This window comes from Diceros bicornis, chromosome 4, assembly GCF_020826845.1.
Source record: "Diceros bicornis minor isolate mBicDic1 chromosome 4, mDicBic1.mat.cur, whole genome shotgun sequence".
In the NCBI taxonomy this organism is placed as follows: domain Eukaryota; kingdom Metazoa; phylum Chordata; class Mammalia; order Perissodactyla; family Rhinocerotidae; genus Diceros; species Diceros bicornis.
Window position 1 is genome coordinate 82,810,185 of NC_080743.1, and position 134,020 is coordinate 82,944,204.

The following is a 134,020-nucleotide window of genomic DNA, read 5'->3' on the forward strand; positions in this document are numbered from 1 at the left end:
GCACGCTGGGACTGGTAGTCTTCAGGTCGCAAGTTCACGGGTGGGAGGAGGGCCGAAGCGAGTGGTCCCTCCCCAGTACCGCCTTTTGTCCACGTCTCACTTGTACCGGCCAATGCCCTCTCCTGTCCCCAGAGCCAGCCCCTCTCCGATCCGGTCCCTATTGGTTCTGAGGCTCAACATCTTGGGCCCTACCCGGAAGTAGCGTTGGGGGAGGCGGTTTCCTAGACTACGACACCGGAAAGCTGGGGGAGGCGCTCCGGGCTGCTGAGGGCGGAGGGCGGTGGCAGCGCTGGCGCTAGGGACCGGCCCGGTGGCTTCGGGAAACAGTTCGGCGACGGCGGCCCCTCGCGTTACTCCGCATCCCGCCCTCGGCACGGCTCGCAGCCCCTTCGCCACCGGCGTCCGGCAATGTGTCCCACCGGCCGGGCGTAGCAGCTGCGCGTGCGCGGAACCGCGGGGCCATGAGCGAAGCCGGCGGCGGCCGGGGCTGTGGGTCCCCGGTCCCCCAGCGAGCGCCATGGAGCCTGGTGGCGGCGACGGCCGCGCTCTGCCTGGTGTCGGCCACGTCCGTGTGGACGGCGGGGGCCGCGCCCATGAGTAGGGAGGAGAAACAGAAGCTTGGGTAAGGGTGCTTGGCAGCCTGGGGTGGGTTTCCTCGTGAGGCTGACCGCAGGCACGGTGCCTGTCATTGCGTCCCGGGCGCGCGGTGGCCTCTCCTGTCGCGATTGGGACGGCTGTTGCCTCTCGAGGACCTTGGCAGGGTGGACAGGGTCCAGGAAGGTGGGGGCCGCCGCCCGCGATGTGACCTCGGGGGACTGTCGTGGTGTCACCCGGGCTGTCGGTGACATGTGCAGGCTCCTTGAGGCCAGCCGCGGTGTGTCAACGCGGCTGCCATGTCAGTGGCCGGTGAAGGGGGCTACAGCCCGTGTCGCTGCGCGCGGGAGTCCTGCGGTTGTCTTTTCGTCGGAGACATGGTTAGTTGTCTCTAACCATGGGAGCACAAGGGAGCTCCCAGCTGGGAAAATGTTGCTGATCTCGCAGCAGTTAAGGAAATCGTGTTTACACCTGTTACGGAAAAGGGGGCGTTCATTGGAACTTGAACTTGACAGATTTTACTATTTCCTTGCAGTGTTTTCTTGCACAGCATTTTCATAATAGAACAATATTTGATGGTATTATTCAAAAGCCCTAGTTAAGTATATGTATTCACTTAAAGTAGTTTTATCAGTCTTGAAAGTGTCATAAAATTATCGGTTATATTTAGAGCATTTAATTCAGAGTTAGTATTCCTAATATACTCTAGGTCCCACAAATGAATAAGAAAAAAGCCAAGAACCAGTAGAAAGTGGGCAAAGGGCATGAAGAGTTAACTCGTAGAAAAGGAAATGCAAATGGTCAGTAAACATGAAAAGTTACTCGACTTCATAAAAGGTAAGAGGTGCAGATTGAAACAATGAGATAGCTGCTTTTTGCCATCAGATTAGTAAATACAAAACACATGGATAGAGTACTGGCTAGTTGAGATGTGAGAAAAAACTTTCTAGGAGTGTAAATTGCTGTAACTTACCGTATCTCCCCAAATTTAAATTGTATGTACTCTTTGATTCATTAATCCCATCTCAGGGCATCTATTCTGCAGAAATAAAAGCACTATTAATGTAGAGAGAGATGTACAAGGATGTGCATTTTTAAAGAAGAAAACTGTTCCTTGGAGCATCCATATTATGGAATAATATTCAGACTTTAAGGAGGAGGTAGATCATTGGAAGGCTATCCAGGATATATTCACAAGACAAAAAAAAAAAATGCAAGTTGTAGAATAATATGTATAGTTCCATACCGTGTTTTTTTAAAAAACGGAAAAGAAATTGGCTAAGCTCAGAAAAACGTGGAAAGATGATTACCTCCTGGGGTTAGGATGGAGGTGAGGTGGAACCATCAGGTTTTATTTTATATACTTCCTTATTATTTAAATTGTTGCAAGAGTCTTGTATTAGTTTTTAAATAAAATAGCAGTAAAAGACACTTGATGGAAAAAAGATGTAGTATCAGCTATCAAAACAAAATTACCAGTAAACTCTAATAAGTATCTTAAATCTCTCTTTAGGAATTTAATGTATCATTGATAAAACTGTTTGACTGAATACTCTACCCTGTGTCAGGTGCTTTACATATATTATTTCTGTCATCCTCCCTATTTCTTAATGAGGTGGAGGTGATCTCCATTTTGCAGATGAGGAAATTCAGATTCAAGGTTAACTTCTGTAAAAGCACAGAGCTGGTAAATGGTGGAGCCAGTATTCAAACCCAGGTCTGTCTTACCTCGGGACCCATGCTCTCTCCACTGTGTTGCACTTCCATAGGACCTGAAAAGAGAAGCTTCAAGGATAGCAATCTTATTTGACCACTGCTCCCCTTTCTGCCTTTTTTATTAAAAATTTTTATTTGAAGAAAAGTCATTGGGTAACTCATTTTTGATCAAAATTAATTTTTAACTGGAAAAGTCCAACCAATCTGGCTTGAGATTTCAGCTCAAATTTTGAGATCCTTCATGAAAGTGAAATTACAATTATTTAGGCTGGTGATTTAGATTGCCTTTCTCCAGTATAAGAGTAGAATAAGAGTGGAGAGCTGTAAACCACAAACACGATTGCTTGACTACTTTCCCCTTTGCGAATTTTCAGGAAACTGAATTCTGATTCATTGGGTTTACCTGTGCAATTTTTTTAAAAAGCCCAAATAATGATTTATGATAAAAAGCAGAAAATGCCCCACCCCTCTTTCTACCCTCCCAAACCAAACTGATGATCAAGACTGGAGGTGTCATAGGTAGTAAGCAATTGGCCGGTTGCTTGCAGTTTATAGTTTATGAAATTATTTACTTGGTCATGTGTAGTCTTAGCCTTCCTGGAATATGTTTTTTGTTTTTGTGTTTTAAATGTTACAGCAGTTGTTAATGTTATCTTTTCATTAAAAAAAATGAAGTATAAAACAGTTCAGTTTCTGTTGCACGTTGGCAGGCAATATAACTTTAGAAAAAGCTGATTTATAGAAATTATTTTAAAATGAAGAGAGAGACAGTTTTTGAACTGTGGATCTGATTTGCAATACATTTTTATCCAGTTGTTGAACAGATATAAAACCTTATAGAAACACTTTTTTTAAGTTTAATATAGTAATTATTCTACCATTCTGTATTTAAATGTGACTTTGTTAGGATTTATTTGTTTAAATAACAGAGAGAGAAAGCACTCAACTGGATATCAAATATCTACACTTTGTAGAATGTGTTGTGAAATTTGATGATCATGTGCTGCATAATTGTAAGGATTGGAAAATAATGTGTCCTCGTATGCAATCATGGTTTATTCATAATCTTGGAAACTGAATGTTTGCAAAGCTGGGTTAACAGGTTAAAGCTTATGTTATCTGTAATACGCATGTCTAGGCACTACCATTACCAATTACAGGAATTTCTACTTCTTGGCAATAATCTTATATTAATTCCATGTCAGGGGAAGGAAAAAGAATTTCCATATTCCATTTATTGATATGAGTGCTTGAAAGGGAAATTTTAACTTTTTTTATTAGCTAATTCGAGAGATCTTTATCATCCACCATATAATAAAGAAATGTCTAGGAGGATTCTTTAAAATACTCTAGTTTTCTGAGGTAACTTGATCCATATTCTATCATACATAGAAGCACATAAAGAATTAATATTTTAGCAAAGTGATAAGATCTTGTTTTTAATGATTAGGTGTTTTTTGTGTGTGTATGTGAGGAAGATCAGCCCTGAGCTAACATCGATGCCAATCCTCTTCTTTTTGCTGAGGGAGATTGGGCCTGTGCTAACATCTGTGCCCATCTTCCTCCACTGTATATGGGACACCGCCACAGCATGGCTTGACAAGCAGGGCGTTGGTGCGCGCTGGGGATCCAAACCGGCGAACCCCGGGCCGTGGCAGCAGAGCATGAGCACTTAACCGCTTGCGCCACTGGGCTGGCCCCTAATCATTAGGTGTTTTAAAATGATTATTATTCATAAAAAGTTGTCAAGATTAATTTATTCAGTTCACAAGTTTGAGTGTACTTGATTTTGTTGGTCATTACAGCCAGCATCTGGAAATTAGTCTTTTTCTGTCTGCTAGCTCTGTTATTACAACTGTTTCATCATCCATGATTACAGTTTTTAAAATGACAATTACAATATAACAGGAGGCAAAATAAAAATACCAGCCGTTTTCTTTAACACTTTATTTAATTCTTGCCATTAGTGATTGCAACTTGGGGAGTAACAGTAAGAGTTAATAAAAGATTGTTAAACTATTTTTCCTTTGCTAATTATTGAGAGATTTGGCCTTGTCTAGCCATAACATTAACTTTTGTAGTTTTTCCTGTGGCCCTCAAGCCCCCAAACTTGAGAGAGTTTAGTGGAAAGACTGATTCCTTATTCCCATCCTTACAGATTTTAAGTTAGTCAGTTTGATGTGGGGATCAGAAATCTCCATTTTAAACAGTCATCTTGGTGATTTTGAGAAACAGAGTTGGCCAAAACACACAAATCTCTTTTTGAGGACTAGTTTTCTCATTTTAGAGATGCATATTATTTATTTGACTTTTGGCAGTTTTTTAAAGGAGCAGAGAGTACATCATAAAATCATAAAATGTATCTTTTGAAAATGTGACAAACGTATTAACCTAGGCATTAGTAATTGTATTGAGTTTAAGAGGAAAGGCAGAGACTTCATAGAATATTTTTATTTCATGTCAATATCAGTACTACAGTCAATCAATATGTAGTACAAGCAATAAATGGTAACAATATTTATTTCTTTTGGGGCTCTCCAGCAGTATTCCCCCTTTCAAGACACATATGTTACATAATTTTAAGAGATAATTGTTTCTCAGCATCAGATTTCCTTCTGTCTGCATGGCATGCATCATTCATCAGTTTTCTTAGGAAAAATTATAAGATGAAGTTTACATAAATTGCTAGGAGTAGTAAAAGTTTCTCCCAGCTCTGTGTGGTTTATAAAAGCTTATCTACTAACACTGGTGTATTTCCTGACTGTTTATGTCCGTTTCTAAATAAATTTTTCTTTAGTTTTGTATTGGTGTATGTTTATGAAGGAGCATTAACTTTTTGAAAGACAATGAATAGAATATACTTAACGTTTTTCCATTTCTGCTCTTTTAAAATTAGGAATCAAGTACTGGAAATGTTTGATCATGCTTATGGTAACTATATGGTAAGTAGAAAGCTTATCTTTACATACTGTTTATGTGAGCTGATTATTATGTGAGCACAGTCAACTGGGAATTTTGAAACCTAAATTAATAGCACATTTTTTTAAAGGAAGTTTTTGAAAAACAGTGCAAACATAGGCTAAGAGAGTATTCCTAGTAGTGGTTTTTAGAGAACCAATTTGTTGAAGGTAAGACTAAATTGAATTAGGCTATGAAACATTCTATTTAAACAATCCCCTTTGATGCTATCAACAATGTTTATTGAGTGCTTTATATAGCTAGCTATCGTGGATGTACATGAATAAGATGTTATCTCTGGCCTTAAGAGAAATTACTCTCTTGAAAAAAAACCATTTACAATATTACTTTATATACTCTATAAAGAAAACCATTGCTTAAAAGAGACAAGCTATAACCTAGTCTCTGTCCCAATTATGTCGTCATAGTGGGCTTTGATATTAATATATTTTGCTTTCTTAGATATGCTGATCCGTATTGTTTTAAAATGTCTTGGTGATCACTTGAGATGAAATAGCAGTTTTAATTTTGCAAAATGAAAAAGTTCTGGAGATCTGTTGCACAACGGTGACTATACTTAACTCTGCTGAACTTACACTTAAAAATGGTAAAAATGACAAATTGTATGTTATGTGTTTTTTTACCACAATTAAAAATTTAATCCCCATTGTACAGGGGGAGCCACTTGGGGAGTAGGAGGTGGGAAGGAGGGTCTCTTCCTGATGATGGGGCTGGGGCTGCTGTAGCTGCCCCATACCTCTCCCTGCCTTTTGCCTCTCAAAAAAATCATCTTAAACTGCAAAAAAAATTTTAATTTTTAAAAAGATGAACTAGCAAGCAAATTTTAAAGTTCAAATGAAAATTTTACATATGGATTTGTGTAATTTTGAGAAGAGTTTAATCAAATTATTCTGAGAATTACTTCTTATGACCTTGTTTTTATGTTTTAAAACATGGCAGCAGATTTTCTTTTATGATTAAGGCCTATAAAAATGTATTTGGGAAAAGTTTAGCAGAGAATTAACTTTAATTGTTTCTGCTTTAAATATTTTCCTACTGATTCTGTGAATCCATTTTTCATTATGTATTACCCAAATATCTTCATATATTCACATTATCTTCATGTACATCTAAGTACGTATACTTTACACACGTTTGTATTTTTTAAACGTGTTTTATATTGATAATCCTTGTTCCCTTTTTTTTTTGGTGAGGAATATTCACCCTGAGCTAACATCTGTTGCCAATCTTATTTTTTTTTTGCTTTAGGAGGATTAGCACTGAGCTAACATCTGTGCCAATCTTCCTCTATTTTGTATGTGGGATGCCTCCACAGCATGGCTGATAAGTGGAATAGGTCTGCGCCTGGGATGTGAAGCTGAGCCCACCAAAGTGGAGCGCACAGAACTTGAACCACTCGGCCACGGGGCTGGCCCCCTTGTTCCCTTTTATAGTGTACGTTTTTTAAGAGTATATATTGAGTTCTTAATAAATGTTTTTAGAATATGATGGTAATGAAGTTTGGGGTATTTTTAACTATATTGAACACACAGTTTTAAATTTGTTTCTCAAGACCTTAGCTATTCCCTTTATGTTTCAAAATTATTTATCCCTGGTTAATTCAGTTTGGGCAAAGAATAATTTAACAAATCTAGGCTAATGGTTTTGAGATGGCCAAGTGGATCCATACTACACCTTCACGCCTTAGCCATCTCATAAATGCATACTTTTGGTTTCAAAGTTGAATAAAATGGTATATAGCTGCATCCGTTCAATACATCTCACTGTGAATAGGATCTTCTCTTTGTAAAGCACAGTATCTTTGCTATCTTGTCCCTTGTTAGGTAAAGAGCAGAGAGGTATGTCAATACATTTTTCCCTACTATAGAATGCAGTTAATAAATGAGTTTGTGACAGAGCAGGTACAGAGGCAGCCCTCCGAGGACTTCTTGGTCCAGTTCCTCTTTATTGGATCCTAACTGGATAACTTTCTTGTACACTTATGTACCTACAAGATCTAAAGGAGAGAGATTTCAACTCCAAAGACTGGGAACTCCTGGAATTAACACCCCCCTCCATTTTCCAGTGGAGCCACACCCATCTACAGTCCGCCGCAATCCATATTTTAAAATGTTCAACTGTTTTACAACATGAGTGACTCTTGCAATGTAGTTGTGCTACGCTCACAATTTATGTGAGGTTTGTAACCCAAGATTTAGTCTAGAATTCACACTTCCCCTTTTCAAGTTCTCAACTAACATGAAACAGTTCTAAAATATTAAACAGAGACCAGGTGCCCTGTATTTGTTATTTGAAGTGAGTCAAACATTTTTCTCAGAAACACTGTTAGCTTGCTGTAGAGTAAAAGTATATATAGGTGTTGGAGTTAGATGGGTTTAAGTTCAAATCCTATTGCAGCTGTTTAATAGCTTGGACCCTAAACAGACCATTTAACCCCCTGAGCAGTGCCTTCCTATGTAAAATGGGGATAATTGCAAAGGGTTGTTGTAGACTGTAAGATTTTTGAGAACAGGAACCATTTTCTTTAATTTTTAATAAATTCATCTTTTATACGTCCTGTGCCTGGCATCATGCCTGGTACAGGAATGCTTATTAAATGTTTTTTTTGAAAGAACTGAATTGAATTGTTGTGAAGACGTAATCAGATAGTGTTTAATTTTTTTGCCTTTGATTATTGTGATATATCTTTGCCTTTTAAATGAAATCATTTAATAAACATCATTAAAAATACAAGATAATGGTTAATTCTGGGATCCATAACTCTACTTTGTTGTAGTTAGTTGCCCGTTATGCTAAAATGTAAAATGCCTGCACATGGTAGGCTTTTTTATAAATCTAGAAAGCTTTTCATCTCTCACTAGTTCTTTTTAATATTACTCTCCAGTCTAGTCTATAATTAGAGCAATTCCTTTTAACCTCCTTGGTTCCCAGGAAAACGATGGTGTTTTCCAAAAAAGACGATGTAATGGGATTAAGAGCAAGCACTCTGGAAATGGAGCAGGACACCCTGAGGTGGCTCTGCCACCTACTAGCTGGGTTACAGTGGGAGGGTTACCTCGTCTCCCTGAGCCTGTTTCCTCGTCTCTGTAAATCGTTTGCTTGCCTTACAGTGTTGTTGTAAGGATTAAGCAAGTTAATATAACTGAAGTGCGTAGAACTAGTGTCCAGCAAACAGGAAGCACGATATAAGAATTTACTATTATTGCTACTAACTGAACTGCTGCTGTCGCTACCATTATCATTCATTCTCTGCCTGAGGTTGAAATTGCCCTCCTAACATTCGTCTAGGCTTTAACTCAGAACTCCTTCCCCAGATTGTACGTAGAAGTTCTTTAAAACACACACATTCTTTCCTGTTCTAGGCATATACTCTTTGAGCTTATTTTTTTCCTTTTCTTTTTTTGATTCCCCAGGTTCTATTAATGCTGTTTTTCCATAACAATGCCCTGCCAGCTTTAGGTAGATAACTACATCTCTGCCATCCCTTGGTGTTACATCCTGGAATTTTATGATTTTATCAATTATTGGCATAAATAATAACATTATGACGACTCTGTTTGGCAAATGTGTAGCCCCAGTCACGTCGTGGGTTATCCACAGTGAATTGCACAGATGGCTTTCTCTTTTCCCCAAATAACATGAAATTTGGTGTTTGTTTTGGCAGTTCTTGTGTGACCTTACCTAACCCCAGACTACAGCCACTTTAGGGCTTCTATTAGCATGTTTTTAGTATTTGTGCTGAGGTCGGTTTGCAGATGAATTTAGATGGCAAAATGACACGTATTTAGGCCACCAAATGCAGAACTGTTTTGGATCTGAGCTCTCTGATCTGATCTTTGTCTTCCAGTGTTTTTCCTGTCTACTGTAGACAACTCAAACTGTTGTAAGCAAAAACTGTTCTTTGGTAGAGCCCTAAAAATTACAAATAAACTTTAAAAGAATTGGTAAGCACAATTTCCTTTAACTAGTAGAATCATACCTAATAACCACTTTTAAGCTTGATTTTGTGAGAGCCCAGTTCAAAGAAACAGTAGATTAGTCTTTATCATTCAAACCAAAGGAACTGTTTTAAAATGTAACTTCCTTGTGGATTTCTCAATTTATGTAAGCTTTGTTAGATTTACTTTACTTTTTTTCCCTAAAGTTTCTGTTGTTAAACATTTTTTATTATTGTAAACTATACATAGCATAAAATTTGCCATTTTAACCATTTTTAAGTGTACATTTCTGTAGCATTAAGTACATTCACATTGTTGAACAACCATCACCATCCATCTCCAGACCTTTTTTCATATTCCCCGTTTGAAACTCAGTACCTAATGTTTCTTTTTGATAGTTTGTTATCAAAAAGTAATTCTGTAAATAAAGTAGTTTAGAAATGGTACTAATGGCTGAGAGGAGGGAAGATATGAATTTATGTGTGTCTTTTTGTTCGTAGACGTTGTGGGTCTGCCTTTTGTTAACCATTGTTCCTTGGCCTCTACTTTTAGAACATCCTAAAACTTCGCCAAAATGACATAAGAAATCCTATCGTATCCTCTCATAATGTTTTATTATCACACTTTGATACTCTATATAGGATTTCAACTCAGTAGAACCAGGTCTTTCTGTTTAATTAGTTATAATTTACAGGCAAAACATTTCCAATTTTAAGTGCACAATTCTGAGATTTGACAATTGTGTACAGTTGTTTAACTACCAACACAATCATGGTATAAAACATTTCCATCACCCCAAAAAGCTTCCTCATGCTCCTTTGCAGTCAGTTCCTTTTCCCCACCTCTGACTTCTAGCAACCACTGTGATCTGCTTTTTGTCACTATAGTTTTCCCTCTTCTAGAATTTCACATAAATGGCATCATACAGAATGTAGTCTTTTGATTCAGCTTTTTTCGTTTAGCGTGATGCTTTTGAGATTTATCCATGTTGTTGCATATACTGTAGTTCCTATTTATTGCTGTAGTATTCAGTTGATTTGATAGAACACAATTTGTTTATCCATTCATCAGTTGACAAATATTTGGTCTTTGGCTATTATTAAGAAGACTGCCAAGAACCTGTGATTGCAAATTTTTTGTGGACATAGATTTTCATATATTGCCTACCTAGGAATGGGACTGCTGGGTCATATGGGAAGGGTAAGTTTAACTTAATAAGAAACTGGTAAACTTTTCTAAAGGGGCTGTAACATTTTGCATTCCCTACCAGCAATATATGAATTTCAGTTACTCGGCATCCTCTCCAGCACTTCGTATTTTCGGTCTTTTTAATGTTAGCCATTATAGTGGGTATGTAGCGGTATTTTGTTCTAATTTTGATTTTTCCTGATGACTAATGAGCTTGAACATCTTTCTATGTACTTAGTATATCTTTTTTTTTTTTTGTGAGGAAGATCAGTCCTGTGCTAACATCTGCCAATCCTCTTTTTTTTTTTTTTGCTGAGGAAGACTGGCCCTGGGCTAACATCCATGCCCATCTTCCTCCACTTTATATGGGATGCCGCCACAGCATGGCTTGCCAAGCAGTGCATTGGTGTGCGCCTGGGATCCAAACCAGCGAGCCCCAGGCCGCCGCAGCGGAGTGCGTGCACTTAACCGCTTGTGCCACCGGGCCAGCCCCTTATATATCTTTTTTTTTGGTGAAGTGTCTATTCAAATCTCTTGCCCATTTTAAAGTCAGGTCATTTATCCTGTTATTACTGGGTTGTAAGAGTTATATATTCTGGATATCAGTCCTTTATCATATATGTGTTTTATAGATATTTTCTCCCAGTCTATGCTTTGCCTTTTAATTTTCTTAACAATGTCTTTTTTTTTTTTTTTTTGAGGAAGATCAGCCCTGAGCTAACATCCATGCTAATCCTCCTCTTTTTGCTGAGGAAGACCGGCTCTGAGCTAACATCTATTGCCAATCCTCCTCCTTTTTTTTCCCCAAAGCCCCAGTAGATAGTTGTATGTCATAGTTGCACATCCTTCTAGTTGCTGTATGTAGGACGTGGCCTCAGCATGGCCGGAGAAGCAGTGCGTCGGTGCACGCCCGGGATCCGAACCCCCGGCCGCCAGTAGCGGAGCACACGCACTTAACCGGGCCGGCCCAACAATGTCTTTTGAAGTGCAAATGTTTTAAATTGTGATCAAGTCCAATTTATCCTTTTTTCTTTTATGATTCATGCCTTTTATAGCCTACCTAAAAAATATTTGTCTAGCCCAGGGTCACAAAGATTTTCTTGTTTTCTTCTAGATGTTTTATAATTTTAGCTTGTTGATTTAGATCTGTCACCCATTTTGAATTAGTGTTTGTATATGATGTATGGTGAAAGTTGATTTATACATTTTTTCTATGTGGATATCCAATTATTCCAGCAGTATTTGTTGAAAAGAATATCGTTTCACCACTGAATTACTTTGGCACCTGTGTAAAATCAGTTAACCATATATGTGTGGGTCTGTTTCTAGGCTGTATTTTTTTTCCCATTGATCTAAATATCCATACACCAATATCACACTTTCTTAGATTGTGTGATATTAAGTCCTGAAATCAGGTAATTTAAGTTTTTCATCCCTGTTCTTTTTCAGAATTGTTTTGGATATTTTAGGTTCTTTGCATTTCCATGTAACCTTTAGAAATGGATTGTCAATTTCTACAAAAAAGCCTGTTGAGCTATTGATTGGGATTGTGTTGAATCTATAGATCAATTTGGGGAGATTGACTTCTTGACAACATTGAGTCTTCCAATCCATGAACATGGTGTCTCTTTCCATTTATTTAGATCTTATTTAATGTCAGCAATGTTTTTTAGTTTTCAGTGTACAGATTTTATACATCTTTTGGTAAATTTATTCATAAATATTTCATATTTTTGATGCTATTGTGAATTCTAGTTTTTCAAATTTTAATTTTCAATTGTCCATTGATGTTACAGAGAAATATAATAACTTTTTGTCCAGTAACCTTGTATCCTGCAACCTTGCTAAACTGACTTATTATTTGTAGTAGCTTTTTTGGGTAGATTCCTTAGGATTTTCCACATGGTCAGTCATGTCATCTGTAAACAAAGAGACTTTTCCTTCTTTCTTTCCAATCTATATGCCTTTTATTTCTTCTTATTGCAGTGAGTAGGACTTCTAGTATTGTGGTGAAAAGGAGGGGTGAGATCCTCACCTTGCTCCTAATCTTAAGGAGAAAGCAGTTAGCCTTTCACTCTTCAGGATGATGTTAGCTGTTGGTTTTTCATAGATGCCCTATATTAGGTTAAGTTCTATTTCTAGTTTACTGAGGATTTTCATCCTTACAAGGTATTGAATTTTGTCAAATACTTTTTCTGCATCTATTGATTACAATCTTCCTAAAAAAATCTGTTACTAGCAGGACTTTATTTCAATATAACATTAATATTTATTATCATTTATTTCATACATTATTTCATAAGTTCAATTTATTTTATCATTGATCAAAACCAAATTGATTAAGATATATTAAAGAATTTGAAACCCTTGTTCTCATCTAATTTTGAGTACAAACTTAAAGTATGCTGACACTCTACTCTATATTGATTAATTTAAAATCTTATGAGAGCTGCAGTTATGTTAGTTGTTTCTTCGCAGTGTTGAGAAGCATTCCATAAAATATGCTACCTAAAGGAACAGTAAATGTTCAGTGTGGGAAGTGAGTCTAATAGTTTAATAGTTTAGATAAATGGAATCCTAAACACCTGAAAAATGGTTTGATAAGTGAGTATAAAAGAAAACTAATAAATTATGTAAGTTTAGTTATTAGTATATGTTATCGATATGTGATAGATGGTTTATTAAATACCATTTAGTTTTTATTTTAGGAAGAAATACCTTATCTGCCTCAAGGAGGGAGGTGTTTAGAAATTAAATAGATGTGATATTTTCAATAACTCACTATTATAAATAATGCTTTTATTTTATTATTGTTTTTAGTAGAATAAAGTCTCTTCCCTTTGCCTGGTTTTTGGAATTGGTTTTACTAAAAAGTCAGGTTTTGATGCTGCTTTGACTTGAGTGTTTTAGGGCAGAGTTATATCACCTCAAAACTCCAGTAAATTTAGAATCTGATGTGGAGAGTCTACATTTTATTGTATGTTTTTGCTCTTGCTTTTAGCTAGGCGTGTGTTCTGCTTAATATATATAGGACTGTTTTATCATCTGAGTTTTATTTCTGAGTGATAATTATTAAATGTTTTTCATGGCTGTGAGTCACAGCAATATACATTACTTATTTCTAGTTCTGGCAATACATTGTGAAAAGCAAGTATTACTGTACCTCAAATAGCCAGGATGTTTGAAGCCTAATACGGCTGTTGATTTGCCACGTATGCATTGCCCTGGATTTATGCAAACCAACTGTAGTTCACTTTGTGGTTAACCCAAAGAAAAGGCTGTGGTTTTGTTTTTGTCCTTAATCTTGAAATGGGAACATAAAGTAGTTTTGCACCTGGTTGAAACTCTCTTATTTGATTATTCTGGTTTGCAATTGCTATTAATATTTTTCTTATCTGGATAAGGTTAGGGTTTGAGTTTCATATTTAATTTCAGAGGTGCTTGTGTATGTGTGTGTGTTTTGCAAAACCCTAAAAATAGTAGTATGAAGCTTTCTGAGCAATGGTTTAAATAGTAAGGTGCTCTACAATTGAATTAACATTTGAATGATCTCTTACAAAGTATCTTTCAAAATACATCAGCAGATTTAAAAAATATTAGTTTTCTTGATTTTCTTGTGTTTATATGTGTTAAATATGAAACTATAAAGCAATAAAAAATAGTGTGCATTCTGGAAAGTCACAGTTCTATTGGAATTAACACTGAAAAAAGTAGTTAGAAACTTGACATGTAAAAGACATGTAAAAGTTATTAGGAATTTATACTAAAAATTATATGTAATTTAAAATTGCAGGATATTGAATTCAGCATTTAGTAGCTGCGTGTGAATTCTGATTACCTTGAAACGTTTGTTGCCTGGAATCCTTTCCTCAGGAAATGAATCATTAAAGAGCACTGAACTTTTTAAAATACCCGAAAGGTTGCAGTTTTCAATGCTTTTTGTATTCTTTAGCCTACTTTAATTTGTTTTTTTTTGTCTTTCCTTTTCTGTTGACCATGTGTTTAGTATTCCTGGCCTCTGTTCTATTTTTCTGCTGCTAATGTGCCATGAGTTTGGAATCTAGATAATTGAGTTTAGTGAGAGGCAGTAGAATAGAGTTGGACATGGAATCAGGAATATTTTTGCTGAACTTCAAGAATTAAGAATCATACAAGTATAGGAGGAACAAGTCATATTTAAGGTATGAAAGATCAGAGTAGTCTTAGAAACTTTGAGGTAGCGATACTCAATAAATGCAAGAAGGGTGAGGAATGATATCTTCAAATTTCTGAAGGAAGGAAAATATGTCTCAGGCATATTATAACCATTCAGATTGTTCTTCAAGTGTAAGGCAAGGAATTCCATTTCCTAACCCAGGAATACCAGAGAAATAACAATACTGATACCACTCTTTTAAAATAAACAAACAAAAATAAACTACCTGAGGACAAAGTCCAGGCAACCAAGAGATGAATCATAATTAAAACTCAGTAAAGGAGAAGCCATAGAAAAGTGCTGTGCTTTGAGTCCCCTTAAGTAGAATTCTAACACTAACGACTATAGGAATTATGGTTCCAGACTAGAATACAAATGTTATAAATCTTTAAAAATCTTTGTCAAAACATTAAAAATTCTCTTTCTGATGGTTCTAAATGTACAGAGAAATTTTTAAAATAGTAATGTGACTATTTAGTATAGAATAATTCAAAATATTAGAGACTTTGAAAATTGAAGTATTATTTCTTTGCAAAAAACTCGAGAAGTTTGAACAATGCTTGTCTTGCTTGCCTTCATCTCATTGTATTACTCACTTTATAACAGAGCATGCATCTTTTCTATACCGTGGTGAATTGTCCCACTCCTTTCAAAGTTTGGATCAACTTCAAGAATTTTATCCTTTGCACTCTGTGTCATGAAATATCTCTAGAGATTCCTTTAATGAGGTTTTTGCGGGCATCATTTCCTCTGCGACATCTTTGTCCTTTATGTCACAACCACTTTCTTCATCTCTGTAGATAATTTGGCCTTCACTAAGTTCCTCTGGCTGCATTATCTAGAGTCTCTCAAATGGCAGCAGTATCAACATTCCATAGTTAGCTATTTCTTCTATAACCCCATTTAAGTTCAATTCGAATTTCACTTTTAGTGTCATCACTTTTCATTTCTTTGCTGAACTTATATCCTTGTTGGCTAATTTCCTCTTTTGATTATCCATTCTTGTAAATTGTCAAACCGTCATGTAGGATTATCACTGGGTGACAAGGAGGCAACGCAACTCCATGTTTGCTGTCTGCATGTGAACCAAAATACACAGTGATCAGTCACTGACAGACTTTGAAAAAAGTGATGTGATTGATCACTGATCATGGGAGCCTCTGTTACTTACATAGTGATTTGTGGATTGAAGAACTAGCACCAAAGTTTGTGTTTTATGCAATTTCTTGCAGTTAATATACAATGGTAACTGAAAATTGAACCGTGTTATTGAGAGTTTTTTTAACTAAATTGTGGAAACTTGTGTATAGCGAAGCCATACAAAGTGAAAACGTCCTATAATAACATAATTGACAAAAATCCTAAGTTGAGTGATGAAAAGGATGAGTATATTAATTCTATTAGTCTTGGCAGGGAGTCAGTAAATATTGTCTAAATTTGAAATACGTAAACACAGTGATCTAACCTCTAACTGTTTCTCACAATCATATTTTATTAATTTTAGAGGAATCTTTTAGGGAATCTCCCCTGGTAAAGAAAATATAAAGTTCAGCAGATCTTTCTTGTTTCTCTCCTTTTCTGTTAAGACCCACAGCCAGTAGGTGGAGATGTTCCAGTCCAGTATCGCTGAAGCAACTACCCAACTTAAAGAACCTGCTTCTCTGGCTTATGGCCATGTACGCAGGGCCAACAGCATCAACTCTCATACCCTTTGGGCATTAACATAATTCCCACCATAGCCTGTCTTTATTCCTAATGCCCATGTTGTGATCAGTGCAGCTTCATCTTCTACATTCCACTATTCACTTTTGGTACTTGAAAATTTCTTTTCTTGTTCTCCAGCTCAGATATGTATTAAAAATAATTTTAAAAAATTTGTGCGCATTTCAGTGTGTTTGTAGTGGATAGGAGGGAAGATTCTTGCTTGTGCTTCATTATCATCTAAATAGAAATACTCTGTCAGTGATCATTCCTTAAAAAAAAATTCCACTCACAATTGTATCCCAAACTGTAAAGTACCTATTAAGAAATGTATGAGACCTATAGGAGGAAACTGAACTCATAAAAGAAGATCTAAATTAATATAGTGATATAGTATATTCCTAGATAGAGGACTCAATTGGTAAAGATATCAGTTTTCCCCAAATTAGGCTCTTCTGATTAAAATTTCAGTGGAATTTTAAGGAAAGTTTAAAGTTATCCAGAAGAGTAAATTTGAAAAAGTAGCTAAGAAACTTGAAGAAAAATAATTGGGGGGAGTGAATTGCTGTACCGAGTAGCAAGGCATGTTGCAAAGACAGAATAATTAAGATAGTGGTTTTGGAGCAGGAAATAAGTCTGTGGAAACAAATAGGTCTGTAGGTCAATAGGAATAGGAAGTAGGTCTGTTGAGCAAATAGGTCTGTAGAACAAAGTAGAGGTTATAAAAACTTGTGCATGTAGATCATTTTGAACAAATAAAGCTGTATTTCAAGGAATTAGGGAAAGGATGGATTGTTTAAAAAGTGATATTTAGAAAATTGTTTTGGGGGACAAACAAGGTTACATCCCTATTTCACATCATAAACAAAATTAGATTCCAGATGGAGTAAATATCTAGACATAAAAAAAAGAAAATTCTGGGAGTACTGTTTTGAGAGGTTCAAGATAGCCTTCTTAACCATGCCTGAAATCTAGAAACCATAAAGAAGGGACTGACAGATTTAACTCATATTTAAAGCTTAAAGTAAAAAGCACCATAAACAAAGTTAAAAGCCAAACAAAAGACAGGAGAAAAATACTTACTCTATATAACAAACGTTAATGTATAGGACCAATAAGACTATCAATAGAAAATGGACAAAAGGTATAAACAGACATTTCAAAAAAGAAATAGCAATGGCTAGTACAAAAAGATGTTTATCCTCACTAATAATGAAACTTGAGATACCATTTTTTATCCAGGAGATTGGCAAGGTGTAAACCATTGATCATCTCTTATGTTAGACTATTGGAAGAGTGTAAATTGGTGTCTTCAGTTTGATAGTAGCTAAAAATTAAATATCCATACCTTTGACCCATTTGGGTCTGTTTCTAGGGATTTAATCCATAGAAATACAAGCATATGTACAAAAGATATGTGCATATGAATGTTTATTGTAGCATTGTTTATGCAGTGAAAAATTGAGTTCAACCTATATATTCATCAATAGAGGAATAAATAAATAAATTTTAGCATATCCGTACTTTGGAATACTGTGAAGAGCAGGTACTATGAAGAGTATAGGCTCTGGAATTAGGTTGCCAGGTTTGAATTCTGGATCCACCATTTCCTAGTTGCATGACTTCTCCGGGCCTCAATTTTCTCGTCTGTAAAATGGAGATAATTGAATCAATTTCAGAGGGTTGTGTGATAATTAAATGACCTAAAGTGTATAGAACAGTGCTTAGGACATAAGTACTCAATAATATTAGCTAATATTAAATTATCACTTTGCAGCTATTAAAAAGAATAAAATGCATCTATAAAATACTAACATGGAAAAAACCCACCTTGATTTAAGTAAACAAATTTTAGAGCAATGTGTGCACATAGCAGGAGCACCTGTTTGTAAATAAAATTTTTAAATGATTTATGTGCATGTATTTTAATGTATGTGGATAAATCTGGAAGGATAAATGCCAATCTTAACAGTAGTTACCTCTGGGGAGTGAACATGGGTAGAGGGGAAGCAGATTATCAGATTTTTAAAGAAATATTTTCTTGTATTTTTGTTCCAAGCACGTATTACATTTATAACTAAAAAATTTTTTTAAAGATTTCATAGACTGTAAGGATAGTAGAACTTTTGACTAACCTTTATTTTACTTTTTCTTTTTTATATAACTGTGAAAAGGTTGTGTTCGCTAAATGATGTGTGCTTTCTCTTATTTTCCTTAGTGACTCACTAAGATTTTCCTTGCAGGAACATGCTTACCCAGCTGATGAACTCATGCCTTTAACCTGCAGAGGTCGTGTCAGAGGCCAGGAGCCAAGTCGGGGTGATGTCGATGACGCCTTAGGAAAGTGAGTATTAACACGGGATGGCATGGTGTCTCAAAGTTCCAAAGTCTTAGACTTCTTAGAGACAGTTTACAACCATATTTCTAGGGATTGGTTAAATTTCAAAGACTACTTTAAGTATTACATTAAGTTCCTTTATTCCCTTCTGTTATCTTTTGTAAAAAATTAATCAGTTTACCTCTTGGATCAGTGAAAAGTTGAGTTTGTTAAGGTGGATGTAACTTTTTAAATGTGTATAAAGTCATTGACACATTGTAAGGTGTTGATGCCTTAATAATGTTATTTGCTTTAAAAAGAGCTAATGAATATTTCTATTCATTTTTAAAGATATGTAGATATGCTGAACCTAAATGTAATGTTAAGGCATTTCAGATTCTTTCAGTGCTTTTTAAATTAAATTGTACCATAGACGCATGGAAGTACTGGTTAATAGAAACTATCAGTCAATAGGATGTAGATGCATTCATGGATAAAATATTCAGAATTCTAATGTTTTGTATCTCGCTATACTTGTTTCTTAGATTTTCCCTGACACTGATTGATTCTTTGGACACTCTTGTGGTAGGTTTGGTTCTTCTTGAATTTACTTACTTTATAAATTTCGTAGTAGGCACGCTCAAGGACTGTGAATATAATCATTACACAATTAAGTCTGAAATAGAAGCCTTCAGAATTTAAGATGTTCTGATTTTGCTTCTAAATAAATCTTTCACACTATTGAGTTGATAATGTCATGTGAATGTCAAGTGAAATGATGTAGAATCATGCAGATACTCAAATAACTTATAAGTATGTCAGCTTATGTGATGGCTCCTTAATCAGAATGGTTGTTTCCCTTTGGACAAGGAGATTGAAGCTATTTGAAGAAAGTAATTCTATAAAATACCATTGGTATTCTTGTTCCAGAATGACATGCCACAGTGATACTGAAATTGTTAAATCAGAATTTTTATATATTATATTCATTAAAAAAATTATTTTTTCCCAGAAATTATTTTTAGCACCAAGTAATCACTTCTTGGCGTTCTTTTCAACCTCATAGGACACAAAATCATCTAAATTTTCTGGTTGGGGTTGGCAGAAGGGAAGGATTGAGGATTGAGTTCCAGATGTCATGATTGCTAAATACAGTATCTTTCTAGTTTTCTACTTTTAGATCACTTATGGTATAAAAGTAAACTTGTTTCAGGATTCTCCTTAAGGTGTAATTTTCCACTTTGAGTTAATGTCTTAAGTACTGATTAATATTTTAAAAAACAAAACAAAAATCTTTGGGGTGGCAGAAATTTTTCAGAACCAGTCTTTTCTTCCTTATATTGTTTCTACATTCTTCTATCATTGGGTAGTTTTTTTTTCCTTTCTCTCTTTTTTTTAACCAGAGAGTCTCCACTATACCAGCACCTTAGGTGAATTGCCTGTTGAAGTTTTAAAAAATATCCCCCTCTCCCAAGTTATTCTGATTTAATTGTTGTGGAGTGGGGCTGGGCATTATTATTTATTTCTCTAAAGCGTCTATTTGTTTATAAAATGCAGCCACGGTTGAGAAGACCTTTTTGTTGAGAAGACCATGGTTGTTTAGTTCTTTTTAGCTGGGTCAGGATTTTGAAAGTTATGACTTCATTTTTCAGAGATTAAAGGAATGTACAAACTGCATTATAATGACTAGGGGAATGAGAGAGAATATTGTATGTCTTGTTTTTGGTTTAATGGTCCTAGGTGTTGGGGAATAGAAAAAAATAAACAAAATGTCCTGGGAAGCACAAATTACCACTCAGGGAAAAACTAAGTGATGTTATTTATTTGTAACTGTAGCTGAGTTATGCACATCAGGTGCATAACTGGGATGAGGGAGTAAGGAGCAGTAGCTGAGTATTAGGAGAGACCAAAGGTGGACTGAAGTTTGTCTCTCATTCTGTCATTTTGGCTTTATCCTTCTATATAGCAGGTTCCTTATCATTTCTCTGTAAGCTCTTAGTTGATTTTCATGAACATGGACCTCAGATATATGTGTTCTTAAAAATCTTATCAGAAATGAAGGAGAAAGGGTGATTCTAGGCTTCATAACTTTCATATATTTAGAAATCTGTTGGCTTCTAATTGAGAAGCCATTCATTATTATAAAGGTTATAACCTTCAGGTTATACCAATTATATACTTTGGCATTAGTTCTCAGAATACTGATCCCAGGGAGCCAGCCTGGTCTAGTGGTTCAAGTTTGGTGCTCTCACTGCCTCGGTGGCCTGGGTTTGTTTCACGGAACCACACCACCTGTCTGTCAGTTGCCGTGCTGTGGCGGCAGCTCACATAGAAGAGCTAGAAGGACTTACAACTAGGATATACAACCATGCACTGGGGCTTTGGGGAGGAAAAAAAAAAGATCGCAGGACCAGCAGCATCAGCATCACCTAGCAACTTGTTAGAAATGCAAATTCTAGGGCCTCATCCCAGACATAACTGAATCAGAAAGTCTGGGAGTGAGGCCCTGCAGTCTATTTTTTAATAGGCTTCCAGATGATTCTGATGTACCCCAAAGTTGGAGAACCACTCTACAATGATGCAGTGGTTTTAAACTTCGGTGTACTAAAAGTCACCTAAGGATCTTGCTAATATGCAGATTCTGATCCAGTAGACGGAAGGTGGGGCTCAAGAATCTGTGTTTCTAATAAGCTGCCACTTGGTGGTGCTGCTGCCGTTCAGCAGACCACACTTTCAGTAATGTGTGGTGTAAACACTTCTGGCTCCTTGTGGCAGGGAGTAACAAGAAGTGATCACATAATATTGATATGTGTGACCTTGGCCAAATTATTTAACTTCTCTGGGCCCCTGTTTTTACCTCAGATGGGTCTAGACTAGATATCTAAGGTCCCTATTAACTGTAAGATATTATTTTTTATTGATCTTTGGTTCAGATGCAGATAAGTAACCCCTATTTGTTGAAGCTATCCTCATGAAGAGTCAAGAAGAAAGATTGATGAAGTCTTACAAACACTTAAAAAATGATACTTTATAAACTCTTTAAATTTCAATCTTTTCAAGTGGCAATAACCTAAGTAAATTATTACGTATCATCATAATTTTGAAATATGCAAATTCATTTTGAATTTTTATCATCTTAAAAATTTTCTTTTTAATTTAAACAGAAGAATTAAAAGAAATTAGTTTGAACGTTTTTTCCTACATTTCGAAGGAATGCTATCTTGTACATTTTATCAGTACAAGTACTAATATTTTTAATTTACTTTGCCTTTGTGATTATTTTTTCATTTTATGATTTATTTATTTGAAAATATTAATAGGATATATCACTTGTGACAGTACACACAACCCTACCATTTTTATTTTGGTCATGCTATAATGTGTTAAGTAGAATTTATTTTGCCGTAGTTTGATCCTTCAATTTAAACTGTTATTTATAATTCTAGCCATCTAGTTTCTATGACAGTAATGAAGTCAAGTACTTAAACTTTCAATTTACCTTTAAATTCGACATTGCCATAAAATCTGTAGAAAGAAAGATATTGAAACATATTAAAGATAGTGAGGGAAAGGAAGGGACCTGAATTCATCCTTTGTTATGGGCTAGGAGCTTAAGCAACTCATTAACTGATGGGGCTGTTAGAATGAATTTTCTTGCTAGTTATGGACAAAGAGAACTGTCTTCCGCTTTTAGTCTCCTTTTAAACAAATAGCATTGGTACTATTACTGGGAGTAATTCTCAGGAGATAGACCTAGGAAGAAGAATAAGATTAACAAAATGATATTATAAAGTGTATGTGTATGTGAGGGGGGAGTAGAACCGTTGTGTCTCATTCTAAAGGTGATAGAAGCGCTGTATTCCTCTGCATTTGTTGTTGCAGAATTTACGTGGACTTTGAGAAGAGAAAGCAGTCAATTTAAAATTGGGTTTTGTATTATATTTACTTAAGGCTTACCCTAAATTTTGCTTTTATTTGAATTTTAGATACTCTTATGGAATGTTTTATACCTAAATTAGAATTTTTAGTGAAAGTATCAAGTGAAAAAGCACTACACAATATTATCAAACAAAAAGATTTAACAGTCAAACAAAGGAAAACTACCTTTAATGAAAATAGGATCTAAATAACATCTAATTGTGTGGGCTTAATTTAGACTGAAAAATCTAAGCAACCTATGTAATGATAGTGACCCCTTCATGGAGCTCATTGCAAGAATCCCAGAGTTCTTAGCTTAGTCAAGATTCTAGACCCTCATGATAATAATGGTAATAGTAATGATACTAAGCACCTGTTAAGTCAGGCACTCTACTGAAAGTACTTTACATGCATTACCTCATTTAAGAAAATAATCCTGTGAGAGAGGGTGTTTCCTCTTTTTGTAGATGAAAGAACAGGCTCAGAGATGGAAATAACTTGACTGGGATTAGACCTAAGTAGTGAAAGAAGGAACCAGCATTCAAATTGGAGCTTGCTCTTGACCACAACATTGTACTGCATCCTTAGTTAGTAGTGCCCTTTAGTTAGGGGTCAGGGCACCCAGGGGGTGAAGATGGCAGGTGCTGTGTGGTTTAGGATCATCAATCATTCCCTGAGGGATGTGCTTTCTCCTGAGAGTGAGCAACTTGTAAAAGGCTGTTTGGTGAATAGGGTGGTTTTTTTGTTTTGCTTTGATGTGGAAACCAAATCCCAGTAGAGCTCACTTCATGTAGCTGTAGTCATGGGTTATATATTAAGAAAGCAATTGACAGTTCTGATGATGATTGTTTTAAAGTCCTAATGATACTTCAGTGTGTCTAAAAAAGAAGTATATAAAGATTCCTTATAATTAGGCACTTAATTTTTTTGGTTTCAGATATTATCACATTTTTGTAATATGCTTAAGGGAAAAATTATTTTGTGTCACTTTTTAGAGTCTTAAAGTATATTAACTTGCTTTTAGTAGCTCATTCTGAGGATATTTTTCTTTGACTTGGTAGAAAAGAACTTTATTTTCAAAATTTTCTTTTCCTAGGTATTAAATAAAACTAAAGAATTTGAAGATGCAGTGAGAAAAGTTTTGAGAGATGTTAATTTAGATAATGATGTAGTTGTATCAGTCTTTGAAACAAACATCAGAGTTCTTGGGTAAGTAAAACACTAAAGCTATAATTTTAGTAACAGAAAAACTTGGGATATACTGTTTATTTTTTGATGGTAATAAAGCAAGAAATTTCTTATGTTTAGAAAATAAAAGTTGGGATATTATGAAACACAGAGGCTGTGGGATGACCTTGCATTATATCAGGCACAGACAGCAGCAGGCTTTGGAAATAGTTGCAGAGTCAAATCAAAGGTAAATGCTGTATGTTGTTAAAAAAGGTTGAACATTTGCGTATTAGCTACATCACAGATTTTTCACTACCTGACGTAGTTTCCTAACCTTAGCCAGCACTTCTTCAAGCCAAATGAAACTGAACTTATAGGATTACCTCACAACTAAACAGTTTGAAATGCTCTTGGAACTTTTAAAAATATCGAATTACAGGATTTATTAATTCAAGTTTCAACGTTATTAAGTTTTATATTTAATGGTTACCTTTGTTACCTTTGTGTTTTTGTAACTCATTCCCTATTGTCAGACAGACAAGTGAGTCTATTCTTCAATTAAATTTAAGAAATAGTTATGTAGCTTTTCACAGGGTTTATTAATCTATTACATTTAATACAAAGTGAGGAGTTTTTTTAATGTTATACTAACAGAGTTAAAGATTTCGTGATGATACCATTAAATTAGTTAAATCTAAAATTAGTTAAAATCAAACTTGTTAAAATAAGTGATTTTTTAGGGTGTTCTTCATTTTAAGAAAATTTAAGATTTTTAAGAATGCTTTACAACAGATAGAACATCTGAATTTTTTTTTTTATATACTGGCTATGTAATTATAATGGTTTGCCATAAAATGAGTACCCAGTGTTGAGTAAAAAATTAGATTCTTCTGTGGTCTTTCCTTATTTGTGCTAAATTGTTGATAACAAGATACTCATATCTTTTTAGGTGGTGACTTTTAAGTATCTGTAAGATGTGGGTAATGTTTCATCTCTGTGATTGTAGGGGTCTTTTGGGTGGACACTCATTGGCAATCATGCTGAAAGAAAAAGGCGAGTACATGCAGTGGTACAATGATGAACTTCTCCAAATGGCAAAGCAGTTGGGTTACAAACTTTTACCAGCTTTCAATACTACCAGTGGCCTTCCTTATCCAAGAGTAAGTAATTCTGAAAAATATGGCAGTCTTTATATACTTCCTTTGCTATGTAAAAAAACTGAATTTTTGTGATCAGAGCCATTGTTCCTCACCTGCTTGAGGCTGGAAAAAATGTTTCATAGCTACATAACAAATTTATATTCACATTTCAATTAATTTGCATTTGAGTGGTGTGAGAATGTAGATTAGTTTAAGCCTTTTATGTGTCACTGCATACGGATTAGATTATGCTGCAGAAGCAAAAAACAGTTGCCGGACTAGAATTTGGGCACAGAATTATTTGTGCAGAAGATATAGTTGAAGCAGTGAGGGTAGGTGTTAACTCTCCAGAGAAGAGGATATAGAGAAAAAAGGACAGGGCGGGGGATGAGGAGGAAGCAGAGCAGTGAAAAGGGGAGTGTTCAGAGACTTAGGAGGAGAACCATAAAGTAGTGTGTGGTATTATACAATCTTAAGAAGAGTTTCAAAAGAAGATGTTCTAGAAAACCTTAGGAGAACTAGATGCAAACAGAGCCTTGACAGATGTAATGTGGTAGAATAAAAGAGAAAGAAGGGTTCAAAGTAGCTGAAAGTACGGGACCATTCATTCTGAGATTTCCTCTATGCTGGTAGTTAGAGTTGGCAGCAGAGTCGGTTGAGAAAGTTTTGTGTTTTTCCCCCCAAGAAAATTTTTTATTTAAAGCAGGGGGAAAGAAGCCATTGAAGAAAGAAAGAGGCCTCTTTCTTGATTTATTTCATTCTTTATTGACTTTATTGCTCTCTCCCTCTTATCCAAGCCAGACACCTCAGCCATTACCAGGCTCGATCAACTTCTTCTTTTCTTACTGCTGCTATGCTACTTGAAACCAAGATAATTTTATTCCTAAACTATCGTAAATACCTGTCTTGCTCTTTTCTCGCTGGTTTATGCTTCAGAGACTTAAAAAATGAATCTTACTAAAACATAATTTTTATCAAATTACTTTTCCCTCAGAAGTTTTACTGACTCTCACTGTTGTACTCGGTGTCCTTTACCTTTCACAGTTCTTTATGCTTTGGCAACAGCCTTTCTTTGACATTCTTTCATACCCATGCACCAATGAGGTGAGTGTTCCATTCCAGCCCAAATAGTCTATTAGTGGCCCCCAGAACACCTAGGATTTTGTTGTGTTTTTTTTTTTTCCCCCTTCATTTCCATGCCTTTGGGTCTACCATCTCTATTTCCCGGAATAACTTCTCTACCAACATAAATCAAATAAGACTCATTTCCTTCATCAGGAAATCTCTGGCTGGAGATACAGCATGATATAGAACAGTGCTTTTCAAACTGGAGGTCACAGCCCACTGGTTTACTTATCGATTTAGTGGATCATGACCAACACTTTTTTTTTTTTTTTTTTTAATAAAACAGACTAGTATTAAATCTCTTATTTAAATTTCTAGTTTTTGGTATTTTAAATAGCTTTTCTGTGAACATCCTTCTACACGTCTTTTTACTTATTTCTTCCTTAGGATAAATTACTAGAAGAGGAAAAATGAGTCACAGAATAGGGAATGCTTTTTTAAGGCTCTGGGTTCTTATTGCCCAATTGCTCTCCAGAAGGCTCTACTTTTTTTTTTTTTTTTTTTTGGGGTGAGGAAGACCAGCCCTGAGCTAACATCTGATGCCAATCCTCCCCTTTTTTCTTGAGGAAGACTGGCCCTGGGCTAACATCCGTGCCCATCTTCCTCTAATTTATATGGGACGCCGCCACAGCATGGCTTCACAAGCGGTGCGTCGGTGTGCGCCCAGGATCTGAACCTGTGAACCCCGAGCCGCCGAAGCGGAGTGTGTGCACTTAACTGCTGCGTGACTGGGCCGGCCCCCAGAAGGTTCTACTTTTATTCACCCTCAGTGTTGTATAAAAGTGCACGTGTCCTTGTACTGTTGTCAACACTGTGTATAATCATTCTTTTGCCAATTTAGTGAGGAGAAAAATGGAATTGTATTAATTTGAATTTCTTTGCTTATTATGGTTAAACTTGTTTGTTGCTCTTTTAATTTTCTTAGCATATTAAAATTAAAAGCAGAGTTATTTTAAACAGTCTAGATGTTTATTTAATTGAATTTACTTTTAGTAAATATTTTTAGTTTTTATTATAAATAGAGGCGCTGAATTTTGCAGAATCTAGCATTTCTTCACTTTTGCCATAGTATGAGAAGCAGGCAAGGAACTGAAACAGAAGCTGCTAAGAGCATTATAGTAAAACAAAGAAAATTGTACTATTTTCTTATCCTCTGAATTGCCAAGAAAATTTAAAAAATTATTTTTTAGAAGAGGACTACAGGTAGAAAATAACTGCCTTCCCATCCTTCCTTATACACACTTGGTAGATATTGCTTTCACTCATGAAAATTTGTGCAGTCAGTTTCTCTTAGATATGCATACATAATTGATAGTATTTGTGTTAATAGTTTTAACACAGAAGAATTTGCTGGACAGAAATGCTATTGCAATAGTTAATGGTCATTTTTTGAACTCACATATAAACCCTAGAGCTAGTCCACACTTTTTAATGCCATTTCCTCAAAGTTAATTAAAAGCATCTTGCCAGCTTTTCATTTAAGACCTCATTGCTAAGGTTGAGTAGATGATTATATCCATAAAATATAGGGTTAATAGGAATTCCATTATGATTTAATACATATTTTATGGATCTGCGAGTATAGCAAATACATAATGTAAATGAATTCAAGGTAGGTAGTTGAAACTTTTACCTTTTAATAAAAAAGAGTCCTTTTTAAAAACTACTTTGTGATTCTCAGGAACACACAGGACCAAGAGGAACCAGGTTCCAAATTCCTTCCAAGTATAAAACCTGTATTATACTTTTATCCCTTTTTGTCTTAAGCCTTTCAAGTAAACAGGGCAATAGGCACCTTGTTTCTAACTTCTGCGTGAGTGAATGGATGCTACTCCCAGTGCCCTCGCTATGTTCAGTCATTGGAGGCCTAGTCAGGAGGACAGGAGCCTGTCTATCAGCCTCTAGATCAAAAGTCAACAAGAGGATGCCCATAAGAAAAACAGGCACTGAGCTCTTCTTCCGTGTCTGGCGGAAATGGCAGTGCCCCCTAGAGGAAGAAATGCAACTTGGTTTTGCATTTGAAAGTTGAATGCAACTTAAATCTTCAGCATACAAGGTTGAAATGATGTGATACTACAGATAGTTGTGTTAACAAATAGTCCTTTTACATCATTTAGCAACCATCTGGGGACAGTAAAGACTATAATTCAATATACAAACATCTTAAATATTTTTCATGTACAACATTGAATGATTCAAAATATTTCCTTTTTTTTTGAAGGGACAAGATGCTAAAAATGGGATACAAATGTTTGTTCTTTTCTGCCTTGCCTTTGCTCTCGCATGACTACTCTCTGGACTTTGCTATTCTTAGTTCTCAACTACCCCCAATGCAGTGATATTGCCTCTTCCAAATTTTAAATATTAGCATTTGTTGTCAGTTCCACTTGTTTAGCACTTATTTATGACTTTCCATTGTTAGTTATCTTCTCTATTTACCTGTCTTACTTACTCTGTCTGAATTTTAAGCTCCTCGAGGGCAAGGATCTCCTCAATTTCTTTGTATTTTACCATAATATCCACGACATAGTAGGTAATTGTTAAATATTGATCAGTTGATTGTAGTAATTAATAGAGCTAACCAGAAATTATTTTTCACTGTTGACTCTTATTGCAAATATTTATAAAAATTATTGTTATACTTTGCCTTTGTGTAATTAATGTAATTACATATTTTATTATTGAGGATTGTTTCATTTTAAGTTCATTATTCTTAACATAGATTTTAGTTCTGTAGATAGAGATATAGGCAGCTTAAGGGGACAGGGGATAGTTTCCAATCTGGTTCATGGTACAGAACTACCTAAAACTATTATTCTACCAGAAATATAAACAATGGTGGTAATTATGAATTTGAGTGGGGATAGAGAGGTGCTGCTAGGCTAATAGCACATGGAACATGGTTTAAATGCTTCAAGTGACCTTCTAGGAAGTGAGACAAATGGCAGTACTGGAGCCAACATAGTGATGCACTCCCCCTGTCTCCCCTACATTCACTTGTGTTGTTTGTGTTGTTGAGTGAGTATTTTCCCATCTTCTTGTTTAGGAATGCCTAGAGTCTATTGATTGGACACTGTTAAGGTAATAGGCATACCTAACAATTGATTTCTGCAGATAAATTGAAATATAAATTTGAGCTTCTGTTTATGCGAGTTTGAATAATAACTAACCTGAGAACGTATCCATGATGTTTTATATTTGGTTTTTTTTGTTTGTTGGTATGCTAGATCTTTGGCATATACTTACTCTTTTGTTGTTTATTCTAATTGCAGGAAAGCATTCTAGTTTTAATTAGTTTCTGGTTAGTTTGATTCTGGTTAATCCAGGTTTATATTGCAGTATTATTTGGCTGTCTTTGAAAAAATTTTCTTTGTGTTATTTGTTAGCCTGTCAGCAAGGCGATGTACTCTATATTTCAAAACTTTTAAAGCCTGTGAAGAAAATTTTAATATCCTGTTAAATACATATCATAACTTAATCAGTTTTTTTCTCTGTGAACGACTAATATAGTACTGCTTTTTCACAAATTCTCAATTAAACCTAATTTGTTTGAGGGCTGGTCTAGTTTCCTATTCTTGTGCTAACTAGTTCAAACTGTCCAGAGAAAGAAATTGCTATAGAAGATATTTTCTCTATGTAATGATATAATGATATTGAATTTTGATATCATCAAGGAAGGAACTAAATGAAAACTTATTTACCCCATGAATAATATGTGCTTAGAATATAGTTCCCTAAATGTTGATTGGAAAGTCATAAAGATCATCAGATTGAATTTCGCTGGTTAGTTATTTTATGTATTATTTTTATGATTTGATTAAAAGTCTTGATTGAGGGGCCGGCCCGGTGGCGCAAGCGGTTAAGTGCGCGCGCTCCGCTGCGGCGGCCCGGGGTTCGCTGGTTCGGATCCTGGGCGCGCACCGAAGTACTGCTTGGTAAGCCATGCTGTGGCGGCGTCCCATATAAAGTGGAGGAAGATAGGCACCGATGTTAGCCCAGGGCCGTCTTCCTCAGCAAAAAAAGAGGAGGATTGGCGGATGTTAGCTCAGGGCTGATCCCCTCACAAAAAAAAAAAAAAAAAAAAAAAAGTCTTGATTGAAAAATGGTTTCTTATCCAGAATTCATTATCTCTTGATAACTGCTAATGATAATCTTCTGATTTTATTTAGATTAATTTAAAGTTTGGTATCAGAAAACCAGAAGCTCGGACGGGAACTGAGACAGATACCTGTACAGCTTGTGCAGGTACCTTGATCCTTGAGTTCGCTGCTTTAAGTCGATTCACAGGAGCAACAATATTTGAGGTTGGCTTTTCACAGTCTTTGATCTCCTGGGTATTGGGTATAACTAATTTTATATCTTTTCTTCATTGGTCAGGTATTACGATTATCAACTGGAAGATTTCTGTTACTTTAGTGAACCTTTTGTTTAAATTCCATTACATAGTTTTTGTCAAAAAATAGAAGTTGTATTAAATACAACTTTGCATTTTGTAATGCAAATGGAGCCAACAAACTATAAAGTAAATTTTTAGGTTTATTCTTAGAAGACTTTTTAGCCATATTACGTATATGAATTTGATATCACACGTCTTATATGAAATACTATGTCTGTGTTTTATTTCTTAGACTTCTAGGTGGTCTATTGCATTTCTGAGAACTTCACTAATCTTCTAAAACATAGTGAAATTTTTTCACTCAAGTCTAGATTGAGAGTCTTATCTGTAAGTCTGTTTACTCAAAGGGAAATGTTATTCATTATCCAAAGACTTTAATATCCTCCAAATAGTTTGTTGTGGACTAGCTATTCTCACACTTTTTATTTTATCTCATTGTTTAAGCATGTCATTGGAGTGCAGTAGTAACCAAAAACACCCTCTTGTTAAAACATATGACTTAGAGGGGCCGGCCCGGTGGCGCAAGCGGTTAAGTGCGCGCGCTCCGCTGCGGCGGCCCAGGGTTCGCTGGTTCAGATCCCGGGCGCGCACCGACGCACTGCTTGGTAAGCCATGCTGTGGCGGCATCCCACATAAAGTGGAGGAAGATAGGCACCGATGTTAGCCCAGGGCCGTCTTCCTCAGCAAAAAAAGAGGAGGATTGGCCCGGTGGCGCAAGCGGTTAAGTGTGCGCGCTCCGCTGCGGCGGCCCGGGGTTCGCTGGTTCGGATCCCGGGCGCGCACCGACGCACTGCTTGGTAAGCCATGCTGTGGCGGCATCCCACATAAAGTGGAGGAAGATAGGCACCGATGTTAGCCCAGGGCCGTCTTCCTCAGCAAAAAAAAGAGGAGGATTGGCGGATGTTAGCTCAGGGCTGATCTCACAAAAAAAAAAACCAAAAAACATATGACTTAGAATTTTTAAAAATTCAGCAAATGGTGTGCATAGAACAAGCAGAAATAGGGTCTGTGTACCAGCATTAAAGATGTTGGATTTGAGTGTAAGTAAAACAAGTCAAATGGGCTTTGTGTGTGTGTACGTTCAAAGTGTCTTAAGGACAGATTTATCATGTTTGGTTTAATTTTTATTCTATATCTTGTTGACTAATGTTTTGCTTTCATTAAAAATTGTAGTCATTTTTGCATACTTTCTAATTTAATTTGAACTACAACCTCTCTGAGATCCTGGTGCATTTGCAGATGAGGAATGTGAGATTCAAAGAGGATAAGATGCAGAACTAGTGGGTGAATGAGTGGAACTGGAATTAGAATCCATGCCTGTCTGAATTCAAAGCCCATGCTCTTTCCACTGGGCTGTTTTGTATTTATGAGTATATCTGTTGAAAACCATGATTTTTTTTAACTTCTTGAATGTAGTAATTTATGGTGAAAGAAGCAACCTGAAGCAGTTGACAGAGCATTGGTCTAGTACAGGGCTGGTAAACTATAGTCTGCAGGCCAAATCCAGTCACTGCCTGTTTTTGTAAATAAAATTTTATTGGAACACAGCCATACTCATTTATTTATTTTTTTGTCTTGAGCTGCATTTGTGCTATAGTGACTGACCCATAGTGCCTAAAATATTTACTGTCTCACCCTTGTCAGAAAAAGTTTGCTGAACTTTGATCTAACATGTAAAGAGATCTGAATTCTCATGTTAGTTGTCCAATAATTCAGTTTTAAACTTTGGTTAAATCCATTTCACTGGGCCTGTTTTCTTAGCTGTAGTATAGAAGTAGGGAAATATAATCTTTATGAAACTTTCCAGCTCTGAAATGATACCATTTAATTAAAGTTGTAATCTACTTTGTTTTAAAAAAATCAGCATAAATAGATTGAGTCAAGAGTTAAAACTATTTTACACTCTAGTCTTAAATCTGCAAAGTGACAAATTGGTTTAATGATTTTTTTTCTTTTATAGAAGTACTTCTGCAGTGCTGAATAGATTCACGCTCTGAAATTAATTTTAACTTAGAAATCCTCCTGTACATGTCCTTTGCTTTTTATGTTTTGTGACATCTTTTCATCCAAAGGCAAGAATTTGATCAGAAATAATTTTAATTTAGTGTCCAATGGGTAAAAATAAATGAAAAAAAATATCATAAGGTTATAATTTTGATACAGTAGTCCTCCCGTATCTGTGGTTTCGCTTTCAGCAGTTTCAGTTACCTGTGGTCCACCGAAGACCGAAAATATTAAGTGGAAAGTGCCAGAAATAAACAATTCATAAGTTTTAAATTGTGTGCCATTCTGAGTAACATGATGAAATCACTCTCTGTCCTGCCAGGGATGTGAATCATCCTTTTTTCTAGCACATCCACGCTGTATCCACGCTGTATTTGCTACTCACATGTTAGTTATCTAGTAGCAGTCCAGGTTATCTGATCGCTTGTTGCAGTATGGCAGTGCTTGTGTTCAAGTCACCCTTATTTTACTTAATAATGGTCCCAAAGCGCAAGAGTAGTGATGCTGGTAATTTGGATACGCCGAAGAGAAGCTGTAAAGTGCTTCTTTTAAGTGAAAAGATGAAAGTTCTCGACTGAATAAGGAAAGAAAAAAAATTGTATGCTGAGGTTGCTAAAATCTACAGTAACTTTTATTACAGTATGTTATAATTGTTCTGTTTTATTATTATTGTTAATCTCTTACTGTGCTAGTTTATAAATTAAACTTTATCATAGGTATGTATGTATGGGAAAAACATAGTATATATAGGATCTGATGTTATCTACCATTTCAGACGTCCACTGGGGGTCTTGGAACGTATCCCTCGTGGATAAGGAGGGGCTGCTGTATTGTCAAATGAATACTAGTTGATTTACTTATTTTTTACTAACAAAGTTGCATGCTATGTAAAAAGTGGGATCTGTAATGCCTGTGTTTCAAAGATGGCATACCAAGTTTGAAATTCTCTTGCAATTTTCCAAAAAAGTGTATCTAAGGAGATTTTCACTTTGCATTTAAATGATATAAATTTATTTTAACAAGTGCATTTAATTATGCCAGCAATTTAGATAATTTAATAATACATGTGTGTGAATGTAAACCTGTACTGCAAGACTAGATGAACAAGGATGGTCTCAAAGTGACATCATTGCCGCTAAATAGCATTTTTAGAGTCATTTTTTTAAACTAGACTCTGTTGACTGAAAAAGAGCCAAGATTTGACTTTTAAGGAAATTTAATGTATGTTATAAGTGATTATATTAGGAATTTTACTTTATCTTTAAAATATATTATGGGCTTTTGATTTTTGTTTCATAGTTTCTTGTTTGTCAAAGACAATTCTTCAAGTATGCTTTTCTTTTTTTAATTATAGGAATATGCAAGAAAAGCTCTTGATTTTCTCTGGGAAAAAAGACAGCGAAGTAGTAATTTAGTGGGCGTGACTATAAATATTCATACCGGAGATTGGGTACGAAAAGGTATGTAAGTTGGACTTTTTAAATCAAGCCTTCGCATACTCAAAATGGTTGGGAAATAAAGGATTTTCATTTGCTAAAATAGTCTTTGGGACAGTATAAAGCATAGTTTCTCACAAGATTGCTGGAATTTTAACTAATTTAGCCAGATTTTCTTCTTTGGTGCCTAATAATAGTGCACTTATTCTAAAAGACTTACTGTTCTATTTCATAGCTTAATGGGTATAGCATTATAGACATAGGGCATAGACGAAACCCTAGAACTAATTTCTTTGAAGAGTAGAGGATCAGAATACCTTAGCCATCTCACATCAAGGGGTACTTAAGTGAAAATCTGTATTTAATAGTGTTATCACCAATCCTGGTTTTTTTTTTTTTTTTTTTTTACCTCCAGACATAGAGTATAGCATGGTAGTTAAGAGCATAGACTCTGGATTCATAGTTTTGGAATTCAAACTATGTGATCTTGAGCAAATTATTTTAACCCTTTGTGTGCCTCAATGTCCGTATCTATAAAACAAGGATGATAGTGCTTACTTCCTAGAGTTATTATGAGGATTAAATGAGTTAATCAATGTAGAGCACTTAGAACAGTGCCTGGCATATGCTACACTTACTGTGAAGTAAGTGCTCACTAATATGATATTAGTCCCTTTCATTAATAATTTCATTTCTGAGAATCTAGCCTGAGGAGATAATATAAAATGTAGAAAATCATTTGTTCCCAAAGATGTTCATCACATAATTATTTGTTATAGTGGAAAACTTGGAAACAGTCTAAGGGATCATTAATGAAAGAATAGCTAAGAAAATTGTTTTACATCACTGTTGGAATGTTAAGTTATTAAAATGAATTAGAATCTTGGGAGAAAGCATATAACAATCTTTTATGAACAAACAGGCTATAGGATTGTATAAAGAATATGATTTTATTTTTATAAGACACCCCTATAAAACAAGCATAGACAAATGGAAATATACTGGAATATTCCTATTGAGATTATCTTATTTATACATCTCTCTATTTTCCAAAAGGCTTATGTTGTTTATATAAAATAAAAAATAACTGCCTATATTTAAGTAAATGAAAATGATATAATTATTAATTTGAATATATTAAAATAAAATTATTGCCTCTCTTCAGTATTGTATAAAATTTTTCAAAGTTTTATCTAAGTGGTTCCTGAAATTGGTCTGAATCCTGGCTTCAGAATTCTGTGATTTCTTTTCTTATTCCTTTTCTTAACCTGCTTTGGTTCTCAGGTACAAATTAGTTAATCATAATTAATTTTGAATTAATTATAATCCTTGGCTTATGACACTGTCATCGTTGGCCCATGCAAGGCCCGTTTTATTTAGTTAGTTATTTTTAATAATGTAACAAGCACCCACAAATGGACCATTCGTTACAAAAGCAACTACCTTGACAACATATTACTACTAAATATGGTGATTGACTCTCCCTACCTCTGCAATCCCACACCTCGGCCTTCTCTTAACTAAAATAACCATCATTCTTTTCTCGTGTTGATCATTCCCTTGCTTTCCATTTAATAAAGTTTTATTGCATCTATATGTATTCCTAAAAAGTATATTTTTTTGATTTGTTTTAAACTTTATAAAAGGATATCATGTCACATGAGACCTTTTGAGACTTTTTTCACTTAATATGATATTGCTAAGCTTCATGCACATTGTTGCATGAAGATGTCGTTCATTCTTTTTTGACTGCTGCGTAATATTTTATTGGATGAATAAACCATGATTTATGGACATTTAGTTTGTTTCTAGTTTTCTGCTGTTGTAAACCATGATGCCATGAATATTTTTGTATGTTTCTCCTGTTGTACATGTATAAGAGTTTCTTTTGGCTATATACCTAGGAGTGGAATTTTTAGATCGTAGGGTAAGTTAATGCTCAACTTCAGGAGATAGTGTCAGGTTGTTTTCGAAAGTTGTTTGACCACTTTATACTTTCACCAGCAACACAGAAGAGATCCTGTGGATCAACATCCTCTCCAACACTTTGTGCTGTCAGACTCAAAGATTTTACCAGTCAAATGGGTGTACACCAGTTATTTTCCATTGTTTGATTTCCATGGTTTGATTTGTATTTTTTTGATCGCTAATGCTGTTGAACACTTCTTCATTTTTATTGGCTATATATGTTTTCTTTTTTGATATGGATGTTCTTGTATTTTGTTTATTTTCTACTGGGTTACTTGTGCTTTTTTAAGAAATATATTATTGATACCTATATGATACTTATGATCTATGTGATACTTAGCCTTTGAAATTTATTGAAGTTTTCTTTTTGGCCTAGAACATGGTCAGTTTTTGTAGACATTTCACATATGTTTAAGAAAAAAAATGTATATTTTCTAAATGTTGGATATAGAGTTCTATATACGTCACTTGCTCAGTTACTAATGTTGTACAGATCCTTGATGATTTTCTGTTTGCTTGACCTATCAAGAATTAAGAAAGGTGGATAAAATTTCTGACAATGGTAGTGGACTTATTAACATCTCCCTGTAGTTCTATTTTTGCTTTATATGTACGTTTTATTGGGTGCCTTAGTCTATTTTTGTGAGTGCATTCATTTAAAATTGCTACCTCCTCTTAGTTGAACCTTTCATTATTATGTAATGATCATCTCTAATAATACGCTGTCTTAAAGATAGTAATACAGCTACATCAGCTTTATTTTGCTTGATATTTGTGTAAGTCTTTTTCTGTACTTTTACTTTCAATCTTTGCAGGTGCTTGTGCTATAAGTATAACTCGTGTAAAATTTATAGATTTTAAAAATCCATTTTTTGTCAGTCTCTGTCTTTTAATTGGTGAGTTTAGTCCATTTACATTTACTGATATATTTAATATATTTGGGCTTATTTATACTGTCTTAATTATTATTTCAGTGTGTGTCCTACCTTTTCTGTTTCTTTTTAACCCTTTTGTTTTTAATTGAAACCTATATTTACCTCCTAGTAAGACATAAACTTGAGCGTGCTCTCCCATCCCTTTGCCTCTGGCCAGCCCAACCCTCATCCCCATTATCTTGATATTGTACAGATATTTTGTTCTTATTGATTATGAATATGTTTTCTTTTTTTCCTTTTAGTCTTAGTGTCACCCTCCTCCCTTTTTCTTTAAAGATAACAAACTTCATCCAGGTATTTGGTCACCTGTACTTTGTATATTGCTTGCAACATCTGTTAGATTTGTCTCTCTTCTTATATTAGTATTTATCCCAAACTGTTTTCAGTAGCTTTTAATAGCTTTTGAGGCCTTATGTGCCTAACAATAATTTTATTATGCTTTCGTATTTGAATGAGTTTGGCTCTGTGTAAATGTCTGTTTAATTTCTTTTCCTTCCAGTCTTTGAAAGTACAACTCTGTTATCTTCTTACATCCTGTCTGTTATTCTGTTTTTTTGCCCTTGTATGTGATCTAACTCTTTCTGTCTGGAAGATTAAGAATATCAAAGACAGAGAAATTTCTGGAAGTGTCATTATGATTTTAGGTGCAGAACTTTCTTTCTCTCTCCTTTTGGTATTTTGTGGCCCTTTCAATTTAAAATCTTTGTTTTTAGTTGCTGAAAATTGACCTTTTTTTAGATATTTTATCCTTTTATTTTCATTTATCTCTCTTTTTGCAATTTCTGTTATCTAGGTAAATTCTGTTTCTATCCTCCATATATCTTAGCTTTTATATTCTCTTTTCTTTTTTTTTTTTCTGGGAGATTACTACAGGTGGTCTTCCAGTTTGCTAATCTGTTCCTCAGCTGTATTCTTGATGCCATATACCCTGTCTGTTATGTAATTTTGTTATGTTTTTTATTCCATAATTTCTACTTGATTTAAAAACAATTTTTCTTTTCATTTTGTATTGCTAATATCTTCCCTATCTCTTTAGTATGTTTATTAGGCTAATTTTAAATTGTTGGTTTGCCTGTTCTAATATTTTCTTCCTCTGTTAACCTCTTATTCTAGTACTTTCTTTTTCTTTTTAAAAAGTCATTCATCTTAAATGTTTTTGTCCTATGAGTACATGTCACCTACTTTGTGGGAGGGTCAGATCCCAATCCCTATCAGCCCAGTGATCTTAGGGGGATGAATTCTAAGAAATTTTTTAAAATACCAATGCCTGGATCCCCTGGACTCATATAGTAGCATTATTCTATAAATGTGTAATTTTTACTTTAAACAGCGAGTTTCGTGTTTACACTAATTTTTCATTCTTAGTGTACTACTACTACTAGAGATTCTGATTTAATTAGCATGGAGTGTGCCCTGGGTATAGGGATGTCTAAGATTGTAATTGTAATTATAAAGTTAGTTCCCACCTCTTTTGTTCAGTTCCTTATGCAAGGCTTCTGTGATGCCCTGATTTGCCTCCTGAGAATAGCAGGAGCATAGATCTGAGTCGTAGCAGGTGTGCGAGGAGACATTGTGTCTTAAGGCAGTGGTAGGAGAGAAGCAAGAGCAAAGCTCAGCAGTTTTCTTCCTATTTGATCCTTCCGTAGCCATGCCTGGCTGCCTTCTGCTCTGGGCCAAAGCCTCTCCCCCTCCCCCAGGTTTCTTACGGTTTTCTTCTTATCTTGTTATTCTCTTTCTTTGGTCCTCTACGATGATCTTGGAGGAAGAAGCCAGAGGTTGTGCCAGCTTCAGCAATTAGAACTGACATCTCCAGATGGCAGCAGTCTCATTTTCACATGTATTATAACTTTAAAGATTGATGTCTGATTAAGAAGCTAGTAAAAACAACAAAAAAAAAGTGTACAGTGGTACCCTGTAGTGCTTCCTCTTTGCAGTTCCTCACTGAGAAAAGGAGCTTTAAAAGAATTCTTAAATCTAGTATACTGCTTTTAAATAAGACCTAAGTAAGATTTTTTTTTAACATACAAACTATTATCAGCAAAGGAATATTATTCATATAGTAGCATTATTCTATAAATGTGTAATTTTTACCTTAAACAGAGAGTTTCATGTTTACACTAATTTTTCACTCTTAGTGTACTACTACTCTCACTTATATTCTATAAGAATTTTTAAGATTTGTTTAATAAAGAATCACATTTATATGTATTTTCCGTAGATAGTGGAGTTGGAGCAGGGATTGATTCATATTATGAATATCTGCTGAAAGCCTATGTCTTGCTTGGAGATGACAGTTTTCTGGAAAGATTTAATACAGTAAGTTGATCGGATTTTGTATTAATTTTAGAGCCAATCTAGTTTGAGTGCCAGATTTTGATAGAAACTTAATCATCTGAGTGACATTCTGAAAAATAACTTATTTTTAAACGTGTAGGAGTTTTTTTTCCATGTTCCGTGATGATGTTGGACAGGGACAGGGTAAAAGCTGCATACGTTCCAAAAATTAGTGTACAAAGTAGTTTTATTTTCATCACTTATCAGAAGTTTTCAAGATCTGCCAGTAAGTAATAAAATATGTAGATTTAAATTTTACCTAATCTTCTTTTGTATAAGGAAGAGAATTTATTGTAATAAATTACTAGTTAGCTTTCTTCTTTGGATTCCAATTCTTTTTGAAATCTTGGAAGTTTGGCCTAGTCCTTGATCACACCAAGTATGCAGGGCTTTGAAGACTTGGAGAAACTAGTAGAATTCATTTCAAAAGCATGTCTGTCAGTCTTAAGTCTGGATCAGAACCACGGGCATATTTTTAGGGGAGGGGGGAGGTTTAGTAAACCCAATTGGATTGCCTTTGTCTGTAATTGAAGCAAACTGAAATTAATACAGCAAACTCATCAGCTGTATTACTGTATTCTTTTTTGAAATAATTTACCATTTCTTTGCCCACTCATCAGTTCACCCGTATTGCCGTGAGACAGTATGATACAGTGGTTAAGAGTATGCCAGTAGTCCTGCCTGAGTTTAAATCCAGGTTGTGCCCCTGGTTTTGTGACTTTGGGCAATAACTTTACAGTTTTTGCCTCTGTTCCTCATCCACAAAATGGGAATACTAGTACTATTTATAGAGTTGTTGGGAGGATTAAATGAGCTAATGCATATGAAGTGGTTAGAACAGTGCCTTAACATCTGGCAGGTACTCAATTTTAGTTATTAAATAATAGATGAGTTAGGGGAAAAAACTAGTAAGAGTCCTAATAAGTCTTCAATTGAATAAAAAAACACTGTAACATATGTTGTTTATTAGATGATAACAAGATTTTCTTGAGGTGAATGTGCAAGATATTATTTTTATTGGCTTATTATCATTCATTGACTCGAACCGCTCAAGCTGTTGTCAAAGCTGAGAAATATCTAAAAGAAGATAAAAGAAGGGAAAAAAGTTTTTAAATGCATGAAAGGCAGAGGTAGTAGACCATAAGAGTGGCAACAGTGATTAGATGCATTAATTAGGGTAGCAGTGAGCACCCAAATATTATGTTAGCTGAGAAGGGACAAACTTCCCAGACATAGGAGAAAACGAAACTAATTCTGTAATATAGAAGCCTGTAACTATATTTCAAGAGAACATAATAGCATCCTTGGGCCACAAAAGCATACTGGCTGTGGGCTAATCCCACAGGATAGCAATGTTCAGATCTACTCCCCTCAGAAGATCCTATATTAACTATAGTCTGCAATATTCTGCATCAGAGTTAAAGAACACAGTAGAGTATGTATAATATATTTAGAAAGATTTCCATCTAAAGTAATTTGAATATTTACATGGTTAATAATTACTTAGTAAGTTTATATATAAATGGAAGTTGAATTTCTTCACAGTGCTATTTAATGAAATGCTGTGGTTAGAATAGTAAATCTTTTCTCATCCACTTTCATGAATATATGTTGTGATCTTTCAGCACTATGATGCCATAATGAGGTACATTAGCCAGCCCCCTCTTCTCCTTGATGTGCACATCCACAAGCCAATGCTGAATGCTAGGACTTGGATGGATGCTTTGCTTGCCTTTTTTCCAGGTTTGCAGGTAAAAAAAAACTGCTGTTTTCTTAATATTAAAGTAAAATGATTATAATTTGAGTGCAATTGTGATCTCTAAAATTGAATTACCAAAATGGAGCCACATTTCAAAATTATGATTATAGATAAAGTCAACTCATATTTTGTTAGGTAATTTTGTTGTTATGTTGACTTTTAGGTCTTAAAGGGGGATATTAGACCTGCTATTGAAACTCATGAAATGTTGTATCAGGTGATTAAAAAACACAATTTTCTACCAGAGGTAAGCAAATAATCTTTGAAATTTTAATTTACATATACTACAAATTGCTAATTTAAAGGTAGATGGTGTCATCTTCAAGGCTGGTTTGTTCTTTTTCATTTATTTTTTCCTGATTAAATAGTTTAATTAATTTATTTTTGGTTTATACAGTACTGTATATGTTTTTCCCTCTCCTCACGTATTGAGAAGTCTAGTTTAGGGTAATGCTGACATTTTATTAATATTATGTAAAAAGAAAATCCCAAATTAGTATTTCTCCCACTTTTCTAATCCATGCCATTGCATATTGTCTCATTCTAGCTTTTGCATATACCCACCAGCTAGGGAGACCTTTTTACTTTTTATTTTCTAAAGCTTATTTTATGAAATCTATATACATTGAATATATTCTTGCTGATCACACATGCTCTCTAGAATTTTGGAGAATGCCAGCTCTTCCTCATGCTGATTGAGAATTATTCTCCCTGGTTTTTATACATTATACTAGTAATAAATATTCTTGCTAGCTTGATACGGCAGGATTTTAATAGCGTACTTCTTGGCTTTCCAGAAATGTACCATTAAAATTTTCCAAATTTGTGTATGGCTTTGTTTTATCCCTGCTTATTCACTATCCTCTGTGAGATATCTAAGCGTTCCACCAATTTGCAATGCTTCCTAAAAGCATTTTGTTTGTTTTAGAAAGTATAGAGTTATTAGCCTTCAGGTGAATAGGACTGTGCATTGTAGAAAATTCATGTTCATTTAGAATAAACTTGAGGTTTCAACTAAATACATCTTATCACAAATGAAATTTTGTTTGGTTCCCTTAAAGGTTTTTGTTTTTATTTTAATCTTTTTTTTAACCAGTTGATTCTATTATTGAATAAATTTCAAGTGAGACTAGTTTTATTTTTAAGTAATGTCCTGTCTCATTCCACAGAGGATTTGAGGTTGTTATAAAAGAAAGCATGTGCTAAAATAGAAATATGAGAGCTAGGGACTTAATAATTAAGAGAAAAAAGTGGAAATAAAGAAAAAGAAGAAAACACAACTATTTAGACCATCATGACCTACATAGTGGCATTATTGAGTTTCTTAGTTTTTTCTAAGCTTCCTAATAGCCAAAATGATCATTAAAAAAAAAATTTCATTTAATTAGTAAAAATAGCAATCTTAGCAAAAATGAATTATGATTTTAAGCAAGGGAAATTTTTATTTTATGGAAGAAAATTATCAATATTTTAATTATTTTGACTTGTTTATGATCTAATTTATGTACTACTATATATTCTATAACTGCATGTTTATTTTTTTAAATCATATTTGTATGCCTGTTTGTTTGTTGTTTTGTCTAGGCATTTACCACAGATTTCAGGGTACACTGGGCTCAACATCCTTTAAGGCCAGAATTTGCAGAAAGTACCTACTTCTTGTATAAAGTAAGCTAATTTACCTCACTTTTTGCTGTTTAGCCCCATTCTCTGTTGGATATCTCACTATCTTATAACGGTAATTGGGTTTCTAAAGTCCTTGTTTAGTATTATAGTGAATGGATATATCACCGTTCTTATTCATCTAGTCCGTAGAGTTACTGAAAGATACAAGAATTGACATCTAAGTTTTATGCCTTTTCAAAATATTTCTATAAACGTTTCTTTAAAAAGAAATTTTATGTTCTAGAGCTGCTTTCTAAAGCATGTCTCTTGCCTTCCTTCAATCAGGCAACCTTTCTGGGCATCAGAAATTTAATCTAAGGGCTAAGATATACAGTCGGACAGCTTTCCAATTGTGTGTTTAAGAAATTCCATAAAGCAGATCCATGGCTTATTTTCAGAGCTGAGTCCTATGTAACATGTGTTCCAGTGCCTGATACAATGCCTGGCAGCTAGTAGGTACTCAACAAATATTTGATAAATGAATGGGTATATGGTAATATATCAGCTATATATATGTATATATATATTCTCCTTTTTAATAGGCTACAGGAGATCCTTACTACCTTGAAGTAGGGAAAACACTTATTGAAAATTTAAATAAATATGCTAGAGTGCCTTGCGGATTTGCTGCCATGAAGGATGTGCGTACTGGAAGTCATGAGGACAGGTAAAACGATTCCTAACATCCCCTTTCCTCAGGGTAACTCTGGGGAACAACATGAAATATGACTGTTAGTTAGAATTCAGATAAGCTTAATGCTTTACAAAGGGTGTTCGAAGATGCAAACCTTAGTTCATCCTGTTTATTTTTAAACTCTCTTGAATAGGCTCATTTTAAATTGTTTGAAAAGTTTGTATTTTTATCATAGTGCCTGGCATATAGTAGGTGCTCAAATGATTTTTAAATAGATGAATAAATGATTGTTAAGTATCAGAACCTTGTTATTAGGATATTAGGAATGCTGGGGGGGGTTTTTTGCTAGTAGTTTTTTATATTATGTAAAATGTTAAAATTTATCAAGATGATGATGATGAGTGATCTGGATTATGATTCATTTTCAGTCAAGAACTCCTCAAAGCAATATCATGGTTAATGGATGTAATCTTACTCTGTTGCTGATTTGGAGGGCTGGGGAAGACCACGGGCAGTTTCTATTTCTTTGGATACTGGATAGATGTAGATGACATGAAATAATCAAGCTATAAAAAGCGTGCTTTGCTTAATGTGATATTCACTAACGTTCCACTTATTCCAAGATCACTTATCTGGTTATTTTAACTGTCCAGAACATAGCAACACATCTCTAAATGAACACTAAAGCTTGTTTATTCATTTGGTTAGCAAATGTTCATTGCACCAATATTTATGAGGTGTCTTATGTGCCAGAGTTATACTAATTTTTGAGGATTAAAGATACGAAGACATGTTTTTTCTGTCATTGAATCACTGAGGACAGGCAGATGGACTTTAAAACATTGTATAAGTGCTATGAAACATATTAAAGGGACATGAAACACAAGTTGGAATGTGACAGTCACGGAAAGGTTTCTGGAAGATCCTGTATCCTGAAGGATGGGCAAGAATTAGAAAGAAGAAAGTAGTAAAAGGAGTTTCAGACAGAGGGACTAGAGGCAGGTGAAACATAGCACTCATCATCTACTCATAGAGTTGTCCCTTAGTCCTTCACTCAGGCGTTTAGATAATAGTTAATTAGGCTTGAACCTCTTTTCCTGACCACAGCTGATGAGAAATGGATTGGTTTTTGGAAGCAGGCATGCACACAACAGCAAGAAATGAAAGCAGCTAGGCTGTGTGTTTATCTGTAACGTTTGTTGACTGCTTCCTGCATTCCAGGCACTCTTCTAATAAGCACTTTCTATATTTTGCTCATTTGATCCTGACAACAACGCTCTGAAGCGTAATTTCTATTATAATCTTAGTTGTATAGAAGAAGAAATCAAGGCACAGAGAGGTTAGGGAACTTGTTCCAGGTCACACAATTAGTAAGGTCAAGTCGGAATTCTAATCAAGGCAGATTGGCTCTTCATCACTATGTTATACTGGCAACTCATTCAAGGAACAATAATTAAGCACCTAGTGTATGCCAGGCATTGCACTTAGGAGTGAGGATAGAAAGAGAAATTAGAACCGACTAGTCCCTGCCCTCTCATGAACTGTAGTTAGTGAGGAAGGTAGTTGCTTAAAGAAATAATCACAACCTTGTGAAACACATGGACAAAGAGAACAGGTTAGTGGTTGCTGGAGGGGAATGGGGTTGGGGCGTGGGTGAAAGGGGTAAAGGGGCCCATATGTAGGGTGATGGGTAAAAATTAGAGTATTGGTGGTGAGCACAATGCAGTCTATACAGAAACTGATAAATAGTAATGTACACCTGAAATTTCACAATGTTATAAACCAATATGACCTCAATAAAATAATTGGGGGGAAAAAAAGAATCACAACCTTGTGATATGCACTATAGTGGAAAGAGGAGTAATACGCTGAGGAGTTACAGAGGAAGACATGTTTTACTCTGTTTAGAGAGTTCCAATTTTCTAAATTTAACATCCTTCTCCCCTCCCCCCGAATATTCCTTATAGGACATTGTTTCTAGACCTTTTACGCCTGCCTTCGCCCCATTCTAATTGTATTCTAGTATATAGAGTGTCTCTTAAGATATCGTGTCCAGAATTAACCATACTCAAGATGTGCCCAGCAAGACAGCACTGTTACCATCTGGATTCAGGCCGAGATTTCTAGTTTTCTGAGGGGCTGATGGGTTTACACCCTCTATCCAAATGAGGATCACTGCTTCATCGACTCACTGTTCCTCATGGCAGCAGTGTACCTCTCAGATGCATTTGGCCCGACAAAGGTTGAGAACTACTAATCCTCATCAGACTGTCTTATTAGATGTGCTTTAGATTTTTTAGCAGATGTCTCATGTTCGCCTCACGGTACACTTGTGGCCAGTTGACCTCAGATGCTTAACTATGGCCTGCTGACAAATGAGTGTCCTCCACCCTGCTCTTGAGCAACTGATTGTTTTTTTGTGTCAATTTAGAATTTTATACTTATCCCAGCAAAATTTCATTTTATTCAATTTTTTATGTTTCTAGACCAAAAAAGAGCTTGACTCGTGTCTCAGTCTCTAATGTATTAGCTAAACTACATGTTTTCAGTGATCTGCAGTTTACATAAGCATGCTTTAAAAAATTTCCATCTAAATTGTTGGGAAAAATTTTGGATAGGGCCATGACTAATGCCTCATGGCGTGGTGCTGGAGAGCTTTCTGTTACATGTGATTGCTAACCCCCCTGCAGATCCACCAGTGCTGTCGTCTGGCTCACCAGTGTCCACACACACACACACACACACACACACACTTTTCAAAATGGAAATATCTGTATTTTCCTAGTAATAGAAGATCACTGGAAAGAATTTAAATGGCAAAAAGAATATGAAAATCTTCTCTAGGACACTTTCCCTTCTTGCCCACTCTAAGATAACCACTATTGACAATTTGATGAATAGTCTGCTAGACATTTCTAATGCCTGTGTGTTTGCATTTGTGTCTAAATTTATGTTTTTTAGTACAAATTAGATGATATGATACCCAGCTTGCTAGCTTTACTCAACTCATATGTAGTCATCTTGCTATGTCTCTATTCTTTTCTAAATGTTTGCAAATCATCTGTTCCATAATCAGTTCTAGAATTTGCCAAAAATCAACATCCTGCTCTTGAGCCTATAGTTCTTAAGCTAGCATTTGCTCATGATAGTAACTGTCAGTCCTCCAGAAGATGTTAAATTATCCTAAGTGTATTACAGATTGACAGGGAGGTGTTTTATCTATTCTGTCAAGATTAACATCCAGAAGGTTCAAAAAAGTTCTGAAACATTACAGGTGAGTTGTTCCAAAATAAAACATCATTTATGTGTAGGAAAAATAATGATAGCTCTATTATTGAGCTCAGACATATGCCAGGTGCTATGCTAAATAATGGACATGTAGCATGTCATTTAGTCTTTACTCCAATGTTAGGCATGTATTATTATATCCTTTACAGAAGAATAAACTGAAGCTCACAGTCCTGATATGATTATTTCCATGGTCACATGGCTAGTCAGTGGAAGGTCGTTTGTATTTCCAAAGCCCATGTTCTTTACCACTGTGTTCCACTGCCTCTCCAGTTCATTCTTTAGTAATGCTGTTTAAACTTGCATTTGATTTAGTGAATGTTTATTGAGTGCCTACTATGTGCCAGGAATTGTGCTTGCCTAGAGGTATGAAACTATGCAACCTGTCCAGTAAACTACAAGTTATTTATTACTGCCAAAACCTAGAATGCTTTGGGAGGTAGTAAATTCAATTAAATTTCGTGTCACTATAACTCCATCTAACAGCTATGCTCTTTTTCTGCCACTTTTAATTAATTTTTTAATTTTATTAAAGCTTTTCTTTAAAATGTTTATTAAAACAGTATAACATTAAAGCGTTTATAAAGTCACATATATTTTTATCCCCTTTATTTCTCCATGTTCCCTTCTTGACAAGTATTTAAATATTTACAAAGTTAGAATCATAATCCATGTGATTTTATGTTGTATTTTTTTCATGTAACTTTTTGTAAATGATTTCCTTTATCTTGAAAGTCTTCTTGTTTATCACTTAAATGGCTGCATAATAAACTCCATCAAAATTGTGTTACTTTATCCTGTTCAATTAATATTAATTTAAGATTCTTATATGGTTCTCAGTAGTAAAGTTCATCTGCATTACCTTCCTGTTGTTGGTTCTCTGTAGAAGAAATGGGAAACTCTCCCTCGTTGGAAGGCCAGTTGGAAAATCTTATCTGCAGTGTTGACAAAATTTAGTGTACCTGAGTGGTAGGCAGCCCCTCTGGTCTTTTTCATTTCCTTGGACTATGCTTGGAGTCAGGGCTATTACCACCAGGGTATAGGTACATTCTGTAGTTCTTTGGACGTCTAAATTGGTGTAGACAGGTTTATTGACCTTGACTCTACGGCTTTCAGATAGTTGGCATCTGGATATTTTTATGTTCTTAGATTTATTTGTGACCTTTTATTTTAGAATGGATTCTTTCTTCTTGGCTGAAATGTTTAAATATCTTTACCTGTTATTTGCGGATAAAGAAGATATTATTTTTGACATAGAAGATTACATCTTTACGACAGAAGCTCATCTGTTACCTCTTTGGCTTTCTACTACAAATCAGAGCATCTCTAAGAAGAACATAGTAGGTTATGTTTTTTGAATTAAATGTCTTATTCTCTTTTTTCCTTCTATGTGTTTGTTTTATTTTTCCAAGTGAAAAATAATCCATGACTAGGATTCAATAAACATAGGGTGGTAGGAAGAAAAGTTACACTCGATGTTTTCTTATTTTATGTTCTTTTATTGCATTCTATAACACATTTCATTTAATGTTTCCTTTGAACAAACTATGATGTTAATAAAGTAATAGTTTTTATTTACATAACATTCTTTTATATTGTAGACTTCAGAGTATACAGAACTGGATGACAGTAATTTTGATTGGACTTGTCCAAATACTCAGATTCTCTTCCCTAATGACCCGCTGTATGCTCAGAGCATTCGTGAACCCTTGAAAAATGTTGTGGATAAGAGCTGTCCTAGAGGCATCATCAGAGTGTAAGATTCTTATTTTATTTTTAATATCAAAGTTAATTCTTAGTAAATGACAGAGAATGTAAGGAACATTTAACAGCCAAGAAGACATTCACTTAGACCAAAAATGTTGAGATATGTAGTTATCACTTATTAAAATAAAAATTATTAGTTAGTAAAGTTGGCTAAGTTTATTCTGCAGTAACGTCTTTATTATTATGGAAATTTTCTATGTATCTTTTGTTTAATGAACTAAGTAATAATAGTCAATGGGCATCATATAATAGTTTTTTACCTTCTCTAGCTCATTTTTACACAGAATAGTTTCATCAAATATTTCCACGTCTTATATATGTAGAAAATATTTTTCCTTTTATCAGTAGTTTCTGTATAGTAAAAATAGAGTTCTTTGTTTTGATTTTATTTTTTGCCAAGGTACTTATTCTTAGTTGTTAAATAAATTTTTTTGCCTTAATGAGTTCATTTTCTTCCAAATACTTATTTGAGAAAGGCCATTACTAGGAAATTAAAAAAAAAATTTTTTAAGTGAATGTTATCATTCACTGATATAAGTACTGTTTTGCTTTTACAATATTGGGAGAAAAATCTGTTTTTCAAGAAAGAAATCAGTAGTGACAAATCCCCACACCTACCTGTTCTGTACTTTCAAATAGTTGTAATGCTATAGACTAATACTGCCTTATAGATAATATATTTTGTAACTATATAATATAATGTAATTTTGTAACTGTAAAATACTGTATTTGAAAGCTATACTGCTTATCAATAACCTAAGTTATATGTAGGCAAATAACTATTTCTAGTTATTTCATTTTCACTAGTTCTAAAACTAGCAATTTTGCAAATATCTAACATTATTTTTATTTGCCTTATGTTTTTCCCCAGTTCTGACTTGTAGTTTTTTAAGCCTTACCTATAATTACTTTTAGCAGAGAGGAGAGTTTCAGGAGTGGAGCGAAACCCCCTCTGAGAGCCAGAGATTTCATGGCGACTAACCCTGAGCATTTAGAAATCTTGAAGAAGATGGGGGTGAGTTTGATTCACCTCAAAGATGGGAGAGTCCAGTTGGTTCAACATGCAATCCAAGTAAGACATTGCTGTACTAATTAGATGCCATCTCTGCCCTTTGTGGTCTCATTAGCTTTAATAAGATAATGATATTGGCTTTTTAAAAACTTTTCGTGTATAGTTGAAAGTTAGAGAATCAGAATTTTAGGATTTAGAAGTATCTTGGAAAGCCATCTAATTCAACCTCTTCATAGTATAAATCAATTACATCACAAATAGGTTGGGTAATTTGCTTAAGTTAATATAGTCGAATGTAAGACTTAAATCTAAGTTTTCTGTTTTTCAGTCCCTTTCTTTCCACTATTTTGTTTAAAGTGTAATCTTAAAAGCTGATAATTCATTTTAATGTTTATATCTCTATATTTTACATTATTTCAGTTAACAAAGAGTGACTGGATCTAAGTAGTTCATTCATTATAGAAATCAAAATTTGCATTTATTGGTCTATGCCTAGGAAAGATAACATGCCCTTTTGGGAAATTTTTATTGATTTTTGCCTTAAAAGTGTTCATAACATGAGGCCTTTAAATTATTCACCTTATTAATACATTAATTGAGAAAACTGCATAGTTTGCTAAATAATTTCAACCTAGAACCATATTCAGCTATCCCTTAATCTCAAATTCAACCTTTCTACAACCTCACCTTCCCCTCAGATTTATGTCTCATCTCTATTCTTGTCATATCCATCCTTCCTTAAAGAGTATTCTGCCTGCTTCCTTATGTGTCACTCGCCCTTGCTCCCCAGTAGTGGGAGTGGTATCTAATGACATAGCTTTCATTTAGGTCACCAATGATATAATTGCTACCCAGTGACCTCTCAATCCTTATATGATTGAACTTTTCTGTAACTGTTGACTGACCCCTTTTTAAAACATATTCCTTTCTTGGCTTCTGGGGCATTCCAGCAACGTACATCTTTCTACTTCTCTGTTCATTGTTTTGTAGATTCCGTTGTAGCTCTCCTTTTTGGTCACAACCGCTCAATGTAGGCACTACCGAAGAATCTGGATCATACTCTTTTCTCTCTATACTCTTCTTCAGCAGTCTCATCTATTGCTACAAGCTTAGCTATCATCTTTTGTACACGTGATTTCTTAGATATACATATGTAACCCTAATTCCTAATTTTACTCTTAAACCCAACTGTAATCTGCTTGTCATACATTTCTGCATCTCAATCTCAATCTGTCCGAACCTGAATTAATTCTCTCTTCAATCCATCTCTCCTCCTTTTTGTTCTCCATCTCAGTAAACCCTATCATCAGTCTCTCTCTATCCTCTAACTTTTATCAAGTCCCATTGACTTTTTCTGTAAAGTGTCACGAATCCATCTTTTTTCCTACTATAGTCAAGCATTCTTCAGTTTTTCCTCTGTTAAGACTCAATTCAAATGTCATTCTAAATATTTCCCAGATCCACACTGGCAGGATGACAAGAGACATTCCCTTGTCTATGCTCCAAGTCCACTTTCCCACTTGAGAAATTTTATCATAGCTAGTTTTACATGTCTCTCTCCTCTAGATACAAACTTCTTAAAGTAAAAGACGGTCTCCCCAGTGCCTAGTTAAGTGCTGGGATCGAATAGGTGCCTGATACATGTTTTGAATTAAATCTGGTTATTGGTTCATAATTTCAAAGAAGGGAAGTGAGGGTCACATAGAAGGTTTATTTTTTAGAAGGGAAACTGGAGGAAACAGAGCAAGCATTTGAGCATTTGGTGGAAGTCCAATTCATAATTCGTATCAACAGTAGTTTATAGAATAGGGAAAGAGAGATTGATAAAAATTACAAATGTTATTTTAGAAAATATTTCCAGAAGTAATATTTTTGAGGACAAATAAGACCATAAATATTTGGTAGGAACCTAAACTGAAAGTAGAAATTTTAGAGTAGAAGACTATAGTGCAATAGTATTTAAGAAGTCAAAAAAGTTGCAAGTTTCCAGAAAGAAAGGATAAAATTAATCTGTTTCTTTCCTAGGCTGCTAGTTCAATTGACGCTGAAGATGGGTTGAGGTTCATGCAGGAGATGATTGAACTGTCAAGTCAACAACAAAAAGAACAGCAGCTACCTCCACGAGCTGTACAGATTGTTTCCCACCCATTTTTTGGCAGGGTAGTGTTGACTGCTGGACCAGCTCAGTTTGGGCTAGATCTGTCTAAACATAAAGAGGTATGTACACTTAAAATATGTTTGTTAAAAATGGTTCCCAGCTTTTGTAAGTGTAGGTTTGGGTATCTAGTGAATCTGTCTACAGGTTCTAACTTTACCACTTACTGACATTGTATCTTTTGAGAAAATTATGTAACCTGAGCCTCAGTTTCCTCATTTGTGAAATGGAAATATTATCTGTACTATTTCACTGAGTCGTTATAAAGATCAGATTTAGTAGTTTATGTAAAAATGCTTTATAAACTGCAAAGCACAATAGAAATGGTTGGGTACTATGGTTTACAAAATGTTCAAAACAAAAACTTATGCTAAAAATACATATGTTATCATTAGAAAAGAAATGAGGTCTACTTAAAGCTCTAGATATTGAATTTTAATGACTAGATAGTGATTTGAGAAGATAAAAGAATAATTAAGCTACTTGTATTTCCGACAGACAAGAGGATTTGTTGCAAGCAGTAAACCATACAATGGTTGTTCAGAGCTCACTAACCCTGAGGCAGTGATGGGAAAAATCGCTTTGATACAAAGAGGACAGTGCATGTTTGCAGAGAAGGCACGCAATATCCAGAACGCTGGAGCAATTGGTGGCATTGTTATTGGTAAGTAATCCTCAGCCTCATTGTGTTGACTGGGAAGAGATCATTTTTAGGATTTTTTCTTCTCTTTTCCAAAATTTTATCAAGGAGTTTGTTATATTATTTTTACTTCACTAGACAACATAATGGATAGGTAATCCAATGACTCTCTCTCCTTTTTTTTTTTTGGTGAGGAAGATTGGCTCTGAGCTAACGTCTTTTGCCAGTTTTCCCCTTTTCTTTTCTGCACTTGAGGAAGATTGGCCCTGAGCTAACATCTGTGCCAGTCCTCCTCTATTTTGTATGTGGGACGCCGCCACAGCATGGCTTGATGAGCGGTGCTTGGTCTGCACCCAGAATCCAAACCTGCAAACCCTGGGCCGCTGAAGCAGAGCACGTGAACTTAACCCACTATGCCACTGGGCTGGCCCCCACCCAGTGACTCTCTTAATAATTTCTGTATATTTCATATCTTTTTGGAAAGTCTAGATTTGAGTTTCTGTATATTAATGGCAGTAAAAGTACTTGGGGTCAGGTGTGAAGGTGAAATAGGGGTGAGTGGTAAAAACACCTAGTACTGTGGATAACAAAATGTGCCCATGAGATCCATAGCCCCCTAAAGGCAAGAAGAATGCCCCACCACCACCAGTGGGGAGCCATTCCTCCACAGAGATGCAGGCTTTGGAGTCAGACACATGGGGGTGCAGTTCCTGGCTGTCCCACAAAATCACACGGTAACCTTGGCCCAGCTTTAGTTTCTTTATACGTTTATTTAGTAGAATATTTTTTGCGCTTCAATGAAAATGATAATAAATATCTTTTAGGTGGTTGTAAAGTTTGATAATTCCTTTTATAGCTGATGTATCAGGTATAAGCGCTAGTTGCTCGCAAATTTTTATCTCCGTGGGTCTTTTACCACTGAAATCACAAATTATCAACTTCAAATCATTTTACCTATGTCTTTCAACCTGTGGGTTTGTTTTTCTATTTCTTACAGAAAATCACTTATATCATGACAAGCAGGCCAGGACTATCAGGAAAAATATAAATTTTTCTATGCTTAAAGTAAATAGAAGTTTACATTCAGAAGGAACTAGAAGACCTAAGGTCACACCCTAATTGTGAAGTTAGTCCTTCTGTATAACTTCTTTCGAAAGGAGAAATCCATTTTGGATTTTTTTTTCTAATTAGGATAGAATTCCTTTCTGAATTCAGGGTAAATAAAAATTAAAGCATTTAAAATACTAAGATTAATTTCAGTGAAAAATTATTTACTGTTCCTTTTGCTTATCCCATATGGGCACTCCAATGTTGATATAATGAATACACAAATTAGGAGAAATTCTCCTTAATAACTTAAATCAGCGGTTGGCAAACTATAGCCTGCAGGCCAAATCCAGCTCGCTGCCTGTTTTTTGTAAATAAAAGTTCTATTGGAACTCAGCCATGCCAATTTTTTTTTTTTATAATTTTATTTATTTATTTTTTCCCCCAAAGCCCCAGTAGATAGTTGTATGTCATAGTTGCACATCCTTCCAGCTGCTGCATGTGGGACACGGCCCCAGCACGGCCGGAGAAACGGTACATCGGTGCGTGCCCAGGACCCGAACCCGGGCCACCAGCAGCGGAGCGCGCGCACTTAACCTCTAAGCCACGGGGCCGGCCCAGCCATGCCGATTTGCTTATATATTGTCTATGACTGCTTTCGAGCTACAAGGGTGGTGTTGATTAGTTGCAACAGAGAACTTCAAAACCTAAAGTATTCACTATGTGGGCAATTAGAGAAAAAGTTTGCCGACGCCTGACTTAAATCATCTCTTTGTCCTTGGTTATTTTCCACACTGAGATTATTTTTATAAGAATTTAATACCTTACCATCACCATCATTTTGAACATCTCTTAATGAGACTTTAAAAATATAAAATATAATAAAGTCTGGAACATGTGGAGTATTTTAGATTTTCCCTGTTTTTTGGTGAAATCTAATTCTCATGGTATTCTATACTCTGTACGGTTTGTCAAATCAGATGTTTTCTTTAGTAGCTATTTGTTACAGAATCCTATACTGAGTTCTATGGGAAAATAAGGGGCAATGATCCTTATTCTCAGAAAATTTAATTTTTAAAGAGAAACTTTCTTGTCTTGTAACTTCTTTCCTCTAAGTTTTGTTTCTGAGGAAGCATTTTATTTGGTTTTTACTGATTTTAATTTTATATAAATGAGCAAATTAGGACTTAGTTGTTTTTTATCGCAAGTACTAGAAGTACAAATTATCTTAGAAATCATTTGGCTGCAAGAGACAGTAATTTATTTAAGCTGGTTTAAGAAGGGAGGTTTGTTTGCTATATGGAAATAGATTATTTTCATGGAACCCAAGAGTAAGAAATACAACTGAGTGCTCTAAGGAAGTGGACATGGGATCTGAAAATCATTTGGAACCGTGATTGCTAGTATTTTTCACATCTCTCTGTCTCTATCTCTGGGTCCTCCTGGACTCTCGTCTCTGCATCTGTTTGCAATTCTGCTTCATTATCCAGCTTCTTACCAGCCTGCTCCCTCTTTGCTCATCAGTTCCAAAATGGCCATTCTAAAATTGCAGCCTCAGCCATGAGTCTGTGTCACTTAACTGGACCACTACCCACTGCTAACTGAAACAGTCTTTTGTGTGCCACTTCCAGGTCTCCCAGAGAGACTGAGGGTCAGGTAGCCATCCTTCATCTGATCATTTGTCTTAGTTATTGCTAAGAAAGTGGGTCCTACATGGTATTCTCTACTTGGAGGGCCTATCAGAGCAAGCTCTCCGAGAAGGGACAGGCAGGTTCTCCAGGGAGACTGGCATGTGAGATTAGGGGTGGACATGACTGGCATTGCCAGTAAAACCGTATTTAGCAATCCTGCTACTATTCTTTAACCCGTGTAAAATAACGATAGTGTTTAATTAAACTTATAGAGGAAAAGCCCGTATAGTCATAATTATTCTTTGTGAACGGTATATAAAAAAGTATCAATTTGTAGTTTGGTGAAACGATATGGTGCCATTAGAGGAAATCTTAAACAATAAAATTTCATTCATAGTTCTATCATAGTAATCCAGGTCTGAATTTTTTTGTGTCTAGGCTTTTTCAGAAGCATATGAAATTTTTACAGTCATAATCATAGAGTTTTGTGTTCTGCTTTTTTCACATAACATTCTGTTTTTCTGTGCATTCTATCAAGTAGTTCATTATAATTTACTTATAATAGTTCAGAGTTGTTCACAATTATAAGTAGCACTCTAGTAAACTTCTTTGGGCATTGATCACTTTGCTTCTTTTGAATTATTTCCTTAGGACAAATTTCTAGGAGTAGAATTAGTGGCCCCAAAAGGTATATTTGTTTTTACAATTCTTGATGCATAAACTTATTGCTGCCAACAGGTAAAGAACAGTCAAGATTGGTAGCTAGACCTTTTGAAATGAATGAATGTGTTTATGTTTGCTGTATTCATTCTCTGGCTAGATGACAACGAGGGGAGCAGCAGTGACACTGCCCCTCTGTTCCAGATGGCAGGTGATGGGAAGGACACTGATGACATCAAGATCCCCATGCTGTTCTTATTCAGTAAAGAAGGAAGTATCATACTGGACGCCATCCGGGAGTATGAGGAGGTAGAAGTGCTCCTTTCTGACAAAGCAAAAGATCGAGGTAAGGGTAAAAAATCATTTGTTTTTTATGCAGCTTAGCATTAATTTTACTAGCTTGATAGCAAAAATGAGTTACAAAATTTATTTTTGGGTCACTGGCAAAATAAGGAAAATTTTAGATGGTTTCAAAATATATTTTTCTTTTGGAAATAAGAGTAGTAAAACTTTTATTATGCCTTTTTTGCTGAGTTAGGATGTTTTTAGAATTAGATTTTTATATGTAATTTATAATTTTTACTATGATTCTGACCAGTGATAAAAATATAAGAGATTACATCAAGAGAGAAATTTTAACATCCACAGATGTTCACCATTCAATTTCACTGATACTACATCTTACATTTCTTTTATAAGAAATAAAGAGAGATTGCATAGAATGATATTGTATACACAAAATAGTAGTTGGGTTTCACCAGGCCACCTATAATCAAGTGACCACTGTCTTGGTGAAGGCAGTACAAATCTAGCAGTTTTTCGCCAGTGAGATCTAAGTTGATCACATAGGTATTTATAAATTACAAGAGTTACAAATGGCCAGTGGCTAAAGAACAAGATAACATGTCTTAATTCATGAGAGTTTATAGTTCTCTCTAGGCCAAAATGTTGGTTAGTAATTTGAAAGCTCTTTGAAACCCAAATTACTATATAAGTGAAAGGTCTAAGTAGAATTCTTTTAGTTTCACACCAAGGGATAGGGGAGAAATGAGGGAAAGTGAACCATCAGACACTGACTGTGATCCTGCTGGTGGTAGCAGTCCTTCCTATCTGCTGGAGACACCTAGAGAGATAGCTGTACTCCTCCCATCCCCCTTAAATGGATAAAGTTGTATAATCTGTACAGGGTTGTTGAATCCCCTGGGATGTTTGTTTGACAGATATGGAGGAAACTGATTCAATTCAGTATAACTTCCAAGTGAAACAGTAAAAAAATAGTTTACGATACTCTAGTGCAAGCCAAATCAGTGTTTTGTCTTGTCTTCTTGTATTGCCTTATTCTTCTTTGAGATTCTTTCAAATGTCAACTATTTAAGAGCAGTGCAGTGAGTAAGATGTATGTATGTGAGGGTGTATAGATGGAAACAGAATAGAAAGGATTTCTAATCTTCTTAAATCCTCCTATATACCTGATTTTTTTTCTGGGCCCTTTTCCTACACCCTGATCTTCTTTCCTACATATATGCATTTAGGCACATCAAACAGGCAAATTATTATTCCATATAACTCTTTAATGCCTTTGCTTTTTTCCCCCTATTTTGTGCTACCATTGGAATTTCAGCAGCAATATTAAAAGGTAAAATGATTCCAAGCTACATTATTAATAGTAGTAAGTATCTTGCATTAATAAGCTTTAAATTATATATATGTATATATGTATGTGTGTATGTGTATATATATGTGTATATATACACCCACATGCAGACACATATATATGTATATATAATTTTGTTTCAGTGGAAACCATGATAATATCTAGTTTATTTACATGTTTAGTCAGCTGTCCCATAATAATAATTCTTTATTGATCCTGTCATAACAAATCCTATGAATTAAATATCCTGTATAATAGATGAATTTGCCAGTCCGTGTCCATGCAAGAGTCACTCTAACAAAGACGTTGTTGTTTTGGCATGTGTTACTTTTGATCACTTTTTATTTGAATACAATGTAAAATATTTAAAATATCAGCTTGTTTTAAAAACTCATATGTGTGTAGGGGTACATGGTGTTAGGACTGAGATTATGATAAAGCATGTGCTTCCCATTGGTGGTCTAGTGGTTAAGATTCAGCGCTTTCATTGCCGTGGCCCAAATTTGGTTCAGCACCCATCTGTCGGTTGTCATACTGTGGTGGCTGCGTGTTACTGTGATGCTGAAAGCTGTGCCCCTGGTATTTCAAATACCAGCAGAGTCACCCATGGTGGACAGGTTTCAGTGGAGCTTCCAGACTAAGACAGACTAGGAAGAAGGACCTGACCACCCACTTCCGAAAAATTGGCCATGAAAACCTTGTGAATAGCAGCGGAGCATGGTCTGATATAGCACCGGAAGGTGAGAGGATGGCACAAAAAGACTGGGCAGGGTTCCGCTCTGCTGTACGCAGGGCTGCTAGGAGTCGGGATTGACTCGATGGCACTAACAACAACAATGTGCTTCCCATACCAGAGAAAGGATATGAGAAAAGATAAATTCTACTACTACAAAAAACAATTATCTTAACAGTATTCTCTTAAGGACCTTGCAGTAAAAAGGCTTTATTTAAATTATATTTTTAAAAACTTTTTGATAGCCTATAAATTTATTGACCTGTGATTCTATTATAGAGTGATCTTTTGACAAAAAGTCCTAGAAAACTCCGCTTTTTGTGTGGCTCTTTCAAGAACTGTACAGCTATATTAACTAAATCAGCAACAAGTTCTGGTATGATTGTTACTATTTATCAATGTGACAAAAATCAATGATAATAGTTTTATTAAATCAACTACTTTATTCACTTAGGAAGATATCCTAAGAAGTTAATGTCTATAGTGGTTATCATTAGTTTGTCCTGTGCCATTACTGCATGCATCAGTGTTTCTCTTCTGCATCAGAATCAGCTGATGTACTTGTTAAAAGTGTGCATTCCTGAGTCCTACTCCAGAATATTGAACCAGACTCTCTGAAGGATCAGAATCTGAAATTTTAAACAACATCCCAGGTAATTGATCAGCTGCACTTTGAGAAACACTGAACAAGACTAAGAAGGCAGCCCTTTTTATCTCCCAGCTACGTATCTGGCCATATTGTACCATCAAGTGTCCTAGGTAGGATTACATAAGAACACCAAATAATAGCATCCTTAAAATCTGAACAATAAAATGTCCTCCATATTGCCCTTTCTAAAAACCTCATTCCACAAACACATTTCCCTCATAGTCACACGATTTTGATTGAGCAATTCTTCCCACATATTAATACAGAAAATAAAAGCCCAGAACAAGCCCCACTCCCACTTCCACCTTCTTATTCTGATATGTCCCAGGCAGTAATGTAGAAATATCTGCAACAGTCTATCTGCTAGCAAAAACGTTCAGGGATCTGATTACACATTCTTCTTCAGAAGTAAAGCATTAGTAATGTATCCAGTGGAAATGTTGCTTCCTCAGGTCAAACCAGTCGTACTTCTGAAAGTGATATCCACACAAGTTATAATGTCACGTCCCTCACGTGTCCCCATCTTTCCAGAATTTCAAGAGTTTTCAAAGGTACTTAGTAATAATGCCAACCGTGTGCCCACGAACAAAAGACACTGGGTTGTTACCTTTAGATCCAAATTGAGATAGTTTACAATTACATATCAATTTCCTTTTCTCGTTAGTATTTCTCAAGGGAAAAAAAATCAACATTTTAAAGGTTCAGTACATCATCATGCTTGCAATTTACGGTGTAGGCCTGTAGTGCCTTAAGAGCTGTAGCAGATGTTTTCAGGGCTACTCATATATTTGTGTCTATCTATTGAAGAGGCGGACAGAGAAAATGAGAGAAAGAAAAGAAAGGTCCCCAGGCTTTGAACTCAAGACTGAAGTCTGGCAGTGTTACTTTTCCTCAGACTATCCCCACTGAACTTGAGTGGGATGAATTTGTCTTAAAGTTGAACTGTAGAACCTAGGTTGCTGTTGGAAACGATTTGATTCTGAGGAGAAAAATCTAGTATGCATGCAGATGGCCTCTTTGCCTGGAAAGGAGCATCTGAAACATTCTTATTGCAGAATTGATACCTACGGCCACTTGTCTAACCTTGCCATGTTTTCTCATGCATTTTTGCATTTACACGTCTCTTCCCTCTTTCTAGAAATGCCTCATCAATCTCTATCCTCAATCCCCTGGCCTTTTTCCTTTTTGAGAACATTTAGCTATCCTGAATACCCAGTTTAGATGCCACCTTCAGGAAATTTTCTCTTATTCTCATAAAAATTTAAGGACATCTTTTTAATATAGTTCTACTTTGACATTTATATCACATTATACTTCTTTGCTTGCTTCTCATCTCAGTAAATGCTGATTGTACAGATAAATGAATGATTGTAGAACTGCTAGTCTCTAAGTCTTTGCCAAAGTTCCTTTGTCCTTTTATTATTAAAATTTAATAATTTTATTTGTATCTTGAGATTTTCTCCATCCTTTTTTTTTTGCTTCCGGTGTTTCTTATACACCATTCCTGAATTTAATGATGTAGTTATTATGCTCTTGGGACTATGATACTGCATACTGGTGACAACAGGCACCTTAGAATGAAGACGTGTGGCAGTGTGGCAGACACTAACTCCTTCCTTCCTTTTTGTTACTTCTCCAACTGCCATTTTTACTTTCTTGATTGGGGCCTCCTTGCTGTAAATCAGATATTCCTATGTATTTGATCTATTCTGGACTTGCTCTTCTCTTCCACTAATCTATTTGTTTATTCCCATGCCAATAATAAAACAGTTTGCTATTCTGAATAAATTTTAGTATCTGATAAGGCAACTCTCCTCTTGCTAATTCTTTTTGGAATTTCTTGACTTCTCTTGGATGTATATTCTTCCATAGGAATTTAAAGATAATTCCATCTGGTCCCAAGAGAAAACAAAAAGAAGTAGCAATGGGATTCATTTTGGGATTGTATAATTAATGCTTTACATATAAATAGGAAAATTCTGTTAAATATTAAGACTTTCCATCCAGCAATCTTGTTTTGTTTTCATTAAGATTTTATAGGATTAAGCATTATGGGTCTTATATCTTTCATAATAAATTTAATTCTATGTTTTATAGCTTTTATTTTTATTATGAAAAAGATACTTAATTTTATTTCTAACCAGTCATTGTTGCTACAGAAGAGTTATTAGTCTTTGCCTATTTATCTTATTTTTACCCTCCCTATCAAAATTTTATCTTAATAGTATTTTTTTTTGATATCTCATTGTGGTTTTTTTTTTTTAATTGATGTTTTAATGGTTTTTAACATTGTGAAATTTTGGGTTGTACATTTTTGTTTGTCCATCACCATATATATGACTCCCTTCACCCCTTGTGCCCACCCCCCACCCCCACTGCCTCTGGTAACCATAGTACAGTTTTCTCTGTCCATGTGTTGGTTTATATTCCACATATGAGTGAGATCATACAGTGTTTGTCTTTCTCTTTCTGGTTTATTTCACTTAACATAATACGCTCCAGGCCCATCCACGTTGTTGCAAATGGGACGATTTTGTCTTTTTTGTGGCTGAGTAGTATTCTATTGTATTATATATATACCACATTTTCTTAATCCAATCGTCAGTTGAGGGACACTTAGGTTGCTTCCACTTCTTGGCTATGGTGAATAATGCTGCAATGAACATGGCGGTGCATAAGCCTCTTTGGATTGTTGATTTCAGGTTCGTTGGATAGATTCCCAGTAATGGGATGGCTGGGTCATAGGGCATCTCTATTTTTAAGTCTTTGAGGAATCTCCATACCGTTTTCCCTAGAGGCTGCACCAGTTTGCATTCCCACCAGCTGTGTATGAGGGTTCCTGTTTCTCCACATCCTCTCCAACACTTGTTGTTTTTTGTCTTGGTGATTATAGCCATTCTAACGGGCGTGAGGTGATATCTTAGTGTTGTTTTGATTTGCATTTCCCTGATGATTAGTGATGTTGAACATCTTTTCATGTGCCTATTGGCCATCTGTATATCTTCTTTGGAGAAGTGTCTGTTCATTTCCTCTGCCCATTTTTTGATCCGGTTGTTTGTTTTTTTTGTTGTTCAGTTGTGTGAGTTCTTTATATATTATGGAGATCAACCCCTTGTCAGATGTATGTTTTGTAAATATTCTCTCCCAGCTGGTGGGTTGTCTCTTCATCTTGATTCTGGTTTTGTTTGTCTTATAGAAGCTCTTTAATCTGATAAAGTCCCACTTGTTTATTTTTTCTTTAGTTTCCCTAGTCTGGGTAGGCATGTCGTCCGAAATGATTCCTTTATGACCAATGTCAAATAGTGTGTTGCCTATATTTTCTTCTATGAGTTTTATAGTTTCAGGTCTCACCTTCAGGTCTTTGATCCATTTTGAGTTAATTTTTGGGAATGGCGATAGCAGATGGTCTACTTTCATTCTTTTGCATGAGGCTGTCCAGTTTTCCCAACACTATTTATTGAAGAGACTTTGCTTTCTCCATTGTGTGTTCTCAGCACCTTTGTCGAAAATTAGCTGTCCGTATATGCGTGGTTTTATTTCTGGGCTTTCAATTCTGTTCCATTGATCTGTGTGTCTGTTTTTGTACCAGTACCGTGCTGTTTTGATTACTATTGCTTTGTAGTATGTTTTGAAGTCAGGGATTGTGATGCCTCCTGCTTTGTTCTTTTTTCTTAGGATTGCTTTAGCTATTTGGGGTCTTTTGTTGCCCCATATAAATTTTAGTATTCTTTTTTCTATTTCTGTGAAGAATGTCATTGGGATTCTGATTGGGATTGCATTGAATCTGTAGATTGCTTTAGGTAATATAGACATTTTAATTATGTTTATTCTTCCAATCCACGTGCATGGGGTAAGTTTCCATTTCTTTATGTCATCATGGATTTCTTTCAATAATGTCTTGTAGTTCTCATTGTATAGGTCCTTCACCTCCTCGGTAAGATTTATTCCTAGGTATTTTATTCTTTTTGATGCAACTGTAAATGGTATTATCTTTTTGAGCACTCTTTCTGTTAGTTCATTATTAGCATACAGAAATGCAACTGATTTTTGTAGATTGATTTTGTACCCTGCAACTTTGCTGTAGTTGTTGATTATGTCTAATAGTTTTCCAACGGATTCTTTAGGGTTTTCTATATATAAAATCATGTCATCTGCAAATAGTGCGAGTTTCACTTCTTCATTACTTATTTGCATTCCTTTTATTCCTTTTTCTTGCCTCATTGCTCTGGCCAAAACCTCCAGTACTATGTTGAACAGGAGTGGTGAGAGTGGGCAGCACTGCCCCATTCCTGTTCTCAGAGGAATGGCTTTCAGTCTTTCCCCGTTGAGTATGATGTTGGTGGTGGGTTTGTCATAAATAGCCTTTATTATGTTGAGGTACTTTCCTTAATTCCCATTTTTTTGAGAGTTTTTATCATAAATGGATGTTGTATCTTGTCAAATGCCTTCTCTGCGTCTATTGAGATGACCATGTGGTTTTTATTCTTTGTTTTGTTGATGTGATGTATCACGTTGATTGATTTGCGGATGTTGAACCATCCCTGCATCCCTGGTTTAAATCCCACTTGATCGTGGTGTATGATCTTTTTAATGTATTGCTGTATTTGGTTTGCCAATATTTTGTTGAGGATTTTTGCATCTATGTTCATCAGTGATATTGGCCTGTAATTTTCTTTCTTTGTATTGTCTTTGTCTGGCTTTGGTATCAGGGTGATGTTGACCTCATAGAATGAATTAGGAAGTGTTCCATCTTCCTCTATTTTTTGGAATAGTTTGAGAAGGATGGGTATTAAATCTTCTTTGAATGTTTGGTAAAATTCAGTGGAGAAGCCATCTGGTCCTGGACTTTTATTTTTTGGGAGGTTTTTGATTACTATTTCAGTCTCTTTACTTGTGATTGGTCTATTCAGATTCTCCATTTCTTCTTGGTTCAGTTTTGGGAGGTTGTATGAGTCTAAGAATTTATGCATTTCTTCTAGATTGTCCAATTTGTTGGCATATAATTTCTCATAGTATTCTCTTATAATCCTCTGTATTTCCATGGTATCCATTGTGATTTCTCCTCTTTCATTTCTAATTTTATTTACTTGAGCCTTTTCTCTTTTTTTCTTAGTAAGCCTGGCTAAGGGTTTGTCGATTTTGTTTATCTTCTCAAAGAACCAACTCTTTGTTTCATTAATCCTTTCTACTGTTTTTTTGGTCTCAATTTCATTTATTTCTGCTCTGATTTTTATTATTTCTCTCCTTCTGCTGACTTTGGGTTTTGTTTGTTCTTCTTTTTCTAGTTCTGTTAGGTGTAATTTAAGGTTGCCTATTTGGGCTTTTTCTTGTTTGTTAAGGTGGGCTTGTATCGCTATGAGTTTCCCTCTCAGGACCGCTTTTGCTGCATCTCATATGGTTTGCTATGGCATATTTTCATTTTCGTTTGTTTCCAGATAGTTTTTGATTTCTCCTTTAATTTCATCAATGATCCGTTGGTTGTAGCATGTTGTTTAATCTCCACATTTTTGTCACTTTCCTAGTTTTTTTTCGTGGTTCATTTCCAGTTTCATAGCATTATGGTCTGAAAAGATGCTTGTTATGATTTCAATCTTCTTAAATTTTTTGAGGCTTGCTTTGTTTCCCAACATATGGTCTATCCTTGAGAATGTTCCATGCACGCTTGAGAAGAATGTGTAGTCAGCTGTTTTTGGATGGAGTGCTCTGTATATGTCTACTAGGCCCATCTCGTCCAGTTTTTCATTTAAGTCTACTATTTCTTTATTGACTTTTTGTCTGGATGATCTATCCATTGATGTAAGTGGGGTATTAAGATCCCCTACTATTATTGAGTTGTTAATGTCTCCTTTTAGGTTTGTTAATAGTTGCTTTATGTACGTTGCTGCTCCTATGTGGGGTGCATATATATTTATAAGTGATATGTCTTCTTGGTGGAGTGTCCCTTTTATCATTATATATTTCCCTTCTTTGTCTTTCTTAACCTGTTTTATCTTGAAGTCTACTTTGTCTGATATGAGTATGGCAACACCTGCTTTCTTTTGTTTGCCATTAGCTTGGAGTATTGTCTTCCATCCTTTCACTCTGAGCTTGTGCTTGTGTTTAGTGCTGAGATGTGTTTCCTGGAGGCAGCATATTGTTGGGTCTTGCTTTTTAATCCATCCTGCCACTCTGTATCTTTTGATTGGAGAGTTCAATCCATTTACATTTAGGATAATTATTGATATATGAGGGCTTAATGTTGCTGTTTTGTCACTTATTTTCTGGTTCTTTTGCATTTCCTTTGTTTCTTGTCCCATTTGTTTCGGACTGCCAATTCAGTTTGGTTGTTCTGTCTTATGACTCTTCTAGTTTTCTCTTTGTTTATCATATGTGGTTTTGTTTTGATTATTTGTTTAGTGGTTACCTTGAGGTTTGTGTAAAAAATCTTGTGTGTGAGATATTCCATTATCTGATGGCCTCCTATTTCCTTATACTAAGTCAATTCAATCACTTTCCTCTTCCCCTTCTAAGTCGTTCTTGTTATACCTTATTCTATCTTGTGTTGTGGCTGTGTGTTTACAGTGATGAGGTTAAATTTATTTTTGGTGAATTCCTTCCTTTGATCTTTGATTTTAGTATTTAAGTGGTTGCTAACCTATTCCGGTAAAGATCTACTATTTTTCTGAGTTTATCTACCTATTTTTCTCCTTGCTCCAAGCTTTGTATTCCCTTTCTCTTCTTTTTTTCAGGGCTGAGGGCCTTCTTGAGTATTTCTTGTAGTGGGGGTCTCGTGGCCATGAACTCCCTTAGCTTTTGTTTATCTTGGAGAGTTACTATTTCTCCATCATATTTGAAGGATATTTTTGCTGGATAGAGTATTCTGGGCTGAAAGTTTTTGTCTTTCAGTATTTTGAATATATCATTCCAGTCTTTCCTAGCCTGTAAAGTTTGTGTTGAGAAATCCGCTGAGAGCCTGATGGGAGTTCCTTTGTACGTTATTTTTTGTTTTTGTCTAGCTGCCCTTAATATTGTTTCTTTGTCATTGACTCTGGCTAGCCTTACCACTAGGTGTCGTGGAGAGGGCCTTTGTCTGTTAATATATTTAGGTGACCTGTTGCCTTCACTTACTGGTATTTCCTGCTCCTTCCCCAGATTTGGGAAGTTCTCAGCTATTATTTCCTTGAATAGGCTCTCTGTTCCTCTTTCCCTCTCTTCTTCCTCAGAAATACCTATAATTCTTATGTTACATTTCCTAATAGAGTCATATATTTCTCGGAGACTTTCTTCATTTCTTTTTAGTCTTAGTTCTCTCTCCTCTTCCATATGGAGCATATCTGTATTCCTATCCTCTAAAATGCTAATTCTTTCCTCCATATTGTCAGCTCTGTTCTTTAAAGATTCCAGATTCTCCTTTATCTCCTCCGTCGTGTTCTTCATCTCCATCAGCACTGATTGGTTTTTCTTTATGATGTCAGTCTCTTTTGAAGAAACTCCTAATCTCATTGAATTGTTTGTCTGTGTTGTCTCGTATTTCGTTGAGTGTTTTTATGATAGCTATTTTGAAATCTCTGTCGTTTAGATTATGGATTTCTGTGTCTTCAGGGTTGGTTTCTGGGTGCTTGTCATTTTCCTTCTGGTCTGGTGATTTCATATATCTTTGCATTGTGGTTCCTGTGTTGGCTTTGTTTTTCCTCATCCTGGAAATCTCTGGTTGCAATTTCCACCCGCTGCCACTGTGTGGTGGTAAAGGGCTATGTAATCTAAGCCCCCTGCACTCTGCCGCGGTTTTTCCGCTGCGATCCGCGGGTCGGATGGCTTGGTCTGGTCTGCTGCAGATCGCTTGGTCTGGTCTGGTCGGCTGAGCTGCAGGGTCTGGTTTGCCAGGAGCGGGGGGCTCTCTCTTTTGCCCTCTGGGTCCCTGGCGTGGGGGGCTTCTCATTCGCCCCTCATTATCGCTCTCTGGGGTGCTCAGATGTTGATGGTACTCTGTAGCAGTTATGAGTCCTCTGTGCGGGAGTTTCCCACTGGCTGAGAGAGCCCCAAGAGCTACGGTTTCCCTGTGGAGGGCCACCCCTCCCCCCTCTCTGGGAGCCCCCGTCTCTGCAGACCCGGATCGCTGATCTGATGGGGAGGGAGAGGAGTTCTCCTTACCTCTCCCCACTTCCTCCGGGAGCCCAGCACGTTCCACTCTCAGAGGTGCGGCAGTGTGGATCTTTCTGATCTAGCTTTTCACTGTCTGGGATTCCGTTGTTGGTCTGTGACTGTTCCTTTTGTTGTATCTTATCGGGGGAAGAGTTCACGGGAAAGCTCACTCCGCCATGACACTGACGTCACTCCTTAATAGTATTTTAAAAAATTAAGAGTTGCTTTAAGTATATAGCACAATCTGAAAATACAGTTTGAGGTTTCCTTTTCCCCTATTTACCCTGACTATTCTGTTTTTTTATCGTAATGTGTTAGCTAGATTTCCAACAAAATGTTGTTTAATATGTAACTCTAGGGTAATTTTTTGCCAAAAGCACCGTCTTTATCATTAGATGAAACAGCCCTACACCTTTTCCTATCCTTCTAAACTGGAATAATGTAATCTAGAAAGAAGCTTGTAGGTTTTTCTTTTTGTTCTCCCTTGAAATTAGGGTAGCCTAGTATAAATGAACTTTATAAGAAGGAAGCTCCCTGCTTTCTCTTCTTTGGGACCCACCATGATTTCCCTAATTGTGGAATTAAAATGTGCCTTTTTCACAGCTTGGAAGAAAGAATATGTGGGGACTCCTCTCTCCCTCACTCCCTCCTCCACACACACACTCACCACACACTCACCCCCTAAGAACTTAACCCTCCCTAGTCAGATAATCCTAACTGATCAGGGTGTATGTCTACACACCCACCTGTACCTTCCTGCATGCCTATGTTCCCTTCAGTTTTTCTGGTTTTATAATAGGTCGGTCTTCACTCCCTTCTTTGACTAACTCTACTTATCTTTTTTGTTTTTTTTTTGGTGAGGAAGTTCAGCCCTGAGCTAACATCCATGCCAATCCTTATCCTTTTTTTTCCCCTTTTCTCCCCAAAGCCCCAGTAGATAGTTGTACATCATAGTTGCACATCCCTCTAGTTGCTGTGTGTGGGACGCAGCCTCAGCGTGGCCGGAGAAGTGGTGCGGCGGTGCGTGCCGGGATCCAAACCCGGGCCGCCGCTGGCAGAGCGCGCACACTTAACCGCTAAGCCACAGGGCCAGCCCCTCTACTTATCTTTTAAATCTCAGCTCAGGTGTCACTTTCTGAAGGGAACCCTCAAATCTCCTTATTCTTTACAAGTGTTACAGTTAGAGTTTTCCACTTATTTTCTGTAATTATTTACAAATGTCATTTTCCCCAACTGGATTATAAGATCCAAAAAGGCAGGTCTGGTGTGTGTTTTTGCCTCATTTTATCCCTAGCTCCTCACACAGTGCCTGCCACACAGTGGACACTCAGGAGGTATTGCTGACTGACTGCAGAGACTGAGGAGGATGCAGCATGTGGGCGTTGATGCTATTTAAGCACTTTTTTTTTTTTTTTTTTTTTTTTTTTTTGTGAGGAGATCAGCCCTGAGCTAACATCTGCCAATCCTCCTCTTTTTTTTTTTTTTTTGCTGAGGAAGACGGCCCTGGGCTAACATCTGTGCCTATCTTCCTCCACTTTATATGGGACGCCGCCACAGCATGGCTTACCAAGCAGTGCGTCGGTGCGCGCCCGGGATCCGAACCAGCGAACCCCGGGCCGCCGCAGCGGAGCGCGCGCACTTAACCGCTTGCGCCACCGGGCCGGCCCCTTAAGCACTTTTTTGTAGGAACCTGAAATGAAATGCCTCTAGTGGTTTTATTGTATATTACAACAGGTGTAACCTACTATTCAGCCTTTCAGTAGATTTTGGAATGATTATATCTTATAATTCATAGACCTACAATAATGACATAGAAGTTTTGTAAATAATCTCAGTTCTTTATGAAAATATTTTATTCAGTCAATCACATTAATACCCATAAATCATCCAAAATTTTGTATTATCTGCATTTTCATGGCTTACTGAGTGGACTTTTTACTTTTCAAAAAAACATTATCTTAAGATATAGCAATGATATGTGCTGTTTAAGAATTATTCTATTTAATATGTTCTCATGTAAAAGCTTTCCTGAATTTAGATATTTAATAAATTTGACATACAATGCAAATTTATATGCATTTTAATAGTATTGTGGTTTAGTGTATTTCTTGGCATTTACTAATACCCATTGAGGGTAGTTTTTTTTTTTTTTTTTAATTGAAGTAACATTGGTTTATAACATGATTTCTGTGTAGATTACATCATGTTCACCACCCAAAGACTAATTAGCATCCATCACCATACACATGTGCCCAGGAGGGCAGTTTTGTCAGTTATTAGAGTCATTCCTTTCAGTTTGGAAAAACGTTTATTTTCTAATATCACATTTTGCAAAATGAATATATAGAAAAATGTGATTGCATTATTATAAGGCAATCTTTTACTTTTCAATGTTAATGTTTACTGTTCTGCATTAAAATGATTTTCTTTAATTTTTATTCCTTCATTTTATTGCAAAAACCAGTATGGTTTTGGAAGAGTGATAGTACAGTAGTCCCCCCTTTTCTGCAAGGGATATGTTCCAAGACCTGCAGTGGATGCCTGAAACCAGATCATACCAAACCCTATATAATCTATGTTTTTTCCTATATGTATGTACCTATGGTAAAGTTTAATTTATAAATTAGGTATTAACAACAACAATAATAAAATAGAACAGTTATAACAATATACTGTAATAAAAGTTACTATAGATCTTAGTAACCTCAGCATATGATTTTTTTTTCTTTCCTTATTAAGTCAAGAACTTTCACCTTTTCACTTAAAGGAAGCACTTTATGGCTTCTCTTTGGCATACCCGAATTGCCAGCATCATTACTCTTGTGGGCTTTGGGGCCATTATTAAATAAAATAAGGGTCACTTAAACACAAGCATTGTGGTACCTTGACACTGGATCTGATAACCAAGATGGCTACTAAGTGACTAAGGGGCGGGTAGCATATACAGCATGGATACGAGGGACAAAGGGATGATTCACGTACTGGGCGGGATGGAGCAGGATTTCATCACACTGCTTAGAATGGTGTGAAATTTAAAACTTATGAAGTGTTTATTTCTGGAATTTTCCATTTAATATTTTTGGGCTATAGTTGACTGCTAGTAACTGAAACCACAGAAAGTGAAACTACTATAAATTTTTTGAGGTGGAAAGTTGCATGAAGTTGGTTTTTTTTTCTTGTACAGATCCTGAAATGGAAAATGAAGAACAGCCATCTGAAAATGATTCTCAGAATCAGAGTGCTGAACAGATGACATCAATTTCTCAGGAGGTTGATTTGGTTGATCAAGAGTCTCCTGAGGAAAGTTCTCTAAACTCTCACCCAGAATCATTATCTCCAGCAGATACAGACAATGCTGCAAGTGTTTCTCCTTCCGAACAGAATTCTAATCCCACAGAAAACCATGAGACCACAAGTCTTGATGGTGAATGTACAGATTTAGATAACCAACTTCAAGAACAATCAGAAACTGAGGAAGATTCCAATCCTAATGTTAGCTGGGGTGAAAAGGTCCAGCCTATAGACTCCATATTAGCAGACTGGAATGAAGATATAGAAGCATTTGAAATGATGGAGAAGGATGAACTATGACTCACTAAAGAATCTAGTGGTAGGTATTTAAAAAGAAAAGGTAAACTGTGGTTAATAGACACCCTAATACTAAGCAGGCTCTCTAATGGGAGGCTTTAAGTATGGTGATGAGCAACCACGTTCTGACTGGGATGATTAGTTTTCATAGGAATCTGGAGCATGCTGTGTTAGAATTGACCTTGCTTAAAACTGACCCATCAAAAATGGAAACTCACAATTCCGCCCTCAAATGATGGCATTGCACACCCTGCAGCACCTCAGGCCAGGAAAAGATTACTGGATGTTCCTAGGAACCAGATTTCTGCAGTCTCTGGATAGACGAGAAACAAATTCAGTTAATAGTGGGGTGAGGAATAGAAACTTATATAGCTTTCTAATTAAAGGAAGCTTGGCTTTCTTGGTTTTGGGGTTAGAGGCTCTACTGGGAAAACACATGTGAATATTGTGGGCATTCGGGTTATGCTGCCTTCACAGAAACACTCAAAGTGACCTAAGTGGGTATGAAGCAAATGCATTCATGGTGAAAACAGTCTTTTCTCATCACTTTCACTTGCTTCATTTTGTAACAAATGATCAAATGACTTGATTTTTTTCCTTCTTAACAACGTCCTTTTCATTTAAACCAAAGGTGAAGCCAATGTACTTTCTCAGTGAGTTCTCAGCATAAAGACTAATCATTGGGACCAGGTAAAAAGGTCATATAATATATTGCGGAAATTGGTTACTTAATACTTTTGAAAAATGGAGCAGGGGAGAAACTATAATTTTGCAATATGAACTTGCCATTGGGCCTTCCATAGGGAAAGCTGTGACTACTCTCCAGTGGAACTTAAGGCTATATTCTTGTAGGGTAAATTATAAATCTTTTCCAGTTCATTTCTCTTAGAGGTGATTACCTCCAGCCATCAGCCTTATTCCATCCCATGTTTAGTATGCAATTTGAGCCACAAGGCCCATATCGCCAATAGCTGAATACATTTTGTCCCATTTTTCTATCTTAGGGAGCCATGATAAAACTGTGGTAGTGATCTAAAAATCCTGGGGTAACTACTATTTTTTCTTCTATGGTTTCTGAAGTTGCATCTAAGGAGTCTGTCACATTTTCTGTTGAATCATGGTTATTTTTAAGTTTGCTTTTTTTTTTTTTTAACAAATATTCCTTCTGATATGGGCTTGAAAATTAATCTATGGTAACCTGTGTAAAAAAACTTACACAGTAGCAACTAACGTATAGCCATATAGCTTAATGAGAAATTTTCTTTTTTTTTATGGCAGTCTGGTGCTGGCCACATGTAAGTTTTAAAAACTTTATTGTTGATATCTGTAGACAGCCCTGTAGTTGAAATCATGGCTTTACTCATTTTATTTATTTTTTTAAACTTACCTGAATGAGTTCTAAAGAAATATTTGTGAGACTTAATTTCCTTTCTCTTTACCATGACATTACATAATAACCTTTTCTTAAAACACAGTTGAGGTACTGATGAACTTAAACTGTATAGGGAGCTGTTAAAAGAACAGCCATGCTGTATTGTAGTTATGTATATTCATGTACAGTATGTCTTAGATCCCAGGTAAACACATTCTTTTATAAGGGGAGAAATAGCTGCTTTCAAAAATTCCAGCTAAACTTAATTGTGTCAGTGAGTGAAAAATTGAATAGAGAATTCACTTTGGGGGGAAAAGGAGTAGTATACAAGACCTTTATTGGCCCCTAATTAAACCTTATACCAAAATGGATATTTTTAGTCTCTCTGCATGTGAAATTTGGTGTAAGAAGGTAGAACTATAATACGTACAGTATACAGAAGGATAGACAAAGAGCTTTGTTCATCTTAATTGCAAAGCTGCCAAAATAGCTGAAGCTTAATGACTTGACTTGCCTTGATTTATAGGACTGGGGCATGGAGAAAAGGAGCAGATGTTCCTCTAAAACTTTGATTACAGAAGCCTTGTATACATTGATTTGATTTCTTATTTGTAGCTCAGAGCCATTGTTGTCTAGATCTAACTTTTCTAAGTTATCAAAACGATGTAATTTTTTTTCCCAGCAAAGATCTTGTGGCATGCAAGGAAAAGCCAGCTTACTGTCACTCTCCCTTGCTTGGCCGTTAGGGGGAGGTGTTGCCATTCATTGAGGTCTAGAAACAAATTAGTTCACTTGTTTAGAGAAGTGAATCCTTAAAAAGAGAAAAGAAAGAAAGTAAAAAATTTGACAAATTATACTTAAATCCCAGAAAGAATGATTGATTTTTCCCCAGTTAAGAAAAGAAGGTATAATGTTCAGCTTCAGAACTCCAACATTGTAATTGACTCTACATGCTTATTCAACATACTGCCACGAAGTTGTTTTTGAGTTCATTAAAAAATTCCAACAGCATTAGGGATTTTTTTTTTTTATGTTTTGTTTTTTACATACCTTGTATAAACATTTTATTTACTTCCTAAAGATTCAGGGGATTCTATGAGACCCTGAATTTTAGAAACATCTGGTCTACCTCAGTTAAATGTTGACTACATAGAAATAGAGCTGAAGTGATCACCACAGCCATAAAATTGTTTGACTAAGAAGGATTTATACAGTGTTTACAAACCTGGAATCAAGTAAGGATTTTATCTGAAAGTTAAAAGTTAGATATTAGAGCAAGTATTTAATTCAGGTATTTTCAAGTTTTAAAACTTAACTTGTTTACCTACTAAAAATAGCTATAGTTTTTTCTGTTTAGGAACATCCATTGAAATGATATACCCTAATTTGCAATACTTTTCCCATAAAATTTTAGGTGTGAAAGAATTGTAATTTACTAGATACATTTGGGATGGGATATTTTGTTGGGTAGGTTTTCTCTTTTCTTTTTAACTTTTAATAGGCTTCCAACAAGAATACAATTATTGTTTCAGAACAAATTATATTTTGACATTATACTTTTCCCTTTTCTTCACAGTATTAGAGAGTAAAATCAAAAATTGTGCACTCTCTGACTTTAACTTCTCTAATTACTCTCTTGAGAATTTTGTAATTTAAATTACCATCACACAGCCCTTTTTATAGTAAAACCAGCATTTCTTCTCTCACCAAACTCCATGCCAAATTCCTCATCAAGAAAGCTCAGCGTAAGTAATTCAAATAGTGCTTATAATTTTAGAGGGGGTGGGATTTAGTAAATATTCCAACCGGTCGTTTTATGTGCAAGGCTTCAGTCAGAACATAGAAAAAAAAACATTCTGTGAATGAAATATTGTATGTTCAGATTTTATAAAAGACATTTTTAAAAGCCCAATTTACAGCCGTATATTTTCTTATGATGTAATTTATGAAAAAGATGTCTGTACTAACAGGTGCTGTAACACTACTGTTGTTGGATTTTATTGTTTGGTGATAAATGTATACAATATTTCTAAGGGAAACTATGTACTGTGATGTAAAAGTCTGGGCAAAATGTATATAATCCTTGTATATAATTGTGTATTTGATTATAACTGATTGTAAAGATTTAATAAAATATGTAAATATTCTAGTCTAATTTTAATTTGAATTTTTAGCATCACTTTGCATATCTTTATACTTTGATGTCTTTTAAAATTTTTTCACCACTCTGTCTTCCCTTTAATTTTCATTTTACTCCAAGGGAGTAAATTTGGGGGACATCTTAGAGTATAGACACACAAACATACATGGAACAGTTCCAGAACTCAACTAATGCCAAGGACCCTCAGAGTGGAGTTAGAGTTAGTAATTCACAGTGTCAGTATTGGTAACAAGTTTATGTTTTGAGTTTACTTATATTTAATAAAATCAGTTGTCCTTTCAATATTGTCATCAAAACTAACACTAACCTCTCCTGTTGATTTCAGTGAGGCCATTTCCTTTTAGCAGCCACTTTCAGATACTCTGATAACTTGCTTTTCATCTGTACTGTTCCAGGGTTTCTGAGCACAGATATCTTGAAAGGCCTAATAATAATCACTTTTATTGATAATGGCTTTCTTTAAAGGTGAGCAAACTGAGACTCAAACATGTTCTAAGCATCTTACTCAGTCCCACGTTTCATGACTGGACAGTGGAATGGGAGCTGGTCTGTTCAGAGCCCATGCTCGTTTCGGTGTGCCACCCTCTCCCTTCCTTTCTCAGTCCTCCTCACCCTCCTCCCACCCCCATTTCAGTCTCTGCTCACCTTTTATTCAGCCGCTACCTTCCTCCCTAGCCTCTTTCTCCCCATCTGAGATTGAAGTTTAGAGATTTAGAGATTCTCAGGTTTTCTGGGCATTAATTCCAGTCTCAGCGTGTCTCCATTCTTCTAGGACAGTGCACCACTATTTCAGGAAGAGTTAAAGGATCCAGTAGTATCTCTTGGCAGATTTCAAAGGGGAGGTTGCTTTTCTTTTCTGGGTAAAGCAAACTTAAGAGTTCTGTCTACTAAGAGAAACTAAGTAGTTTGAGGGTTAATCAAGAATAGTGTCGGGGCCGGCCCATGGCTTAGCGATTAAGTGCGCGCGCTCTACTACTGGTGGCCTGGGCCCGGATCCCGGGCCTGCACCGACGCACGGCTTCTCTGGTCATGCTGAGGCCACGTCCCACATACAGCGACTAGAAGGACGTGCAACTATGACATACAACTATCTGCTGGGGCTTTGGGGAAAAAGAGGAGGAGGATTGGCAATAGATGTTAGCTCAGAGTCGGTCTTCCTCAGCAAAAAGAGGAGGATTGGCGTGGATGTTAGCTCAGGGCTGATCTTCCTCGGGAAAAAAAAAAAAAAATAGCGTTGGCATCTGCCTGCTAGTAAGGCTTATGCTTCTCAAAGCCTTGCTCTTGATTTGCCCTAATAAACCTGGAGGTCTGTAGTTTCCATCTACCCTCTTCAATGAAGAAGTAAATGGGAGGCCACTGATAGATGCTTGGGGACTCTCTTAATCCATAAAAGAATGCACTCGTCATCCCAGATGACAGGGGGAGAACCGCTTACATTTGGAAGTCCTATCCTTAAATTTAGAAGTGTTATATAGCACATTTCTACCCTCAGTTCAGTCTCGGTGATACTAAGACATAGCAGCAGCAGGTAATGTTGAAAAAATATTCTAGGTGTAATGGTAGGATGGGATTTCTTAAAAAGATTGAAAACCTCCCTCCCATGGCTGAGGAGAGAACCAAAGTCGCTAAATAGACTAGTCTAAGATAGAGGAATTTAACACCAACGAACTGGCCGCTACCCTCCCTGCCACCATCACCGCCCTGATGATGGCACATCTTACATATGAACTCCCATCTTTATCTTATCTGAGCCTCTAAGAAAAGCCATTGGCCTTAGAGCCCAAGAGGCAATCTGACAAACCCCACAAGCTAGCTTGTTTTATACTCTCCCATCCAGCTTCTTCCATTTGTAGAGTAGAAGTTCTCAAGTCGTCCCAGACAGCTGCTACCTTTAGAAGGGCTCATCTATTCATTCGGCTACTCTCCTGTCTCACCTGAGGTATTACCTAATTGATTCCAGCCCCAATTGTCTTATTGCGTAGTTAAAAACATTTTTAAAACCCTGTGATCTTGGTCTCTAATCATTACTTCCCATTCTTGCAACTCAATCTTGTCCACTTAGATAATTCTTCAGGACCTTCAATCCATTGATCCTTCTAGTTTCTCAGAATCCATCACCCCTCCTCGTGGCCTCACTTCCCAACTTACCCACCATTAGCGTTTCTTCCCCTGTTGAGTAACTTGGCAAAACTTTAAATCTTATTAAACCCAACGACCCGCTGATTCTGCACCTAAACTTAAGTGGCTGTTGAAACTGGAAGAAATCATACCCCAACTGCTAACTGGCCTCAGTTTAAATCATGACCACAAATCTCAAATGAGATTCGGTACTACTCCAAATTGCAACCGCATTTCTCTAGCTAATTTATTTTCCCACTCCGAGACAACAGTTTCACACCACCTTTCTTTTCAAATATCCCATACTCCTCCTGTAACTCACCTGATGACCTCACCATATGAAATATGTTTCATTGAAAAAACAGATGCAGATGGGAATGACCGCAGCTTCCACCAACCTACCTGCCTGCTGAATCCACATGATTTGTATTTGCACTTATTATGATAGAAATTTCCCTGCACATCCTCTTAGGACAATCCTCCATTTTTTCTACCTTGATATTGGAGAGCTGGAACCCCCAGACTCAAACCAGATGGACTGAAAAATGGACGAATCAGGCTGCTAGGCTCAACCACAAAGGTGAAGGAATTCCCACCCCCCCTTATTAACTACTCCCTCCCATGTGCGTGTTCTAACCCTGGAAGGAGCATCAAATTATGTCCATCACTGAGAGTTGTAGAAATAAATACTGAGTATTTATTTCTCGGTATTTATGTGTATTTCCCATACACAGGGATGCCTCATCCAAGATCCAGTAATCTAGGTCTCCCCCAAACCTACAAGAAATGCTGACATACACTCCTTTCAGAGAAATTGGGCAATAAAATATTCACCAAAATTCTATGTAACAAACTGTTTTCTCTACGTTTTTTTAATCTGTATTTATTTTTGTCTTATTTCTACTGTTAGTAGAAGTATAAATTGCTACAATCTTTCTAGAAATCAATTCAACAGTACACATCAAAGCCTTAAAATGGTTTATTTCTTTTAACTCAGTCACCTACTACTAGAAAGCCAAGGAAATGATTAGATGGAAGGACACAGATTTCCATCCTAATATTGTGAATAAGAGTAAAAATTTGGATATAATCTAAATGTCTCTGAGGTAATGGTTAAGAGAAGTGTGGCACATCAACAAAAAAAGTGCATTCATTAAAATGATGTTTATAAAAATTTTTAATATCTAAGAGCATGCTCTTCAGATTAATTGAGCAAAGATTTATTGCCCTTCTTATTCACCATGCACTGAGCTAAGCTCTGGGAATACAGTGATGGTTCAACACAATTCCAGATCTTGGTCTCATGGATTTTACACTCAAATCCGGAAGACAGACATTGAACAAGAAATTACAAACGTGATGAGGGTTTTGAAAGAGGATGATATTGATACTATGGGAGTGTATAATGTGGGGACCTAGCCTGGTGGGGGTCATGGAAAGCTTGTCTGAGGAGTGAAATTTAAGCTGAGATCTCAAGGAAGAAGAGGTGAGACAGAAGGAACAACTAGTTCAAAGACTTTGTGTAATGAGCTGAATTGTGTCCCTCAAAATACGTATATTGAAGTTCCAAACCCCTACTACATCAGACTGTGACTGTATTTGGAGATAGAGTCTTTAAAAAGGTAATTAAGGTTTAATGAGGTAATTAAGGTGGAGCCTAATCCAGCATGACCGGTGTCCTTATAAAATGAGATTAGGACACAGACATACACAGAGGAAAGACCATGTGAAGAAACGACGATGATGGCCATCTATAAGCTAAGAAGAGAGGCCTCACAAGAAATCAACCCTGTCAACACCTTGATCTCAGACTTCTAGCCTCCAGAATTGTGAGAAAATAAATTTCTGTTCTTAAGCCACTGGTTCTGTGGAGCTTTGTTACAGCAGCACTAGAAAACCAATAATACCCTGAGACAAGAGAGGGCATGGTATGTTGGTGGAAATTGAAAGGAGCCCAGCATGGCTGGAAGGGAGAAAAAGGGAAGAGAGGCCTGGAGTTGGGCTTGGAGAAGGGTGGAGAAGGACACTGAGGATTTGGGATGCTTTAGCTCCAAAGATGAGGATTGTGTGTCTTTCCAAAGACGAACAGCTTGTGGGCTAGAGTAAGGATTTTGAACTTTGTTCTAAAGTAATGAGAAATCACTGAAGGGTTTTAAACAAGTCAGTGGCCTGATGAAGTATAATGCTAAATGAAGAAAAACCTAGAACTGTATGGGCTGGCCCCGTGGTTTAGCGGTTAAGTGCGCGCGCTCTGCCGCTGGCGGCCCGGGTTCGGATCCCGGGCGTGCACCGACGCACCGCTTCTCCGACCATGCTGAGGCCGCTTCCCACATACAGCAACTAGAAGGATGTGCAGCTATGACATACAACTATCTACCGGGGCTTTGGGGGGAAAAAACAAATAAATAAAATCTTTAAAAAAAAAAAAAGAAAAACCTAGAACTGTATATAAAGTATGATCTCAGCTCTGTTCTATATATATAGAGAGACTCATTTATTCAACAAAGACTTACTAAGCACCTCCTGTGTGCCAGGGCTGACTATAGGGCCTGGGGTTGCAGCAGGGGGCAAAATATAGTAAAGAAGATCAAAAATAAAGTAGCAAATAAATACAATAATGAGTTTATGAAGAAAAAGGATTTGTGGTGTGAGGATAGTGATGGAAATCAGCATGACAGCATGACATATTTTCTTTTGTGTGTGAGGAGATCAGCCCTGTGATAACATCTGCCAATCCTCCTCTTTTTTTTTTTTTTTTTTTTGGCCGAGGAAGACTGGCCCTGGGCTAACATCCATGCCCATCTTCCTCCACTTTATATGGGACGCCGCCACAGCATGGCTCGCCAAGCAGTGCGTCGGTGCGTGCCCAGGATCCGAACTGGCAAACCCTGGGCCGCCGCAGCAGAGCACGCACACTTAACCACTTGCGCCACCGGGCTGGCCCCTAGAATTCTATTTTAAATAATCAAAATATTAACAGTGGTTATCTCTGGATTATAGGCAATTTCTATTTCCTTAACTTTCTGCGTTTTCATAAGTTTCCAAAATGAGCCTTATGATTATAGAAACAAAAACAGTCTAGGTCAGTTAAAGGATAAAAGAGAAAAAGGAAAATATCACACTAGGACCCTTCCATCTTGGGCTTCTGCGTAATTCAGCAAGTTCCCTATGAGCCACATAGATACCATGGACATAAGCCATGAAGGGGAGCTTAATATGTTACCCCAAAATGTGTCACTTTGGCATATTGATTATTTTCAGTTAAAGTTACGTAAGAAACAGCCAGTGCAAGAAGGACATTGTGACCCTCTTTTGTCTCCCTGAAAAGAGGAAATATATCTCCCATGTGGAAGGTACCCTCCCTGTATCAGGAGGGTAGAAGACATGCTTATCACCAGAGATAAGGAATTTAGGGTCAAGAAGCCTGTATAAACAAATCTTGTTACTTCTTCACTAATTTGCTTCCCCAAGCCCCAACCCCTTTGTCTCGTCAATTCTTCACAAACTTATTGTTTCCATGTCCCAAAGGTATAAAAGCTTCCTGCTTTGGTCATTTCTTTGAGTCTCATATTATTATGGGCTCCCATACATACAAAATTAAATTGGTTTTTCTTCTGTTAATCTGTTTTATGTCAATTTATTAGACCAGCCAAAGAACCTAGAAGGGAAAAAGGTAAAAATTTTTCTCCTCTATGGCAGCATATAGCCTGGATTCAAAACCTTGGGAGGAGTTGAGGTTATCAGGAAAATTATGTGGAATAGGGAAAAGAGAAGAAGATCTAAAACAGAACTCTGAGATTGCTGGCATTTCAGGCCTGGCAGAGGAGGAAGAGCTTGTATAAAATGGAGTGAAAAAGCAGTTGGAGAGGGAGGAGAAAAATGAGGACAGAGCACTGTTATAAAAACCAAAAGAAAAGATCATTTCAAGGAAGGAGTGGCAAATAACTTGAAATCCCCAAAGAGTCGGTGCCAGCAAACTGTTGTTATGCAAGAATGTAGGTTCAGTGTGGCTCCATCTTCTAATATTTGAGAAAAGCCAGAAATCTAGGTGAAATCTCATTTTAAAGACTGTTCAAGTCAAAATAGATATGACAGGCCTCCAGTTTGCAACCTCTGAGCTGGCAAGTCCTTACCTCCACACGTCTATGTGGAGGGAAGATGCCTTCATTTTCAAGGGACCACTCACCAATCTCCAATTCTAGATTTATTATGTACACCAAAGTCCTCCTCCAACTGTTGAGATTTTCTGATGGCCTAATGTCCCAGATGGTGATTATGTGGCTTTCCAAAAATAGATTATAGGTTTAATCAAGTAGGTCAATGGAAAATGTGCCTTATCCACTCACCTTCCTACAATTCTAACGTCAATCACTGAGACCTTCTTTGACCCATAATGAAAGTTCCTCTCCTGAATCCGGTTCAGAAATTACCTCCATCAACTGGTCTGGCCAGCCTGTTGATTCGCCGTCACCCCAACTTCTTCCTTCTGTGGTTCCTGGGGGTTCCTTGTCTCCAGGAGCCAGAGCCAAGCCACATACCCACCTAGGATACATTTGTAACGCCTCTGCTCAGCTCAACAGTGATTCCTTCAAGTTCCAGCAACTCTCTAAGAGGACTGATCCAGGACAGCTCTCCTTTCATAGGTGGTGTGATGTCTTACACCCTCATAATAAAAAGAATCACCACTTTTTGAACCCTCACTAGGCATTAACATATACTGGGCATTCTACATAGGTGATTCCTTATCCATATGGCAACCTTGTGAGATGTCTGTAATTTCATTTTACAGATAAGGAAAAATAAGATTCAGCAAAGTTAAGTGGCTTGCCCAAAGCCACAAAGCAAGTTCGATGGACCTGGGATTTGAGTGTAGATTAATCTGATACTACACGGGCTGCCTTTCCTAACTATGCACAATGATCGATTTGAACAAAGTGTGATACGGCTGCCAAATAAGGCTGATTTAGAGATCCTTATAAACAACGTCCTACTGCCACCCAGCCAGCCACCAAAGGGATTTGGGAATTGGAGATGCTTACCCCTTACCAAAGGGGTGGGAATAGGAGAATGGACTGCTTACAGATTCAAGCCTTATGGTCTCTGAGCCAGAGGATATTTGTCAGAAACCCTTCAAAGTGGTAGACAGGAGAGATAGGTCTCCCTCTTTCCAAGGCAACTACCAGTTTCTCTGATCTTTGGATCAAACGTTTTATCATCTCCAGTCAGAATGGCCAGACCTAGGAGACATCTATAGACCACACAAAAATCCCACATGAGTGTATTTAAGCAGCTCATCATCACTGGCCTCGGATCCCCTTGAGAAAACAGAAAAGTTTGGCCTATTCATCATCTTTCTCTCATGTATACCAGTACTTGGCTCTTGAAAGGCACTCACTGAGCACTCTGGAGTGACCTGAATGAAATAGCTGGTTCTGAACGAGTGAATATTTTTTTTGCCAGTTCCAAAAATCACTTTTATCCTGAAAGAGCTGGGATTTTCAATCACTGAGAAATGTCAAAGAAATGATGTACCAGCTTTGAAGACAGTTGTATAAAGATAATCCTAAAAATATTTTTTGTTGCAAGTAGACATTGAAGAGAACACAACTCACATAGTGGTCTCAGAGTTTTAAAGTCAAAAGTTTTTTGTGATCATCACATCACGATTCTCCTCATTAGACAGAAAAGAAAACAGAAGCCAGAGCTGGGAAGTGACTTGACCAAGAACACACATATCCAGGACTGACTATGCCTTTAGGAAGCGTGAAGGTTCTGGTGCGTCTGTTTCAAAGTCATTCCATGAGCTTGATAGTCTCAGTACATCCATTCCTTTACAAGGTAACATTCTGCCAGTGAGATAATTACTAACTTCAGAGCTGCCCCTGAAGTGCCTTTGCAAAACTCCAGGGCTCCATTGGACACAGTCTAAAAACCACTGACTTAGATAATTTATTGCTCGTTATTTAAACTTTTAGCACATTCAAACAAAAATGTCTTTTAATTTCCTGAAAACTGACTATTCTCATTGGCAGCATTTATTTTTCTCTTCCTTTCCTGATGAATAAACCCATTAATGAAAGGAGACACTGTGTACTTTCTTTTGTGCCATTGTTCCTCTGAATTTACATGTGTGTGGGCAGAGCTCGAATAGTGAGACCAAGACACAGATCCTCGGCTGGGTGGGCCCTCTTGTGGGTCTCAAACTCAAGGGGTCCAAGCTTTCTTTGAACAATTTGAGAAATGGTTCTCTTTAGACCCGAATCACTGAATCTGAAATTTCTAAATTTGAAATTCTGAGTAAGATAGAGAGCTGCAGTGATAAACAACCTGTTTATCTCTGTGTTGGTAAGGCAATAATGGAGAATTCTAGACCATTTTAAGCCAGTATTTTCTAAACCTCTGTAAAACTCTCTAATAGCTTGTAATAATAAGAATGATCATTATTGGATGTTTACCGTATGCTTAGAACTTACACAACCACAGGAGACAGGTACCATTATTATTCCCGTTTTGCTGGTGGGAAAACTGAGGCTTAGCAGTTGGTGTTCTTAACTCAAGGAAATGCACTCTGGCTAAATAAAGCAGGGTGAGGGGCAGATACTGGAGAGAGAGAAGTCTCTTGGAAGGGTCTAATGGTGGCATCAAGGGGACTGGGGGAGGGAAGACTTTCTCAACCTTTACAATGTATAACATGGAAGTTAAGAGTACAGACTGTGAGTCAGGCTGCTGAGATTAGAATCCTGGCTCCACCCTTTACTCTGTGTGACCTTGAACTGAGTCACTCAGTTTCCGCATCTGTAAAGTGGGGATGATAGTAGAACGTTCTCAAAGATGGCTGTATTCTAAGCAGTTAGCTCAGTGCCACACTCATTGTAGGAACTCAGCACAACAGCTATCATCAGCTATTGTGTCAAGTGCTGTGTCGATGTGCTCTCAAGTCCCCTCCTTGTGCGTCCCCCCTCCACCAGATTGCCGTCCTTGAGCTTCACCCGTAAATTCTAACTGTATTAACCAGTCTGGTCATCACTCGTGGCAGCTTTGGCCGAGTGAGGTGTCCTTCGGCTTCTGCTTGGTCCAGGTGGAGATGCAGGGAGAGCATCTCACCAGCGGAAACAGGCCTAATCATCTCAGTCTCTCAAAAGACAGCAGAAAAGAGTCCTTGAAATCATAAGAAGCTTTCAAAAGCCAGGTGTTTGCGGGAGAGAAGCAATAAGAAATGGCCTGGATTGTTCATACAGATCTTGTGTGATTGAAGACTCAAGTAATCAACTGAATCTCAGAAGGAAACAAAGTATACACGAAGGAGGGCACGTCCTGGGGACATGGGCCCAAGAATCCCCAGGAGCAGGCCTGCCAAGCAGGGATGCTCGCTAGCTCTCCAACATGGTCCCTAAAGCTGCCTCCTAATAACACTGGCAGAGACGAACAGGGCCACAGCCCAGGCGGCTGTATTACAGGGGAGAACCTCCACCAGGTAAAGTGTATGTTACAGGAAGAGTGGTACGACCTCTGACCCAGGGTCTGGGCTGCAGAGTGTGGTCTCTTTGCACGATCTCCAAAACCAGAGAAAGAGCCCAAATTGTCAAAGAGCATATGGGAACAAAGATGGAAGGGACTTCAGAAAAAGACAATTGGGGCTGGCCCGGTGGCGTCGCGGTTAAGCCTGCGCACTCAGCTGCGATGGCCTGGTGTTTGCAGGTTTGGATCCCGGGCACAGACCAACTCACTGCTTGTCAAACTATGCTGTGGCAACATCCCATACAAAGTAGAGGAAGATGGGCACAGATGTTAGCCCGGGGTCAATCTTGCTCAGTGAAAAAAGGAGGATTGGCAACAAATGTTAGCTCAAGGCTAATCTTCTGCACACACACACAAAAAAAAGATAGAAAAGAAAAAATTATTCTGACAAAGTACTGGCTTTAAAAGAAAAAAAAAGGTACTTTCCTGGGAATTCTAACATCAACATCAAAAAAAGACATTGCACATCTCATCTCCCAGGAAAAAGTAGGGGAGAGCATCTCCCTGGCATAGCCTTGGGCCCCACAGAGTCTTACAGATTCAGACTGGGACATCATTTTTCCTTGGTGCTTGAGGGCTTCGTTTTTTTGTTGTTGTTGTTTCTTTTTTTCTCCCTCCACAAATTTTCTATTTCACATATAAGAACCAAAACTCCTTCCTGAAGCCTTTAATTCCCAGAGCTTGCTTAGGAAATAATTGATCTTGCAAACGCAGAAACACTTGCTGTGTGACTGTGGCAAGTTACCTAACTTCTCTGAGCCTCGGTTTTCTCCTCTATAGAGTACTTGCTTTGTCTGCCCAACATGCTTTCCTCCATTTTCTCTGTTAGGTGGGCTCCATCCCACCAATCAAGGGATATACCACTATAGAAATAACAGCTATCATATTTTGTCTTGCTTTGGCAGTCTCCCTTGCAGCCATGGGGTGAGCTCATAGCTTAAATTCTGTAAGTTGGAGTATTGAATTCAAGACAGGATCACCTGGAATCTATTTGCTTAAGAGTGGTAGTAGCCACTACATTCAGTCTCCCGAGACACAGTGACAACATCAAGTCTAGGGATGCTGGGGCAAGTGATGACATTGGGAGATCTATGCCCAGTGTGTGTGTGTGTGTGTGTGCGCACGGTGGAGAAGGACACACTTGTTTCCTACTCCTCGGGTTTCCATGGGGAATGTCCTCCCTAAGATAACATGCTGGCTTGCCTCTCCATCCGTGAGTTACCGAATTGGTGAGTTGGGAGCAACCTATCTGCGGAGAACATGCTTCCTGGTCTCCTTCCTACTGTGTGGTAGAAGGTGCCTGATCCTGTGAGTGGAAGGGGTCCATGGATGGGGGAAGCCTGGGCCGGTAAGTCTGCCTAATTCTGTAATGAGTTATTATCATCCCTGTATTAGTCCATAAATCTATCACTTTTTTAAATCTTTATTTCAGAAGAAAATTTTATATGACCATCTTTAATGGAAAAAAGTGTCTTTCTAACTTTAAGCATGGGATAATCTGTAGATACATGATTACTAAAAAATAGGGCCAGCCCCGTGGCTTAGCGGTTAGGTGTGCGCGCTCCGCTGCTGGTGGCCTGGGTTCGTATCCCGGTTGCGCACCGACGCACTGCTTCTCCAGCCATGCTGAGGCTGCGTCCCACATACAGCAACTAGAAGGAAGTGCAGCTATGACATACAACTATCTACTGGGGCTTTGGGGGAAAAAATAAATAAAATTAAAAAAGTAAAAAATAAACATATTCGTCTATGTACCACTTAAAATCATCTTCAGACCAGTGGTATACGAGTTTTACTTTGGAAAATAATGTAGTATACTATACTGCCTCTGTTTTTTTTTTTTTGTGAAGATAGCCCATTCCTGTCTTGAGGTAAGAAATGATTAATTGTATTGAAATGAGCCTTAAAACAATATTTATATAGCTACATCAAGTTAGTAGGTTCTTATGACATTTATGCAAATTTCACTTTTCTTTATTACTGTAGCTTTCTAGCATTGAAATCAAGTAGCGTGAGTCCTCCAATTTTGTTATTTTCAAGATTGTTTTGGCTATTCTAGGTCCTTTGCGTTTCCACATAAATTTGGGAATAACTTGTCAATTGCTTCAAAAAGTCTGATGCAATTTTGATTGGGATTACATTGAATCTAGAGATCAAATTTGGGGAGAATGGACATTTTTAACAGTGTTGAGTCATCCATTCTATGAACATGATCTTTCTGTCCATTTAATTAGGTCTTCTTTAATTTCTCTCAGCAATATTTTGTAGTTTTTAACATAGAGTTTGTTCATGTCTTTTGTTAAATATATTCCTAAATATTTTGTGTTTATGATAATATGGAATTGTTTATAACTTTTATTTAAAATATTTTTTGTTTTAAATTTTATTTATTGGTGTTAATGTGTAGACATATAATTGATTTTTTGTATATTGACCTTAGGTCCTACAACCTTGTCAGATTCACTTATTAGTTCTATTAACTTTTTATGGATTCTGTAGGATTTTCTGTGTAAACAATCATGCTGTCTGTGAAGAAATGACAGTTTTACTTTTTCCTTTTCAAACTTGATCCCTTTATTTCACTTTTTGGCCATATAAAACTAGCGAGGACCTCCAGCACAATGTTGAATAGAGGAGGTGAGAGTTGACATTCTTGCCTTATTCATGAAATGAGGGAGAAAGTAGTCAATATTTCATTATTATATGTGATGTTAGCTGTATGTTTTTCAGAGATGCCCTTTTTCAGGTTGAGTAATTTCCCTTTTATTCCTAATTTGCTGAGAATTTTATCATGAGTAGCTATTGAATTTTGTCAACTGGTTTTTATGCATCTATGGACATGAAAATGGTTTTTCTCCTATATACTATTAATGGTGAATTACATTGATTTTCAAACATTAAACCGACCTTATATTCCTGGGATAAACTCTGCATAGTAATAATATATCATTCTTTTTATATATTGCAGAATTTGACTCAATAATACTTTGGTAAGAATTTTTGTGTCAATATTCATGAGGATTATCTTTTTTTTCTCTTTGCTTGTAATGTCTTTATCAAGCTTCATCATTAGGGTTATGCTGGCCTCAAAATAAGCTAGGAAATGTCCCCTCCTCTATTTTTGGAAATAATTTAAGATTGGTGTTATTTCTTCCTTAAATGTTTGATAGAATTTACTAGTGAAAACATTTGGACCTGGAATTCTTTTTGTGGGAAGGTTTCGATAAATTCAATTTGAAAAATAGATATATGAGTATTCAGATCTTCCATTTCTTCTTTTGTCAGTTTTGGTAAGATGTTTTTCAAGGAATTTGTGCATTTCATTTAAGTTGTTTAATTTATTGATTGTTCACAATATTGTGAAGTTGTTCACAATAATCCCTTATTATTCTTTAATTGTCTGTAAGATCTGTAGTGATGCTTCCTCTTTCATTCTCAATATTGGTAAATTGTATTTCCTCTCTTTTTTTCTTATCAGTCTAGCTAGGGGCTTATTAATTTTTTCAATGAACAAATTTTTGGCTTTGTTAAATTTGTTCTACAGTTTGTTTTCTATTTCATTGATTTCTGTTCTTCATCATCTCCTCCCTTCCACATCTTCGGAGTTTAATTTGCTTATATTTTTCTAGTTTCTTAAGGCAGAAACTTAGATTATTGGTTTTAAACATTTCCCTTCCAGTTTCTGCCTGCTTTTGGTTGTTCTCTCTCACCCTCTTGTACCTTTCAGACAACTGGTAAAATATTTTGTCTATAGTTTATAAGTGTTATCTGAAGGATGATTATCCTAATATAGCCATTCCACCATTACCAGAACTGGAATTCAGTTTTAAGCTTTATCATCTTGGGTAAAAGTATTCTAACCCAAGTCCCAATTTCCTCATCTGTATAGTGGGGATAATATGATAACATATACCTTAGAAGATTGTTCATCATGGAAAGCAAATGCGGTAATGTACTTTTGAAAGAATAACATATCAATTATATTTATTATCATTAATGCAACAAAAAGAATGTCTCCCATGGCATGCACTTGTATTTCCACTTCCATTAAGACTCAATACTAAGTAATTTAATTTTCATAGCCTGGCAGATGAGGAAGACAGTCCTTTATCCTCTTCCAAGATATTCTAACTAACCTTGTAATTGGATGCAGCTTCATATGCAACCAGTATTGATTAAATGCCTATCCTGTGTATATTAGACAGTTTATATGCCCTGTATCATTCAATTTATTTCTTACATAAAAATAGTGCTCTCTAATTTATCAATATGTAAAAATAACTCAAAAATTTTTCACACCTTGTTTCCACTCTTAAAATATCCTGAGGAAATCACCAGAGATGGCACCTAGATTTGTGGGCAAAATGCTTATTGCAGCCTTATTCATAATAACAAAAAATTTGAAACAACCAAAATAAATATATATAATGGATTCATTAAATAAATTATGATGCATACATATAATGCAATACTATTTAGCTGTTAAAAATATATTTTCAAAGATTATTTTACCATATGGAAAAATGTTCATAATATAATATTAAGTGTAAAGAATAAGATTACTGTTTAAACATCATGATTATAACTTTGTTCAAAACTATGAATTAGAAAAAAATAGCTGGAAAGAATTATATCAAAACATTAATAATGATTATCTCTGGAGTGATACAATTAGGCATGACTCTGCATGCTTTGCTGGAGTTCTAAATTGTTCACAATGAATGTATAATTTTTGCTTTCAGTTTTCCTTTTAAACCCCAGACACACTCTGAATTGGATTAATCATAATTCTCAGTTCAGTAAATACTTTTCTCATTTGTCCATGCATAGCCATGATTTATTGATCTGTTCATTTATTTTAATGTAATAAGTACTCACAAACCCAATGCTCAAAATAAAAGCTAGAACTCGAACAAAAATATTCCATTATAGGAATGTATTACTGTTTGTTCCGTGTTTTGACTATTTCCAGACTTTTCCTGTTGTGAACAGTGCTACTATGAACATTCTTGTACATGTCTTCCCGGTGCCCTGGTATAACAATTTCTCTTGGATATAAACCTGGAAATGCTTGTCATAGGGTATGTGAAAGTTTAACTTTAAAAGGTAGTGTCAAACTGTTTTTCCAAAGTGGTTGCATCAGTCAATATATATTCCCACCAGCAGTGTATGAGAGATTCTCTGGATCTGTATCGTTACCAGCATTTGGTATTATTGGATATATTGCTTTTATATTTAGAAAAAGAAGAATGTTCCTAAAAACAAACAAAGAAGAACAAGAACAGAATGGCCTTGCCCTCCTTTCCCTTAAATTTTGGGAAAGATTTGGGGCACAGGAGGTGGCGTATAAAACTATTCCTCCACCAACAGCTTTTCAAAACCTTCCAGTTCTAGAAACGCTCTCCCAGCAATGAAGTGGAAACAGTGCGGGGGTGTGAGAAGGTAGGGAGACTGCAGAATTTTGTGTCATGGGGACTCTTTCCAGCAGATGGTGAGATTATGCTGCAGGTCTGAATTAGAAACTTCTCTCACATTCTCTCTCTCTCTACTGAAATACGAACACTGGACCAGACTCATCATTTTTATTCTCTGCCATATATTCCCAAGATACTATCTTTGCAAATATCAGAGAACTTACCTGCTTATCTAGTGTTTTCTTTTTTCTTGGCTATAGAGGAAGAACCTGCCAGTTACACTGAGAGGAGTGAGGAGTTCCCTGCACAACCACTGCAAAGAAAAGGGAATTCAGCACCATAAGAACTCGAAAGCCTACTTCTATAGTGGCACTCGGGTGGCCTCTCCTTTCAAAATTGAGTCGTAGTTTCTATCACTTTGCTGTAGCCTGGACTGTGATACAGAGCACCAGATGGACATGAGGATGTGTGATTTTGCCCATCGATTCTGAGAAAGGTAGACAGCCCATTTAAAAGTATACAGAAAAAAACCAGGATGAGCTTGAGGGCGAAATGATTCTCAGCCTGGGATTATCATTCAGCCTAGAGAGCGGCCCCCAGAGGCGGCGCTCCAGGACAATTTCACGAGGTAAATCAACCTGCCACGGGACAGTAGCTTTCCAACTCGGTTTAGCAGTGTCCTTCCAGTGCTCTGGAGAAAGTAGGAGAGTCAGGGAGGCAGTTAACACCCCACCTTATTTTAGATAGAAATAGAGTAGCTTCAAAATAGTCTGTTTAACATATTTGGTTTCAAAATCAATTTTCTTATGAAAAAAAGTCCTATTTTAAGGAAAGTTTAGAAACCATTGTTAGTATTTAGACCTAAGGTCTAAGAGTAATAGATGTGTAGACCTGAAACACCCTTTGGAATAGCAGAGCTGTATGGAATGAGGTCAGATGTGGATTCTATGTTGCTGAAGGCAGGTCCACATGATTTCAAAACCAACCAAGTGGGAAACAAGGCTTAAATCTTCTCATAAAAATTAAGGAGTCCAATCCAAGACTCGTACTCCAATATGAGTAAGATTAATGAGGGAAGGAAACAGTGCCGATTTTGTTCACCATTGTATTCTTGTGCCTAGCACAGTGCCTGATACATAATGGGTGTTAAAAACATTTGATAAATGAAGAAAGAAAAAGAAGGATGGAGGAAACCGTATCATGTGGGTGGGGCCAAGAGTCTCTTCACAAGATAGTTCTAAGACTTTTCCAAAAAATAAACACGCATGCTTACACATGCATACATATGTACACACACACATGAAACTCTCCAGTTTTTCAGCAAAGAGCACAATGATGAAAAATTCAGAATAATAGTTAGCAAACATTTACCTCCTCTACAGAAAAATCCTAACAACATACCCATGACCTATCTCATTTTAAACAGCATTTGGTTCCTTTGAACGCTCCAGGAAAAATTGGTTGTGAAATGAACCTCTGAGAAATTAAATGAGCTCACCTGCTATCTAGAATTGTAAATAGATAAATTACCTGTTTAAAAATATATACCAAAAATGATTTGGGCTTTGCAGTAATTGATTCCAAGCCACTCCATCAGAAGATAGAGAGGTTAAAGTTCCACACGTGGTCCCTGACCGTCATCTGAAATCACCAGTGCACGGGAGAGCCCTCTCCTTTCTGTTCTCAAGAGCAGGAAGGGGTGAGTAGGTGGGATGCAGGCTTTCTTGGCAAGGATCAAAAAGGGGCCATAAATCAGCACATATTTTAAACAAAGGGCATGAAACATTGCTCCATTTGGCACCGCTCTTTGACTAAAAAAATAAAATTGTGTACGTTTTCAAGAAACCATACTTAACTGGCTCCAACTTTGAAGGTGGTATAAAATGCTAGTTCATTATACAGGGTCAGTTCCTGGGCTTCTGTTTTGAGTATAAGCAGCTAAATCCAAAAACTGGCTTCAATCCACAGAATGAAAGGTTGAGGAGAGCTCAGCTTAGGGACAACAGACAGTCTTACCTACTGTTCATGAGAGATTCCTGCTGAAGTTAATAAAGAACCTATCAATGCTCCATGGGCCTGGAATCAGGCAGAGTAGCCCTCGAAACTTCAGACAGGCCCTTACCAGGAAGGAAATAAGCACAGCATTTAGGTAATGTGTTTAGTAAACTGACAGAGCAATAATTTGAAGGGAGTAAACTACATTCCTTGTACTTGACGATGGGTTCATATTGGTCAGTAAGTTGCATTGGACCCTACCGGTCAGAGCAGACCACAAACAGTCCTTCGGGGAAAAAGTCTTTATTAGATGATTAAAATTTTTTCAAGATTTTAAAGTAAACTAAACTCTATGAGAAGCTATGACCAAAATCCAATCAGAGAGGAGCCTGTGATCTACGGATTTGAAGACATTTGTGCTGAGGTTGAAGAGCTGAAAGAAGGGAGGTGTTCGTCTGGATTCGAGCTTCTGTGTTCACGCTCGGCCAGTTCATGCCTGGTTGATCATGTCCCACAGTCTTACCTAATTCATGGTTGTAACTGCCAAACCCTGGGCCTCTCACAAACATTTGAGTCTTTTGGATATAGTAAGAAGTTTATATAAGATTTGAAGCTGATAAATCCTAAAATGACCTCTTCCAAATTCTATTAATTCACGGTCTCAGCAGTTTAGCCAAAGTTTTTGTGTTGTTATTTCCCCTGCCCCGACAAACCAGGAACATATGGGTACAACCTGCATTCACCAACATGAAGCAGACAGAACTCCTCATCCATCCATACCTGTTTATGAGTCCCTAGTCTGTGCCATGCACTTTTCTAGGTCCTGCGGAAACAGCAATGAACAAAGTTCCAGTGCCCCGGGAGCCTCCCTTCTAGTTTTAGTCAGCAATTTACTGATGGAGACTAGAGAGAAGCAGAACATCTCTTGAGGAACCAGAGATGGTGTTTTAAAAGAACTTCATTCAGCAAAAAAATCACTCAGAAGATTAGACATTCCCTTTGTACATCTTGTTCTTAACCACTCAATCCACTAGCCCAACAAATAGGCCCCAGCACAGCTATCACAAGGGTAAAGAGGAGGAGGAGATTATTAATCTGATATGTACCCAGATCTTCATCATACCGTGCATAAGTAGAGACTAATTCATTATAACATAATGCTGACACCAACTGTAGTGATAAAATTTCCCCCAGAGAGGCCCCCATTTTCAGATTCTCTTTATACTTTTTATGCTTTATACTCTACACTTTTTCTGTGGAGGAGGGCTTTTAGCTGTAGAAGTTGCAAATAAGCAAGACGCTTCCCAGGGACAGTTTCAGGCTAGAACGTTTCAGGGAGAACTAGGCTAAAGATGCGCCTTAAGAACACCAGGACTTAGTGATGGGCAGGTCATGAAAAGCTGAATCAGAGCAGCAGAAGCCAGAGAGTTAGGAGACAAAGCAGCAAAAGGTTGTGTTTCAGAGAAAAGTTTTCAGCTAAAATTAATGGCTAACTGTGCAAGTGGAATAGAGAGATCTAATAAGCTAAAACTTAGAAAGTGTTTTTTAGGCTTTGGCCGGTATAAGTTCATCCTTGACATATGAAAGAATAGTTTCAGCCAAGAGGTGGAGGAAAAGCCTGGATGCCATGGGTGGAGGAGGAAATTGGTGATGAGGCAGCAAGGGCAGTGAGGGTAGACTCCGTGAAGAACGATTGCCTTCACCTCCTAACTGGCTTTCTTACCTCTACTCCATCCTCCACACCACTTGCTCCTGGAATATACACTTCCACACTCAAAATCCTTTGATAGTCCCATTATCACTTTAACAATAAATGTCAAAGTTTTTAGCACACCCCATCCTAGCCCAAACCTGGGTTACAGTTATTTGCACCCTGCCAGTTTTTGCCACTGGATTATTCCCTAACAGATATTGTCCCTTAAGGGAAAGTACCATTTCTAATTTGGCATTTTATGTCACCCTACCTCTATCCATTATGATATGGCATTCAACTCATGTGGTTGAATGAAAGGAAAAATAAGTGAGAGATCGAATGAATGAATGAATGACACCAACACTGACCGTCTTTGTAACAATGGATTTCTGAGTCCCAGTGTGGAAGTTGAAGTTAATCCATAATTTTCCTCTGTGAAATGTCTTGTCAAGTTGAAAGAAAGAATCTCTATATAAATCCAACATTCTGTTTTTGCTTAGTCATTGTCAGTGTTTTATTTTGGTAGTTTTAGTTACCTTGATGCTTCCTCATTATAACTAGACAAGTTCAATTGACAGGAGGATCTCTGATTGGAAATGGATTCTCTCAGTGATGTGACAAGTGTGTCTGGAAGCACTACCGTTTAGCATGACACTAAGACATAACACATGCCCAGGTCTGTCAAACCTCTGAGTCGTGCATGTGGAATCAATGAAATCAGCAGGATGATAATCGACTTCGCTTTGTGATTCCTCTGTTGGCACATTTATTTTAGCTCCTCTGGCAGAGCTGGAGAGTTGCTCTATTAATTCACTATGACACTGTTTTCTAATTAGGTGTCTTGACACAGCAGGCATTCCCGTCTTGAACATTTCTTTTGTTTCTTTAATGTGCCAGCAAGCTGTCTGACTTTTAGCTGCCTGATTTTTCAGAAATGTTACCCACAATGGAAAATGCAATAACACGCATAGGGCACCTATGTATGTTATGGCACCTGGGAGGTTCTCGAGAAATGTTCATTACAGTCCCCTGTTTCATGTTTGCCTTCTGATCTTCCGGTGTTTTGGTTAACCTCAAAGATAAAATATTATCTTCGTAAGGCTTAAATTTTTCTTCATTCCAGAAGAAAGTCCAGTAATTCTATAAACAGATACTATATGGATTCTGTAAATAATAATAGCCAAAATTTATTGAGTGCTTTCTGTGTGCCAAGTGTTTCAATATTTCAGTTCCTTTCATCCTGACAGTAACCCTATGAAGTAGAAATTTTTATTCTCCCTGCTTTTTAGAGGAAGAAACCTTAACTGAGAAGTCAAGTAGCTGAGGTTACAGAGTGGATAAGAAAGGGAGGTGGGGCAAGAACCCACATTTCCCTCTTTCCAAAAACCTTGGTCCTCAACCTGCACTATCCTGCCCTCCACAAGCACGCTCTGAGGGGCCAGCAGTGTGTCGGGGACTGTGCAGGACACAAAGATGGAGAAGCCACAGCCTTGCCCTGAAGGCATTCTTCCTGGCTGAACAGAAATGTGACTGACCCCAGGTGTAAGTGCCGACACTCTCTAGGCCTGGGGAGATTCCAGTTCAGAGCTTGGCCCTTTCCACCCACCTCCTCTGGGCTGCCCCCTTTGAGCCCCATCTGGAACGTGGAGGAAGAACTTCCTGCAGCAAGTGCACAGCTTGACACCCTCCCTGAAAGCCCTCCCTCTCCAAGTGCCCCCCCAGTTTCAGGCCGGAGAGGAGAGAATAGCAGTTGCTCCTGCCCCCTTGGTGTTCTGGGAGCCCACTGCTTTTGCTTAGGCCTGGCCTGCTTCCCTTTTGGCCCTGGGCGGTGGGCAGAGTACAAGCTAATTGGCAGGGCTGCTCCAAAGACTAAAGAAGAGCGGAGCTGCCTGTTGGCCAGCGGGAGGGCTGTGTTCCCAGCTCGTGCTCTGACATTTTCTGGGGCCTGGGCGGGGCCCCCTGCCTGAGGAAGGTGTAACAGGGAAAGGACAAACAGGGAAAATAAGGTGTTGGCAGAGAGAATTCCCAGAGGAAGGGACGCCGCTGAAATCCAGCTGCTCAAGGTGCTTGGTTAATCTGGAGGAGACTCGACCTGGGGAGATGGAAGAGTCCTTGCAGGGACAGAGGAGAGCTCGTCCTGTCCTCCATCCACCCATCAGGCCCAAGAAGCCCCAGGTTCCTGGGAGGCAACAGGACTGAAGAGGAGGTAGCTCCCAGCTCCCCAGAAAGCCCCCTTACCTCGTGAAGACAAAAATGTGCACGGGGACTGGTAACTGTTGGGGGCTGTGCTGCAACTGAAGGCAAGTTCCTGACCTGGACAAAGAAACCCCACGTGGAGAAGAGGAGCCCTGGTGGAGAAAAGAAGTTTGCATCAAGGAGACGGTGTGGACTTTGTAGCCAAACACTCAGCTCCGTGGCTGACTGCAGCTAACTGCTACCGGGCATCGTGCTTAGATCTTTTGAACAAGATGTCATGTAGTGCTCACAACAACCCTTTAAAGGAAATTATCTTTTAATCTTTATTTTGTAAGAATTGGAAGCTGAGTTCAACTCTTTGCCCGTGGAGACATACCCAGAGAGTACCAGTGCCCGGCCTAGAACTTGATTCTGCCTGACAGGAGTCCATGCTCCTAATCATTAGGCCATCATTAAAAGATGCTTTGTGTGGGGACGTGATATATGAGACAGTACCTGTCTTCATAGAGAATGAGTCTCTTAGTTTCATCATCTCTAACATGGGGTCAATAATATGCACCTTGCAGGGTTTCTGTGAAAATCAGAGATAATGTAAAAAGGCACGTGGGAGAGGTCCTTGAGGGTTAAGGTGCAGAGAGAGGCCCCGAGTCCTCCCTGGGCAGAGAACTGCAAAGCCCATGCTTATTGCTGCTGTTTCTCTTAAATTAAATCTCTTTCAAAAACATTACCTTAAATCAGAATGGAACAATTGTTGAGTCTGAATGGTGAGGCTGTGGGTTTTGTTTTCGTTTTTATGTTTTCCAAATTAAAACCATATGTATTATAATTTTTCCATTATAATTGTAATACATGTTGATGTATTAGTTATGAAAAATACAGAAACTGTAAAAAAGAAAGAAAAATCTTTACTTCCCACTGTTTAGAGATGACTACTGTTAAAACATTTTTTTCTTTATTTACAGTGTTTCATTAATATATTTGCTTTTTTTACAGAATTGGTGTCATATTGCATGCTACTGTACTACATCCAACTTTTAACATGCAATGTATCATGAACATTTCACCAAGACATCAAACAGTTCTTAAAACGTATGAGAATTATTGGTTGCTTTCCAATTTTCTTTGCAAAGTGGTTCATTCCTTTTACAATGGAAAAAAAAATTATGCTGAAAAGAACTCCATTGTGTTAAAAATGTATTTGTGAGAGGGGTGCACTGCTTTGCCCAACAAGTGTAGCATCCTATGTTTCATGTCTCGCTCAGGTCAAGTGGAGGGGATAATCCCCCAGTAATAACCATGACATATGAAATGGAGATAGAAATAGTTGATTTTGTGAGGATTAAATGAGATAAGGTATGTGATGTCCCCAGGAGATAGTGGACCACGATGAGTGCTCAGTAATGACAAAATTGTGTCAGTCAATGACAATGCAAGGAGAATAAGATGAGTGTTTGTTGGGGAGTGCCCTGGAGAATTGAAGAATAGCCTTGCCAACGATGTGCTGGAGCAAGCTCTTGCAGGCTTTTGATAGCCAATTGTTAAAAATACTCGGGAACGGGGCCTGCCCGGTGGCGTAGTGGTTAAGTTCGCGTGCTCTGCTTTGGTGGCCCGGGGTTCACAGGTTCGGATCCTGGGCGCGGACATACTCACCGCTTGTGAAGCCATGCTGTGGCGGCGTCCCATATAAAGTAGAGGAAGATGGGCACAGATGTTAGCCCAGGGCTGATCTTCCTCACATAAATAAAAAATGAAAATAATACTCAAGAACTTTGCAGGCTGGTTGTTAAAGGCTGTGAAACCCCTGGTAGCTTGAAAGCTGTCTTGGTGGAAGTATTTACACCACAGAAACTGGAAATCAGCAAATGCTACAAATCAGGGCTATTTATTTCTTTGTTTATCTATTTATGGATTTTAGCAGCACATTGGTAGGGACAACCCAAAGACAAGTTCTAGTGCTTCTCAAAGTGGTGGAGCCTTGCAGAAAATGCTTCTGAGGGCTTGTGTAGAATTAGTTGATTTTGTAAAGATGTTATGTGATAAACATGAGCTGAAATCCTGGTCTGATTTCTCCTACTTTGACTGGAAGGAGGAATAAGGAAGCATAAGCATTGGAGAACCTAAAAGGGCAAACCAGAAGAGTTTTGTTTATGCTCCTAAAACAAATACCTGGATGAGAGGATGAGAGTGCAAGAGATGGGGAGACTTGTCGCTGGAGTGACAGGAACTTGTTAGTGTAAGTGAATAGGAAGTTCAGGGTTGGAGGGACATCCTTGCTCAAGGAGAAGGCTGTGGGAAGGGGTTGAAGAATGGGTGCGCCAGAAGGCTCTCTTCCAACATGCCATGAAGATCAGAGGGTCTGTGTGCTAGAAGGCTTCACAGACCACTGGCTCCCCTTCTTCATCTGACAGGTGAGGAAGCAGGGCCCAGAGCAGGGAAGGAACTTTCCCCATATCCAGAATCCAGGGCATTGGACTCCTAGCTGAAAGTTCTTTCCTGAGCTGCTCACTGCCCAATTTATTGTGGAGAGTATACCTGTAGTCACGTGAATATGAATGGAGTTTAAGGGACTTCAAGCTGAAAAAAAAAAAAACATAAAGACTCTGTGTCTTAGTCCACTCAGGCTGCTATAACAGAATACCATAGACTGGATAGTTTATAAACAACAGAAATTTATTTCTCACAGTTATGGAGTCTGGGAAGTCCAAGATCAAGGCACCAGCAGATTTGAGGTCTGGTGAGGACCTGCTTCCTAGTTCATAGATGGCTGTCTTTTTGCTGTATCTTCACATGCTGGAAGGGGCTAGGGAGCTCTCTGGGGTCTCTTTTATAAGGACACTAATCCCATTCATGAGAGCTCTACTCTCATGACCTAATCACTTCCCAAAGGTCCCACATCCTAATGCCATCACCTTGGAGGTGGGGATTTCAGTATGTAAATTTTGGGGGAGACATAAACATTTACTCCATTTCACTGTGGGACCATGGAAATGAAATAGTGAGAAGAACTGGTGAAAGGTATACGTGGAGAGAAGGAAGAAACAAGTGAAGGAAAAAGAACAAAAATTTGGTTTTTAGATATTAATGAAAAATCAATTTGTAATTGGACATGGAAACCTGGTCCAAGTTTACCAAATAACGTCTTACTTATATTAGTTAAGAAGAGCTTCAGCCCCCTCCTGTCTCCTTACAGGACCTTTGCCCTGTCAATGATTCTTGAGAGCCTCCACCTCCAGGTGCTTAGGGACAGGCTGGCTTCTTCCTCTCCCACTTCTTCACTTTGTCAGCACACCATTGCCTCTGTGCCCTTTGCCCTTGCAGTCTGGGTTCCCCCGAAACAGAAGCGAGGACAGAGTTTGGGCTTCAAGATGTTTATTAGAGATCAAGAAGTGCAAGAAGAGAATAGGGCACAGGGAGAACTTCAATGCAGGTCCAGTAAAGGCTCCGCCAACCAGGTGGAATATCTCTGCAGAGACTTTTGCTGTCCAGGTGTCCTGGGTCACTTGGGCCAGGTTTTTATAAGCTACTTCACTCAGGCCTCAGATGAGAGCTGCCCAGGAAGGCAAGGAGGCCCTCTGCAGCTGAGCCCGACTCTGCAGGAGCTGACCCCTGGAGGCTGAGGCTAACTGCACTCCCACAGCTGGCTGCCATGGGGGATACAGGAAGGCACAGCTCTCCCCTTTCCTACTCCATCCCCAGTCAAGGAGCACCCTCCTCAAATCCCCCTCAGCACTGCTGCTCTTACAAGGAATTTTCTGAAGGGCTGGGGACATCAAAAGGGAAGTAGGACCCATTAGAGAGTGTGTCATAACCAGTGTTAGACGTGACCACTCTCAGAGCACACAAATCCAGATGGGCCTGTCCCGGAGGATCTCACAGAGGGCCTTGTGGCCTAGCTCTACTGGCCGGGCCTGCTCACCCCTGTGTGATGCCTTATGTCCAGGCCCAACTGCTAGAGGCCTGGAGAAGAAAATGTTCGGTGCATAAGCCCAGCACAAGGCCAGGCTTCCCAGGGTCCATTTCTTGTCCTAGGATCTACCCCTTCCCAGCATTATTCAAAGTGGAAGGACCGCCCACTTCTTGGGGAGCGCCATTTTACAGCCATAGGGTAGGGGTGAGGGAGAGATCAACAATAATTTGCCATCAGCAGATTATGTGTTGTTTAATCTTACAAAACAGTCTAGGTTGAGCTGCCCTAGTGCAGTCCATTTCTTTTTTACTGCTGTTGGGGCCCAGGGTAGGCCACTCCAAAATATCCCACAATGGTATATTGATTATTTTGAATTAAAGTAATTTATTTGACTTAAAGTATTGACTTTCCTCTCTCTCTTCTCTCTGAAAGCAGGAAATAAATTTCCTGTGAAAGGTACCCTTCTCGCACCAGGAGACAGAAACTTCCTTATCACCAGAGCTAGGGAATTTAGGATGAAGAAGCCTGTATAAACAAACCTTGTTACTTTTACTAATTTACCACCTCAAGCCTAAACTCTGCTCAACTTCCTCACTAATTGCGTACCACAAACCTAAGTTTCTTTTTCCTGTCAAATCTTCACAAATTTATTGATTCTTTGTGTAAAAAAATATACTAACTGCCTGCTTTGTTCACTCTCTGAGCATCATTTTTATGATCTCCTGTATGTGTGTATTAAATAGGTTTTTTCTCCTGTTAATCTGGTCTTGTGTCAATTTTATTGCTAGTCCAGCCATAAGAACTCAAGAGGGATAAGGGAGGAATTCCCCCTCCCCAACACTGTCTTATACCTGCAATTTGATCTTTTGAGCATCTCTCCCTCCCAGCTTGCTCTGTCTTGCAAACAATGCTTAAAAAAATCCCCAGCAGTTTGTGATGGGGTGCATTCCAAAGTCATTCAGAAAAGAGAAGCATTTGTCCTTTTTTTCTCTTTCCCTTTCTCCTCACCATAAAACAAACACAAAATGCCTCAGACAGAGGAAAACGTAAATAAGTCTACAGAAATCTGAGCTCCAGCACATGCAGACATGTGTTTGCATCTCCCCACAAAATACTCAGCTTCTTACGCAAAAATATTTACATTTGGGATAGAATGATTTCACAATTTTCTCTGCATGAGCTTTATGAAACCACAGGGTCTGTTCACGTTTTTTTTCCAGAGCAAAAGGATAATCTACTAAAGATGAATTTGAGTTTCAATCTTTTTGGAAAGAAGTAGTTTGCAATTTAAAAATAACTGTTTTCCCCAGCTTTTAGCCACCAAATTAAAAAAATAATAATTGGGCGCAAATTCTAGCTATGGAATGCCATTAGAGAGCCAAAGAACTTTTAAAATGAGAAAAAAACTGTGAATAAAGTGAGAATAACTTGTGCGAGAAAGCTTTAAAAAGTTTAAAACAGAAGAAAATTATAGTCCAAACTTACCAAAAAATATTATTGCAAAAATGTTGGAGGAAAAAAGAGCAAATAGAACAATTTATCATAAGAATAATATTCTTTGACCAAGTAGAGCTTATTCTAGGAACATGAGAATGATTCAATATCAACAAATCTATCAACATAATTCATTACATCAATATATTAAAGCATATTTTTAGTAAAAAACACAAATCTGTGAGAAAAATATAAATAGAAGGAAAATATGTAAATATGATAAAGATTAGCAAATATCAATAGCAAATATCACTATAAATAGTGAAATGACAATGGTATTTTCATGAAAATCAGCAACAGAAAAGACATGCTTATTATCATCATCATAATTCAACATTATTTTGAAGTTTTAATAAATGTGAGAAGACAATAAGTTGAAATATTTTGTATAAATATTGGAAAAGAAGAGATAAAATGTGTCACTCTTTAGTAATATAATTTTATACCTAGAGAATCCAAGAAATATCATTAAAACTATTGGATCTAATAAGGAAATTTTGTAGGATATAAATACAGACAAAAAAGGCACAAGAGCTGTATGAAGTGAACTATAATATTTTACCAAATGATCTAAAGCAAGACAAGAAAAACAATCAAAAGATATACTATGGAAGGGAGAACTTAACATCATAAAAATGTAATTTTCCTCAATAGTAACATGTATAATTAATAGAATTCTAATTAGACCCTAAGTAGAGTTTTTACTTAATTGGATATATAATCTTAAAATTCATGTGGGAGATTAAATGTTCAAGAACAGCCCTAAAATAATGAGGAAAGGATAGTGAAGGAGGACTTGCATACCAGAAAATAAATCATTTGCTAATGCCACTGTAATACAAACAGTACATTGTGGCACAGGAACTTTAAAAAATCAGTAAAATTCCTGGAACAACATAAAGAGCCCAGAAATAGATCTCAACACATATAGTAATATAATATACTATATTAAAAAGATAATATTTTAATCTAGTAGGGAAAGGACGGTTGATATACTGTAATAAATGGTGCTGGCACCATGTGCTAGACATCTGGAAGAAAGTAAAGTTGGATCCCTAGTTCACACCATATTCAAAATAAAGTTCTGATTGATTCAAGCCCTAAAATAATAAAAAGAAAGTTTAACAAGGAATAGGCACGCATATTACAGCCTGTGTATTGGGGAGAATATTTTTACTAAGACAGGAAAACCAGAAGCTATATAAACAAATATATAAAGATTGACACTGATAAAGTTAATTCATGTATTGAGACCCACAAAATAGAGGCCACCCCAGTGGCCTGGCCCATGTCACAAATCTAAACCTAAGTCAGCCTGCGCTTGTGGGAAACATCTCACTGTCAAGTAAACCTAACATACACCAATCACAACCGTCCAACTCAGCTTTGGCTAGCTTTCCTTTCCCTAGAAAACAGGACCTGCTGGCTTTATAAGAAAATCCCAGGCCTCCTAGCCAATCATACCCTTTTTCCTTGATGCCTCTTCTAATGTTCTACAAAACTTGCTGTTGCCCAAAATCCTTCGGGAAGAGTGCTCACTTCTTGTGAGGCACAGTACTCCTCCAGTCCATGGACTGTTTTCCTTTGAATAAAGGACATCAAACTCATCACTAAATTGTTTTAGTTTTGTCATTTGACAACACAAAATTTTTAAACTTTTCATGGTAGAAAATATCATAAACAAAATCAAAAGTCAAATGATAAATTTAAGGAAAAGTATTTGTAAGAAAGAGTATAGATAAAGAATTTATAGTTAATATCTACTATATCAAAGAGCTCTTCAAATTAAGAAGCAAAAGGCAATCCAACAGAAAAGTGGGTAAAAGATACAAATAAGTAATTTATAGAAAAGCAATTCCAAGTATCCATAAACAAAGGAAACATTGCACAACTTCCAGAGCCTTGGGTAGTGACTGGAGTGGTTAAGCTCTTTTAGAGACAGGCTGCCTGGTGGTATGACCTTGGCCAAGATATTAAACTTTCCTGTGCCTCAGTTATATTGTCTTACAAATGAAGATACTCATAGTATCTATCTCGCAGGATTGTTGTAAGGATTGATGAATAAATGAAAAGCAATAGGATATATTGGAGTATACGAGGAAGACATTTGCTTTAAAACTGATTTGGCCTGATCTTGTTTTTCCAGAAAGATCTGATGTGGCCTATTCAGCATGCATCGTACATCTGCTTTAAACATTTACAACGTCCCAAAGCCAAGAATGACGCCCTTAAAGATAGGGATGTGTCTCGCCCCATATCAGCATTTCTTCAAGGATAAGCATTTCTTCCTGGAAACTAAGGATTAATTACTGACCTACAGTGTTCATCTCATGACCACTGACCTACTGAGTTCACCTTGTGACCACTGACCTTCTGTACCAGCAAAGCATCTCGTGACAGTAGTAAAAGAGATATTCCTGTCATATGTGATGTATGTTCTTTGTTCCAAGATGGTATATAACTACTCTGCACACCCTGTTTCTTCGGAGTGCTTCCTTCATTTGTGAAGGTACTCTCCCGGGCTACATGGTCCTTAGGCTTAGTTCATAATAAACTCACCCAATTTTGATGTATAGATTTATTATGGATTATTTGCATTGACAAGATTAAGAGCTACTATACATAAAGTGCTCCATACGGTGCCTGGCACATAGTAAGCCCAATACAGAGTAAAGCATGATGTCAGCACCAGCTAATGTTATGAATTAGGGAAATGCAAATGAAAATTACGGAGCAATAGTGCTCCTCAACCATCAGGTCGGCAAATATAAAAAGAGTGACCACACTTCTGGTGGGAATTCATGGAAAAGAGTTTATAGCTAGGGGAAATGTGGGCTGTCATAATCCTTTTTGGAGGGCATTCTGACACTCTTAACATTGTAAGTCTATATACCCTTTGACTTAGCAACTCAACTCCTGAGAGCCTGTCCTGTAGAAATAAAGCCACTAGTATGAGGATAGTCACTGTAGCCTTGTTTGTAGTGACAAACAACATGAAACAAAATGAGAACCTATCAAAAGAGGAAGGATGAGTAAAATTGTGGCATATTCCCAACTGTGTTACATTATGCAATCTTTAAATAGCAGGACTTTGATCTTTGCCAGTTGACTTGGAGAGATTTTCACAATATGTTTTTAAGTGATAAAAGCAAACTTCAGAGAGAGTATGGGGGAAAAAGATGTTTATAAAACAAATATTGGCAGCCCTTATATACATGTACATGTGTTTGTATGTTGTTACATGAACATTAGAATGTTAGAAAGACTACACACAGGGTTGCTAATTGATTATCTGCCTCTATTGCATGTTCCAGTTATACATATTTTTGTAATAAATTCAAACACAAAATAAAATTTTATAATAAATTCAAACACAATTGAAATTATCTGAAACCCCCCACCTGAGGGTAATCACCATTAATGTTTTAGAGATCAGATTTCATACATCTTTTTAAGTATATTTACAATTTTATGTAAATGGTGTGGTATTGTGTGGTATTGTGATATAATAAGAAATATATATTTGGTGACCCAGTTCCTGGCACAAGAACTTCTTAAAAGCTTTGGGATTTCCTGGGTGATAGGAGTGAGAGGAGTACCTTTGATATTCATAATAAGCCACTTTCAACCATATATGCTAATGATGTGACTCTTGGTGGGCCTCTAGATAGTTTCAGGATGCAGGCTGGTTGCCAAAGGAAACAACCATGTGATTAGAGGGTTGGAAATGCCACCCCCTCCCCAGGGGAGAGGGGCTGGGAATTGAGTTAATCACCAACTGCCAATGATTTAATCAATCGTGGCTAAGTAGTGAAATCTCCATAAAAATCCCAAACAATGGGGTTCAGAGAGAGCTTCCAAGTTGGTGAACGCATCCATGTGCCAAAGGGGTGGTGCACCCCAAACTCCACGGGGACAGAAGAAGCTCCTGTATTCAGGACTCTTCCAAACTTTCCCCTTTACAATAAATTGTTAAAGTAAGTAAAGTGTTTCCCTGAGTTCTGTGAGCTGTTATAGCAAATTATCAAACCTGAGGAAGAGGGGGTCATGGGAATCCCAATTTGTAGTCAAGTTGGACAGAAGTGTGGGTAAGCTGGGGACCCACTACTCGTGATTGGCGTCTGGAGTGGGGGGCAGTCTTGTGGGACTGCGCCCTTAAACTGTGCGGTCTGCAATAACTCCATGTAGTCTCAGAATTGAATTAAACTGTAGGATACCCAGTTGGTGTCTGCAGAGAATTGGAGAATTGCTTGGTGTGGAAAACCCACACATTTAGAAGTGTTATGTATAGAAACAGATTCCTAGTAGGGTGAATGCTGCTTTTATCATGTAATCCTTTATATATATAAAGAAAATACAATAAATCTAGTTTCATTTGGCATGAGGGGATGGTGGGGCAGGAATCCCAACAAAATCTCATACTGAGTGCTTACTGAGTGAGAAGAGTCCTGGACTAAAAGTCAGGAGATGCTGAGAAGTGATGGCTCCTGTCGCCTAAGTGACTACATGAATTTGAGCAAGTCATTTCACTTCTCTGGGTTCCAATTCCTTCCATAAATGGAGTTTCAGTTGATGATCTCTGAGATTCCTTTTGGTTCTAGAATTCGATGTTCCTGTGCTATTAGCTGTGAGACAGTCAGCGTGATGTACAGGAGGGAGGACACAGGTTTGGAAGCAGACAGCGCTGAGGTTCAATACCAAGGTCATTTTTACTGCACCTCTTTGGGCTAAAGAGTTCAGCTCTCTAACAATGAGGTTCCTCACTTGAAAAATGGGGAAATAATAATTACGTTATAGAATTGTAAGAATTGACTGGAAAATAAACATGAAGCACTAACCAACAGTACATAGCAGCATTCTTTTTTGGATCTAATGATAGTTAAGAGACAAATTATTTGTTAATAAACATATTAAAATAATGACTGTATCATTTCCAAAGAGCAGCTTTGTCATCCTAAGGTGAAACAGTTTAAAAATAAGATATATGAAATTCAATGGGGGAAAATCAGCAAGTGATGAACCAGCAGAATATCTCTGCAGTTTTTCTGAGATTTCATTTCTGAACAGTTTACTAATGGAACTTTTCTATTTTGGAGAGGCTTGTCCAAGTCTACCCAGACAGGTGCTGCTGAATAAAACCTTCCTGGGCTTCAGCAAAATAAGAGAGGTTACATAGTCTCTCTTATGCTAATGCATCACATTTTCCGTAAAATGGAAAGAAAAAAAGTTGTGAGCAGAATTTCATCAACCAGGACCGTCTAGAGATGCAGAACCTGGGCTTTTGATATTATATCATAAATCAAAGAAAATGCAGGAAACCATCTATTCTGAGTCACGCTGCCATCATTTTGTATCTGCAGGGACACACCTCGCCCTGGGAGGAGAGCTACTTCATTTCTTAACAATTATAACACTTTCTCTGAGGAATCTCAGTTACTGCTGCGAACCAGTCTGTCCGAGAACATCCTTCAGTGTTAAGTCAGTGATTCGATCAGAATCTGAAATATTCTTACAGAAAAAATCAATTAGAAAGTTGCATCATAAAGACTCAAGATTGGACCTTCAGCTTCATTATATCATAAAGATGCAATTCTTTAAAAACTAAAAACAGTGCACAAAAAGAAGGTATTATTTTGAACTGGCTGAGAGTTACGGTTTGGGTAAAGACCAAGGGGGAAAATAAACAAGTGGGGTGGAAGAATTTGGGATGTGATTTGTTTTCATGACATAGATTTATATTATTTATTATGTGCAGAAGACAGGAAAGTGTTGTCTGGGCCAGCATGACTCTGTCTCACCAGGCACCAGCATGAGGTGTGAAAAAGCAACATTTTTTCTCCCCGGGAAGAAACCCACTGTGGATGAGCCAGGACAGTTTTTTTTCCCCTGAAGAAGTGTGTCTTAGGACTGTCTGTATTGGATTTGGGGTAGTGGAATTCAGCTCTCTCTGATGAATTTCTTCTCTCTGAGCCTCCCTTTGTCTTGTGATGTTTTTAATTGACCACCAGCCTCTGGCATTGAATGAAAAGCCCCAAACTCATTCAACCAGAGGATTGCTGCATCGAAGAAGAAATCATTTGTTTGTTTTTAATTTATTGCCCTTCCTGACTCAAATTGGAAGTATCAATCTGAAAAAGAGGAAGAGAGAATTCAAGGGATTTGCTCCATTTACAAAATATGTCATTACTCTGAAGCATTAAGCACAGGCAGGGCTGTGGGAAACCAGTTCCCAGGAGATAACTCGGTGATAAGAAATTGTTCAGGTTCATCTTCTAGTTTTGTTTTGTTTCGTTTTTAATTTATAATAGTAGTGGCTAATGTAAGTATGCTATGTCCAGCTTATAAATTGTTTGAGCATGCATTAATTATCTAATTTGATCCTCATAGCAGCATAATGATACAGATATCATCATGATCCCCATTTTACAGATAAGACGACCAAAGATCTGAGAGACTGACTTTACCCCGGTTGTCCAGCTCACGAGAGGAGAGCCGAAAATCAAGCTGAGGTGTTCTGATTTCAAATTCCTTATTCCTACTGGTCTATTAAAGAAGACCTAAAACCATGGAATCCTTGAGCTGAAAAGAACCTTAGAGATCTGCTGGGCTAGGATTTGCTTAGTTCTGCAGGATGTTAACACGTGTTTCAACACAACAAAGTTTGGGAGACGCCAGATTAAAGGACGTTAAATGGATTTCTTGACCACGGAGTGTCCCAAAGCCTTTACTATGCTAATAGATCTTGATGCTTTTTCTGATCTTATTTGGTGATTCATTTATTTTAGGGGTGCATCTACCTCAGAGCCACATCCTTGGCCCCCAGGCTGTGGAGACTTGTGTGGTATTTTGTGAGTCCCACTGCCAGCAGAACTAGGGCAGCACTCTGGTTTTAGACGAAACTGAAGTGTGGTGGAAATTCCTCTGGCTTTTGAGCTTCCTCTTTGTTCATGCCGCTTGTCATCCTGGGGCCCCTCAGTCAACACTGCATGAGGGCCGGCCCCGTGGCTTAGCGGTTAAGTGCGCGCGCTCCGCTGCTGGCGGCCCGGGTTCAGATCCCAGGTGCGCACCGACACACCGCTTCTCCAGCCATGCTGAGGCTGTGTCCCACATACAGCTACTAGAGGGATGTGCAGCTGTGACATACAACTATCTACTGGGGCTTTGGGGAAAAAATAAATTAATTAATTAATTAAAAAAAAAAAACACTGCATGAGCTGGTGTTCACAGGCCACACCTCAGCAGTTCCCGCTGGAGGGCCTTACCTGGGCCTTCCAGGCTCCCTTACCCACATCTGTTCTCATCTCAGTCCCCAGGATTCCAGGCTCCACGGAGAGGTGTTTGAGGGCAGGCTTTGGACTGCCCAGGTATAGACTCTGACGCTCCTGCTCACCATCTGTGGTTTCCCGTGTCTCCGTGGGTCAGTTTCCGCGTCGGAGAAATGAGGCTATCAGTGGTATCACTTTCACAGGATCTTGTAAAGATTAAATTAGATCATTCAGGTAAAGCACTCTGCTTATTGCCTGATCCCTAGTAAGTGTTCAAAAAACTCGCACTACGATTATTATCATCTTAACTTGGACACTGGGTAAGTATTGCTAGAAGATATGTAGGCCGTCTTCCATTAATTCCGCCAGATATACCACGCAGTTTCCACTCCTGCAGAATTGCTGTTATTGAGTGGTGCTTTGAGGTCTTGCCCCCCACATGTTCGTGGGACGCTATAGGCTTTACAAAAGTAGTTATGTACCTCCCATCAGGACGGTCTGACATCCCTGTGTGCTCCATGGTGACTTCCTCATGAGACATTCCTTTCAGAGTCAAGTTCTAGGAAAAGTATTTTGTAGCTCTTTATGACCCTGATCATGGTTTTCTGCTGGTTTTGGCTTAGAGCCAAATTTTGCCTCAAATTGTTCTCATTCTCCATGCCCCCTCATTTTAGCCTTTCTTCTCTTTTGATTTGTGCTTTGCATATTCCTGGGTTCCTGTTTGTTTTAATGTCTTTATTTTGTCATTGATATTTTTGTAAGCCATTTGAAAGTCTTTGAAGAATTAAACAGGGTATACACACACTTGTACACATAAATATCCCAGAAGAACAAGCTTAGTATCAAACCCAAATCACTGTATTAGATAAACATTTATTACAATTTATGTGGTGTATCTTAAGTAATCCTCTCTAAACAATCAGTTTATCCATTTTTTTCTACACAGTACAGTATACCAATTTATCATTCTTCAAAAATTAAGGATTGGAGAGGAGTCAAGATGGCAGCATAAGCAGACTCGGAACTCACCTCCTCCCGTGGACACAGCCAATTTACAACTACTCGTGGAAAAATTACCCCTGAGGCAGAACTGAAAACTGGATAAGAGGAACTCCTGCAACAACGGACAATCCTAACTGGGCAGAGACTCCCTTCCGGAGAGGAAAAACGCCGCCTTCACAAGCCGCCAGCTTCACGGCTGCAGGGAGCAGCTCACAGGTACGCAGCCTCCCTGGAGGCGTGGGGTCCTGAGCCGGGGAGCGCCCCCGCTGTGGGCATTTTGTGGACCCAGCACAATCGAGACCAGCGGCATAATATCTGACTTTGCCTGCTACTAAAGCATTGGGGAGCACCCCCAGAAAACCCGGTTCACAAAGAAACTAAAACTGGCTCTTAAAGGGCCCGCGCGCAAACTCACCCGTTTCAGGAAGCACCCTAAAATCACCAGAAAGAAAGGTGCACAGTGCTTTGGTGACAAGAGACTCACCTAATAGGCCCTGAGTGCTTCTCGGTGAGGGGTGAGACCTCTCCAGGGACTGGGACATTGGCGGCGGCCATTGTTGTGGCCTGGTGTGAGCGTGCTGACACAGACGCCATTGGAGTTCTCCCTGGGGCCTGCTAGCCCAGGGTCTGCCCCACCCGCTAGAGCACCGATTTAATCCAGCTCAGCCAGGGCAGGCAGCCCACCCTAGAGACTGGCCCCACCCAACAACAAGCCCTCAGGCAACTTGTGGGCCTGCATAGATTGGTGACTGGATTCTCTGCAGCCTGGCAACTGAGCCGACTTGAGCGGGGCAGGGTGTGCACAAGGAGCGGGTGGAGAGTGTGGGGCGGTGGCGGAGTGTGTGGGGCTCCCGCCGTGGAGAGACTGGGTCCGCTTGGGTAGGTCGGGGCACTCACACGGGGCAGGACTGTGTTGACTGTGTGTGTGGACCTGTGGGCGGCAGGGCTTCTCAGCCACAGAAGACTTGTACTTCTCAAAGACCCACATAGGAGGTTTGCTCCGCCTTCCAAAACCTGAAACAATTGGGTGCTCCTGTGCCTGAGGCCAGCCCCACCCAGCTGTAATCCTCAGAGAGCTGACAAGAGATGTAATAGGCTAGAGGCTTACAGCAATTGTAAGGCCCTGAGCCTAACAACCTGCCACGGTGGGGGCCTACTCACTTAAAAGAAATACTGCAACACAAATGTGGTATTAGAACTTGCAGCCAACTGTGCTGGGGCTCCCCACACCTGATAAAGAGACTGAAGGGCCCACAACAACTACAAGCAGCTGAGCATTACAACAGCTGGCCAGGAGCATAACTCAGCCTCCCTGGGCGCCTACAGGGAGAGCAAACAGGCCACAGCAGAAGGATACACGTAGCCCACATAGGGGTCACCCCTGGAACATTGAGAACTGAGGGGAGCACACTGGAAGCCTCCTAAGCCATCACTTACATAAGGTCACCTATCCAAGAGCAGGAGACGTAGCTGACCTACCTAATATGCAGACACAAGCACAGGGAAAGAGGCAAAATGAAGAGGCAAAAGAATACATTCCAAGTGAGGGAACAGGACAAAACCCCAGAAAAGGAACTAAGTGAAACAGAAATGAGCAACCTACCCGACAGAGAGTTCAAACTAAGAGTGTTAAGGATGCTCACTGATCTGGGGAGAAGAATAGATGAACTCAGTGAGAATGTCAACAAAGAAATGGAAGATATAAAAAAGAACCAATCAGAAATGAAGAATACAATACTGGAAATGAAAAATTCATTAGAGGGACTCAAAAGCAGAGTAGAGGATACAGAAGAACGGATCTGTGAGCTGGACGAAAGACTAGAAGAAATTACCCGAGGTGAACAGGTAAAAGAGAAAAGAATTAAAAAGACTGAGGACAGTCTAAGGGACCTCTGGGACAACATCAAGCGCACTAACATCCGTCTTATAGGTGTCCCGGAAGGAGAAGAGCGAGACAAGGGGTCAGAGAATCTATTTCAAGAAATAATAGATGAAAACTTCCCTAACCTAAGGAAGGAAACAGACATCCAGGTACAGGAAGCACAGAGAGCCCCAAACAAGATAAACCCAAAGAGGTCCACACCAAGACACATCATAATCAAAATGTCCAGAATTAAAGATAAAGAGAGAATCCTAAAAGCCGCAAGAGAATGTCAAGTTACGTACAAAGGAAACCCCATAAGGCTATCAGCTGACTTCTCTGCAGAAACCTTACAGGCTAGAAGAGAATGGCACGATATATTTAAAGTGCAAAAAGGAAAAAACTTACAGCCAAGAATACTCTACCCAGCAAGGTTATCACTCAAAATGGAAGGAGAGATCAAAATTTTCCCAGATAAGCAAAAATTAAAGGAGTTTGTCACCAAGAAACCAGTGCTACAAGAAATGTTAAAGGGACTGATTTAAGGGGAAAAGAAAAGACCACAAATAGGAAAAATTATCTATTTCCATGATTAGAACGTAATGGATACAAATGCACAACAAAGAGGTTAGATATGATATCAAAAACATGAGGGAGGAGGGGAGTTAAAGAGTACAGCTTTCAGACAGAGGTCAAACTAAAGTGACCATCAATTCTGTATAGAAGAGGAAAGGAACAGAGAAGGACTACTAAAACACTGAGAAAAAAAAAAAAGTTAAAAAATGGCAGTAAGTACATACTTATCAATAGCTACTTTAAACGTCAATGGACTAAGTGCTCCAATTAAAAGGCATAGGGTGGCAGACTGGATAAAAAAACAAGACCCATATATATGCTACATACAAGAGACACACTTCAGACCTAAAGACACTCACAAACTGAAAGTGAAGGGATGGAAAAAGACACTCCACGCAAATGGCAATGAAAAGAAAGCTGGGGTAGCAGTACTCATATCAGACAAAATAGACTTTAAAACAAAAACTGTAAAAAGAGACAAGGGCATTACATAATGATCAAGGGAACAATCCAACAAGAGGATATAACACTTGTAAATATCTACGCACCCAATGTAGGTGCACCTAAATATATAAAGCAATTATTAACAGACATAAAAACAGAAATAGACAGTAACACAATAATAGTAGGGGACTTTAACACTCCACTTACACCAATGGATAGATCATCCAAACAGAAGATCAATAAGGAAACATCGGCCTTAAACGACACACTACAACAGATGGACCTAGTAGATATATACAGAGCATTCCATCCAAAAACCGAAGAATACACGTTCTTTTCAAATGCACATGGAACATTCTCCAGGATTGATCACATATTAGGTCACAAAACAAGTCTCCATAAATTTAAGAAGGTTGAAATAATACCAAGCATCTTTTCTGACCACAACGGTATGAAACTAGAAATCAACTATAGGAAGAAAATCAGAAAAGCCACAAATACGTGGAGATTAAACAAAATGCTACTGAACAACGACTGGGTTAATGAAGAAATCAAAGAAGAAATCAAAAAATACCTGGAGACAAATGAAAATGAAAATACGACATGCCAGAATTTATGGGATACAGCAAAAGCGGTTCTAAGAGGGAAGTTTATAGCGATACAGGCCTATCTCAACAAACAAGAAAAATCTCAAATAAACAATCTAACAATGCACCTGAAGGAACTGGAAAAAGAAGAACAAACAAAGCCCAAAATCAGTAGAAGAAAGGAAATAATAAAAATCAGAGCAGAAATAAATGAAATAGAGACCAAAAAAAAATAGAAAAAATTAATAAAACCAAGAGCTGGTTCTTTGAAAAGATCAACAAAATTGACAAACCTTTAGCTAGACTCACCACGAAAAAAAGAGAGAAGGCACAAATAAGTAAAATCAGAAATGAAAGAGGAGAGGTTACAACAGACACCTCAGAAATACAAAAGATTATAAGAGAATACTATGAAAAGCTATATGCCAACCAATTCGACAATCTGGAAGAAATGGATAAATTCTTAGAATCATAGAACCTTCCAAAACTGGATCAAGAAGAAGTAGAGAATTTGAATAGACTAATCACCAGTAAGGAGATCGAAACAGTAATCACAAACCTCCTCAAAAATAAAAGTCCAGGACCAGATGGCTTCCCTGGTGAATTCTACCAAACATTCAAAGAAGACTTAATACCTATCCTTCTCAAACTCTTCCAAAAAATTGAGGAGGGGGGGGAAGCTCCACAACTCATTCTACGAAGCTGACATTACCCTGATACCAAAACCAGACAAGGACAACACAAAAAAAGAAAATTACAGGCCAATATCACTGATGAACATCGATGCAAAAATCCTCAATAAAATACTAGCAAATCGCATACAACAATACGTTAAAAAGATTATACACCATGATCAAGTGGGATTTATTCCAGGGATGCAGGGATGGTTTAACATTTGCAAATCAATCAACACAATACACCACATTAATAAAATGAAGACTAAAAATCACATGATCATCTCAATAGATGCAGAGAAAGCATTTGACAAGATACAGCATCCATTTATGATAAAAACTCTGAATAAAATGGGTATAGAAGGAAAGTACCTCAACATAATAAAGACCGTATATGAGAAACCCACAGCTAATATCATCCTCAATGGTGAAAAACTGAAAGCCATCCCTCTAAGAACAGGAACCAGACAAGGATGCCCACTGTCACCACTCCTATTTAACATAGTACTGGAAGTCCTAGCCAGAGCAATCAGGCAAGAGAAAGAAATAAAAGGGATCCAAATTGGAAAGGAAGAAGTGAAACTGTCACTATTTGCAGATGACATGATTTTATATATAGAAAACCCCAAAGAATCCACCAGAAAACTTTTAGAAGTAATAAACGAATATGGTAAAGTTGCAGGATACAAAATCAACATACAAAAATCAGTTGCATTTCTGTACACTAACAACGAAGTAGCAGAAAGAGAAATTAAGAATACCATCCCATTTACAATTGCAACAAAAAGAATAAAATACCTAGGAATAAACTTAACCAAAGAGGTGAAAGATCTGTACACCGAAAACTATAAAACATTTCTGAAAGAAATTGAAGAAGACACAAAGAAATGGAAAGATATTCCGTGCTCTTAGATTGGAAGAATTAACATAGTTAAGATGTCCATACTTCCTAAAGCCATCTATAGATTCAAGGCAATCCCTATCAAAGTTCCAACAACACTTTTCACAGAAATAGAACAAAGAATCCTAAAATTTATATGGAACAACAAAAGACCCCGAATAGCTAAAGGAATCCTGAGAAAAAAGAACAAAGCTGGAGGTATCACACTCCCTGATTTCAAAATATACTACAAAGCTATAGTAACCAAAACAGCATGGTACTGGCACAAAAACAGACACACAGATCAATGGAATAGAATCGAAAGCCCAGAAATAAACCCACACATCTATGGACAGCTAACCTTTGACAAAGGAGCCAAGAACATACAATGGGGAAAAGAAAGTCTCTTCAACAAATGGTGTTGGGAAAACTGGATAGCCATATGCAAAAAAATGAAAGTAGACCCTTACCTTACACCATACACAAAAATTAACTCCAAATGGATTAAAGACTTGAATGTAAGACCTGAAACTGTGAAACTTCTAGAAGAAAACATAGGCAGTACTCTCTTCGACATCAGTCTTAGCAACATCTTCTCAAACACCATGTCTGACCGGGCAAGAGAAACAACAGAAAAAATAAACAAATGGGACTACATCAAACTAAAAAGCTTCTGCACAGCAAAGGAAACCATCAACAAAACGAAAAGACAACCTAACAATTGGGAGAAGATATTTGCAAACCATACTTCTGATAAGGGCTTAATCTCCAAAATATATAAAGAACTCATGCATGTTACCAACAAAAAAACTACCAACCCAATTAAAAAATGGGCAAAGGACCTGAACAGACATTTCTCCAAAGAAATGGCCAAAGATGGCCAACAGACACATGAAAAGATGTTCAAAATCATTAACTATCAGGGAAATGCAAATCAAAACTACAATGAGATATCACCTGACGCCCATCAGAATGGCTATAATTAATAAGACAGGAAACAACATGTGTTGGAGAGGATGTGGAGAGAAGGGAACTCTCATACACTGCTGGTGGGAGTGCAAACTGGTGCAGCCGCTAGGGAAAACACTATGGAGATTCCTCAAAAAATCAAGGATAGAACTACCATATGATCCAGCCATCCCACTGCTGGGTATTTATCCAAAGAACTTGAAAACACCAATTTGTAAAGGTACATGCACCCATGTGTTCATTGCAGCGTTATTCACAATAGCCAAGACTTGGAAGCAACCTAAGTGCCCATCAAGGGACGAATGGATAAAGAAGATGTGGTATATATACACAATGGAATACTACTCAGCCATAAGAAACGATGAAATCCAGCCATTTGTGACATTATGGATGGACATTGAGGGTATAATGCAAAGTGAAATAAGTCAGAGGGAGAAGGTCAAATACCGCATGATTTCCTTCATTAAGTAGTAGATAATAACAACAATAAACAAACACATAGGGACAGAGATTGGATTGGTGGTTACCAGAGGGGAAGGGGGGAGGGAGGAGGGTGAAAGGGATAATTCGGTACATGTGTGTGGTGATGGGTTGTAATTAGTATTTTGGTGGTGAACATGATGTAATCTATGCAGAAATAGAAGTACAATGATGTACACCTGAAATTTTTACAATGTTATAAACCAATGTTACTGCAATAAACAAAAAATTAAAAAAAAAAATAAAATAGCCAAAAAAAAAATAAATTAAGGATTCATAGAAGTGTCTTAGCATAATTTAATAGTACCTGCCATTTCTTCCGTACTTACTGTGCGCCCTGAAAGGTGACCAACATGCATTTTCCCTATTCCTCACAGCAGATCAGCAAGTTGGGTAATATTATCTCCATTTTATTTTATTTTTTTTATTGTTTATTTTTTGTGAGGAAGATTGGCCTTGAGCTAACATCTGCCAATGCTCCTCTTTTTTTGCTGAACAAAACTGGCCCTGGGCTAACATCCATGCCCATCTTCCTCCACTTTATATGGGATGCTGCCACAGCAAGGCCTGACAAGCAGTGCATCAGTGAGCGCCATGGATCCAAACCAGCAATCCCTGGGCCTCGCATCGGAGCACGCGCACTTAACCACTTGTGCCACCGGGCTGGCTTATTATCTCCATTTTAAACAAGGGAAAACTGAAGCCTGAAGAAGGTAAGTGTCTTCTTCAAATTCATGCAGCTGGTAAGTGATGGGTTTGAGATTTCTGTCTTGGAATGTCTAATTCTTCAGTCCATGATCTTTTTAGTACATTGCGCCACCTTTCACACAATCAAGAACTTCTCTGGTTGGTAATGGCTGTTGTACCTATTTCTCCTGCTGAGGCTATTTTCTCCACTTTAGATGGTGTAGTTGTTTTAAAATATGTCTACAAACTCTTTGATTCTCTTTCCTTTAAGAGATGGAGCTTAATTCCCCTTCACTTGAGTATGGCCTGAACTTAGTGACTCACTTCTAACAAATAGAATATGGTGGAAGTAACAGTGTGTGACTTCTGAGACCAGATCATAGAAGGCATCGGACTTCTTCTTTATTCTCATTCTTGGATCACTTGCTCTAGGAAAAGCCAGTTTCCACGCCATAAAGACCCTCAAGCAGTCCCATGGGGAGACCCTGGTGGTGAAGAACTGAGGCCTCCTGCCGTTAACCAGTGAGAAACTGTCAACAGCCATGTGAATGAGTCACCTTAGAAGTGGATTCTCCAGCCCCACTCAAGCCTTCAGATGATGGCAGCCCCTACCAGTGTGTTCACTGCAACCTTATCAGAGACCTTGAACCAGAACCACCCAGTTAAGCTGTTCCCAAATTCTGACCCACAGAAACTGTGAAATAATAAATGATCATCAATTTAAGCTGCTAATTTTCGGGGGTAATTTGTTGTGCAGCAATAGATAATTAATGCAGATGATATGGAACTTGAGGGCCTCACCCCAGGACCTGTGTGAGCTCTTGACAGTGTTCAGAGTTCTCTCCACAGGATGTGCTGGCTCTGCCTGTATCTACTCCTGCAGCCCATGTTTCTGCTGAAGTTGGTTGATTTTTCTGGATCAGGCTGTAAGTCCGGCCCTTAAACATTTGCAGTAAATGGGACTTGCTTTGCTGTCTGGTAGCTAATCTAAAAGGCTCTCATTTTAGGCAAACTTGAAGAGCTATACTTAGAGTACTTGCTGGGGAGTTCAATTAAGAACTGACCACTGGGCATGGTGGTGGCTGCCTGCAGTTCCAGCTACTCGGGAGACTGAGACAGGAGGGTCGCTTGAGCCCAGGAGTTCTGGGCTGAAAGGCACTACATCTATGGGGTGTCTGCACTAAGTTCGGCATTAACATGATGGATTCCCGGGGGCCACGAGGTCGCCTAAGGAGGGTGAACCGGCCCAGGTCAGAAATGGAGCAGGTCAAAACTCCCGTGCTGATCAATTGTGGGGTGCTGCCTGTGACTAGCCACTGCACTCCAGCCTGGGCAACATAGGCAACCCCATCTCCAAAAACAAAACATCAAAAGAATTGACCCTGAGTGAAGAGTTGTCAAAGCTCACTCAGGCCCCTGATGTTCGAGACAGATGACAGACCCAGAAACTTATTAATGTAATATATTCATAGATCCTCCAGGTTCTATGTCTGCATGAAATTGTGTTATAAGAAAGCAAAGTGCCTGGAACATGTTATCTCATACTCATCAGAGGGTCTCCATAATTACCGGAGTTCCTTTAGAAACAGTGTTTCTGTGCTTCCCAAAAATCCTGATGGAGAATATGTCCTTGATTCACAATTCAGCTAATGTGTATTTAACGCCTGCTAGGTACCAAGGGCTACTCTAAGGCCCGGGATACAGCAATGAACAAAACAGACAAATCCCTGGCCTCGTGAAGCTAATAATCCAGTGAGGAGACTGATAGCAAGCAAGCAAGCAAATAAGTGAGATGATTTAGGAGGGGTAAGTGCCATGGAGAGAAATAAAGGAAGGGAACGAGTGTGGTGCTGGGAGGAGGAAAGCAGGGAGGGGAGGTGGGGGGAGGCAGGATGGCTGCTCTGAGGGGGACCCTTGAGCAGAGAAGTGCATGTTGAGAAGCTCTGAAGAACATTCCAGGCAGAGGGACAAGTCCTGTGGCAGGAACAAGTGTGGCTTACTTGAGGAAGAGCAAAATGACACGTTAAGATCTCTACGTAAGGATTCACATAACAAATCCCCCTTGAGTTGCAGAGTTTCAGAAGAAGTTTGTCTCTGCCAAACAATTTGTGTTCTTTTTGGTAAGAAAATAAAAACCATATAACCTATAATGTTTTTCTTTTGACCTGAGATTCCAGAAAGCTCAGAACTAGATTCTGTACCTATTGATCATGGATAATCAGTTCATCTCAGGGGTCTGGAAATAGCTGCCCACTCTGCTTCCTAAAGAAATAAATTCTCGGGGGCCGGCCCTGTGGCACAAGCAGCTAAGTGCGCGCGCCCCACTGCAGTGGCCTGGGGTTCGCCAGTTCGGATCCCGGGCGTGCACTGACGCACTGCTTGTCAAGCCACGCTGCGGCGGCATCCCATATAAAGTGGAGGAAGATGGGCACAGATGTTAGCCCAGGGCCAGTCTTCCTCAGCAAAAAAAAAAAAGAGGAGGGTTGGCAGATGTTAGCTCAGGGCTGATCTTCCTCACAAAGAAAAAAACAAAGAAAGAAATTCTCGTTTGTCCTGGACTTTCTTGGGGTGTGCTATACAGTTGTGTGTTGCTTAACGACAGGGACAAGTTCTGAGAAATGCACCATTAGGCGATTTCATCGTTGTGTGGCCATCACAGAGTGTACTTACACAAACCCAGATGGTACAGCCTATTACACACCTAGGCTATATGGTACTAATATTATGGAACCACCATTGCACATGAGGTCCCTCGTTGACTGAAACGTCATTATGCGGTACATGACTGTATTGTCACCCATATGCCACCACTTGGAAGGGGGTAGAAGAACTAAGCTTTTAACTGTCATGCAACAGATTTACCATTCAAAACAAAGAAGTGGTAACAGAGTGGCAGATTCATTGCCTTCTTGATTCATTGCACAAACGTTATTAGTTGTGCACCAGGTTCCAAGCACTGGGTGGGGATCTATGTGGAAAGATGTGTTCTCTGAAATTCTAGGATGCAATGCAAACAAAAAAAGCAAAGAATTAACAAGCATCTGATGAAAGCTGGCACAAGATAGGAACCCAAAGAGGGCGGCAGCTCTCTTGAGGAAGATTTTGATGGAGGAGGGGGTCTGAGACTGGGGTCCCTACCTGTCCTCATGAGAGGAGAAAGGCCACATCAACTCTTTCACCTGCTCCCACCCAAGGAGAGTGGTGACCAGCTACCCAACCGGCAGAAGGTGTGGACACCTTGCAGACTCAATCCCAGCCCCAAGGCATTGGAGTTTAAGCTACATGGCAAGAACTTTCCTGACAGAAAGAAAAAATAGACAGAAAATGTCTCAGCCTCACATGTCCTATTTTTAATTGATTTGCACACAGACTCTTCAATCACGATATTAATATTTAATTGTCCTGTCAGGTCAGATCCTTCCCAGTCAGACAGTTAAAAATGGCTTGGGACAGAGAAGGAAATGAGGTAGTGGGACGGCATGAAATGAGGAACGTGAGGCATTTGCTAGGAGGGGGTTAAGATCTGAGGGCCAAAGAGAAGCCCTGGCCCTAGGCTCCTGACAGGAAGAACATCTTGCTTGCTTTCTCTCTGTCACTGTTACTTCATTGCACATATCTGTAAGCACAACAGCACTCGTCCAAAAGGTCATTTAGGGAACCATATGCGTTTAGACAACACTAAGCCCTGCAGAGAAAATGGGGTGTTTCTTTGACAAGGAGAAGCCAGGACGCTGGTCTCTGGGGAAGGGTCCAGAGGATGAAGGATTCATGTCCCTCGGTTTTCTAAGTTTGTGAGGGACTGGTTGGTGTTTTGACTCTGGGCCCCACACCAGCCCAGGTGAAATCTGATTACATGCATGCTTCTTCGAGAAACAGTGTCCATGTGGCTGCCCAGCAGCACAGCAGCATAGAAAAATGGCTTGGGAACTATTTTAGGTTAACGCGGTCTCAGAAGCAGTGAATTAATGTCTCAATGTGACTCATTCCAAGAGGTTATTAATAGGCAGGAGATGAGAGGGCTGGGAGAACTGAATTTCATTCAGTTTCAGCCTCTTGCTTTATTTATACCTTTTTTAAAAACAGAAACCAAGAGGTAAAGCTTGTGTTGCAGGCTTCCAGTGGAGTAGGGAGAGAAGGCCACCCACCTCCTCCGAGCAACGGCACTCACCTTGGAGGCCACCACAGTCTTTTCTGACCACTGCCAATTCCTTTGCTGCACAAAAGCCTAACAAGTCCAGGTAGTCACAGAAAATCAAGCTGAGGTGATGCCTCATTTTCAGCAAGCTATGAAGAAAAACTTTGAGTCTTCAGAAAAAGCTTCAATATCACCTTCACCTCTCTGTGCATCTTCTTGGTTTGGGGCAGTGGTTCTCCTTGGAGAAGCATCTGCTGGAAGGGGGCCTTTGGGAATGCGTGGATGTATTTGGTTGTCTTAACAGTTGGGTTGGGATGGTCTCAACATTTAATGGGAAAAGGGTAGAGTTGCTAGACAGCCTGAAATGCCCTGGATGATGTCCCCAACCAAGAACTGCCCCTCATTCCGCATGACGGCTGGGTGCCCACTATGCATTCTTGAGTGGAGGACGTGTTGAGAATGATGTGAGCCTAAAACTGAACTCCATTTTACACATAAAGTATTTGTTGCATGTTTTCAAATGCATGAAGTTTTCCAAGAATGCAACTGTTATGCAAATCACGGAAAGACTGAATTTTGTTTTGTTTGAGACATTACCAAGAGTTGCTCACCCTTTGAAAAATCACATTCCTGATGGCAATGCTGCTTGTGGTATTTGATTTAGCAAAACCACACACCTGTACCAGTCTGCATTTGCAGCTGCCAGATTCGCAGTGCTTCTACTTAGGCACGTGAGCATCTGACTACCTCATGCTGACTCCTAACGTAATCGCACCAAACCTTTAACGTATTGAAACATATACGATGTTAACATAAGCATCTTTTCTTTTATTTCTCCTTTATATTTCCATTAAGGCATTATACTGATTTTTAAAATCTTGTGTAAGTGGGTAATATTAATTTAATTTCAGGAACATAAAGAGGACATTATAGAATATTTGTTGGTACGGGGAGAGGCATGGGGTCTGATCCAGGTCCTAAAGCAGTGTTGAGACAAATGGTTTAGGTTTTAAAGCAGCACAAACTCCTGAGAGAAGAGCCAGGCAGGTGGCTCATCAGCAGTTGGACTCCCTGAGTCATGTTCTACTCTAAAGGCTCAAATGCTTCTGAAAACACAACTGCCTACAAGAATCAGGCAACTCACAGGAAAGAGGGCACGGTTAGAAAAGCAAGAGTCTAAGGGCGTGGCAGGGACACTGGCTCTCAGTCTCACTGGGGCACCGTAGGGTCTGTGGCAAACTGGGCTTCAGCGCCTGTGGACTGTTGCCCTGCAAGATTGCAGGCACAGTGTTGCTAGACCTTCCATTTTTTTTAGTGGAAGGTGGAAAGCTGACATGTTGGCAGCTGTTTAGTTGGCATAAGGCTAGGCTGCTCTAACAAAGAGAGCCAACAAAACCACATTGATTTCTTTTGCAATTCATGGTCAAGGCTGGGCAACAGTCTGGATATCAGCCTGGAAAAGAGGGAAGTGGGTGTAGAGGAGAGCATGTGCAGCATTATTAAGGCCCAGGCTTGGAAGTGGCCCACCTCAGTTCTACCCGTGTCCTCTGATTGGTGGCCAACCGTTGTCTTTAGTTGGGCAGCCATTGCCCGGCTCTAATGCTGATGGTCTCTGTCAGAGTACCTAATTCAAATACTTAGATACATCACATGGGCCAATCCAATGCAGACCATGGGGCTGGACTCGCCTCAAGGAATTTATCATTTAATTGGAGATTTAAATTCCACACATGGGGAAACAATTCAGAATAGACGAGGAAGAAGGAAGGCAGGTGGGATGACATCGTTGACCTAAATAAAGAGGTAAATTAAGGCAAGCTCAAAAATTGTCAAAAGGGTGAGTTTATTAGGGGAATAACAGAGGAATTGCAATTCAGGACACGTAAAACTGCAGCAAGCTACAGGTGAGTCCATTGAGGGTTTGAGGGTGTATATGCAGAGGGAATGCAAAGAGGGGAGAGTTCAGTTGGAGTTTGTTAAAATAAAAAACAAATGGAGACCAGATTTGAAAATTCTCCAGCAGACAAAACCAGTCCAATCAGGCAAACAAAGCTTAATTCAGCTTATTTTGCGAGACCAACACGACCTGGGTCACTTCTTGTTCATGCCTCTGGAAATCATAAGCAAAAATTTCCAAGGTTGATCTGAGACAACCCCTGACCAACTCCTTATCATTGAAGAAAATTCCAACATTATCAGTTTTTCTGTAAATCAGGCATTTATGGGAAATCAGTCTTCTCAGTCTTTAAGTTTTGTTTTCCTGAGGGCACAGGTGTGATTTTTTCCATCTTATATCCTTCGGTTCCATTTTACATTGAAATTCTTTCACGAGGTGTTTAAGCTGGTGGAGGAGTGGCATACTCAGAGCAAACACTCTTAGCGGGGACAGCTTGGAGGACAGAGGGACCTAGACCTTGAAGGCAGGCAAGGGAGTTTTTATTCAGATTGCCTGTCCCACCTCCAGGAAACCTTTCCTGGCAAATCGCTCCCAGGACACCTGAGGTCTCCTGTTACACATTGCCGGTGCAGCGCTGATCACACTTACGGTTTTTCTTACCTGTTTTTGTCTTCCCGTCTAGACTGCAATTACATTTTGCTCACTGTTGTATCCCCAGAGTCTTGCCAAGTAATTGGTATATGTAGGTGCTCAACAAATTACTTGATGAATGACCGAAAAATTCCTGTGAACAGTAGAAAATTAATGCATGTCGGTGCAAGGTGTGAGCACAGTGCTTTGTTAGGAAGATTAATCTGGTTATCATGTTGAGAAGGCCAGAGCAAGCAGGATGAAGACAGACTGGCTTGCTTGTGAAGTATCCTGCGAGTGAGGGTGGAGATGCCCTGCGGGAAGGGATGGGTTTAGAAAGGCTGATGGATTGTGGGGCTTGGGTGGGGAGTAGAGAATAAGAAACTCAATTTTGGGTGTTTCACTCCAAACCTAGTCCAGTGCTAACAGTTAGCTGCAGTCCCAGTTAGGGACTGAGTGGAGGAGGGAAGGTCTGAGTGGAGGAGATAGCAGTGAGAAGCGAATCCCTGAGGGTTCTATGTACCATGAAGTTGAATTAAAATGGAAGTTACAGGAGAGGCTTCCTGGATGAGGGAGCATTTATGATGGGCTTTGAGGCATGGGGAAAATGGATATTCTGAAAAAGCACGTCAGCTTCATTAGCTTGCCAGGAATATAGTAACAGTCCAATAAATATTTTTATGAATGAAAGAATAAATTAGGAAATGGATGGCTATGGTTTGTTCTAGACTTTTTGGAAAAATGATTGAGAGGACAATCAGGGGTTCTTCTCAAGTTAGAAAGGTTTTGGTTGTGACATCAGGCCTTGGCCACTCAAGCCCATTGAAGAAAGCTGTGATCTCTGAGGAACAGGGTTCCGCTGGACATGAGTGGGAGTTCAGGGAGAGGTCAGGTCACCCCTTACCTGAGCCAGTGATCTAGAAAACACCTAGCAGGTGGCAGTCCCTGCAGCCCGGGATCAACCTGGCTGCTGACCTTGCCAGTCACACTAGCAGCCTGTGAAGGCTTCCGCAGCCCCAGGGGCCAGCAGGCGGGCCCAGCATCTGCTATAACATTCTCATGGCTGTGAAAGAAAGACACAGGTCTTCCATTGTGTGCGAAGGAGTAGGCTGTGGCAGTGGCGGAGGAGGGGCTCAGACAGACCCGAGACATAGGTGAGGGGAGGAAGGCTCCACAGTCAAACAAAGGCTTGGCTGTGTTAGAGGATCTCTCAGGGAGTCAAACATTCAGGTGCTTTGGCTTGGGTTAAGGAAGGGGCTTTCTCTGCAAATAGAGCAAGTGCCCAGAAGTCACAACTCAAGATGCTTATGGGAGGCAAGATTGCAAGGCCCAGTGTGGCTGGTGGTCAGGCTCACAGTGTTAATGAGCAGGCCTTGGGAGCTAAGGGTGAGGAATGGTTGGGCTTGGTTTTAGATCTTCTTGAAGGAGGCTCTGAGTGTGGCTGGAGGTGAAGAGGAGACAGAGGAAGAGCATGCTGAAGGGGAACTAGACCAGAAGTCAGAAGACCTGGATTTTAAATTCAAGTTTTACCAGCTAGTGGTTGGTGCTGAATACATCATTTGTCTTCTTTGTGCCCTCTTTTCTGCACCTGTCCTGCTCTGGCCCAGGACTTTTGGGGATGGAGGTGGGGCAGATGGACATGCTTTGAAGAGGCACAGAGTCCCACCCACTGTGAAGGGCTAATGCATCAGTGGTTTTGATTCCCCTGCACTTCATGAGCACATCAGGAATACGCAATAAATATAAAAAAGCAGCAGTTCCAGACTCAGAGACCCCAACCAGGAATATTCTCCACCAAGGTCAAGTGAGCCCCCAAAAACCAGAGGGAGTGATGATTTCCCTTCCTGCAGCTCCCGGGATCAATTAGAAATAATAAAAGGTTTGGGCCCAAGAATTAAAAATTGGGATCAACCTAAAGTACTTCACTGCCAAATATCTTGTTCTTCCAAAGATGATGATCCAAATAATAGAGATTCTGAATAAGACTGAATAATGCACTTGGGGAAAAAGATTAGATTCCTTTGCTGAACAATAGATTAAGTGTTTTTGAAATGACTGAGAACAACGAAGATAAAATATCCAAGCCTACTTCAAGAATTAATCAACCAAGGAAACAGACATTTCCATTATCCAAGATGCTAGTAAGACTTTAAATGTAAACATCTCAGAAATGGTAGAAGGTCATATTTGGAAGAAATCTTTAAAGGTGAATTTAACCCAACCTATTCACTTTACAGATGAAGAAACTGAGGCCCAGAGAAGAGGTTACAGTAAGACACCAAAAATGCATATTCAAAGTTTACCTTCTCCTGTGCTGAATGCGGATATGACTACACATGTCCACACCTGGCATCTGGCTGCCTGGGACACCTGCGAGGCTGATGTTGGGTGATGTGAGGTTTGATTTTACCCAGTATCTCTTCCTTTGGGGGAACTCCTCTCCTTCTCCTGGATCTGTCGGTCATGGTGCTGTCCGTCATGGCAGGGTACTTGACTCAGGCTGGAGGATAGTTGCAGGGATTGGTCTGGAGTGGGCATGCAATCCAAGCAGAACCCATCGAAGTCTTTTCCTGGGATTTTTATATGGATGTTTCCCAAGCTGCTGAAGCCATGTAAGTGTGCTTCCCTAACTGCAAAGAGGAAGCTATTTGAGGAGAGAATAAGGCTACTCTAGAAAGAAGAAAACCCACGATTAGATAGATAGAAGATAGATATAGGTAGACGGATAGATAGATACATACATACATAAATACACACAAACACACACACATACAAACATAGAAAGAACCAGCTCCCACACTTGCTAGTTCTTTTGTTTGAACTAGTTTGAATTAAATTTCTGTCACTTGCAAACTAAAAGTTAAGATTAATATAGTGGAAACACAAGGGCTCTGTGACTTTTTAATCATCTAAAGCCAATAAGTTGGTGAGAGATGGGAAAGAAATGAGAAAACCCAGGCGGTCTTCTGCTACTTTCCTGCAACATTTTAGTTAAACTCATTTTCAGATAAAATGTTGGGCCACTTCCAACAAGTTGCTGTTCCTGAAAACTCCACATTTTCACTTGCCTTTGCAAATGTCATCCTCTCTGCCCTTGGGATCTCCTGCCCCTTTCCATTTATGTCTGTTGTTTGGTCAACTCTTATTCGTCCTTTGAATCCCTGCCCTGATCCTGTCTCATTCATTTGTTCTTCTTTTACCAAGAATTTACTGAACCAAGTGCTGTGCTAGGAGCTGGGAATATGGCCAAGAGCATGACATTCATTCAATTCAACCAACCGATATTTCTTGAATGCCTACTATGTGCCAGTCACAGCGTTAGGTGCAGGAAATCCAGAGGTGAGTGAGCAAGACAAGGTCCCTGCCCTTGTGGACTTTATATTCTATTGGGAGGTAAAAGATAGAATTCATTTAGGAGTGAGATGTCATTTATGTCCATTCTCCTCAATAGCTATTTCTTACCTGTATTTCCTACTGGACTGTGAGGAGTGTAGGGAGAGAGACTGTGTCCTTCATCTCCTCTTTCCACCGTGGCACAGAGCCCAAGGACACGGTGATGCCCAGCCTGAGCCCAGCAGTGCTTTCTTATCCATGTAGGACCCTGCTCAGTTAGGCAGGGAGGAGGGGCTGTTTGTGGGAGCAGGGACTGTGCTTCCCCAGGGCCTGGCAGACTCCTCTCCAGCAGTGGGTGGAAACAGGAATTTAATGAGGTTTTAAAGAAGACAATAAAGAAGATCCAAAGGTATGGCCATCTGGACTTCAGCGATTTATGAGAAAGTAAGTCCGGCCCTAGAAAACAGCTGGGTAATCTCTGAAGAGAAGCCAAGTGAGTTTAATCCCCAGGCAAAAGCTGTTTGGTGGGGTCCAAGGGCAAGGCTGTGACTGTCACTGTTGTCTAATGAGGCTGCCATGGGCTCCCTCCAGCTTAGGGCGAGGGAGGTCAGGGGACCAGGCAGGTGGGCCCAGGGCAGGGCAAATGCAGGAGGCCCTGGGTGGTGAGTTCCTGGTGCTGAGATGGGGGCCAAGGCTCCTGTGGCTGAGAGACCTGTGGTGCCTTCAGAATCAGAGCAGAAGGAACTGTGGAGTTCATCTGGTCCTACCTCCTTATTTAGATGAGAAAACTGAGGCCCAGAGAGGTTAGGCAGCTTAACAAAGGTCAAACAGCTAAGCAGTGGCCAAGCCAGGAGTTAGCTCCAAGTTCTCCTGCCTCTGCAGCAAGCTGAGTCCCCTCAGGTAGGAAATGGGAACCTTGGCTAATCCTCCACCATGTGTAGCCGGTTTTCAAGATTAGTACCTGGCCCTCTTTCCTTTTTCTATACCTCCTTCCTTCTCTCTCTCCCTCCCTCCCTCCCAAGATGAAAGGAACCCCTATGTGCCAGGCACTGGGATAGGTGCTGAGGATCGAGATGCCCCGGCTTGGTTGCAACCCTTAGGAGCTCCCAGGCTATGGAAAAGGAAGACGTAACCACCAGGTAATTACAGCTCAGTGTGGTCAGGCAGGACGCACAATGAGCTCTAAGTGCACAGGGGTCACCCAGCTGATCCTGGGGCATCAGGGACCACATTCTGGAGGAGGGGATGCTTGTGCCAAGTGTTGAAGAATCAGGAGACAGGTATGTGACAGGCTTTAAGTAGGAAAGTGAGATCCTGGGAATTTCATTTCAGATAAACTATTCTAGTGACAGTGTGAGGGCTGGATTTATATGGGTGGTGCATAGACCGGCAGGGGAGACCTGTTAGAAGGCAGTGGTCTAAGGAAGAGGTTATGAGGGCCTGGAGTTGTACATGGTAGGCAGGCAGGAAGGAAAAGAGTCAAGAAATATTTATAAGGTAACATCAGCAAACTTGTCTATTGGTGAGGAGGGGGTGAGGAGGCAGATGGAGGAGAAAGGCTGAGCTCTTAAGATCCTCTCTTCCATCCATAGTCTGACGGCTCTTCCCCCAAGCTGCAGGCAGCAGGCTGGATGTCTGGATGCAGACAACCACTGCCTCTCAAACCCAAAAGCCCTACTTGGTTCTCCACAAAATTGTCTCCACTCCTTCATTTTCTGTTTTCAGTCAATGGTTCTCTACTCTCCCTATTTTCATGTTCCAATTACAGCTTGTTTTAGGGCCACCCTGGTCCTTACCTTGGCTGAGCAGACGTCTTCTCTCAGGGCAGCCCAACTCGCCTGACTGTTTCTGAGCCTGAATTTAAAAGGTGCATCTGGTCACTTCCCCAGGGGAGGCTGCTTCCCACTCCGAGCAGTTGAATCATTTAACATTTAGCCAAGTTCCACAAACATTTACCAAAAAATCACAAATTGCTGAGCCCACCAGGCATCCAATCATAGCAGGAGGTTGGTTTCTGCCCTCTAGGAGATGCCCAGAGTATAAAGGGAATCCTTCTCCATTTCTGAAGTGCAAGCTCTTCATCTCCAGGTTGTTTTCTCCACCTTGCTTTGGTGCACAGAATGGGAAAAAAAAAAATCTTATTTAAAAAACAAAACCAATGAACAACAACAAAACTCCCTTAATTATTTGTTCTCATGGGCCAAATGTCAGCATGATCAAGGGTCTAGGATAAGTCTGTTGTAGAGAAAAAAATTAAAAAATATGGCTTTTGGTTTTATTGTAGGTGCTCAATAAATATTTGTGGAATGAATGAATGTCCAGGCTAAGAAAGCATTCATTGCACAGATCCTGTAAGACCTGCCTGAGAGCAAGGGCTGGGAGCCACCTCTTGGCATCCTCAGTGCCTGTCACTGGCCCCACATTCACAGAAACTCGGGGCATGATGGGTGGGCGAAGGTATCAATTATTATGATAGCATTCACTATTTATAAAAATCAATGATATCACTTTGCCCTGGAAAATAGCTGAATATTTAAAGTAGGTATCTTCCGCATCCTGAAAGCTTGTTGCTCTGATTATTCAAATCAATTCAACATTCGCCGAGGAAAAGCAGTACAGATTGTTCAAGGATGAGAGGGAACCAGTTCTGATCGCCTAAGACTTGCAGTTCAGATGTGGTGGGGTTGGGGGGTGTGGCGTGGAGGGTGGCAGGAGTGTCGGCTTCTGGTGTCAGACAGGCCTGTGTTTCACCCAGGTTCCCCCACCGCCTCTGGAGTTGGGTAAGCTCCCAACAATCGCAAAGCCTTGTGTTTTTAATCCTTTCGATCTCATGTCACATTGTTGGGAGGACTGTATTAGTTTGCTAGGGCCGCCATGACAAAGTACCACAGACTGGGCGGCTAAAACAACAGAAATTAATTTTCTTAGAATTCTGGAGGTTGGAGGTCTGAGATCAGGGTGTCAGCAAGTTTGATTTCTCCTGAGGCCTTGGCTTGCAGATGGCCACCCCTTGCTGCCTCTTCACATGGTGTCCCTCTGTGCCCATGCGCCCCTGGTGTCTCCTTGTGTGTCCAAATTTCCTCTTCTTATAAGGACACCCTTCAGGTTGGATTAGGGTCCACCCTAATGGCCTCATTTTAACTCAATCACCTCTTTAAAGGTCCTGTCTCCAATTACAGTCACATTCTGAGGTACAGGGGGTTAGGGCTTCGACGTATGAATTTTGGGGGACACAATTCAGCCCGTAACAAGGACCAAATAAAATCAAGTGCGAAATGCCTAGCACAATGTCTGCCTGGCACATGGCAACATCCTACAGACAGGAGTTCCCTCCTCTTTCCCTCTAGTAGGATAATTAAAGTCCAAAATAACCATTTTTAGATGGAGCAAGTATAAAATTTGGCTCTTGTGGGTATAAATTGTTACTAAATATAAGTAAGGGGGATCCAAATTAATGAGTTTTTATTATCAAAGCTGATTTGGGGATTCATTTAAAAACATATTAGATTTATTGAGGTATAATTGTGTATTATAAAATTCACCCTTTTAAAGTGTTCAATATGTTCAAGGAGTTTTGACAAATGTATATAGTCATGTAACCACCACCACAATCAAACTATAGAACATTTCTATCACTCCAAAAAGTGCCCTTATGTCCCTTTGCAATTTCCTCCCTGCTCCAAGCCATTGGCAACCACTGATCTGTTTTCTGTCCCTATAATTTTGACTTTTCCATTATGTCATATAAATGGTCCTATGGTGTGTAGTCATTTGTGATTGACTTCTTTCACTTTGAAAGGGAAAGTCATTAGACTTCTTTCTCTCCAAAGTCATACTTTCCAGATTCATCCATATTGCTGCATCTATCAGTAGTTATCCCTTTCATCACTTTTTATTACCAAGTAGTATTCCATTGTATGGATATACCACCATTTGTTAAACCACTAGCCAGTTAATGGGTATTTAAGTAGTTTCTATCTTTCGGTGATTATGAATAGAGCTTCTGTGAACATTAAGAGTACAAGTCTTTTTGTGGACATAGGCTTTTCTTTCTCTAGGATAAATACCTAAGAATGAGATTGCTGGGTGATATGCTAAGTTGATGCTTAACTTTTTAAAAAACTGCAAACTGTGTACCATTGGCTAAGTATGAAAGTTCCAGTTGTTCCACGCACTCATCAGCACTTGGTGTTGTCAGTTTAAAAAAAAAAAATTTTAGCCATTCTAGTGGGTATGTAGTAGTGTTCCATTATGGTTTTAATTTGTATTTCCCTAATGACTAATGATGTTGAGCTTATTTATCAAATATATACATATATTCTCTACATCTTCATCTTCAAATATGCTTTACACATATTTTATCACAATCTGTGCCTTGTCTTTTCATTTTTGTAAAATTATCTTTTGAAGACAAGGAGTTTTAAATTTTGATGAGGTCTAATTTATCAATTTTTATTTTTATGATGCATTATTTTTGTGTTCTTGCTAAAAATCTTTACTTAAACCAAAGTCACAAAGGTTTTATCCTCTATTTTTCCTCCAGAAGCTTTATAATTTCAGTTCTTGCATCTACTTCTATGATCCATTTCAAGTTAATTTTTCTGTGTGGTTCAAAGTAAGGGTCAAGGTTCATTTTGGACATACGAATGTCCAATTATACCAGCACAATTTATTAAAAAGGCATTCCTTTCCCCCATTGAATTACCTTGAAAAATCAGTTGACCATATATGTGTGGGCCTATATCTGGACTCTTATTCTGTTCCATTACTCTGTCTGTCTATACCTCTGCTATGTGTGTGTCCAAGACCACATTGTCTTTATTTTTGTAGCTTTATGGAAGTCTTCAAATCAAGTAGTGTTAGTCTTCCTACTTTGTTCTTCTTTTTCAAAACTGTTTTTGCTCTTCTAGATCTTTTGCATTTCTATATAAATTTTAGCATCAGTTTGTGAATTTCTATACAAAATCCTATCAGGATTTTTATTGGGATTACTTTTACCTGTAAAGGAATTCATTTTGAAAAATTAGATGAACACTATTCCTAATTTGGTTAATCTTTGAAACAAGCTTTGGTATTTCAGTAAACTGGTCAGTTTTTAAAGATTTTATTTATTTTATTTTTTCCCCCCAAAGCCCCAGTGGATAGTTGTATGTCGTAGCTGCACATCCTTCTAGTTGCTGTATGTGGGACTCGGCCTCAGGATGAACGGAGAAGTGGCGCCTCGATGCGCACCCGGGATCCGAACCCAGGCCACCAGCATCGCAGCGCGCGCACTTAACCACCAAGCCACAGGGCCGGCCCAAACTGGTCAGTTTTTAATTACAATGAGTGTTTAGAAGCCTATGGTTCTCACCTTCCCTTCCGATCCTAGGGTGCAAGGAAATGAAGCATCACTCTGGTGAAAGAAACACCCTGGAGTGTATCCAAGGCTCCAGAAGGCGCCATTTTGTTCTGAGAGGAAAGCCAGCTTCTTCCTTCAGGTGAACTCTATGTCTGCCACGGGGAGGTAGAACCTCACAACTCAACCCCACAAGAGGGTGTTTCAGGCATTCCCAAACAGCCACCCTTCCCTCCTTCCTCCAGGGCAAGGTTCATCTGGTTTAGCAAAAGTGGTCTCACTCACAGCCCAAGAACACCACAGGCCCCAGGAGGAGAGTGTTCTGAGAAGCGGTTGAGGAGAGGCCGGAAAAAGCCAGGGCAGAGGCACAACCTTCTGAAAGCATTGCCAACAGCAATGAGGGGGTCTTCCAGATGGAATATCCAGAGCAGGAGCCATAATTGCCACACAGCCAGCTCCCCTGAGGCTACCCTCAGAAAGCCGGCATTTCAGCAGCAGAATTGTTGCCTGTTCTTTATACTGTGAATTGTTAGCAGGTTCTAAATAGACCATTCATTTTTCCTTTTAGCACAGAACGGTCTCACAACTCCAAATACCACCACGGGGCCCAATGTGTCAAGTCAAAACATTTGCCAAACCACAGCCCTCGGGTGAGATGCAGGGCTGGCCAAGGACTTGGAGGAAAAACAACCACCCACCAGCCTGGAAACCACTTGGGTACACAAGAGCCCGGGTCGCCTTGCTCACAGAGGCTGGGAGACGGAGCATTTTTACCAGTGAGAGTTAATCTGACAAAGCCATCTTCCCTACCAGTGCCTGCCTCCACTTCCCCTCTGTCCCAGGAAATAAGCCCAGTCCAGGGGCTGGGAGCGGGGGGCGCCTGGAGGATCTGAGCAGCGGAGGGGTGCCAAACCTCTGCCCAGACCCTGCTAGGTCCGCTGAGCAACTCCGGGAACATGAGTGCGGCAGAGACCGCAGGGCAGCTGGCGCCGGCACCAGCCAACCCGGGGAAAGCCCGGTTCCCCCACCCGGACTTGCTGCTCCCAGGGCCCCGGCGGCCGCCCCGCGGGCAAAAGAGATTCCCAAGGTCCTAGCGGACCCGCGCAGCCGGCGGTGCTGTCTGCGGGACCGCTGTCTAGGGGAAGCGCAGCTTCGTCAAGTGCTTTGAGATCTCCGACGCGGACCCTAAGGAGATGGTCGCGGACAAGAGCGTGCCTAAGTCGCTGCTGCTCAAGCCGCGCCAGAAGGAGATGGCCGTGGAGATACCCGTTCACCGCAGTCTCGCCCACCAGCACGTCGTAGGCTTCCACGGCCTTCTCGAGGACAACGACTTCGCGTTCGTGGTGCTGGCGCTCGGCTACCAGAGATCCCTCCCGGAGCTGCGCCAGCGGAGCAACCCAGCGGCGGAGCCCGAGGCCCGCCACTACCTGCGGCAGAGCGTCCTTGGCTGCACCGAAACCGAGTTATTCACCGGGAGGGACCTCAAGCTGGGCGAACTCTTCCTGAATGAGGATCGGAGGTGAAAATAGGGGATTTGGACTGGCATTCTAAGTCGAATATGACGGGGAGCAGAGGACAACTCTGTGCTGGACATCCAATTACACAGCTCCCGAGGTGATGAGCAAGAAAGGACACAGTTTCCAGGTGGATGTGTGGTCCATTGGGTGCATCATGTATACCTTGTTAGTGGGCAAACCACCTTTTGCGACCTCTTGCCTAAAAGAGAGCTACCTCCGGCTCGAGGAGAACGAATACAGTACTGCCAAGCACTTCAACCCCGTCGCAGCCTCGCTCATCCAGAAGATGCTTCAGACAGATCCCACTGCCCACCCGACCGTTCACGAGCTGCTCAAGATGAGTTCTTTACTTCTGACTTTATCCCCGCCCTTCTCCCCATCACGTGCCTCACCATTCCACTGGGTTTTTCCATCGCTCCCTACAGCGTAGACCCCAGCAACCAGGAGCCTCTCACAGTCCTCAATAAAGGCTTGGAGAACCCCATGTTAGAGTGTCCCGGGAAAAAAGAGGAACCAATGGTCCAGGAGACCAGTGAGGGGGTCACCTGCCACCTTGGCGACATGCTGCAGCAGCTGCGCGGCGTCAGTGCCTCCAAGTCCTCAGAGCGGGGACTGGTGAGGCAAGAGGAGGCTGCGGATCCTGCTTGCATCCCCATCTTCTGGATCAGCAAGTGGGGGTACTAGTCAGCCAGGTACGGCCTTGGGTACTAGCTATGTAACAAGAGTGTGGGGGTGCGCCTCATCCTCCACCACGATGGTGACAGCTTGCAGTACACAGAGGGTGATGGTACTGAGTCCTACCTCATTGTGAGTTCCCATCCCAACTCCTTGATGAAGATCACTCTCCTTAAGTGTTTCCGAAACTGACATGAGCAAACATTTGCTGAAGGCGGGTACCAAGATCACGTCACAGGAAGGTCACCCTACCTGTGTACCTGGTTTCATACCCGCAGTGCCATCATCCTGCACCTCAGTAATGGCTGCGTGCAGATCAACTTCTCCCAGGACCATACCAAACCCATCTTGTGCCCACTGATGGCATCTGTGACCTACAGTGATGAGAACCTTCTGTAGGAGTACCACTCCCATGGTGGACTAGCTGCTGAGCTCACACTTGGCTACCAGCGGCCTCCAGGCCTCCTCATAGGCCTCCCTCCCCTCCAGACGGTGCCCCTCCTCACCCCCACCGGCACCTTGGGCCGGTACCAGTTAGCTCCCACAGTGCTGTTTTTTGTAATGTGCTGCCCAGCGAGAGCTCCATCCTCCTTGCAGGTGGGGGTTACTATGTAAGTTATTTTTGTACATGTCCTGGTGTGGGCTCTATGGCCTCTTCTCCTTCCCTCTCAACTCCACCGTATGACTTGTGCAGAATATTGCTATTGAATTCGGGACTGTCCTTTCCTTGGCTTTGTACACCTTAAACACGTGTGAATCTTTAAAAAAGAAAAGGTGTGGGGAGTGATGATTGGCTACTGGTTGTATGTCGCTCGGTAGCCACCTGTCTCAGCCAATCAGCAGCAACAACTGAGTCCTTCTGAGGTGAGGGCACAGGTGGCTCTCTGGGTCCGTGGGATGCCTGATGTCCCTCTTCACTGTCCCTTGGTCCAATAAGCTATGTAGCAAATATCAACAAAATCAATGACAGCACATGAACAAGGCCTCCACAAATGCAGTTCCTTTGACAAAAGGCAGTGGTCTGCTGGGAGCTGTGTGAGACCCTGGGGGCTGATAGGGCCCTGAGGATGCTATGGTGACCCTGCCATAGGAACAGATCTCTCAGGAGTGGTCTGGGGAGGAGAGGGTGGCACTTATGGGACCTCC

General features: G+C 38.7%; 1 protein-coding gene and 1 pseudogene across 4 annotated transcripts; both read left to right on the forward strand.

Annotated features, from left to right (window-relative positions):
- Positions 1–275: 275 nt before the first annotated feature.
- EDEM3 (ER degradation enhancing alpha-mannosidase like protein 3) lies at positions 276–73,583 on the forward strand. Of its 4 annotated transcripts, none has more exons than XM_058539884.1 (20): positions 276–622; positions 5,207–5,252; positions 18,555–18,655; positions 19,174–19,213; positions 23,643–23,755; positions 24,723–24,876; positions 30,150–30,284; positions 33,735–33,840; positions 38,938–39,035; positions 40,679–40,804; positions 40,976–41,059; positions 42,397–42,480; positions 43,020–43,144; positions 47,574–47,739; positions 48,001–48,155; positions 49,082–49,238; positions 51,204–51,395; positions 51,832–51,997; positions 55,472–55,657; positions 69,653–73,583. In XM_058539884.1, exons 1-20 carry the CDS (start codon positions 462–464, stop codon positions 70,057–70,059), a joined length of 2,802 nt encoding a protein of 933 aa, XP_058395867.1. In that variant the 5' UTR covers positions 276–461; the 3' UTR covers positions 70,060–73,583. The 4 variants fall into 4 exon arrangements, with proteins under 4 accessions (XP_058395867.1, XP_058395869.1, XP_058395870.1 ...); XM_058539886.1 differs by having other exon boundaries at positions 49,082–49,181; XM_058539887.1 differs by having other exon boundaries at positions 49,085–49,181.
- A 58,055-nt stretch (positions 73,584–131,638) lies between these two features.
- On the forward strand, positions 131,639–133,273 carry LOC131401873 (serine/threonine-protein kinase PLK1-like; annotated as a pseudogene).
- The last annotated feature ends 747 nt before the right edge of the window (positions 133,274–134,020 follow it).

What these genes read in the sequence shown, in the direction of transcription:
- EDEM3 (XM_058539884.1), top strand. Translation starts at nt 462, where the DNA reads ATGAGCGAAGCCGGCGGCGGCCGGGGCTGTGGGTCCCCGGTCCCCCAG. An exon ending in GTGGCCTTCCTTATCCAAGA is followed by an intron (nt 24,877 to 30,149) that starts GTAAGTAATTCT and finishes GATTTTATTTAG; the next exon opens with ATTAATTTAAAGTTTGGTAT. An exon ending in ATCTGTCTAAACATAAAGAG is followed by an intron (nt 51,396 to 51,831) that starts GTATGTACACTT and finishes TATTTCCGACAG; the next exon opens with ACAAGAGGATTTGTTGCAAG.